The sequence below is a fragment of the Salmo trutta genome, chromosome 36 (genome assembly GCF_901001165.1).
Source record: "Salmo trutta chromosome 36, fSalTru1.1, whole genome shotgun sequence".
Taxonomy (NCBI): domain Eukaryota; kingdom Metazoa; phylum Chordata; class Actinopteri; order Salmoniformes; family Salmonidae; genus Salmo; species Salmo trutta.
The window spans coordinates 39,779,498-39,923,676 of NC_042992.1; the positions used below are offsets into that span (position 1 = coordinate 39,779,498).

Here is a 144,179-nt window from a genome sequence, read left to right on the forward strand (position 1 = left end):
TGTGGTCCACTTTTAACAGTGCATTCCTAACAACTTAACCATTACAAAACTTCTACTTGATCAAATAAGCCTCATGTAGCAAATTAGCAATTACATTTTTTGTTGACTAAATTCGACACTCAATAACCACGTTTCCATCCACAGTTCTTATGTGAGTAAAGACATAAGGAAAGAAAACAAATCACAACAGCTGTGATAGAAACAGGAAGTTTCAGTGCAATTTTGTAAATGCCGACAGATCATTTGTTTGTTCGACATGGTGGGATATTTCTTAGTGTCGGTAAAATGTATTATATGAGAAATGGCGGTGGAAACGCCCAATGTGCAATTATTGATATAAAAAAACATTGTATAGAAGTAAACTTGGAGTCATGATATGGTGTGTGGTCCTCCCACTACAACTCGGGAAACCATGCAGTTTATTAGGCTAAAGATTAAATTACTTATGATGAACTTCACAGGATGGTGAAAGTGCACAGTGATCTTGATGCTCCTTTCCAAGAAATATCAAGGGTCTGATTCTGGTGAAATAATGATGCTTGACTGCCATTTGACAAATAAAAATATTCTCCCTTCTATTCATAATCTCATTATGTAATCTCAGCTCACAGATCACTGCACCTGTACATAGCCCATCTATAATTTAGCCCAAACTACTACCTCTTCCCCTACTGTATTTATTTATTTTGCTCCTTTGCACCATATTATTTATATTTTAACTTTGAACTTTCTTCAAACTACAAATCTACCATTCCAGTGTTTTTTTTGCTATACTTTATTTACTTTGCCACCATGGCATTTTTTTGCCTTTACCTCCCTTATCTCACATCATTTGCTCACATTGTATATAGTCTTATTTTTTTCTACTGCATCATTGATTGTATGTTGTTTTACTCCATGTGTAACTCTGTGTTGTTGTATGTTGTCGAACTGCTTTGCTTTATCTTGGCCAGGTCGCAATTGTAAATGAGAACTTGTTCTCAACTTGCCTACCTGGTTAAATAAAGGTGAAATAAAAATAAAATAAATAAATAAAAAATAAATAAATGTAGACTAGCCTACGCAAAGCCTTCCTGCACTATATCTGCCAGCTGTTGGCTTGAGCACACGTGCCAAGACCAGAGTAGGCACATTTGCTATTTAACGCAACAGTTTGTGACAAAACTATTGGCAGAGTTAAAAATGTGATGGAAACACATTGAATTTTAGATTTTTATGAACTTAAGGAGGTCAAATGTGGTTTGGGATGAGATTTCATGGTTACAATAAATTACAATAGGCCTACAGGTGTCCAACATAGACAGACAAAACTGTACCGTTTATTTTACAATCTGACGAAAGTAGGGGGCAATAATGAAACAGATGGGCAATCTCATGCAACAGGGTTGAAGTGGGATAGCCAGGCTGGAAGTCCCGACAAATATAGCTCACTGCAAACACGTCCAATGTAAGGCTGGTTGAAGTTGCCTCCACTCCCGTATATAATGTGCACATGCAAGCATCTTATCATCGGTGAAGGAAGGGGTCTGTATCCATTACCTACCGCGTTCACCTGCGCACGTCAATCAAGCCGTTTTCCTGACACAACACTTCACCCTGGTTGGCTGTTCTGTTTGAGGGAGGTGACGCAAACGGCCATATTGACATCCCATTGGAAAAGACAGTGTGAAGCATTGGAGTGACGCAGCTTGGAATTCCCACATTTTCCGACGTTCACGACAGGAAAGCTGTCTGTGAAATAATACCAGGACTTATCGAGCTAAAACGGTGAAATTGCAGTGAAGTACGCGGGGTAAGAACATGTCTAATATTACTTTGGGAAAATTATTTGGTGTGGTCAACGCTATTGGAAGCGGAAGAGAGAGAGAGAGAGCGAGAGAGAGAGAGAGGTTAACTGTGGGAGTGATTGAATACTGCAGCCTTTGTTTACCATGGTAAGCTGATCAAAATATGCTGCATGTGTCTACAAACATTTATTTCCTTTGAGTTTGGTGTCACGACTTCTACTCTTATTTCACCTCTCGCTGGAGCAATCGGGGACAATTCACAACGGAAATGTAAGGCTCTGGCTAAAAAGAGAACATGTCGTCCTGGTTTTGTCGAAGACTAATCGAAAGCTCAGGTTTTGTTTAGCTAACAACTAGCCTCCAGCCTAAGTTCCAACTGGATCTGACTTTTTGCTCATATCTGAACGGCACAGATACGATAGATGCAATTTAGGCTACAGCGTGAGGCCCTAATCAAGCAAGGTTTAGTTTAGTTTATTAGGAGCCTCATTAGCTACTCATTAGCTACTGCACATAAAAAGTACAAATATTTATGTTAACCTTTTTAAACTAGGCAAGTGAGTTAACACATTCTTATTTAGAATGACAGTCGAGGGACAGCCTTGTTCAGGGGCAGACAACAGATTTTTACCTTGTCAGCTCAGGGATTCGATTTAGCAACCTTTCGGTTACTGGTCCAACGTTCTAACCACTAGGCTACCTGCCGCCCTATGAAAGTACAGAACAGTAATAGACAAGATATGACATTAAATAAAATTAGTCATACATACATACATACAGTTGAAGTCGGAAGTTTACATACTGAGAATGTGACGAAAGAAATGAAAGCTGAAATCATTCTCCACTGTTATTCTGACATTTCACATTCTTAAAATAAAGTGGTGATCCTAACTGACCTAAGACAGGGCATTTTTACTAGGATTAAATGTCAGGAACTGTGAAACTGAGTTTAAATGTATTTGGCTAAGGTGAATGTAAACTTCTGACTTCAACTGTGTGTTTGTATCTCTCGCTCTCTCTCTCTCTATATATATATATATATATATATAGAGACCCCTGCAAAATTCAGTTTTACTATTTTTAGGTATGTGTTTGTGTAACATGAACATTTTGGTTTTATTCTATAAACTACTGACAACATTTCTCCCAAATTCCCCCCAAAAATGTCATTTAGAGCATTTATTTGCAGAAAATGACAACTGGTCAAAATAACAAAAAAGATGCAGTTTTGCCAGACCTCGAATAACGCAAAAAAAAGGTCTGGAGATTGGGCTGCCATGACAGGGTCTTGATCTGTTGGTCCCCAGATCATCACCGATCCTCCACCAAATTTCAGTGGGTGTGAGACACTGGCTTGTAGGCCTCTCCAGGTCTCACACCCACTGTGAAATTTGGTGGAGGATCAGTGATGATCTGGGGGTGCTTCAGCAAGTCAGGAATCTTTGAAGGAGGCATGAATCAAGCCACGCACAAGGTTGTCCTTCTGCTCTGACAATGTTCCCCAACTCTGAGGATTGTTTTTTCCAGCAGGACAATGCTCCATGCCACACAGCCAGGTCAATCAAAGTGTAGATGGCCAGCTCAATCTCCAGACCTGAACCCCATTGATCACATTCCAGAGGTTTTCAAGAGGAAGATGGATGGTCACAAGCCATCAAACAAAGCCGAGCTGCTTGAATTTTTGCGCCAGGAGTGGCATAAAGTCACCCAACATCAACGTGAAAGTCTGGTGGAGAGCATGCCAAGACGCATGAAAGCTGTGATAGAAAATCAGGGTTATTCCACCAAATATTGATTTCTGAACTCTTCCTAAGTTAAAACATTTGTATTGTGTTTAGAAATGAATATGAACTTATTTTCTTTGCATTATTCGAGGTCTGACAACACTGCATCTTTTGTTATTTTGACCAATTGTCATTTTCTGCAAATAAATGTCTATTTTTATTTGGGAAAAATGTTGCCAGTAGTTAGAATAAAACAAAATGTAAATTTTACCCAAGCGCATACCTATAGATAGTAAAACCAGAGAAACTTGTGTGTGTGTGTGTATGACAGCAAAAATACTGTTTACACACTTCATATGTACATTTTTAAATACAGTACAGTTTAAATTGGATCATTAGAAATAAGAGAGGCGCTGTGATACAATGTTTTTAAAGTTAAACTTGCTTTTTGCCTGAGTAACCTCTTGTGCCAGACCATTCTATGATGACATGGGTCTATACATAACTAAGCGACGCATTAAATCTATTTTTGGCGTGGGTACCGTAAAGAAACCCATAGTGGCGTGTCTGAAGTATATGCAAATAGATTATACAAGTGAGAATACAAAAAAAGGATCAGTCTGTTTTTAAAATGGCCACTCCCTCTATCACAATTCACTAACTATGTTTGCCAATGTTATCAATGTCTCTACATTTTTGCAATTTCTTACTTTTTGTAGGGCGTATAGGCTTTTGTGTAGGTTACAGATTACAATTATTGCAACTGGAGTTTAAGGTTGGCTATGCAGTCTATTTCTCAGATGGTTTTCTTAGTGTCAAATTCTTCACTGTAGCCCAATTGTGACATTTTGGTGTAATTCAATTTCTGATATGTTGGTTTGAAAAATGACTTTTCCAAAGCCGTGGTAATATACTGTCGTGATATTTCTTCTGTACTGAGATACTTTTAGGCCTATATGAATAGTTTGTTCAATTGCATAATGAGAACACGGTGCAAGTATACATGTAGAAACTGCAGACATTTTAAAACCACATAATGAGTTATTATTGGGTGATTCATAATGCCATTTGTTACATGAGTCAGTGAATCTCTGTCCTCTACAGAATAAGTTGTAGTTGCTGTGCTGAGCACCAAGGGGGCAATGTCTGACAGCAGCAGCACAGGCAGCAGCCGCAGTGGATCCTCGACCAACAGTTGGACCATGCTGTCCCCAGAGGTAAGATATACACCAGGGTTTCCCAACTGGTGGCCCCAACTGGGGCCACCAGTTGGGGGGGGGGGGCACCCAACTGGTGGCCCCCCCCCCCAAGTTTTCTGAGCAAAAATAAATACAAATAAAATACTTTTTGTTTCATAGTAGGACATAAGACTGTAATAACACCAGGAAATTGGCTCCAAGTGATTTTAATTTAAGAAGAATTCCCACAAATAATATTGACACGTGATTGTATACAAATGTAAGCAAGGTTTGAAATGAATGTTTTATGCAAACATTCTACTGTATCTGTTTGGCCTTCTTGCAGTCAATTTGCAGTCTACAAATTATTTGTAATTGTGTTCCGGCCCCCCGACCATCCACCCAAGAACAAATCGGCCCGCGGCTGAATCTAGTTGATGATCCCTGATATACACCCTGTACCAACCTATGGTGTGCCAGCCAGACCTGGGTTTCAAATACTTAAATCTATTAAATACTTTGCCTGTTTGAGCTTGCCTTGTTTAATAAATCGATACTAAAGTCCCAAAACTGCAAACCCCGCTTATGACACTCCATGCCAGGTCTAGCTAAAATCTCTAGCCCAATGACCACTCAAACCTGCCCAAAAGGCCTGAAAACTAGGCCATTTTTTTTATACTGCAAGAGAGGAGTTGCAGCATTTATCCAATAAACCCTTTTTCCATAGCATTATCAAGTCAATTAGGAAAGAATATCAACAGAACTTGTAACGACTTCAGACCCAATCTTTGGTTTATCATTTGAAATAAATCCCTTTTCTGCATGTGCATAACTACAGTGCATTTGGAAAGTATTCAGACCCCTTCACTTTTTCACATTTTGTTACGTTACAGCCTTATTCTAAAATTGACTTAACCCCCCAGATTTTTCTTCTCAATCTACATACATTATGACAAAGCAAAAAAGGGTTTAGAAAATTTTAAATGTATTAAAAAATACACTGAAATATCAGTCACATAAGTATTCAGACACTTTACTCAGTATTTTGTTGAAGCACCTTTGGCAGCGATTACAGCCCCAAGTCATCTTGGGTATGACGCTACAAGCTTGGCACACCTGTATTTTTGGGAGTTTCTCCCATTCTTCTCTGCAGATCCAATCAAGCTCTGTCAGGTTGGATGGGGAGCGTTGTTGCACAGCTATTTTCAGGTCTCTCCAGAGAACTTCGCTCAGGTTGGGCCACTCCAGGACATTCAGAGACGTGAGTGTCCCAAAGACAGCCAAGACAATGTAGGAGTGTGTGCTTAGGGTTGTTGTCCTGTTGGAAGGTGAACCTTTGCCCCCAGTCTGTCCTGAGCAGGTTTTCATCAAGGATCTCTCTGTACTTTTCTCCGTTCATCTTTCCCTCGATCCTGACTAGTCTCTCAGTCCCTGCCGCTGAAAAACATCCCCACAGCATGATACTGCCATCACGCTTCACCGTAGGGATGGTGCCAGGTTTCCTCCAGATGTGGTGCTTGGCATTCAGGCCAAAGAGTTAAATCTTGGTTTCATCAGACCAGAGAATCTCATGGTCTGAGTCTTTAGGTGCCTTTTGGCAAACTCCAAGTGGGCTGTCGTGCCTTTTTACTGAGGAGTGGCTTCTGTCTGGCCACTCTACCATAAAGGCCTGATTGGTAGAGTGCTACAGAGATGGTTGTCCTTCTGGAAGGTTCTCCCATCTCCACAGAGGAGCGCTTTGAGTGACCATCGGGTTCTTGGTCACCTCCCAGACCAAGGCCCTTCTCCCCTGATTTTACAGTTTGGCCGGGAGGCCAGCTCTAGGTAGAGTCTGGTGGTTCCAAACCTCTTCCATTTTAAGAATGATGGAGGCCACTGTTCTTAGGGACCTTCAATGCTTCAGAAATGTTTTGTTACCCTTCCCCAGATCTGTGCCTCAACAAAACCCTGTCTCGGAGCTCTACGGACAATTCCTTCGACCTCATGGCTTGGTTTTTGCTCTGACATGCACCGTCAACTGTGGGACCTTATCTAAACAGGTGTGGGCCTTTCCAAATCATGTCCAATCAATTGAATTTACCACAGGTGAACTCCAATCAAGTTGTAGAAACATCTAAAAAATGATCAATGTAAACAAGATGCGCCTGAGCTCAATTGAGTCTCATAGCAAAGGGTCTGAACACATATCTAAATAAGGTATGTTTTTTATTTTTAATACATTTCTAAACCTGTTTTTGCTTTGTCATTATTAGAGGTCGACAGATTATGATTTTTCAACGCCGATACCGATTATTAGATGACCCCCAAAAAAAAGCCGATGCCGATTTTATTTATTTATTTGTAATAATGACAATTACAACAATACTGAATGAACACTTATTTTAACTTACTATACATCAATAAAATCAATTTAGCCTCAAATAATGAAACATGTTCATTTTGGTTTAAATAATGCTAAACAAAGTGTTGGAGAAGAAAGTAAAAGTGCAATATATGCCATGTAAGAAAGCTAACTTTAAGTGCCTTGCTCAGAACATGGGAACATATGAAAGCTAGTGGTTCCTTTTAACATGAGTCTTCCATATTCCCAGGTAAGAAGTTTTAGGTTGTAGTTATTATAGGACTATTTCTCTCTACGATTTGTATTTCATATACCTTTGACTATTGGATGTTCTTATAAGCACTTTAGTATTGCCAGTGTAATAGCATAGCTTCCGTTCCTTTTCCTCGCTCCTACCTGGGCTCAAACCAGGAACACATCAACAGCCACCCTTGAAGCAGCGTTACCCATGCAGAGCAAGGGGAACAACTACTCCAAGTCTCAGAGCGAGTGACGTTTGAAACGCTATTAGCGTGCACCCGACTAACTAGCTAGCCATTTCACATCGGTTACACCAGCCTAATCTTGGGAGTTGATAGGCTTGAAGGGGTGGGTATAATTTGTGGAACGTTCCAACAGGAATCTGTTCCAAAAAACGTAAAGTAAATGGTTGCCAACCAACAACGCATACAAAGTAGCAACGCATACAAACCTAGCTAACTAGCTGCCGAATAGGCATCAACTCACCACGTAGCTTATTCTTAATGTTTGTCCATAGGCAAACAGACATGTGAGGACAGACATTTTTCGGAATAAACGTGATGAGTGAAAAACGCAATGAAATAGACCACTCCCTACCCGGTATCTTATTCTGCCGCTATACAACTTTGTATGCGTTGTTTTTTTGGAAACCTTGTTATTTACGAAGTTTTTGGAATAGATTCCTGTTGGAACGTTCCACAAATTATACCCACCCAGGTTTAAGTCATAAACAGCGCAATGCTTGAAGCACAGGGAAGGGCTGTTTGAATGAATGCTTACGAGCCTGCTGCTGCCTACCACCGCTCAGTCAGACTGCTCTATCAAATCATAGACTTAATTATAATATAATAAACACAGAAATACGAGCCTTAGGTCATTAATATGGTCGAATCCGGAAACTCATCTCGAAAACAAAAGTTTTTTCTTTCAGTGACATACGGAACCATTCCGTATTTTATCTAACAGGTGGCTAAGTCTAAATATTCCTGTTAGGCATTGATGTTTATGGTTAGGTACATTGGTGCAACGACAGTACTTTTTTTGCAAATGCGCTTGTTAAATCAACACCCGTTTGTCGAAGTAGGCTGTGATTCAATGAAAATTAACAGGCACCGCATCGATTATATGCAACGCAGGACACGTTAGATAAACTAGTGATTATGTTAAGCATTAGACTAGCATTAGACTAGCATTAGACTTGTTTTTACAAGTCTAATGCTAGCTAGCAACTTACCTTTGCTTCCTGCTGTCCTCGCGTAACAGGTAGTCAGCCTGTTAATCCTTGTGGAGTGCAATGTAAGGCAGGTGGTTAGAGCGTTGGACTGGTAACCGAAGGTTGCAAAAACGAATCCCCCCTGAACAAGGCAGTTAACCCCCGTTTCTAGGCCGTTATTGTAAATAAGAATGTGTTCTTAATCTGACTTGCCTAGTTAAATAAAGGTGTAAATTAAAAATAAAAATTGGCAAATCGGTGGCCAAAAATACCGATTGTTATGAAAACTTGAAATCGGCCCTAATTAATCGGTCATTCCGATTAATCGGTCGACCTCTAGTCATTATGTGGTATTGTGTGTAGATTGTTGAGAAAAAATATTGAATCCATTTTAGAATAAGGCTGTAACGTAACAAATTGTGGAAAAAGTGAAAAAGTCAAGGGGTCGGAATACCGAATGCACTGTATATATAAATCCGACAGGAGAGTTTGAGTGAAAGTTGGACAGAGGATCTCAATCTCTGCGCAATAAATATTTGGAAGAACTTAAACGGATGTTAGTGTATTTTCTGGCAATTGAGCCATATGTTAAGACTACACTGCAAAAAGTCAGCTCTCAAAAACAAGAAAAACAAGCAGTAAAATATTACTTAAAATAAGCTAAATTATTTGCCAACAGAACAGGAACATGCTTTTGCAATCGTCTTGAAATAAGGCTATATACCCTGGAATTTACAGAAACATTCCATATTGTGCTTAAAATAAGTAACCCTGACTAAGATAAATGTACTTCTACTAGAAATGAGATTGGCCTGCTTAAAGAAAGAATGAATGTCATTTCTTTTCACTTTATTGAGGACTCAGTATATCCAGAGGCTGATATGGGCAGAACAAAGGATGCAAAAACAACAAATGCCATTGGTGGTCAAGGTGAAAATGTAAGACCTATGACAAGATAACAAACGTAACCTTGCTTTAAACCTTCTTATAATAAACAACAAACGCCCTGCCTATTTATTAAAGGTTATCGGTTCTCGGATCGGCCGATACAAAGTTCTGTTATCGGGACCGGAAATTAAAAAATTGTATCGTGCAACCCTAGTCAGTAATGAACTTTTTCCACTAGGCCATAGCCTTTTTTTATATGAAGAAGTCATGTCCTGGTTGTGGATGGCGTCCGAGAGGACTTCTTGTCTGCAGCACAGAGAGGAGTGTCGCAATGCACTTGGGATATGTGAGGTAAAGGTGTAATAACGCCATGAGATACATCACGCTGGCATAGATGTCCTCTTTTTGGAAGGTCACCACAGGCATGGTTCCAATGGCCAGTATGCAGTTGGTTTCGCAGACAATCACGACAGGGCTGAAGAGTGATCTCACCTGAAGAAAGGTGTTGGGGTCTTCTGCAGACTGACACATACACACAAAGAGAAACAAAAATGACCTCAAACAATTCACACTCTTTGTATGTTATGGTCAAGTATGAATTCTAATACATGCACACATTTCTTACCTCAAGAATGTGAGCATAGCCTCACTTGCATGTTCTTACTTCTTTGGAGCCACAGGTGATGGGAACATGTCTGGTAAAGCCTTCATCATGGCGATTTGAGTTCTTCACTGTTAAACTAAACTAGTCTCATTTGATTTACTGCAGCCAGTTATTTAAACAAACATTAATACTTTCATGGGAACATTAATACTTTCGAGTTCCCTCGATCGAGGATCCACCGGAGTTCATCCATAACCTGACACACACAGACAGACCGAGACAGAGAGTCTTACACTATCTAGCTGGAGGCATAGGAAGCATTAGCCTGGTCACTACCAGTCCGAATTCTCGCGAGCTCACTGTTTTACATTTGCCTGAAGTAGTTTACCTCCGTCCCTGCTATGGCTTCTCACGCTGCTCAGTTGCCACACCGTATCTCATTTGAGATTTGGTCTGGTGTTTACCAGGCTAAGGAAGCATAGGCCTACTTAAAATTAATAAATTTGCTTACATGACCCAGTTCTCTGAAGCAGGGATACGCGTGAAGTATCTTGGTAGGTCTGTCCTGCTCCTTGGTAGCATCAGTCGATAAAGGCCCGTCTTGCTTGGAATTCAAGGTCCAGGAGCTGGGAAACATCCTTTTGGTTGGGTCTGGCTTTGGTTTTGTACATCTCCTGTAGAGTTTTATGTCTCACCTGGTTCTGTAGGCTCTCAGTAGTTTCTGATGCCAGAACACATTATAAACCCGACCAATTAATTAATTTAGACTGAAATTAAGACCAATGTTTCCGCTGGTACTACTACTCCTCCCCCTCCCCCAAAACCTCTCATTCCACAGGAAACACTGAAGACTAGTCACTTTGTTTCTAGTCCCTCGTTTAGAGTAGTAGTAGAAGTTGCATTTATACGGAAACACCATCGACTATTTCAATTTGTGTACTTACCATCCAACTGTTCAACCTCTGGGGTGCTGCATCTAGATTGTGGGGATCTCTCCAAGATCAAAGTTGAGGAGGTAGACTCGTCAGTCTCATCAGTTGACATCTCCTGGCTGCTCTGAAAGCTAAAGCTTCGTGGCCTCTTTCTCGAAGGGGTCGCTCCCTGCTTCTTTTTGGGGGTTGTCACATTCTGAATCCTTTTCAAAAGCTGCTTCTTCAGTTTCCTAACAAATTGTTTGTTATAAATCACTAAACAAAATCGAATTCAGAAATGAAACGATACAAGCAGACACATGTTGCCCTGATTTGATATGGATGAAGCACATCCCTTCTATTTTAAATGTCAGATGTTTTGCAATTTGGCTGCCAGGTATCCAATAGGTCCCAGAGGAGGTGCCTGGTCTACACAGGTCTGATTCTTGACCCTGTATAAGACATACATTTATTTAATGGTAATTATAAAGGCAAAGAACACCACCCTAACACCAAAACAACTACATCTTTAGATACATGTATTGTAATGGCCAGGAAATGCTTCTTTGTTTAACAGGAAACACTGCCTGCATGGTTAGATTAAATGTCTCCCAAATGTCAAAATCTAACATTTACTCATGGTGAAAATGAGACAGTCTCCAAATGGTTCTCCTTCTGAAGAAGTGCTCTGGCCCGGGAGAGAGATCATGTAAATCCTCCTTAGAGAGGCTGGGCAGCATGTCTGTGCTTATATTAGCAGCTGGAAAACACATTTAACCGCATGGTAAAGAGTTAAGTAATTAGCAACTAATACATAGTTTATAGATGCAAAGTGTCAGGTTGATATAGGTTGAGATATTAGCATACTGTCTTCCCTTTTCAGTTAATTCAGGAATGATTTACCAAGCTAGCTACTGTTAGCTAACAAAATTAGACTACCAGTATATCATTAACGTTGACGTTAATTACTTTAAACCAAAAGATAGTGCAAGCTAATGAAAATAACTAAACGCAAAATTGTCGCCCATATTGAACATCTTAGTTACGTTAATCTTTGTTTGCCAAGCAAGCCGTCTTTGGCGCCCTTTCTATTTATTTTCGATTGTCAACAGAAAGGGCGCCAAAGACGGCGACGCTAAATAATCGACGGTGTCAGTCATTAGGGCACATTTACACCTTACGCTATTTCTGGCAATAAAACACTATCAATCTAACCAAAGTCCAAGTGTTTTCAACAAATGGCCATTCGTGCAGTTAACTTCTAACAGTCAACGTTACCTAGTTAAAATTAGCATGCTAACTTGGTTTGCTAACTTTCCAATTCAAATGAACGTTAGCTTGCTAAGGAGAAAGGTAGATGGTATAAACAAATTGACATTACCTTTTAACACTGCGGTTGATATATGATCCATGCCCGGATATGTGTAATCCATTCCATCTTCATTCATGGTGTTCGATGACTCAAAGATTTGGACCGTCTTTGACTTTTTATTTATAGGCCTCCCTTATGTAGCTAGATAATGTGACGGAGTGCTGAATATCAGCACGGCTGTGATTCGGTCGTAGGTACGAGGCCATAGGCCGAGTGCTGAAGATAATCAGTGTAACAGCATGACCTCGAGTGTAATGTTGCTTTTATACAACAGTTCTACAAGCGCCATTTATTAGTTAACAGTAATAAGCACCAAAAGATTGATTTGCTTATTTTGCTCCGCCAACACACACACAGTTCCACAACTGGGCTGGACTGTTGCCAAGCACCACAAACATTTTCCTTCACACTAGCTTGCTACTTTGTGTAGGTCTACACGTTACCGTCCTCTCCTGATGACCATTCATAATTTAACTTAAATGTTAGTGGAAATATGTTCATCTTTGCGGTGCGAAGTTTGTTACAATCTAAGATAACGATCGTTAATATAATTAAAGTTTATTAGAACACCTGTAAAGCGGAGTGATACATGTATCGTTAAAAGTCCGTGCTGTTATACTCTACTCCAATCAAATTACTTGGTCGTATTATAAATACTTGTGAACATCATTTTCAGTTATTTACGCTCTTTTCATCGAAAGCAGCGGGACCGTTTTACTTGAGTTTGCTTTTAGTAACGTTCAAGATGCTTTGGCGGTGCGTTATCTGCTGCGTTTTTATTACTTTTTCATTGAAACTGTTATTGAGCCGTATCAATAGATTGTACAGTCGCAGCCCTGATTTCTAGTTGCTCTGTGGTATTGACGGATGCACTGAGGAATATAGAGTGTACAATTCTTTCTATCATGTAAAGAGAAGACACCTACTTGAAGGCACCGGACCAGCTGAACAGCCATCGGAGGAAAGCCAAGTACCACCGGAACAAGTAAGTAGCTTGCTAGGATTCTTTTTCTTTCTGGATTAAACTTTTTTTTTTCTGAACTATTCGATCATTTTAGCTATAATGGCTAAAGCTGGGTTAATGTGAAAATGATAAATGGGAACACAATACTTAAAGCTCTATTGGTGAAACTAAATACAATTTCAAATAATAATCTGTTTCTTTGATATGTGGTACACAGGACAACATTCATCCCGATCAGTTTCTAGCTAACTCTAGCATCACTGATCAGCAACTCCATACACCTGACTTGGATGAAGGGCAAAGGGGCATTGACCAACATGGAGCTGTCACAGTGCAACAAGTAAGTTGCTCGGTTGTTAGCAATCTACTGAAATTGACAATTTTTTTTGAAGTACTTGGCTATACTAATAGCATTCATAGTCTTCACAATCACTTTTCCTGTCACAAACATTATACTTGTTATGTACTAGTAATGTCCAGCCTGCACATGTCAGGATAGAACATTCAATGTCAACCTTTTTTTTTGGGGGGGGGGGGGGGGGGGGGGGATCTGACAACACATGCCACTGCTTTTGTGATAAATGCCAGAGCCAAGCATCGTCACACAGGTAAGATGTTTTTTTCTGAACAGAGCACAGCATTTGGTTAGTTACATTATGCAGAGCATTTTGTAGTGGTTCAGTGATGGTTGAGTTCATTCTTAGTGCTAGGTTGTCCGCCTTAGTATTGTTGATGCCTTATGTTAATGTCATAAGCAAAATCTGTATATCATAAGTATACATGATGGTGTGTTCCAACCTCCATGATTGATCTGTCTCTCTCACTCAGAAAGGCGTGAATGACATTGTTGCTGGGGTACAGCAGTATCAATCATCACTATTGGACAACCTCAGGAAGCAGATGGAGGCAGTGCTAAAGAAGCATTCAGGAAGCACATCAGGTCAACTTGAAAAAGATGCAATGGATATATTTGACAATTTCATTGACCCCTTTTGCTGACGTTGCAGCAACATTTAGACAGGACAGTGTTATTAAGAAGCAGTTTAGCTGTTTGGACGCAGAGGAAATTCCAATTGCTCGAACCATATGCAGGATGAAATGTGGAGGATCAAAATACTTTTTCATCAAAGACAAATTATTTCATTCTGTACCATTAGTCAAAAGTCTAGAACAGTTCTTATCACACCCAAGGATTGTGTCTATGGTTGAAAAGAGACCCCAGATGTGCAGGGAAAGTGTTTTTTTTCATGACATTGTTGGTGGTCTTCTAAAATCACATCCCTTATTTTCAGAGGCAAAAGCATTGCAGATTGTTCTGTACACAGGTGAAATAGAGATCTGTAATCCACTAGGATCCTTTGCATCAAAAAAACAAGTTAATGGTGTACTACACCCTAGGAAATATAAATCCAAAATACAGGTCTAAACTGGCTGCTATCAGGCTACTTGCCATGGCTAGATCAGCAGACCACCATCAATCTGGTGTAGATGTAATATTGAATAGAATCAAGGAAGACATGGATGCATTGTACAGTGGGGTTAAAATGCAAACTTAACGGAGAGAAAACAATTTATGGTGCCATGGCCTCTCTGGAGACACCCTGGCACAACATGAACTATCAGGGTTCAAAGAGGCATTGCCTACAGTAAGTGCAGACACTGAGTGTTCTTTTGAGGACATGCAGTCACACTTCAATGAGGATGCATGTCAGACAGTGTGATGAAATAGAAAAGGCAAAGACGGACTTGCTTCGCAACAGCCTGAGAACAACCTATGGGATCAATAGAAGGAGCGAGTTAGTTGAATTCTCATCCTTTGATATACAATAAACTCCGTAAGACATTATGCATGGAATTCTGGAGGGCGTAGGTAGCCCCATTGGAAATCAAATGTGTTTTGAATCATCTTGTTTTGTCAGGACCGATTGATCTGGACTCAGTGAATTCTGCTATTCTTGGTTTCCCTTATTCCCCTCTAGATGTTAGAGATCGGCCATCCCCAATTTCTTTTAGTACATTAACGTCAAGTGATGGTAAACTAAAACAGTAATCTGGGCAAATGCTTGTCCTGCTAAGGATATTGCCATTTGTTTTGGAGAGTTTGGAAGCCAGCGTTCAAGGGCCCCTTGACTCTCCGGATGATACGGATTGGAGACCTGATGGGAAATACAGTGTCTTTAACACATCTGAGAACAGTTTTGGCAAAGTTGGTTCCCTGATCAGTTTCGATTACTTTAGGGAGTCCAAACGTAGAGAAGAACTTCACTACAGTCTTAGCCGTTATAGTACGGAGAGGGATAGCCTCTGGGTATCGAGTAGCACTGCACATTGTTAGTATGTACTGGTTACCTGACCTGGCTTTCGGCAACGGACCTACAAAATCCATTTATCACTCGTTCAAACGGTTCCCCCACCACAGGAATGGGGCAGAGTGGTGCACAAGGAACTGTTTGATTCGCTTTCCCAGTGAGTTGGTGTGCATGACATGTTTTACAAAATTAAACCACGTCAGACTTCAAACCTGGCCAGAAGAAATGTCGAAGGACTGTTATAAGTCTTCGTGATCCCCAAATGTCCAGACCACGCCTGGTCATGGGCGAGTGACAGCACTTGGTGTAGGAACAACCACTTGACACACTTCACTCACTAACTGTTATGAGCTACCCATTTACGCATCAAAACTCCTGCTTCCATGAAGTAGGCGGTCTCCCTAGTTTTAGCTTCCTCTGTGGAAATTACCGAAGCAAAACACTTGCTAGTGTCTCCCTTTTGACATTCAATCACCTTCTTGGGGGTGACAGACAGAATGCCATGTAATTGGTGTGCGATTGCACTTGAACCAATTTATCATCTGTAGTTTTGATTTCTGGCTTGTCTGTTACCTCTAACACAGGAGTGACGTTACCACCATTGATATCGTTCCCTGGTAGCAATGTGACTCCTTTTACTGTGCCACACCGGTGTCTTGTAAGATTTGTATGGGCTTTTGATCAGCTTGTTCTCCAGTTAAGAGGTCCCGGGTTCAAATCCCAGATGAGACCCCATTATGTTACGCACGCCTCTTGGAGGAGGGAATGCAACACCCTGCTACACTCAACTCCCCGTGGAGTGAAAGAGGTATGGGAATGCAGGTGCGGGTAAGGATGACACAGGCAGAGAATTTCTGTTAACAGGGAATGTATTTCCTTCACACGGTAATTTGGGGAAAAGGGGCTGGACGGAACCAAAGCAAAGAAAGTAAATGTTAGTCCTCTCACCTGCCTACCCACTACTTACCTAACCTTAATGCCACCTGGCGCGCTAACCAAATACAGGAGGTGGTCCACCCAGGTCTTACCTAGTGTGCATAGACAGAGTACACACTACGGGTATATGCATGCCCGCAGGCCTCTTGCTTAAGCACGCCCAAGCTGTCTTCCCCTCCCCCCTGGGAACAAATGAAATAATTACTAACTTTAAAGTGAACAATTTCAATAATCACAAACACAGTCCTTTTGGCATACACATACCACAGCAGGACCGGCTACAAAATCCTTTACGGACCTACAACGAAACGCAGGACATACAAAGAAGCTCTCCTTCCTATCAATGGAACACTGGTTTTTATCCAGCTGCAGAAGGAGTTTGTAATTTCCAACAGCTGTATCCCCTAACGAGAGGGCGGGATCAGACCTCCACTCTGCAATGGGGCTGACCAATCAGCTGCTTGGGGGAATCCAGGAAGCCATTTCCTGAAATACATACATATACACAGAAACTGGGGAGCATAACATATACACAACTGATAATTGAGCTAATAGAGATTGTACAGATAGTATTTGCACCTATTCTTTCCATTGCGACTGTGTCTAGGTTGAAGTTACTCATTGAAAATCATTTGAAGCATTGGAAGGAGCTTTTCCAGACCGCAATGTTACACCTTAACAGCATTATATGATACATTTTCCATCACATATAAAGTCATTGGGTCCAATGGTTAGACATGTGTATGCAGTTTGAGTCTAAACATTGTTTCTTTAAAAAATGCGCTTCCAAGCTCAATTTAAAAAAACAATTTCAAGTCTTTGATCAATCAGAACCAAATATATGAAGCTGCCAAAAGTTTGACAGTTCCATGCACCTGATTTTTCAAATGAAAGGACGATGGGACAGAGGTTAAAGGTCTACAATATTTACATGGAACATTGAGGGACTTCCTAGGTTTCAATGAAGTAAACCATGCTGTATCAGTCAAATGGCTTGTAATAAATGCATAACTCAGAAGTCCATGATCTTTGCTAAAGTTATGAATGCCAGAATTTGGACTGGTCAAAAACATATTTCTTGTTGATTCTAGGCTTTTATTGTTTGGAATATCAACCATTTCAAATGATATGCTTTGATAGAAACATCATGGCTTGTCAAGTTGAGGTCCCACACCTTGCACAGGCCACTGAGTTAGCGGATGCTGAAAAGCTGGTTGATTTTTACCTCTTGTTACACAATTAGCAACAAGAGCCAAACTTATGTACAAGTCAAATACTGTCTTGGGGATGTAATAGAATTGTACAACAGTTCAAATGACTCATAGTGTGTTCCCCAGATATGAAACGTGTACTATCTTTTGTTTTGTACTGTATTTTGTCTACATGATTGCTGTGTTGTGTGTAAGATTGACAATAAAACAGTGAATTCCATTTGGTCATTATCTGTTCTTAATATGTGAAGAGATGGAAAAAGGATAAAATGCTTGAAATAAGAAATTCACTTTGACAAAGCAGTTTTGTAGTGTTGATCAAACAGCTTTATAATTCTGGTAATTCTAGTTTCAAGCATTAAGTTACTCAGAACCAGTAATACAATCTCAGTAACAAGTTATATCTTATTAAAATAATTAAGGACAAAAAGCTTGAAACAAGTGAAATGCTCTAACATAACTGCCTGGTAAGAAGACGTATCTTGTCAGACAAAAAACAAGCATATATTACCTTGATTTAAGATATTTTATCTTACTTAGATTTCAATTTTTGCGGTGTATACAAACTGTTATAAATGGCTTGTTTGCAGACCCTACAGACCCAGATAGGCCAATATGTAAGCTGATGATTTAGCAGCTTGCTTAGTTCAAATTGACAGATTAATTTATTCAACATGAATAGCAAGGCGGTTTCGAGGTAAGTGCTTGTCGCCCAGTAACCTGCTGGTATAGGCTACTGAAGATGGTGTTGTAATTTTAATCAAATATAAATAATATGGCTAGGAACTGAATTTGCTTGTCAACAACAGCCAGTGTTTTATAATTTTTTTGAACTGTAACCTAATCTGACTGTTACTTCAATCTAATTGTTTTCTAACAACTGATCGGCAAATGCGATAGAGCTTTGATAACTTCCAATTTAATGATCTAAACAGGGCCATTAATAATTGCATAATAACAAAGGGCTACAACAACAATAAACTGAAGTTATAGACTATTTAAATCTGTTTGCCATGTCCAAGTAGGCTACACAAGTGGCACACATTGGCAATGGCATATAAATTAATAGGCTACAGATGCAAATGTATCATTCTCCGCATTTTTAATGTCAGTTTCATTGAGGACTTTTTCCTCCCATAACAGAAGCACGCAAGGGAGTTTCATAACTTCCATTTCAAATTTCCAGCCCTCGAGACCCTAGATCTGAGCATGGGTAAAACACTTCGCTTGATACGGTTTATAAGCAAAGTCGACATTGGAATGGAATTTTAACCACCCCCGAGCAAATGTATCTAATGCGCCCGTAGTCGTTTTCCAGTGCTTTGTCGCTGTTATTTCTTGATGCGCATCAGTTCTAGCTTGTTAATGTTTTATGGAAAAAGGATTGGTAAAAAAAGAGGTCTCCATAAGGACAATCTAAATGTCCTACAACTGGTATAAAGTTGTCACGATTGCACGCGTTCTGCTCTGTCTTCACTCACGCGACTAGTGGACTCGGCTGCCTGCTGCAGCGCTCTCAACACACTCTCAGACACCCCTCCAGCCCTCCCCATCACGCCCACACAGACACAGCAACAGCCTGCCTCACTGCCTGATAGTCAGCAGCACCAGGTCACAGTGAAAGAGATGATTTTTTTTAAAGAGAAATGTCATAGCGGCTGCATTTTCACCTACGACATTGTTTTTCAAAGTAGCCCAATTTGTGGAAAACCGTGACCATGCTCCAGGCATAATCAAGCAAATGCTCAAAGTATTTGAAATTGAGGTCTGGTGCTGACACCTTGCCAAATGTTATGACAAAAGAATAGGCTGATCACCTCAACACAGCATTTGATTATAGATTAGTATTCAATGCTGTGAGTTTTATATTACATTTCCACTTTACCCACATATTCTGTATCAGTGGCAGTGTGAATGAATGAATGAATGGTGAGGTGAATAGACAAAGGTTGAGTTGACCATGAGAACCCTATGCCCTCAGGAAGCTGCTGAGAGCGTGGGTCCAGTGGATGATGGGACTGAGAGTCTTTGTGATGTCCCAAGTCTGTCAGAGGAAGTCACAGGTACCTGATCTCAATCTTACACTGATACTGTTTCCCTATGCTTTCTGTGTGGGGTTTTCTGTTATTGTCCAAATGTATGGATGTTGTATAATGAAATTGTGTGGATGTTATTCATGTTATGTTATTAATGTTTTGTTGGATGCTGTTCTAGGGGCCACTGTGGAGTCTAAGCCAAGTGACCCGGAGACTCCAGTACAAACAGTTCTGTCAGAGGAGGGCCAACAGGTCTGTACTGTGAGTCCCTGATGAACACTGCTTTCTGATGGTATCGTTCTCACAGCATAATCTTTCATAATACAGTGTTAAAAATGTTGTCTTACGTTATATGGCAAATGATGTCTATGGTTATACCTCTTTATTACCAATTAATATAAAGGTTTGTGCTTTTATTCTCCTCTGATTCCTAGGTTTGCCAGGAAACGACTCCTGATATCTGCGAGGGCCCTGTCCCCTCCATCCCTACCCTGTTAAGCCCATCCCTGTCTAGCCATGCATCCCTTGACCCTGACCTGGCGAGTCAACCTGAACCCCCCATCATCCATGATATGGTAACCAGCTCCCCCACTGACAATGAGCAACTCGCTGCCATGCCCTTTGTCACTCATGTCGACCTGGTTGTGCCACTGAATGTTCCCTTCACAGAACCACCCCCCTCAGAGGTTGAGCCTGAGTTAAGCCCCGTCCCTGAGAGCTCCACCCTTGATACCCACACTGTTCCAGGCCCTGTACCTGAGAGTCTTGCCCTAGAAACTAGTGCCGAATCTGACATAAGCATTCACACAGACTCTCTCACCCCAACGGGCCCCCAAGCTGACACTGTCACTGATATTGGCCCCCTCCCAGAGAGCTCTGAGGAGCCTCTAAGCCCTGACCCAGAACCCCATGCTGCTCCAGAAAGCCCAGCCCCTGATGCTCCTCCAGAGACCATTGGTTCAGAGGACGCAGCAGAAGAGCCAGCAGTGGAAAAGGAGGAGACTGAATTGCCTGAAAAAGTGACTGATATACCAAAGGAAGACGGTATGGATTTGTACACTAGGTTGGAAATCAGTAAACATTTTCTGAGATATGGCATACAATTAACCCTAGAACATTATGGTTTTTCATCCTACAAGTACCTGATAAAGAATGTTGTCTGGTGTCCGTCCGTTTAGTCTACACATCAGATTTGCCTACTGGGTTGTAATCAAACTGAATAAATACCATTGTACAAAATAATAATTTGATTGAATATAGTTGTCTTAAGAATATTTAGTTTATATTGAATATTTGTATATTTTGTACATAACATGCACGCACGAATATGTTCTGTATTATTCTGCAAAGGTCTACTGCAACACGTTTTATTTGTACATTTGATGAGTAATAGAATCCAATCCAGTTAAAGAATTTGCCATAAACACCAATGATTGATAAATAATGCAAAACAGACATGTGAAAGAAAATCAACATCAGAATCCGATGAAGACCCCACATTGTCATCGTCATAGTCGATTTCAGGCTCAGTATCCGATCCTCCATCCGACTCCAGCTCATCCAAATTCAAAAAACATGGGTGTTAACACACCCCGACTCAACGAACAGTTACAAAAACTACATTTGAGTTCGAATTACACACAAGATATATCTACATTCAGCGCATTCTACCATCTAACACTTTTGTATAACATTTTCAATAGCTTTAGTGCATGATTTTATTTAATTTAGCTTATCATCGATCTTTCTGTTCTTCTTGTCTGTTCCTCTGCTAGAATCTCCCAGTAGCTTTGACTTTGGAAGAGCTGACACGAGTTCTGAGGAAGGAGTTGCTCTGAGGAGGAGATATGTGGCACCAGAAATGACATCGGAAGATGAAGAGGTGGAGTTCAAAATGGCTGAGAAGAAAGAGAAGAGCTTCTCTATGAACACATGCATTGTGTGTGCCCTTGTCCTGCTCTGTCTAGGGTCCCTCTTCCTCTCCGGTGAGTTCAACCTAAACCAGATTTTGCTAGTGTAATCTTTTTCCATTTATTTTCTTATGGAATGGACATTTTTTAATATACACACACACAGACTGTACAATGCGGCAATTTCATTCTTATGATAAAATCTATGACTTAATGCATTCGGAAGTATTCAGACCCCTTGACTTTTTCCACATTTTGTTACAGCCTTTGTCTGAAACTGATTTAAAAAAAAAAAAAATCTTATCAGTCTACACATCAATACCCCATAATGACAAAGTGAAAACAGGTTTTTAGAAATGTTTGCAAATGTATTAAAAATAAAAAACAGATACTTTATTTACTTAAGTATTCAGACCCTTTGCTATGAGACTTGATATCGAGCTCAGGTGCATCCTGTTTCCATTGATCATCCTTGAGATGTTTCTACAACTTGATTGGTGTCCATCTGTGGTCAATTAAATTGATTGGAAATGATTTGGAAAGGCACACACCTGTCTATGTAAGGTCCCACAGTTGACAGTGCAAGTTAGAGCAAAAACCAAGCCATGAGGTCGAAGGAATTGTCTGTAGAGCTCCGAGACAGGATTGTGTCGAGTCATAGATCTGTGGAAGGTTACCAAAAACTTTCTGCAGCATTGAAGGTCCCCAAGAACACAGTGGCCCACATCATTCTTAAATGGAAGAAGTTTGGAGCCACCAAGACACTTCCTAGAGCTGGCCGCCCGGCCAAACTGAGCAATGAGGGGAGAACGGCCTTGGTCAGGGATGTGACCAAGAACCCGAAGGTCACTCTGAAAGCGCTCCAGAGTTCCTCTATGGAGATGGGAGAACCTTCCAGAAAGATAACCATCTCTGTAGCACTTCACCAATCAGGCCTTTATGGTAGTGGCCAGACGGAAGCCACTCCTCAGTAAAAGGCACATGGCAGCCCTCTTGGAGTTTGCCTAAGGACTGACCATGAGAAACAAGATTCTCTGGTCTGATGAAACCAAGATTGAACCCTTTGGCCTGAATGCCAAGCGTCACATCTGGAGGAAACCTGGCACCGTCTCTTCGGTGAAGCATGATGGTGGCAGCATCATGCTGTGGGTATGTTTTACAGCTGCAGGGACTGGGAGACTAGTCAGGATTGAGGGAAAGATGAACAGAGCAAAGTACAGAGAGATCCTTGATGAAAACCTGCTCCAGAGCGTTCAGGACCTCAGACTGGGGTGAATGTTCACTTTCCAACAGGACAACGACCCTAACCACACAGCCAAGACAATGCAGGAGTGGCTTCGGGACAAGTCTGAATGTCCTTGAGTGGCCCAGCCAGAGCCCGGACTTGAACCTGATTGAACATCTCTGGAGAGACCTGAAAATAGCTGTGCAGCGATGCTCCCCATCCAACCTGACAGAGCTTGAGAGGATCTGCAGAGAAGAATGGGAGATACTCCCCAAATACAGGTGTGCCAAGCTTGTAGCGTCATACAGTCGTGGCCAAAAGTTTTGAGAATGACACAAATATTAATTTCCACAAAGTTTGCTGCGTCAGTGTCTTAGATATTTTTGTCAGATGTTACTATGTAATACTGAAGTATAATAACAAGCATTTCATAAGTGTCAAAGGCTTTTATTGACAATTACATGAAGTTGATGCAAAGAGTCAATATTTGCAGTGTTGACCCTTCTTTTTCAAGATCTCTGCAATCTGCCCTGGCATGCTATCAATTAACTTCTGGGCCACATCCTGACTGATGGCAGCCCATTCTTGCATAATCAATGCTTGAAGTTTGTCAGAATTTGTGGGTTTTTGTTTGTCCACCCGCCTCTTGAGGATTGACCACAAGTTCTCAATAGGATTAAGGTCTGGGGAGTTTCCTGGCCATGGACCCAAAATATCGATGTTTTGTTCCCCGAGCCACTTAGTTATCACTTTTGCCTTATGGCAAGGTGCTCCATCATGCTGGAAAAGGCATTGTTCGTCACCAAACTGTACCTGGATGGTTGGGAGAAGTTGCTCTCGGAGGATGTGTTGGTACCATTCTTTATTCATGGCTGTGTTCTTAGGCAAAATTGTGAGTGAGCCCACTCCCTTGGCTGAGAAGTAACCCCACACATGAATGGTCTCAGGATGCTTTACTGTTGGCATGACACAGGACTGATGGTAGCGCTCACCTTGTCTTCTCAGGACAAGCTTTTTTCCGGATGCCCCAAACAATCGGAAAGGAGATTCATCAGAGAAAATTACTTTACCCCAGTCCTCAGCAGTCCAATCCCTGTACCTTTTGCAGAATATCAGTCTGTCCCTGATGTTTTTCCTGGAGAAAAGTGGCTTTTTTGCTGCACTTCTTGACACCAGGCCATCCTCCAAAAGTCTTCGCCTCACTGTGCGTGCAGATGCACTCACACCTGCCTGCTGCCATTCCTGAGCAAGCTCTGTACTGGTGGTGCCCTGATCCCGCAGCTGAATCAACTTTAGGAGACGATCCTGGCGCTTGCTAGACTTTCTTGGGCTCCCTGAAGCCTTCTTCACAACAATTGAACCGCTCTCCTTGAAGTTCTTGATGATCCGATAAATGGTTGATTTAGGTGCAATCTTACTGGTAGCAATATACTTGCCTGGTAAGCCCTTTTTGTGCAAAGCAATGATAACGGCACGTGTTTCCTTGCAGGTAACCATGGTTGACAGAGGAAGAACAATGATTCCAGGCACCACCCTCCTTTTGATGCTTCTAGTCTGTTATTTGAACTCAATCAGCATGACAGAGTGATCTCTAGCCTTGTCCTCATCAACACTCACACCTGTGTTAACGAGAGAATCACTGACATGTCAGCTGGTCCTTTTGTGGCAGGGCTGAAATGCAGTGGAAATGTTTTTGGGGATTCAGTTCATTTGCATGGCAAAGAGGGACTTTGCAATTCATCTGATCACTCTTCATAACATTCTGGAGTATATGCAAATTGCCATCATACAAACTGAGGCAGCAGACTTTGTGAAAATGAATATTTGTGTCATTCTCTAAACTTTTGGCCAAGACTGTACACAATAAGACTCGAGGCTGTAATCGCTGCCAACGGTGTGATAAACAAAGTACTGAGTAAAGGGTCTGAATAGTTATATAAATGTAATTTAATTGAAACAAAATTGTTTTTATAAATTTGTCCCAAGAAATTACACCTGTTTTTGCTTTGTCATTACGGGGTATTGTGTGTAGATTGAGTGAGAGAAAAAAACGATTGAATCCATTTTAGAATAAGACTGTTACGTAACAAAATGTGGGAAAGTCAAGGGGTCTGACTACTTTCCTAATGCACTGTAATGCCTAAAGTCTACAGCCCCCTTGGATTTCTTCACATTTCGTGTTACTAAGTTGGATACATTTTTTTGTCAATGATCTACACAAAATACTCTGTCAAAGTGTACACATGAAATAAACCTAATATAAATCAAATTCTATTGGTCACATACACATATTTAGCAGATGTTATTGTGGGTGTAGCGAAATGCTTGTATTCCTAGTTCCAACAGTGCAGTAGTAACTAACAGTTCACAACAATACACACAGTAAAAGAATGGAATTAAGAAATATATAAATATTAGGATGAGCAATGTTGGAGTGGCATTGACCAAAATTCTGTATATACATATGAAATGAGTAAAACCGTATGTAAACATTATTAAAGTGACTAGTGATTCCATGTCTATGTACATAGGGCAGCAGTCTCTAAGGAGCAGGGTTGAGTAACCGGTGGTAGCCAGCTAGTGATGGCCTTGAGATAGAAGCTTTGTCTCAGTCTCTCGGTTCCAGCTTTGATGCACCTGTACTGACCTTGCCTTCTGGATGATAGCAGGGGGAACAGGCCGTGGCTTGGGTGGTTGATGTCCTTGATGATCTTTTTGGCCTTCCTGTGAAATTGGGGGCTGTAGGTGTCCTGGAGGGCAGGCAGTGTGCCCCCGGTGATGCGTTGGGCAGACCGCACCACCCTCTGTAGAGCCCTACATTTGCAGGCGGTCCATTTGCCGTACTAGGTGGTGATACAGCCTAACAGGATGCTCTCAATTGTGCATTTGTAAAAGTTTGTGAGGGTCTTAGGAGCCAAGCCGAATTTCTTCAGCCTCCAGATTGTCAGTGATGTGTAAGCCAAGGAACGTGAAGCTTTTCACCTTCTCCACTGTGGTCCCGTTGATGTGGATAGGGGCATGCTCCTCTCATGCTCCCCTCAAGTCCACGATCAGCTCCATTTGTTGATGTTGAGGGAGAGATTATTTTCCTGGCACCACTCCGCCAGGGCCCTCACCACCTCCCTGTAGGCTGTCTAGTCATTGTTGGTAATCAGGCCTACTACTGTTGTGTTGTCTGTAAACTTGATGATTGAGTTGGAGGTGTGTGTGCGGTAACGCAGTCATGGGTGAACAGGGGGGACACTGTAAAGTCCATGGAGAATAAGAGCACCTCCTCCCAGCTGCCCACTGCACTGAGGCTAGGTAACACTGTCACCACCGATAAATCCACGATAATCGAGAATTTCGATATGCATTTCTCTACGGCTGGCCATGCTTTCCTCCTGGCTACCCCAACCCCGGCCAACAGCTCTGCACCCCCCGCAGCTACTTGCCCAAGCCTCCCCAGCTTCTCCTTCACCCAAATCCAGATAGCTGATGTTCTGAAAGAGCTGCAAAACCTGGGCCTGTACAAATCAGCTGGGCTAGACAATCTGGACCCTCTCTTTCTAAAATTATCCGCTGCCATTGTTGCAACCCCTATTATCAGTCTGTTCAACCTCTCTTTCGTGTCGTCCGAGATCCCTAAAGATTGGAAAGCTGCCGCGGTCATCCCCTTCTTCAAAGGGGGTGACACTAGACCCAAACTGTTACAGACCTATATCCACCCTGTCCTGCCTTTCTAAAGTCTTTGGAAGCCAAGTTAATAAACAGATCACTGACCATTTCGAATCCCACCGTACCTTCTCCGCTGTGTAATCCGGTTTTCAAGCTGGTCACGGGTTTGAGCTTGGAAGCGCATTGTTTAAAGAAACAATGTTTAGACTCGAACTGCATACACGTCTAACTATTGGACCCAATGACTTTATCTGTGATGGCAAATGTATCATATAATGCTGTTAACCACTCTGGTATCATTGGGATGCTAGCGTCCCACCTTGACAACAGCCAGTGAAATTGCAGGGTGTCAAAACAACAGAAATCTCATAATTAAAATTCCTCAAACATTCAAGTATTATACACCATTTTAAAGATAACTTCTTGTTAATCCAGCCACAGTGTCTTATTTCAAAAAGGCTTTACGGCAAAAGCATACCATATGATTATGTTAGGTCAGCGCCTAGTCACAAAAAAACATACAGCCATTTTCCAGCCAAAGAGAGGAGTCACAAAAGCAGAAATAGAGATAAAATTAATCACTAACCTTTGATGATCTTCATCAGATGGCACTCATAGGACTTCATGTTACACAATACATGTATGTTTTGTTCGATAAAGTTCATATTTATTTCCAAAAATCTCAGTTTACATTGGCGCGTTATGTTCAGTAATGTTTTGCCCCCAAAACATCCGGTGATTTTGCAGAGAGCCACATCAATTTACAGAAATACTCATCATAAACTTTGATGAAAGATACAAGTGTTATGCATAGGATTATAGATAAACTTCTCCTTAATGCAACTGCTGTGTCAGATTTCAAAACGCTTTACGGTGAAAGCACACCATGCGATAATCTGAGTACAGCGCTCAGCCGCCAAAACAAGCCATACAGATACCCGCCATGTTGTGGAGTCAACAAAAGTCAGAAATAGTGTTATAAATATTCACTTACCTTTGATGATCTTCATCGGAATGCACTCCCAGGATTGCCAGTTCCACAATTAATGTTCGTTTTGTTCGATAAAGTTCATCTTTATGTCCAGATACCTCTTTTTTGTTTGCTCATTTAGTTCACTATTACAAATGCACAAGGCGCGGGCACTAAGTCCAGACGAAAAGTCAAAAAAGTTCCATTACAGTTTGTAGAAACATGTCAAACGATGTATAGAATCAATCTTTAGGATGTTTTTATCATAAATCTTCAATAATATTCCAACCGGACAATTCCTTTGTCTTTAGAAATGAAAGGGAACGGAGCTCGTGACTAAACCAAAGGCTTTCACCTGGCCATCTGCTTAGAGTGTTCTTATTCGCTCCCCTTTCACAATAGAAGCCTGAAACAACTTCTAAAAACGGTTGACGTCTAGTGGAAGCCTTAGGAAGTGCAATCTGACCACATTTACACTGTATATTGGCTAGGCAATCACTTGAAAAACTACAAACCTCAGATTTCCCACTTGGTTGGATTTTTCATTGTCATTTTTCTCAGGTTTTTGCCTGCCATATGAGTTCTGTTATACTCACAGACATCATTCAAACAGTTTTAGAAACTTCAGAGTGTTTTCTATCCAAATCTACTAATAATATGCATATCTTAGCCTCTGGGCCTGAGTAGCAGGCAGTTTACTCTGGGCACGCTTTTCATCCGAATGTGAAAATACTGCCCCCCAGCCCAAAGAGGTTAAACGCTAGTAAAACCAAATGCATGCTTTTCAACCGTTCGCTGCCCACACCCGCCCACCCGACTAGCATCACTACTCTGGACGGTTCTGACTTAGGTATTTGTAGTTGACCACATATTCTAGGTGTCTGGCTAGACTGTAAACTCTCCAGACTCATTTTGAACATCTCTTATCCAAAATTAAATCTAGAATCGGCTTCCTATTTCGCAACAAAGCCTCCTTCACTCACGCTGCCAAACATACCCTCTTAAAACTAACTATCTTACCGGTCCTCGACTTCGGCGATGTCATTTACAAAATAGCCTCCAACACTCTGTAAACTGTATGCAGTCTATCATAGTGCCATCTGTTTTGCCACTAAGGCCCCATATACCACCCACCACTGCGACCTGTATGCTCTCGTCGGCTGACCCTCGCTACATATTCGTCGCCAGACCCACTGGCTCCAGGTCATCTATAAGTCTTTGATAGGTAAAGCTACGCCTTATCTCAGCTCACTGGTCACCATAGCAACACCCACCCGTAGCACATGCTCCAGCAGGTATATCTCACTGGTCATCCCCAAAGCCAACACCTGCTTTGGCCACCATTCCTTCCAGTTCTCTGCTGCCAATGACTGGAACGAATTGCAAAAATCGCTGAAGTTGGAGACTTATATCTCCCTCACTATCTTTAAGCATTAGCTATCTGAGCAGCTTATCGATCGCTGCAGCTGTACACAGCCCATCTGTAAATAGCCCATCCAACTACCTACCTCATCCCCATATTGTTTTTATTTACTTTTTTGCTCTTTTGCACACCAGTATTTCTACTTGCACATCATCAGCAGCACATCTATCACTCCAGTGTTTAATTGCTAAATTGTAATTACTTTTCCACTACGGCCTATTTATTGCCTTACCTCCCTAATCTTACCTCATTTTCACACACTGTATATAGACTTTTCTATTGTGTTATTGACTATACGTTTGTTTATTCCATGTATAACTCTGTGTTGTTGTTTTGTGTCACACTGCTTTGCTTTATCTTGGCCAGGTCACAGTTGTAAATGAGAACTTGTTCTCAACTAGCCTACCTGGTTAAATAAAAATAAAATAAAAAAATATATATATATATATATATTGCCTCGCTATTTTGTTCTTTTTTTACTTTATTTAATACATATTTTCTAAACTACATTGTTGGTTAAGGGCTTGTAAGTAAGCATTTCACATTAAGGTCTACACCTGTTTCATTCGGTGCATGTGACAAATAACATTTGATTTGATGTTTTGGTCAGGCATGCAAATGGTCAGAGATTGTGCCAATGACCAAATAACTTCCCAACAATGTTATGCTCTGGTAGAGTAGTTAAAAATGGGCTTTGCCTTTTGTATGATCAAATATATGCAGGTGTGTTGATATACGTGACATAAGTTTGGAAAATGTGGTTTGATGTATTTTCTTTTTTGACAGATGACTCGGATGAGCTGAGTGGGAAAGAACAAAACCAGGTCTGTTGCTCTATCCTACCTTCTCGGTCATCGTCACTTTCAACAATGTTGTATTGGGATGGAAGTTAAAGGAACTGGACAAACTTAGAGATAAGAATGTGTAATCGAATGATATGAAAGGGGCATGCCCCGGGATGCTGCCTAGAAGGTTTTGCGGTTACTATTTAATGAAGCTGCCAGTTGAGGACTTGTGAGGCGTCTGTTTCTCAAACCAGACACTCGAATGTACTTGTCTTCTTGCTCAGTTGTGCCCCGGGACCTCCCACTCTTTCTATTCTGGTTAGAGACAGTTTGCGCTGTTCTGTGAAGGGAGTAGTTCACAGCGTTGTATGAGATCTTCAGTTTCTTGCCAATTTCTCACATGGAGTAACCTTCATTTCTCAGAACAAGAATAGACTGATGAGTTTCAGAAGAAAGTACTTTGTTTCTGGCCATTTTGAGCCTGTAATCGAACCCACAAATGCTGATGCTCCAGATACTCAACTAGCCTAAAGAAGGCCAGTTTTATTGCTTCTTTAATTAGAACAACAGTTTTCAGCTGTGCTAACATAATTGCAAAAGGGTTTTCTAATGATCAATTAGCCTTTTTCAAATTATTAACTTGGATTAGCTAACGCAACATGCCACTGGAACACAGGAGTGACGGCTGCTGATAATGGGCCTCTGTACGCCTATGTAGATATTCCATTTAAAATCAGCCGTTTCCAACTACAATAGTCATTTACAACATTAACAATGTCTACACTGTATTTCTGATCAATTTGTTATTTTAATGGACAGAGAATTGTCTTTTCATTTCAAAACAAGGACATTTGTAAGTGACCCTAAACTTTTGAACGGTAGTGTATATAATGCTGTGTTGATTTTCTGTGATTTGTATTCTGCTGGACAGGACTGGCTAAACGATCCTCAGGAGATGAAGGAGCTTTTGGATAAACTGGCACAAGAAAATCTGCAAATCTCCCAGTTAGAAACACAGCTCCAGGTCAGCCCATGAACCATATAATTATTTCGGAATGGCTGTGGATCTGACTTTTTCAGGATCTCCAGTCCGCTGGACTAGAAGATCCGGAGCTTCCGACGCTTCTGCGCATATGTGGATCACGTTCTGCACATGTGTATATTCTCTACTTGACGGGCAGAGAACAGGCTACTCAGGCGAATGGTGCTCGTTTGAATAAAGTTGGATCAAAGCTGAATCAATGTCTGCAAGATCACATAATGATGACAGTCTTCCACATAACAGAATAAATCATTACTATTATATTTGGTTCTGTTTTGTAGAATACTGTATTCTTGCAGACATTGATTCAGTATTTAACATGCACCATTCACCTAAGCAGCCTGTTCTCTGCGCGTAGAGAATATACACATGCACAAAACATGACCCACACATCAAATCTTATTGGTCATACACATGGTTAGCAGATGTTAATGCAAATGAGGCGAAATGCTTGTCATGTGAAGAAGCTTAGGGAAGCTCCGGATCTTTGGGGACTAAAAGATCCTACCTTACTAAGAATAAAGCAACGTTTTCCCCTCTCTGTTACAGGCCCATAAAGAGGAACTTGACAAATTACAATTCAATCTATTTCAATCCCACTTTGTAATGCAACATTTTTCAAAAGTATAGGCTCTGTATCTAGTAATCATCTGCAGACGTCATTGCAACAGGGAGTTCTGCTTCGTCCTGCAGCGCAGAGGACCTGAGGTGTAACACAACTGTAAATGTGTTAATGATTTGAAAACTGAGATGAGACCAGTTGAGAGCTGACAAATGACCATTCAAGATCATGAATGCAATACAGACTGCAATGCCTTCAGTCTTTTTATATTGGGAATCAACTCTTTAGTCAAGTGCCTTGGGCGCCTGTAGGACCTATACAAAGACTTTGAGGCTCTATGACTAAGATGTCCTGTACCAACAGGTTGTTTCCCTGATCTGGATGACTAGGTTAGTAGAAAAATAAGAAATGGCAGTGTTAGCTTTTATGATTGCTTATTCTCACTCGCCAAAGGGCAAATCCTGTCTCACCCTTGAATACTGTGACCATTATGTGATCTTGCAGACATTGATTCAGTTTTGATCTAACTTTATGAAATGAGCACCATTCGCCTCAGCCTGTTCTCTGCGCATAAAGTAGAGAATATACACATGCGCCGGAGCTTCGTAAAGCTCAGGATCTTTGGACTAAAACATCCTGAAAAAGTCCGATCCACAGCCAAATTATTTAACATTTAAATATTTTTAGAATCTTTATTATTATGTCCTACCTTCCTAGAAATAAAGCAACATTTTCCCCTGTCTGTTACAGGCCCATAAAGAGGAACTTGACTCCGTCCTAAATGCTGGATCCGCAAAGGGTAAAGAAAACGGAAAAGGAGATCTGGAGCAAGAAAATAATATGAAAGAAGAGCTGTCATCCCTGCCTGGCCTGAAGGAGGAGCTGGAAACGCTGAGGGCTAGAGTGACCGAACTGTCCCAAATCACAGAAGGTACAGTATTTTCATTTTCAGTCTTTCTTCCATTGATAATATCCATAATTTGTTTGATAATCTATAAATATGTCAGTATTTCGGTTCATTCGAATAAGGCAGTTCGTTCAGGAAGTAAACTGACATTCCAATGACTTCTAAATAAATTGAAAACTAGAAGCAATTTATTTCAAAAGATGTAGAAATGTTTTATTCAAATCAATTCCTAAATTGACTGCCTTCAATTTGAATTTACCCCAACCCTGATCAAAGTGGTATGGTTCAGTGGAGGTTTAATTACTGTTGTGAATCTCTTCTTTAACATGCATGTAAAATAATTCTCTGGTATGGTAGCTGAATGCTGTAACGGTAACTAATGCACTTTTGTACATTGCACTGTTCTGTACATTTGACCTTTTTATTTATTTTAGCACCCCAAAAACGTAATACTTCCAGATCAACTGTAAAGCACAATTTATCCCCTTTCCGGGTGGGGAAGCGAAAGCTACTGCGTCATAGTGAAAGGGGGGATATGTCGTGTGCGGAACCGGCTTTTTTCACAAGATTTGTCCAACTTATCACCTCTAAAATGTAAATAAAACACTATATAAAGAGTTTCTATAATGTCTCATTACATGCCTATTTCAAGGTTTGTGTCATTTGAATAGGGTTTTTAGGGTGGCGCTAAATTTATATTCACAATTAAACTGGGTGTCATGATTTTTGAGTCATTATGGTTCGCAGTGTTTACACGTCACACTTTAACGTACAGCGTCAGAGGGGTCCGTTTTTTTCAACTTTTCGCCAATAGTATTGTTCCATTACTATGTCAATCAATGCTGAATCCAAACTTAGTTCACACCCCGGATTTTGATGCCAACATTCGCTACAGTCCCATTAGTTTTCATTGCAGCCTTGTTTGATTGCCGCGATTGCCCACATATGTACGGAACGGAGTTAGCTACCGGTAACTCACTGATTTTTGTTCTGATATGTCTACCTCAGCCAACAAGGAAACACCCCCACCTCCCTCAAGCCCAACTCCACCCCCTACTGGCCAACCTGGGATTAGCAACCAGAGTAGCACCACAGCAGGGCCCGAAAGGAGGAGGGATCCGAGAGAGGGGGCCAGGGTGAAGGAAGAGCTTCAGAGGCAGAAGGTGCTTTTGGAGGAAAGCAGGAAGAGACTGGAGGGGATGAAGAAGGATGGTGGGTATAAGAAGGATGGTGGGTACCAGAAGACGGTGAGGGAGAGCCTGGCTGAGATCCAGAAGAGGCTCAGTGAGCAGGTGGAGAAGATGGGGAACAGGATTGAGGGCAAGAAGAAGCCAAGGGAGAGCGGGAACAAGAGGGACGGGAAGAAAGCCAAGGACAACAGCAAAGACCACTGGAAAAAGGAGAAGAAGGAGTGGAAGGGAGAGAAAGACTGGAAACACTCCAAAGACAACAAAGACAAGAATGAGGGCGGATGGAAAGAGAAAGACAAGAGGAAGGACAGGGACTGGAAGGCAAACAAACAAAACTCTCATAAAGAGGCCTGGAGGAAATCCCAGGATGAGTGGGAGAGAAAGAAGAATGAGCGCAGATTGGACAGGGATAAAAGAAAGCAGGAGAGGCCCTGGCAGTCCAGGAAAGACTACAAGAAAGAGTCCAGTCATCACCATCAGCAAGACTCCAACCATCAGCAGCAACATCACCACCACCACCAGACCCACCAGTATGACCACACCAGCTTCTGGAAGCACCAGGAGGAGAAACTTGGACGCAACGTTCGCCCCCTGGCGGGCTGTAGCGGTGTTGAGGACTGCGCTAGCCAGGAAGGGCTCTTTCCTGTGGAACTGTCTGAATTCGAGGAGTTGTTAGATGGCTACCTGAGCAAGCTGGAGAGGGCTACGCCGGACAGCAAAGCCGAGATTCAGAAGTTGGTCGGCATGTTTTTTCAAGACGGTGTGTTCGTCCATGACAAAGTTCTCTTCAGTGACTTCGCTGAAGATGTGGCGGACATTTTAGAGGACATGGCAGACATTTTGGAGGTTGATGGGCAGGATGATGAAGCCCTGGAGGAGGCGATGGAGGAGTTTGAGCGAGAAGCTTTGTGGAAGTTTGCAGCCACTGCATAGATAGAAATAAACCAGACAAATGGAACACCAAGATACAGCAATGGTATTACATGGTGGTTAACAGCAGGTGTTGTTGCCTTTGAAGGGCTTCCTGCATGAGAAGGAGTGATCTTGCATCTTATAAACATGTCCCTAGCTCTGCATCTAATTAGCTGAAGTCATTCTTGTCTGTTGGGAATCCGTTGTTACCTATGTCATGTCTTCAATGTCAAGTCCTACTTATTGACAGTTGTGTGGAGTTGATTTACCTATAGTGTTTGGCACTTATAAAATGTAATGTCACAATTCAAGATCAAAACATGATCAGATACACAGCAATGTGAACTCTTTGCTCCCACAACTGATTCCTGATAAGTCTCTTCTCCGTTGTTATGGTTAGGATCAGATCTAGTTGAACCGGTTCTGTATCAGCTCTGTTAGCATCTGTTGTATCAGCTCTGCAAACATACAGTGCTGTGTAGGCGCTTGTCCCTTAGTGCTTGGTTTCATGGATTTCACTAATGGTCTTACCCTTTTGAGTATAACTGTCGGTGAAAGCAGAACATGTTGGAACAATTTCAAGTTTTAATGTCACATGCACAGTGAAATGCCTTTCTTGCAAACTCAATACCCCACAATGCAATAATCAATAACAATGTAACTAGAAAAACACAATAATAGGAAATATGAAGTACACAATTAAGTAAGCATACTATATACAGGAAATATTTTAACGTTAGATCCAATACCATATTATACATGTGCAGGGATACTGGAGGGATGGAGGTAGACATGTATAGTGGTAAGGGGACTAGACATCAGGATATAAGAAACAAATTAGCAGCAGCTTGTATGTGAGTGGGTGTGTGGGTGTGTAGAGTCAGAAATGTATGTGTGAGTGAGCAAATTATGGAGTGAGTTTTTGTGTGTGTAGGGCCCTGTGAATGTGCATAGAGAAATAAAAGGTCAATATAGATACAAGGTAAACTCAGATAGTCCGTGTTGCTATTTATCAGTCATATTGCTTGGGGATAGAAGCTGTTCAATGAGTCTGCTGATGTCAGACTTAATGCACCAGTACTATTTATCAGTCGTATTGCTTGGGGATAGAAGCTGTTCAATGAGCCTGCTGATGTCAGACTTAATGCACCGGTACTATCTGAACAGACAGGACGGCGGCCCAGCGCTACTGCCTCAGTCTTTTTGACACAAGCAGAAGTTCTTACTTCTTATTCACGCTGAGACCATGATTGTGCTGTCCTAATGTAGCAGGAATCGGTTCTAATATATTTCAGTGTACTATGTTGTGCTGAGTTAGCCATAGACTTATACAGTAGATGGAGTGCAAAACCGTATTGGCAGTTTGACAGATCTGAACTATTGTTTTTGACATGTTTTGATCATTTGGATTTTCAATGAGCACTGTTATCAGTTGCATTTTCCTTTTGAAAGTTATTTTGGTTACTGTGACGTAACCTGGAAAATACCCAATAACACGATTGTTGGATGTGTCTATATAAGAAAGGTTTAACTGGTGTTTTATCAAGCAATGCCATTTGCATAGAGTTTATGCCAGATTTGAAAGTCAAACTAAGTACAAGGTTAGGATATTAGTACATATTAAAAGTCATGGTTGGTACTTTACAAGAGAGTTGAATCTGTACACATTTCAGGATGACCGTTTCCCACGTTTTTAGGTTTATCTGTTGTCACAATCACTATCAATTACGTTAGGTGTGAAGTGTTTTGTTATCCTGATATTGAATTCAGGTTATTCATAGCTTATTTGTGTGTTTTAAAGAATCATAAGACTAGTCCCTAATTTTGCTTGTCCTGGCCTCAACACATTTATGGTTTTAACTTAAAACTAACTCTAGCTGTTCAAATGTCATGTGTCTGTCCCAGACAGTATATATTGTGAAAGAAATTGCTTGAAAGTCTCTAACATTTTATTTAGTGAAGATTTTGTTTCTGCCAGCAATGTGCCTTTTATTAATCCATTTTCACACTTGGTTTCAGTGTTTGACAGGCAACTAAATTGGTTTGATTATGTAAGCTTAAGAATTCATGCTATTTGTAAACTTGATTGGCTATGGTCCAGTTATTTTATGGTATTTTATGAAGAGAGAAAATGTAGGTTACTCCATTTGGGAATTTAATTAAATATAGTAAGTCATCTTTGTTTTTGGTTGAATTTAAAACCTGTAAATGTAAATTAATTGTTAATGCTTTTTGACCAAAGAAGTCTACCTGATGTGGATAAAGACTTAAAAAAGCAACTTGAGAGATTATAAACAAACTGCATAAGCTGAGGAAATTAAGTTTAACTCCCCAAATGCACACAATAAAATGTTCAGAGTATATTAAAAAAAAAAAAAAAATGTTTTTGTTGGTATTCATTCAAGTGGAAGATGTAAAATAACATTTTGATAAAACAATATATAATGGCCATATAATTTAGGAGTCAGGACATATCCCAGTTTAGCATGTAATTGATACATGTAAAGAAAGTCCTGAATCCTGTGACTTGTACAATTTTGAGTTAAGCTGAATGAGTAGTCTCCGCAGACATTTCTCCTTTATAGTGGGTTTGAGTTGGACTTTCAATAAAAGAAATCTGAATCTTGAATGATAATATATGTTGTCATTTTTGTACGAATGATATATTTTCCTCTGTCTAAAGCCTTGTTCACACTGGTAGTTTGAAGTGACTCAAATTGATTTTGGGGGAATATTAAAATCTGTTCATTTTCTTGCAGTCTGAACAGCCAAAAAGCACATGGAATCTGATATTTCAAGCCACATTTCAAAACCACCTTTGTAGGTGATTTGAATTCAGAAATAAATCTCATTCCTGGCCAAGCGACTTGTCTGAACGGCCAAATCTGATTTATTTGCCGTCAAGTGGTTTCTGGACTCATTTGGCATTTTTTGTTGCTTGCTAGCTACTCTGTTGAGTTTGACAAGAACATGTAGGTTGTAGCTAACTAGCTTGTTAATTGTTTATAAACAAAATGAGTGAATGTGCTAGAAAACTAAACAGCTACCTAGCTATAGCTGACTGCTGTGACTAGACAAAAATGACTATTTTTGAAAGTTAGTGTTCTTACACTATGATTTTGAACATTCAAAGCAACTGGGAAACGTATAAGGCAGGCACCTTAGCTTGCTACATAACTTCTGAGGAATAGGAAGCACGAGCACCACCAATCAACCTGCACCACTGCACATACACCTGTTGTTATGGCTACGCTATGACAACAGGCGTAGCCATGTCAGCAAATGACTGCTGTCTGAACCCATCTGATTTGGTCACTTGTAACTTGCTGTTTGGACAATCAGCCTTAAGGCCTGTAGTGTGAACAAGGCTTAAGTGTGTGTCACTTAGGCTACTGGCAAAGGGAGAAGTGCAGAAATGTGGGGAATTAATATTTTGTTGCGTCCATATTACTAGACAAAAGTATTTATGACACAGACTAATTCCTTGTAAGTAATAATGAAACCTTGTAAGCACCTCTAAGAAGCATGCACACAAAGACATGTCCACACGCGGCACACACCATTAGCACTGTGACTGCTTCTGAAATGGCACCCTACAATTTATTTTATAGTCCACTACTGTTGACCAGGGCCATATGGGTAGTCAGCTGTGTAAAGCACAGGGGGGTTTACTATTTTATATTTTTGCTAACTTTTACTTCACTACATTCATTTTCTCTTACCCAAAAGTACTCATTACATTTTGAATTCTTAGCCGGTTAGGAATACATCCCTGGTCATGCCTCTGATCTGGGGATTCACTAAACACACATGCTTAGTTTGTAAATTAAAGCTGAGCGTTGGATTGACATCTGGTTTGCTTAATGTAAGGAATCTTAAATTATTTATACTTTTACTTTTGATACTTATGTATATTTTAGTAATTACATTTACTTTTGATGTATAAGTATATTTAAAACAAAATACGTTTAGACTTTTACTCAGGTAGTATTTTACTGGGTGACTTTTACTTGAGTCATTTTCTATTAAGGTATCTTTTTACTTTTACTCAAGTATGACAATTGGGTCCTTTTTCCACCTTTGTGGGTAGTAGTGGCCTATACAGGGAATAGGGTGTCGTTGGGGAGGTAACCCTATACGTGACTGAAGCAGTGAATCTGTACCAGTCCTGATTAGATGAACTGTCAGTAATAATGGATGGTTCCTGTCCAACACTTTGAAGCTGTCATACCTAACGTTCTACATCTCCCAAACACCTGGTCAAGCAGAAGCTTTACTATTGGGCCTCCCCACTAGGCCTAGATACATAGTGAACAGGACTCCCATTTTAAAACCTGAGGAAACACCACCACACACCATTTCTCAGAGATGCATATACACACACACACACACACACTCTCGCGTTCTTGCTCTCTCTCTCTGATATGCATACACTCCTGGATCACTATCATTTGATGATGCAGCATTTTCTTCAAACCATTTTGTCATTGTAGGGTTTGAGAGATGTTATGTACGAATGCATCTATGCTGATTCAGTTTTGATTCCGGTTCCTGATTAAAATGAGCTGACAGTGATGTTATCCTAAGTCTACAACACCGCAAGGAAACCAACTGAAATCAATTGTCCTGTCAGCAATATTGCAGAAGTTATTTGACTTTTGATCAAATGTTTATAACATCACAACTACAGAATAATATTGAATTGGACTGTAGTAAATTCCCATCATATCAATATATTTGTTTATGTCCAGTGGTATGTAAAAGTTGTATGTGCATTTGGGTCTGGGGTGATTGTGTGCCTTCCAGAAGGTGTGATGGAAAATGAAAAAGCTAGATAAGAATATTCTGATGGAAACTTGTTGGTTTTCCGCTGACGTCTGCATCATCAAGGGGGAATGGAGACAATAAAAGAGGAGAAGAAAGATTGGAAAGACAAGACAAGGTTCTCCATACCTGCTGCAACCAGACCATACCTCATCAGGTGAGACAACATATGACTGGTTTTCCTTTAATACTGTTCTGTCTTTCTTCTCTCTGAATATGATTTCCCATGATTTTCTGGTTTTTCATCATTTAGTTGCTGGCTTTATTTTAAAGTCTGCTTCAACAATGTATAAAAACATTGTAATAACATTCATTGACAATTCATAAGCAGACCGGTTTCTTTCTCTTGTCATGTATTCGCAGTCAACTCCTTCATACAGACTCAATACAATGGAATCTGCCATCAATGTACTTGTCTCCCAGTTCAAGACCTTTGCTGGAAAGGATGGATCCTCAAACACCTTGAGCAAAGAGGAGTTCAGCAGCCTGGTGGCCTTTCAACTACCTACTTTTGTCAAGGTAAATCTAACTGAGTCCCAAATGGCACCCTATTTTCTATGTAGTACACTTCTTTAGACCGGAGCCTTATGGGCCCTGGCCAAAAGTAGTGCACTACATAGGGAATAGGGTACCATTGGAGACACTACCTTAGTCCTCTTCAGCACCCACTTCATACTTGGCATCCATTTCGCAATAAATTATCTAGAGCAGTGAGTGAGTGGCTGAATGACGTGATATCAAGCATCATATACGTTAGTGATAGCAGGCCAAGTCCTTTTCTGTACCATTGCTCTCGGAATAGGATGCCATTTGGGATGCAAGTCACCGGTATTTGCTCTGGCATGCTCACCAGGTGTTATGGCATAAACCTCCTTCCATTTTATTCTGCAAAACAACACTTTGCAACCAAAGTTTGTGGAACTCAGACTCGATGCCATTTGTTCTATAGTACTGTACTATTATTTACCATTAGATGGCAGAGTAGCCTTAACCATGCAGCTCATTGTTAACCCAGTCTGGGCCTGAATGGGTCACTGTCCCCTTTCTCCTCTCTGATTGCCTGCAGAACGCCAGCGATCCAGTCGTGATCGAGCAGCTCATGGGCTCGTTGGACGAAAACAACGATGGGGAGCTGACATTTCTGGAGTTTTGGCAGCTGATTGGAAAACTTGCCAACAAGCAAGGGGGCTTTTAGCCAATAAAAATACTTCATGGGAATCTGTTGGACTAAAGAGTGTGTAGCATTGTGCATTAGGCTACAGTCCAATGAAATGATCCTGTACGTAGCTGTGTGGTAAACTTTTGATCTGAATTGACATGCACAATTCTTTAGTTGATCATTTTCTAAAGCAGGTGACTTTGAATAAAAGGATCCATTGTCTTAACTCTCCTTCTGCCTTCTGTCTCCTTTGGTTCACTGGCCTCAGTATATGACATCTATTACTCAGGTGGATGCCTAGAGGGGGGGAAATGGGCTTGTGTTAGAAATGCCGGGCTCGATCTCTGGTCCCAGTCTGGCTCTGTCCACCACCCTCTTGTGAATTCTCTCATTTAGTGTGGGTCTATTACGACCTTGATTTAATAGCATAATTGGATCGTAACCCTAGACTGCTCCCACAACTACACCAGGTACAGCAAAACTATTCCATACGGGTTTATAATGCCTATACAAAGCTACCTTTCCAAGTGTTACACAGTAATGTAAATGCAGTCTACATCCCTGCTGCTATTTACCATCTCTGTGTCTCCATTACCAGTATACGTTTTTCCTAGGTCAACAACAATACATTGGATACAGGAGAGCGAGTTGCTTGGTGTCTGTACAAATACTCCCTGTCCCTGTACTCTGTTGTTTAATGAAGTTGTTTGTTTAGTGAAAGGTCAAAAATAGTGCACTATATGGGGAATAGGGTGCCATTTGGGACACATTCACTGCTATTTTCTCTGGCATGCTCACCAGCTGTGTTATAGCATACACTTCCCTCCATTTTATTCTGCTAAGCGATGCTTCACAAGTTAGACATTTCCATTGCAATTTTGATACTGGGCAACTGTAGACTTTGTATCGTAATTAACCACAGCAAGGTGCCAGTGTGGGTGTGACTGATGACAAATGACTGTGTCAACGCTGACAAACAATGACACACACTGATACAGCATGAAACACTCCCTCAGGGTGTGTGTGTGTCTACATGCATTTTACTGGTGTGGTCCTGGAGTGGTCTGGGTATGCTCCTGAGGCAGTTGCCACTCCCATGAGCCTGGGTGTATGAGGGGGGTAAAGATTACTACTGTCCAAACATACAGCAGCCTAAGGCTAAACTTGTGTTAATTTAATAAAATGCAGCTGGAAGTTAATTTTGGATATAAAGGGTTAAAAGCAACTCAAACCTCAATGTCTCCTCTACACAGCCTTCTATGAATTCGAATTATTGGCGTGGAACAATTCAAATCACACATGACATAAACTAGCACCACATACCAAAGATAATTGAACAAAGAGGAATTAGGTTCCAAGGTTGTGATACACATTTCTACCCCTCATAAAAAAAGTGTCTTATCTTTTCCACATTCCCCCTTTATTTGTCGCACTCTCCCAGGTACACGCCCTTTGCCTTGTCAGGGAAAAAAGTTGAAGAAAAAACTAAATCACGGAAGAGATTATGCAGCGCTAGTTTGGCAAGTTTCTTTTGTGGTCTCAAAGCAGCGGAAACAAACACAAAGTTGGGCACATTTGATCTGTTCGCTTGTCCTGTAGGAAGTATATGGTGAGTTATATATTTTGTCCATACTTTATTGAAAAGGTTTTGCACTGTAAACGTGCTTAATTCATAACGCGTATGCCACGTTTTAGATTCACCCTTGCAGGAACTTTCTATACGCGTTCATCAAGGGACAGTGTCAACGACGACGCTTTTGGAGACTCCAAGAAAGACTCTTTTTTTTTTACGTAGCAAGTAGCGGATAACGTTTGAATTCAAAGGGGGAGAAAAAACGATTTAACTACATGTTAGTGCATTATTTATCATAAACGCATAGCTGTTCTTGATCAAAATACCTGAGATAAGTGTGCCTCTTTTGTAAACGGATCGATCAGCTGTTATCTAGCCTACCATGAGCCATATGAGCCTGTCTGGTTTGTACAACTGGCATAAAATGTATGGACTATCCGAAAGAACATATAACCAATGGGTAAACCTACACTGTAAAGGGGTTACCGTGATTTTGACAGTAGCTTACAGGCAGCTCGGTGGCAAGTACAATGCTGTTTTTCATATTACAGTACACCCACTAAAGTAAATATAATATCAAAGAAACCACTGGGTAATGACACAATGTCAAAGGAGAAAAAAAAGAGTAAACGCTCCCATAGTCGGAATTAATTTATTAATTAATTAATGGATGAATGAAATTCATTGAGGGGAAGGGTTTGTATTTCACAGTATTTTACTGTAATTACAAGAGATTGGTGAAAGCAGGTTGGCTGCTAGGTAAGGTGTTTACAAACATTACAGCATATTCATGAATATTTTGTGTTTTTATCACTTGCACTTTCTAGAGGCCTTAGTTTAGGCTTGCAAACTGGCAGCGAACGACTAAAGTGCAAAACAGATCTAAAGGACATGGCAAAATGCTTAACCATTTAAGGTTTAAGACTTGCTGCCACTTGAATCTGTCCTCTATACATTTTAAATTGATGTGGCATTATAACCACTTATGAGTTAAATTGGTACAGCATTCTCACTCACTGGTGTAACAAATATAGCGTTTTACAAGGCACGCCTCAAAATACGTTAATGAGATAGAAACAACAATATCATGCACCCACTAATGGTCAAAAGTTTTTTTTGCACTCCACAAATATGGTACGGTACTGTATTCTGTGGGGCGGAATTACAGTACCACAAGAAATACAGCAATTATCTCCCCACCCACAACATTTTCCCACAATGCACCATAATTTACAGTATGCTGCATTAAAATGTTTCAGAGTATTATACCTTTGATAATACAAAAAATGACTGTATCATTTACAGTTTTCCGTTACACTGTATGTGTTAGGGTGATAATACGCATTGCGCCTTGCTCCCGAGTGGCGCAGTGGTCTAAGGCATTGCATCTCAGAGGACTCCCATAGGGCGGCGCACAATTGGCCCAGCGTCGTTAGGGTTTGTCCAGGGTAGGCCGTCATTGTAAATAACAATTTGTTCTTAACTGACTTGCCTAGTTAAATAAAGGTTAAATAAATAAAATACATTATTGTCATAGTCTACATACTACAACCTATTTCCTAAAAGATCTACAATGATGATAAATGTCCAAAAGTAAAACCTGTGTAAACAACCAGAGCTCAAGGCACTCTTCAACTGGCTCAGCATTCTCATTCTTAGATTGGTACACCATTTGATGTTCAGTAGTATTTTAGTAGACCTATGTGATAAGCTAGAGAGGCACTGCAAGCCTGTTCGGTGCAGTATATAGCCACAACCTAACTTGTTCCTCTCTTAATATTTCATGCCACACGAGCGGTAGTATTGCCATTACTCAGAACACATACTGTATCACATTCACCCATTTGGAAACACAACACTCAATCTCCTTTGGGCTCTGGAGTGAAACGGGAAACCTCTGTCTATATTTAATTATTTGCTGAGTAGTTTATTTGCCTTTTGCTCCAAATAATAGGGATTAGTCGGTGTGTGTCGGAACTGAGGCGAGGTCAGAGCTGTCCTTGTGACATTGGCTAAATAATAGAAGCCCTGTGTTCATTAATCAGATTTAGGGAGTGATGCGTCTCGACACATGCTGTCTGGCGACCGTTTGGAGATGAGGTCGGCTGTCACTGACCCTGACCGTGAGAAGGCATAGCCAGGTAGCAGCCAGGCCAGGCCACCAAGTAAATAATACATGTAAGAATAGAACAGAAATGGAAATACAAGAATTGTGACTGTACCAACGCGGTACCAATTTAACTCCTATGTGGATATATCAGCCTGAATTTAAAATTGATTAAATGTAGATTTTTTTTATCACTGGCGTACACACAATACCCCATAATGTGGAATTATTTTATAACAATAATTTTTTTATTAATTAAAAATTAAAAGCTGAAATGACTTGATTCAAGAGAGGCAGGACTAGAAGGCCAGCATCCCGGACTCGCCTCTTCACTGTTGACATTGAGACTGGTGTTCGGCGGGTACTATTTAATGAAGCTGCCAGTTGAGGACTTGTGAGGCATCTGTTTCTCAAACTATAGACACTAATGTACTTGTCCTCTTGCTCAGTTGTGCACCGGGGCCTCCCACTCCTTTCTATTCTGGTTAGAGACAGTGCGCTGTTCTGTGAAGGGAGTAGTACACAGCGTTGTACGAGATCTAAAGTTTCATGGCAATGTCTCGCATGGAGTAGCCTTCATTTCTCAGAACAAGAATAGGCTGACGAGTTTCAGAATAAAGTTCTTTGTTTCTGGCCATTTTGAGCCTGTAATCGAACCCACAAATGTTGATGCTCCAGATACTCAACTAGCCTAAAGAAGGCCAGTTTTATTGCTTCTTTAATTAGAACAACAGTTTTTTCAGCTGCGCTAACATAATTGCAAAAGGGTTTTCTAATGATCAATTACCCTTTTAAAATGATAAACTTGGATTAGCTAACACAACGTGCCATTGGCACACAGGAGTGATGGTTGCTGATAATGGGCCTCTGTATGCCTATGTAGATATTCCATTACATTTTTTATTTCACCTTTATTTAACGAGGTAGGCTGGTTGAGAACAAGTTCTCATTTGCAACTGCGACCTGGCCAAGATAAAGCAAAGCAGTTCGACACATACAACAACAACAGAGTTACACATGGAATAAACAAACATACAATCAATATTACAGTCGAAAAATCTATATACAGCATGTGCAAATGAGGTAGGATAAGAGAGGTAAGGCAATACATAGGCTATGGTGGCAAATTAATTATAATATAGCAATTAAACACTGGAATGGTAGGATGTGCAGAAGATGAATGTGCAAGTTGAGATACTGGGGTGCAAAGGAGCAAGATAAATAAATACAGTATGGGGATGAGGTAGATTGGATGGGCTATTTACAGATGAGCTATGTACAGGTGCAGTGATCTGTGAGCTGCTCTGACAGCTGGTGCTTAAAGCTAGTGAGGGAGGTAAGAGTCTCCAGCTTCAGAGATTTTTGCATTTCGTTCCAGTCATTGGCAGCAGAGAACTGGAAGGAGAGGCGGCCAAAGGAAGAATTGGCTTTGGGGGTAACCAGTGAGATATACCTGCTGGAGCGCGTGCTACGGGTGGGTGCTGCTATGGTGACCAGTGAGCTGAGATAAGGCGGGGCTTTACCTAGCAGAGACTTGTAGATGACCTGGAGCCAGTGGGTTTGGCGACGAGTATGAAGCGAGGGCCAGCCAACAAGAGCATACACAGGTCGCAGTGGTGGGTAGTGTATGGGGCTTTGGTGACAAAACGGATGGCACTGTGATAGACTGCATCCAATTTGTTGAGTAGAGTGTTGGAGGTTATTTTGTAAATGACATCGCCGAAGTCGAGGATCGGTAGGATGGTCAGTTTTACAAGGGTATGTTTGGCAGCATGAGTGAAAGATGCTTTGTTGCGAAATTGGAAGCCGATTCTAGATTTAATTTTGGATTGGAGATGTTTAATGTGAGTCTGGAAGGAGAGTTTACAGTCTAACCAGACACCTAGGTATTTGTAGTTGTCCACATATTCTAAGTCAGAACCGTCCAGAGTAGTGATGCTGGACGTGCGGGCAGGTGCGGGTAGCGATCGGTTGAAGAGCATGCATTTAGTTTTACTTGCCTTTAAGAGCAGTTGGAGGCCACGGAAGGAGAGTTGTGTGGCATTGAAGCTCGTCTGGAGGTTAGTTAACACAGTGTCCAAAGAAGGGCCAGATGTATACAGAATGGTGTCGTCTGCATAGAGGTGGATCAAAGAATCACCAGCAGCGAGAGTGACATCATTGATGTATACAGAGAAGAGAGTCGGCCCGAGAATTGAACCCTTTGGCACCCTATAGAGACTGCCAGAGGTCCAGACAACAGGTCCTCCGATTTGACATACTGAACTCTATCGGAGAAGTAGTTGGTGAACCAAGCAACCATTTGAGAAACCAAGGCTGTTGAGTCTGCCAATAAGAATGTGGTGATTGACAGAGTCGAAAGCCTTGGCCAAGTCGATGAATATGGCTCCACAGTAATGTCTCTTATCGATGGCGGTTATGATATTGTTTAGGACCTTGAGCGTGCCTGAGGTGCACCCATGACCAGCTCTGAAACCAGATTGCATAGCGGAGAAGGTACGGTGAGATTCGAAATGGTCGGTGATCTGTTTGTTAACTTGGCTTTCGAAGACTTTAGAAAGGCAGGGTAGGATATATATAGGTTTGTCGCAGTTTGGGTCTAGAGTGTGACCGCAGCAGCTTTCAAATCTTTAGGGATCTCAGACGATACGAAAGAGAGGTTGAACAGACTAGTAATAAGGATTGCAACAATTCGGCGGATAATTTTAGAAAGATAGGTTCTAGATTGTCTTGCCTGGCTGACTTGTAGTGATCCAGATTTTGCAGCTCTTTCAGAACATCAGCTATCTGGATTTGGGTGAAGGAGAAGTGGGGGAGGTTTGGGCAAGTTGCTGTGGTGAGCGCAGGGCTGTTGACTGGGGTGGGGGTAGCCAGGTGGAAAGAATGGCCAGCCGTAGAAAAATGCTTATTGAAATTCTAAATTATTGTGGATTTATCAGTAGTGACATCGTTTCCTAGCCTCAGTGCAGTGGGCAGCTGGGAGAAGGTGTTCTTATTCTCCATGGACTTTACAGTGTCCCAGAACTTTTTTGAGTTTGTACTACAGGATGCAAATTTCTGTTTCAAAAAAGCTAGCCTTAGCTTTCCTAACTGCCTGTGTATATTGGTTCCTAACTTCCCTGAAAAATGTCATATCACTGGGGCTATTCGATGCTAATGCAGAACGCCACAGGATGTTTTTGTGCTGGTCAAGTCAGACAGGTCTGGAGTGAACCAAGGGCTATATCTGTTCCTAGTTCTACATTTTGGAGCATGCTTATTTAAGATGGTGAGGAAGGCACTTTTAAAGAATAACCAGGCATCCTCTACTGACGGGATGAGGTCAATGTCATTCCAGGACACCCCAGCCAGGTCGATTAGAAAAGCCTGTTTGCCGAAGTGTTTTAGGGAGCGTTTGCCAGTGATGAGGGGTGGTCGTTTGACTTGTTTCTGGAAAGGTGCATTTTTAGAAGTAGAAGCTCGAATTGTTTTGGTACAGACCTGGATAGTAAGACAGAACTCTGCAGGCTATCTCTGCAGTAGATTGCAACACTGCCCCCTTTGGCAGTTCTATCTTGGTGGAAAATGTTATAGTTGGGGATGGACATTTTCAGGGGTTTTGGTTGTTTTCCTAAGCCAGGATTCAGACACGGCTAAGACATCCGGGTTGGCAGAATGTGCTAAAGCAGTGAATAAAGCGAACTTAGGGAGTAGGCTTCTAATGTTAACATGCATGAAACCAAGGCTATTACGGTTATAGAAGTCATCAAAAGAGAGCACCTGGGGAGTAGGAGTGGAGCTAGGCACTGCAGGGCCTGGATTAACCTCTACATCACCAGAGGAACAGAGGAGAAGATGGTTAAGGGTACGGCTAAAGGCTATAAGAACTGGCCATCTAGCACGTTCGGAACAGAGAGTAAAGGGAGCAGGTTTCTGGGCACGATAGCATAGATTCAAGGCATAATGTACAGACAAAGGTATGGTAGGAAGAGAGTACATTGGAGGTAAATATAGGAATTGAGTAATGATGAGAGAGATATAGTCTCTAGAGACGTTTAAACCAGGTGATGTCATCGTGGGAGGTGGAACAACATCGTTGGTTAAGGCATATTGAGCAGGGCTAGAGGCTCTACAGTGAAATAAGACAGTAATCACTAACCAGGACAGTAATGGACAAGGCATATTGATATTAGGGAGAGGCATGCGTAGCCAAGTGATCGTATGGGTCCAGTGAGTGGTTGGGCTGGCTGGGGACACGTTGATTCAGACAGTTAGCAGGCCAGGGCTAGCAAGCTAGCATAAGGGTCTTAGAGGGACGTCGCGATGGGGGAAAGTCTGTTTTTGCCTCCTCGTGCGGTGACGTCGATAGACCAGTCGTGTAATTAGTAGGGTTCCAATTAGCAGAGGGGTCCAAGTCCAATTGGCAAAATGGGTATAGTGGTCCAAGAAACTGGTCGATGGATCATCTAACAGTCCAATATGCTATAGATAGCTAGCAGGCCGCAGTTAGCAGAATGGGCCTTCAGGAGACGTCGCGCCTGAGGGGCCTGTTGGGATCCTCGGGCAGATTATGTCGGTATTCCAGTCGTGAAGGATCGGCGGGGTTCCGTGCCCCGTACTGGCAGTAGAAGGGGTCCGGATATTGTAGCTGAGGAGTGGGCTTCAGGAGTAGCCCAGGAGCCCTAGCCGGGAGATGGGTCTAGCATGGGCTAGCTCCAGGCTAGTTGGTACTTGCTCCGGGACGGAAACATTAGCCAGGAGTAGTCAACCCAGGTTGCGGTTAGCTAGCTGCCATTATCCAGATGAAAAGGTTCAGAGTTTGCGGTACGAATCCGGGGATATGGAGAGAAAAATAGGTCCGGTATGCTCTGGTTTGAAACGCGTTGTACGAACTGGCAAGAGCTTTCCAAGCTAAAGGTTAGCTGACTGATAGCTGGTAGCTAGTTGGCTAGCTAGCTTCAGTTGAGGTGTTCCAGTTCGGAGGTAAATTGAAATACTTTAGAGAAAAAAAACAGATCCACACCACATTGGGTGAGGCGGGTTGCAGGAGAGTATTTTGAAGTTGAGGTTTAGGAAAAAATATTAAAACGAATGCGAAGAAAAAGATTTTAATAGATATATACATGGGACAAGACAAAAACGTCTGACTGCTACGCCATCTTGGAAATGCAAGAAAATCAGCCGTTTCCAGCTACAATAGTCATTTACAACATTAACAATGTCTACACTGTATTTCTGATCACTTTGATGTTATTTTAATGGACAAAAAAACAAAGACATTTCTAAGTGACCCCAAACTCAAACTTTTGAACAGTTGTGTATGTGTGGTCAGCATGTTGGTAACACAACAAAATGGTTGAGCATTTTGCAATGTCCTTTTGGTCTGCTTTGCCCTGTAGTTTGGAACCCTTTGTTAAAGCCTCTAGAAGTACAATTGATATAAAACACCAAATATACAATAATATACTGTATTTGTTAACACTTTACCCAGGAGCTAACCTGCTTGCACCAATCCCTTGTATTTACAGGTAAATACTGTGAAATACAAACCCCTCCCCTCAATGAATTGTATTCATTAATTCATATTTTTATTGATTCCGATTATGATAGCAAATACTTTTTTACAGTATAATGCAGTGAATTTTACGTATTGTACTGTGTGTCATTACACTGGACTTGCTCTGATACTGTATTTATAGTTCAGTAAGTGTACTGCAATATGAAATACAGAATTTTACTTGCCACCAAGCTGCCTGTAAGCTACTGTCAAATTCACAGTAATCCCTTTACAGTGTATGTTTTTTCTTGGCGGACGTGTGTGTGTAGTTTGTGTGCTACATTTAAATACTAAAGTTGACAAACGAGTGAGGTTGGTTCATTAAACGAGCAAACATCTCTCTCCACTGCTTTGGGGCAAGCTAGCGTGGCCTGTAAATTCTTATCCTGTTTAAGTGATCTCCTCTGACAGAAAGGAATGGAATTCCTGCATGGATATGTCACCCACTGGCATGCATTGTATTTTGTGCTCAGTGTGAGGGCCATCTTACACATACAGCTGTCTATTGTGATTAATAGGACACATCACGCATATCTCATTAAATCAGTCCAACACTCACGGCTATTTACATACATACCGGATTACTCACATATAAAGGCGCATACAGCACACACTAACACGCATGCACGCACACATACAAACATATTCACTATGTAAAATGTATGTCACATGAGAGTGCGTAAGGGCTGAGGAGGCAACAGAGATAAAGCAAGACAGATAAAGAAAGAGAGACAAAGAAAGAGAGAGACGTATAAAGAATGAGAGAGAGATCGAAAGGTAGAGTGGCAGGTAATCCCTGAGGTAATCTGAAACCTTGGCCCAATAGTGCTTCAGTAGATCAGATGACCTATCAAAGATCAGAACTTCCATTGCGCATCGCCACTTGTCTTTCAGTCAGACTCTCTCGCCCTCTTAGTTTATCACAGATCGCCTGCCCATTGCGTACCTACCCTATTCTACCAAGGAGTTCCAGACACAACGCCTGAAACGACAAGCCTTTGTGTATATCAAGGACATCCACCGTTTCTTTTTCCACTGTGGTGTCCTATCTTTATCTCCTTAAATTAGATTGTAGATTGTCATGGAAAGAATTTTGTCAAATGTGCATTGCCTGTGTCACTCAATCAATATCTCGCACCATCTCTGTTTTCTCTCTCTCTCTCTCATTCCTTCTTACTTGCTTCCACTCCCCCCTTTCCCCCAATCACCCTGTTCATCCCTCTCTACCAAACCCTATCCCCCTATCTCCTGGGGCAGCGAGAGACAGCAGTCATGGAGTCAGCCATTCAGACGGTAGTGGGTGTCTTCCTGAAATCAGCCAAAGGGAAGGAGAGTTTGGGAGGGAATGACTTCCAGAAGCTGGTGAAGAGCCAGCTCCACAACATCATGATGGTCAGTCAGACAGCAGCCTCCACACTCACCATGGTTAAAAACCAGCTACAAACACTACACCTTTTTGAACTCTTTGATTCAGCTACAGTGCATTTGGAAAGTATTCAGACCCTTTCCCTTTTTCCAAATGTTGTTACGTTACAGCATTATTCTAAAATATATTAAATAGTTTTTTTTCCCTCATCAATCTACACACAATACCCCATAATGACAAACTGATAACATTTTTTTTTTTTTTTTTTTTTGCAAATGTATTAAAAATAAAAAACAGAAATACCTTATTTACATACGTATTCAACCCTTTGCTATGAGACTCGAAATTGAGCTCAGGTGCATCCTGTTTCCATTGATCATCCTTGAGATGTTTCTACAACTTGATTGAAGTCCACCTGTGGTAAATTCAATTGATTGGACATGATTTGGAGAGGCACACACCTGTCTATATAAGGTCCCACAGTTGACGGTGTATGTCAGAGCAAAAACCAAGCCATGAGGTCGAAGGAGTTGTCCGTTGAACCTTGAGACAGGATTGTGTCGAGGCACAGATCTGGGGAAGGGTACACAAAAATGTCTGCAGCATTGAAGGTCCTCAAGAACACAGTTAGCTTTCATCATTCTTAAATAAAAGAAGTTTGGAACCACCAAGACTCTACCTAGAGCTGGCCAAATGGCCAAACTGAGCAATCAGGGGAGAAGGGCCTTGGTCAGGGAGGTGACCAAGAACCTAATGGTCACTTTGATAGAGCTCCAGAGTTCCTCTGTGGAGATGGGAGAACCTTCCAGAAGGACAACCATCTCTGCAGCACTTCACCAAATCAGGCCTTCATGGTAGAGTGGCAACACAGAAGCCACTCCTCAGTAAAAGGCACATGGCAGCCTGCTTGGAGTTTGCCAAAAGTCACCTAAAGGACCCTCAGACCATGAGAAACAAGGTTCACTGGCCTGATGAAACAAAGATTGAACTCTTAAGCCTGAATGTCAAGCGTCACATCTGGAGTAAACCTGGCACCATCCCTATGGTGAAGCATGGTGGTGGCAGCATCATGCCGTGGGGATGTTTTTCAGCGGCAGGAACTGGAGGACTGGTCAGGATTGAGGGAAAGATGAACGGAGCAAAGTACAGAGAGCTCCTTGTTGAAAACCTGCTCCAGAGTGCTCAGGACCTCAGACTGGGGCGAAGGTTCAGCTTCCAACAGGACAATGACCCTAAGCACACAGACAAGACAACGCAGGAGTGGCTTCGGGACAAGTCTCTGAATATCCTTGAGTGGCCCGGCCAAAGCCTGGGCCTGAACCCAATCGAACATCTCTGGAAATACCTAAAAATAGCTGTGCAGCAACGCTCCCCATCCAACCTGACAGAGCTTGAGAGGATCTGTAGAGAAGAATGGGAGAAACTCCCCAAATACAGGGGTGCCAAGCTTGTACCGTCAAACCTAAGAAGATTCAAGGCTGTAATCGCTGCCAAAGGTGCTTCAACAAAGTACTGAGTAAAGGGTCTGAATACTTATGTAAATGTAATATTTCAGTTTCTTGTTGATACATTTTACAAATAAATCTAAAACCTCTTTTTGCTTTGTCATTATGGGGTATTGTGTGTAGATTGATGAGTAAAAACAAAACAATTGAATCCATTTTAGAATAAGGCTGTAATGTAACAAAATGTGGAAAAAGTCAAGGGGTCTGAAAACTTTCCAAATGCACTGTATAGTTGTTAAGATTAAAATCACTTTTTTCGTCAATTTTACTCAAGGTCCAACCGAAATGTCATTTCCGCTTTATCCCAACCCCTCCAAAAGACACACATACAGTGGGGTTCAAAATTATTGACCCTTGATAAAGATGAGCAATAATGCCTGTATAAAATAAATCATAAAAATACTGAGCTATATTGTATGCTAAAAAAAGGGGAATTATATTATTTTATACTAATTCAATTACTCAGAGAAAGATATTTTGTTTAATATTTTTGTATAAGTAATACAAACAAATTTCAAAAAGTTAGGGGTCCAAATAATTGACACCCCTGTCACGTCCTGGCCAGTATAAGGATTAATTGTTATTGTAGTTTGGTCAGGATGTGGCAGAGGGTATTTGGTTTATGTGGTTCGGGGTGGGGGTTTTTCTAAAAAGGGCATTTGATTTATGTATTCCGGGGTTTTTGGGCACTGTTCCTTGTTTATGTAATTCTATGTTTAGTCTAGGTAATCTGTTTCTATGTTGAGTTAATTGGGGTGGACTTCCAATTGAAGGCAGCTGTTTGGTGTTGCCTTTGATTGGAAGTCCTATATTAGTTGGGTGTGTTTGTCTGTGTATTTGTGGGAGATTGTTTCTTGTTTAGCGTGTGTGAGCCTAACAGGACTGTCAGTATATCGTGAGTTCGTTTTGTTATTTTTGTATGTTCATCTTTGAGTTTATTAAACGTTCAAAATGAACTATCTCAACTCTGCTGCATATTGGTCCTCATTTTCCGACGATGATTTCGCCATATCGTCTGACGACGAAGAAATCCCTGACAACCCCTAAAGATTCTTAGAAATTAAGTAGTCAAAAGTTTAGTATTTGGTCCCATATTCCTAGCATGCAATGACTACATCAAGTTTGCGACTTGTTGGATGCATTTGCAGTTAGTTTTGGTTTTGTTTCAGATTATTTATGTCCAATAGAAATGAATTATAAATAATGTATTGTGTCATTTTGGAGTCACGTTTATTATAAATAAGAACAGAATACGTTTCTAAACACTTCTACATTAATGTGGATGCTACCATGATTACGGATAATCCTGAATGAATGGTGAGTAATGATACGTGAGAAAGTTACAGAGGGTCAAAGATCATACCCCAAAGAAATGCTAACCTCTCACCATTAAAAAAATAAGAGGGAAGGTTAGCATGGTTAGGGGTGACAATAATTTTGACCCCTACCTTTTTGAGAGAAAAAAGTATTTATTGTTAACAAAATCTCTTTTCTGAGTAATTTAATTAGTATAAAATAATTTCCCAATTTTTTTAAGCGTTCAATATAGCTCAGTATTTGAATTAGTTATTTTATATATTATTGCTCATATTTATCAAGGGTGTCAATACATTTGGACGCCACTGTACATATACAGGTTGGAGCAGGGAGCTGTCATACTGGGTGCCCTGTAGCAGTTGTGGGAGGTTAAGTACCCTGCTCAAGGGCACAATAGCAGGCAACGGTGTCTAGGATTTAATACCAGCAACCCTCCGGTTGCCAGCTCACTTCCCACCAGATTTTTCCCGTGAGACCTGGGATACAAACTGGCAACCCTTGCTGGCTTATTTCTCTAACCGCTAGGCTGCCTGCTGCACTAGTAAGATAATGAAAGCTTCTTGGTAATGGCTAGTGTATGGCATAGGAGACACTACAGACCAACATATAAAATAGGGTGTGTTGCACCAACATGGATTAACTCTTAAACTTGGTTAAATCAAGGTCTATCTATTAATCAGGTTGCACAAAAGAGTACTGTAATTTGAGATGTAAGGGGTCAGTTACTACAGAGGTCACCTCTGCTGGCGTCACCTTTGAGTCACGTCTGCCCGTCTCTGTATCTACTCTGTACCCAGGACACAGACAGCTCCGAGGCGGTGAAGAAAATGCAACAGGGCCTGGACGCTAACCAGGACGGTAAAGTCAACTTCGAGGAGTACATGAAGCTGGTGGGCTACCTAGCAACCTCCCTGAGTGTGCAATGCACCGCTGCCGTGGAGACGCCAGCTGAGAGTGCGGCCGCCACAACAGAGACCAAGAATGCACCAGCACCAGCAGCAACAGAGGTAAAGGAAGAGAAGGCAGAAGCCGAGGCACAGCCAGAGGAGGCACAGGCAGAGCCAGAGACAGCCACAGCTGTAGAGGCACCAGCAGAGGCAGCTGTAGAGGCAGAAAAGGTGGAAGAGGCGAAAAAGGTGGAGGAGCCAGCACCAGCAGCAACCGAGGAGGAGAAGACAAAGGAGGCCTCATAGGAGTTTACAACCGGTCCAGTCCGGACATTACAATACACACCAACACCAAACTGATAGACACCTCACTACCCTAATACAAACTACAGTACACTATACAATCCACCTTTCAAACAGGAGTGCTAATACCATAATAATAATAATAATAATACCGTGTAGTACAGTATATGTTGCAACACTACAATAGCACATTCATTTTCCTACACACATACATAAACCCAGTATTTGGTACTAAAATAAACTACACTACAATTACTTACATTGCAGCAGTACATGCTGTTATATATTGATATACTTCCCACTATATAGCACACTATACTTTATTAAATGTATATATAACTCATTCTGCCATTCATTGATGTGAAATTTTGACACCCTTTGAAATTGACACATTTCCATACCTGTAGATCTGATTGATTTTGATATACACTGACACACATGCAATACTAAATGTTTTTATATTTGCATTCCTTCTTTCTCCCTTTGCCCATCTACAATGACGCAATGCAACACTATACTACAGTACATTCCACAATGTACAGTCAAGTCAGGCCATCTCAAGTTGTTCTTCTGAGAAGCTTGTTTGGCTTAATGGCTTTGCATGATGCAAGCAAGCACTGATGCATGGTTGCATGACATTTGCTACACATCAAATTCTCTCGTGTTAAATTAACACTGACAGTGTTAAATCAACACAGATAGCGTTCAATTTAACACAGGTCCAGTGTCTATACAGATCCACACTTTTCAGTGTTAAATTAACACACTGCTCAGTGTAAAGCCTTATTTACATATTTCCCAGAGGGCCTTGCCTTTCGAGTGAAGTTTAGAGTTACCACCCATGCCTGTATTTGTTAGTGACAGAGACATCGTTGTTGTAGTCATTCATTTCCAGTCCTGTGGCCTCCACCAAGTGAGATCCTAAGCGAATACATCATCATACAGTTTTTATTATGTAACACAATATATAATGTATTTCGTAAGGCCTTTTACCATTAAACAGTGACCTGAAACTCATGGTTTACAGCCACATCAGGCCTGCAAGTCACATTGTGCTGGCTTGCAAAGCAATGTGTAATTTCTATTGGAATCCAGCCAGAGTGGGGATATTAAACGTTAAGAATTTTTATTGACCCTCATCCTGCATTCAGAACAACTGCTGGGTTGAAAAGAGTAAGATATAAGACCACCTTAACCATCTTAACTGGAACAGCCATTTCAGTAATGGTGCGGAAGTCCATGTACCAGATTGGATTAGTTTATAAAAATGTATGTTAGTTATATTTGAGAAGAGTAAGATTAATGAATGAATCAATGTACATGCAAAAACATAGATATTGAAACAATTCTAAAAATCTGCCTGCAGTAGAGCATTCTGGGAAATATGATAATGATGGGCGTGGTTTTGGTTTAATACTGGTTATTAACACCAACACTGGGATTCTTTTACACCAATGAGTGTTAATTTAACAATTACAGAGCGAATTTAACACATGCCTTAACATTAGAAATGTTACATTGACCAATTTGCTTTGCAAGATTGTCTAAGTGCTCTATCTCTCTTTTCTTCCCCTGCAACTCTGTCATTGAAATGAAGCTCTGACATGGCATGACATGACAATAAACAAATTGTGTTGCTAGGGTTCTTAGTTCAGACTAGTCTCTCTGTCTCTCTTTCTTTGCTTCGTCTATCTCATTTCCTGGAAAATCCAGGCAGGGCAGCATCTGGAGTTTATGGACTCTCTACTACTAGCTAGCCAATAGCCATGGATTTGGAGCTGGAAGATCAGGTGTGGTGTGTCCTAATAGTGGCCTAGTAAATAATTGAGGGCCCAGGATGGAATCAACACCAGAACCCTTGCCAGGATCCTTGCAGCCCCAAGGGAGCCCAAAATAGCCTTTAAGCAGCAGGCCGCTGACCGGGGAGGCCACTAGGGGCCCTTGATATGGGTCGCGAGCCGTTTCTCCATGCAACCCAATCCACCAGGACCAGAACCAAGAGGAAAGGAAAACGAAACAGACACCCAAACTTGAAGAAAATGGTCTCTTATAGCCTGTTGGAAACGTTACACCTGATGTGAAAAGTCACAACAGAAACTTGACCCTTGTATAGGTATTGTGTAGGTATTGTTTTTACAGTCTTAGAAAGAAAGTTGCTATCTAGAACCAAAAGCATTCTTCCGCTGTCCCCACAGGAGAACCCTTCGAATAACTATTTTTGGGTTCCATGTAGAACCCTTTCCACAGAGGGCCAAAAGGGTTCTATCTGGAACCAAAAAGGATTATCCTATGGGGACAGCTGAAGAACCCTTTTGGAACCCTTTTTTCAAGTGTATTTTTTGTTGTTTTCCTCCTAGTTCCACAACCATCAGGTTTGCTGGGTTACCTGGTCACACCCCTGTTCTCTGTGTTGAGAGACCCTGTTTGACCTGAATTTACATCCCGGTGCTTAAAACCATTGACTTAGCCATGGCTTAAAACCATTGACTTAACCATAGTGGGCACACCCTTGGACAAAACCAACACAAGAGTTACTTGATTACTGATAGCTACCTGTGACTCATCTGAATTTCCTGAGTTCCAATGAATTTGCCAGACTTCAAATACTATTTTAAATCTTTTAAATGCTGTGAGTGTTTGCTTTAGCCTGGCCAGAGTGCACGATGGCCGGGGTTTGACGTTTTTGGACTATTCTATTGGTCCATTACACCAGGCAACCTTGGCAAATTCTTTCAAATAGTATTTTAACCAAGGTCCGTAAACTGATTTAACCCTTAAACCAGTAGTGTTACAGAGAGTACTGTTTAAAGTTTTGGCTTAAAAACATGAAATATACTGAGCCATTAGACATCTGAAAACTATGTAGTGTGATTGTTATCAGCATGTGACTATTTTTTACTATCTAATATTATGTTCATATTACTACCTTTTATTGATAAAACAGCTACTATTATATGATATTATAACTATTATTACTCCAGCCATTCTAATGGCTTGCATTGTATATTATACTCTTTTAGCAAGTATAGTACCAGTCAAGTTTGGACACACCTACTCATTCAAGGGTTTTTCTTAATTTTACTATTTTCTACATTGTAGAATAATAGTAAAGACATCAAAACTATGAAATAACACATATGGATTCATGTAGTAAACAAACAAGTGTTAAACAAATCAAAATATATTTCATATTTGACATTCTTCAAAGTAGACACCCTTTGCCTTGACAGCTTTGCACACTCTTGGCATTCTCTCAACCAGCTTCATGAGGTAGTCACCTGGAATGCATTTCAATTAACAGGTTTGCCTTGTTAAAAGTTAATTTGTGGAATGTATTTCCTTAATGCGTTTCAGCCAATCAGTTTTGTTGTGACAAGGTAGGCCCTATTTTTTAAGTTTCTTCAAGTGCAGTCGCAAAAACCATCAAGTGCTATGATGAAACTGGCTCTCATGGGGACTGCCACAGGAAAGGATGACCCAGAGTTACCTCTGCTGCAGAGGATAAGTTCATTAGAGTTACCAGCCTCAGAATTTGCAGCCCAAATAAATGCTTCACAGAGTTCAAGTAACAGACACATCTCAACATCAACTGTTCAGATGTCGAATTGCTGCAAAGAAACTACTACTAAAGGACACCAATACGAAGAAGAGACTTGCTTGGGCCAGGAAACACGAGCAATGGACAATAGACCGGTGGAAATCTGTCCTTTGGTCTGATGAGTCCAAATTTGAGATTTTTGGTTCCAACCGCCGTCTCTTTGTGAGACACAGAGTAGGTGAACAGATGTGTGGTTCCCACCATAAAGCATGGAGGAGGAGGTGTGATGGTGTGGGGGTGCTTTGTTGGTGACACTGTCAGTGATTTATTTAGAATTCAAGTCACACTTAACCAGCATGGCTACCACAGCATTCTGCAGTGATATGCTATCCCATCTGGTTTGCGCTTAGTGGGACTATCATTTGTTTTTTAACAGGATAATGACCCAACACACCTAAGGGCTATTTGACCAAGAAGGAGAGTGATGGAGTGCTGCATCAGATGACCTGGCCTCCACAAATCATCTGACCTCAACCCAATTGAGAGTTTGGAATGAGTTGGACAGAGTGAAGAAAAAGCAGCCAACAAGTGCTCAGCATATGTGGGAACTCTTTCAAGACTGTTGGAAAAGCATTCCAGGTAAAGGTTGGCTACTTTGAAGAATCTAAAATCAAATACATTTTGATTTGTTTAACACTTTTTTGGTTACTGCATGATTCCATATGTGTTATTTCAGATTTTTGATGTCTTCACTATTATTCTACAATGTAGAAAATAGTAAAAAAAAAAAGAAAACAATTGAATGAGTAGATATGTCCTGAATTGGACCACTAACAATTTTTGGAAGCCTTAAAATTAATCTCCAGTGAAATCTCACTTTTAAAAGCTCATATTCCGTTTAACCCATACCCAAATAATGTTGTTGACTCGTCCTATACTCGTTTTGTGGCCAACGCATAAATTAGTATTAGAGGCCAAAGCATACATTTCCTAATTTAACGTGATGTCAAGTTGGCTTAATTTTTGAGCTGGCCAATCAGCTTCAGCTGTCTGACTAAACTAACCAGAAGGGAGTGCTAGAAAGCTGGCCTTTTTTACAATACATTTTATGAATATTTTTAATGACCGGTTAATACGCCTACACCATTCAAACACAGAAAAGCTGCTTTTGAACTTTTTTACCATTTCTTGGAAGGAAAACTGTTTCATTCATATTGTAATTAATTATAGGTCATATTTAACAGAAATCTGGAAACCCTGTACAGTTACTTTAATGGAACGCAGGGGTTGTACTGTACAGCCCAAAACTCAGGTTATTTACACACTAGTAAATATTTGTCAGATAGATACAGACAATTTGTTAATTGTAGTTTAATGTTTTTTAAATTGTTCCTTCATTAATAATGCAATCATGGGAAAAATCTCATGTTGCATCACGCATGAAACCACATTGCACCAACGACCGAGACATGCAGATATATAGTATAAATACTTTTTTATTATGACAGGTTGAGCTTCAAACCCTTCGGTGAAATACAGAGGATGTCGAATCTACTAATAAGAATGACATGTAATGAGGTCAAAATGTCGCACCTTGACACTTGTAAAAAGTCTTCCCTTTACTTATCCAAGCATTTTACTACACTCTTGCTCTTCTCTTACTACGCTGCATTGCTTGCACGATTCATTTAAACTAAGGAAAGCAAAGGCTCATCTGGCATTCTTTACTCATCCGAGCATGCTTTTTTTTTCAACTAAACCGAGTTAAAGAGCATATTTTGTACTGTAATATTATTTGCTGAGGAAACCAATGTATTTTACAGTAATGCACAACGACATTACTTTACAGTTGTCCTATCTCGACTATGTGAAAAACCATGCCACTAACTAGCAGTTAGCATCATGCTAACATCTCCTGCTAATGCTACAGAATGTACATAGGCCTCATCCACTAGCACAGTGTACTGCATGCATGAGCTAGCTGTGTACCCTCCTGCAGTTCCCCACAGTCTAAACATCAACACTATGCACACCTGTGTTAGAATTGTGTCCACTCAAGGATGATGAAACTATGACACTCTGTACCTAAATGCAGGTAGGCTGACACTATAGCTTGATAGACATTGTGACCTATCACACTGTGCCCTACCCCAGTGTATTCTAAGAACTCTGCTATGTACCAGGGTTGGGTTCCATTCCAACTCAGCCAATTCAGTAGATTAATTAAAAAATCCTCACCAAAAATAAACAGCAATTCTGTGAATTGGCTTATTAACATCAAATTGACCCCAAATCTGATTTGTACAGGATACACAGATGCACGTTTTCTTTTCCGTTTCCAGGTCTCTTTTCCAGTGGTATACTATACTAAATAGACATAAGTAGTGTTTACAGGTAGACCACCCACCACATGACATGCTGTTGCACACAAGCTCTCTCACAGAGCCACGGCCATGCTCACCAAAAGCCATAATAAATGAACCACTATGCCAATGTTACACCTTCACAACCAATGCTGTATCATTTTCGCTAAGCTACGCAAATAGTATTTACAGTATGTAACCACTGTGTAACGGCCCATAATAAAATAAAATACTTTGTCTGATCTGTCCTGAAGCTACTGTTGTGTGCTGAGGTCAAGCACTCTGTCTGTATGTGTGAGCACCTGAGAAGAAAGGGAGGGGAGGGGGGAGAGGAAAGAGTGAGAGAGAAATAGAAGCAGGTATGGTGGTACGTAGGTGGGTAGGTGGGAGAAAGGAAGAAGAAGGACGAGGGGACAGGTGATATTTAAGCCGCTGTCCACTCTCTCCTCATCTTTCTCATCCATCTTTCCTTGGCTCTCTCTCATCTCTCTCATCTCTCTCTCCCTCCCTCTTCACCAAAGACAAAGGAGGCCCTCCATCAGCACTAAGGTAAGATTGACAGTTTAGAGGAAAGTTGTGCCCTTCTCCTTATTTCTTCTCTGTAACTGATAACTGTTTTCTGGGATCAGCTTTACCCATGTTTTTATATATGTGCCTTATTGCGAATAGTGAAACACTTTTTCACAGTGAGATACCCAGGCGAGCACCTTGGTATCCAGAGCAATAAAACTTATGGGCTGATAATTTGAGCCCATCACCTCAAACTACAATTGGTTTGCCTGTTGTAAAGGAGGTTTAAAATGTTGAAGTTGGACAGACCAAAACCTGTGAAGAAAATTGTTTTTTCAATATATTGCTCGAAGAGTCAGTTAACTTGTTCCAGCAATGCTAATATATGAAATATCTTAATTTTAAGACAATCTATGTAATATAATACAAAAATCCCCCATCGAAATCCATCAGTTTTTTTGCATGGGCTGCGTCTCAATCTTCCACATCCGTCTTTGTCAGCCTTCTTCACCTGTGGTGTTTAGACCATCAGACTTCCCGAAAATCGGTCTTCTCACGAAAACGTCTGTAGAGTCCGAAACGGTTTGGCCTACAAACTAATACCACTCTATGGAAAGTTAAGACTCTCACAAACACAATGGTGTTCTCCGTTTTGCTCTACGAGTGTCATGGGACTGGTCTAAAGGTAACTCCCATACTGGTTAAAAAATGGATGGAAGTATGAAGGTAGTTTTGTGCCAACAACAAAAAAGAAGTTAAATATGTTTCCAAAAAACAAAAGCTTTCTTACATCTCCTAGTTAATAGGACAGACACCTCAAAACCTTATTCCTTATAATGTTTTTTTTGACTGTTTTGCCATTTATGAACGTGTTATTCAATGTGTTTCTATGGGCTATAGTAGTAAAGGCCAAATTCTATATTTTTCAAATCATTTGTAAAAAATGTTTTTATACCGCCCAGAATTCAAAATCAAATAGCTAAATGATCCATGGTGTAACCATCTTAAAACAATTCCATATGTTATCTTAGGACAGAGGTCTCCAACAGGTCGATTGCAAGCTACCAGTATCTCGCAGGCCACCTCTGAGTTGCTCGCCAAACAATTCTGAAAGTACATGCAATTTTCACATTCCACCCAAACTGTCATAAACAACTCTCACAAGTATCAGACACTGCAAGCTCCAGGCTACTATCTAATCAAAGCAACATTGACATTATCCCACCCCTGGTTAGCCACTATTGGCTTAAAAAGCTACACCAAACACAATATCTGCCAATTAATTTCCAGCAATGTTGCCCTGTCTGTCTGTGTGGTGCTCACATTTGTCTATCACTCTGTTTGTAGCCAGTTGATGTGATAACCATCTTGTGGGTTGACGTAAATACTTTCCTCCAAACCTTCTCAATTAAATGTTAACTGCAAAGTAGGCTTACCTTGCAGAAGTATATCAGGAGGAAGTATATCATTTGTATCTATTATTTGCAAACTTTGCCATGAAGTGAGCAGCAGCAGTACAGAACCATCACCGGACCGACACATTAGAAGGCACATTCCTCACTTGCTAGAAACTCAATCACTTGCTTGACACTCAATTAAAGGGCCAGATTGTTTTGTTTTTCTCGAGATCAAAACAAAAAATTGACTTCTGATGTGATTTAAACATTGACATGGACTCAATTTCATTGTTTCATTATGAACAATTGTAATTTTAAGAGTGATCTTCTTAAGTGATAATGACCGAGAAGCCAATGTTTGGAGGATATATTGGCACGGGTCATCTCGGGCCGGCAAACCATGCCAATATATCCTCCGAACACCGGCTTCAAGGGCATTTTCACTTTTATACAACGAGTTACTAACATATTCAAATAATGATTGACATATTTTCATTAAAAACGTTATTTGGATGAATTTATTTATACTATTTCATCCTTCCACAAGATATAGTCCCGACCCAAATCTAGGGTTGCTACCCAAGCCGGCTGGTCGTTTGTTCTATTGGTTCTGTTGCCAGAGACGTGACCCAGTCGTTCGTTCTAAATGTTCGATTGCCATACTGGTTGGCAACGTTCTTATCCCTTGCTTGCTAGCTAGCCAACTATGGCTAACTTACAGTCACGTCAAACATCAAAAAGAATAACAGTAGCTGCATTGGCATTTGTTTAAGCTGTTTTCTAGTGACTTTTATTTGGATGCATCCGTACACAATGAGCTAATGAGGCGCGATTTCGCCTGGCATAGAAAATGTGCTCACTCGTCAGAAGTGACACTGTTGTTCAGAAGAGCTAACCAACAACACAGCTAACACAATCACTTCAAACTGAATCTGGAAAGACGGCAAACTAGCTGCACTTCATTTCATTTGACCTTTTTTCAATTGACATTTCTTTGTATATATGTCCATAAAAATGATGCCAGCTGATTCATGATTTAGACTGGCTGAAAAAAGCTGCCTGCCTGTCTGTCTGTCTCAACCCGACCCCCGACCCCTACACGTTCATTACTACGGGACAGCTGGAGATCGAATTTGAATATTGCAACAATGTTGCAAATGTCGGAGAGACAGAAGGCAAGGTTTATACAAATCTCCGCTGTTAAAAACTAAATGTTATTCTAAAAGAAATGTGAGATAATGTCTAGAAACCTTTTATAGTGGAGATCAAGGTTATAAATTGCGTGGCTGGGCTGATGAGACAGTGGATTGCACAGTCAGATGGAACAGAGTAAATAGGCATTTTAACGTAATAGATTTAGACGGTGGTAACTTGTAGAATAGACACCAGCTGGAATGCCCTTTATACCAATCAGCATTCGGGATTAGACCCACCCATTGTGTAACGTCTGTCAATGAGACAGATGACCCCTATCACAGGAACATTTTATAACCAGACTTATTTATCTATGCTGTAGTTATTTGATTAAATTGAATTCCTTTGTAGATTATTTAGTCCATCTCCCATTAAAATGATATTGAGCAGTTCTGTATTATTGATCACACAGTCAACATCTGCAAAGGAATATTTTTCTGAGTTTGGAATGACTAGAGACAGATTGTTGTGTGTGTGTGTGTGTGTGTGTGTGTGTGTGTGTGTGTGTGTGTGTGTGTGTGTGTGTGTGTGTGTGTGTGTGTGTGTGTGTGTGTGTGTGTGTGTGTGTGTGTGTGTGTGTGTGTGTGTGTGTGTGTGTGCGCGTGCGCGCCTCGGGTTACCAGATCACCTGGTCTCAGTTCCTGATTGCCAGGTGGTTTATCTGCATTTTGACAGTTTTGTGTTTCACTTGTGGTTTCCTTCTGTCACATGATTGATATGATTGTGAAACCCTGAAACCTCCATCTGAAGTTACCTCAGTGACGTTATCTTTACTTAACAAGCTGCTTACAAGTCTGTCAACTGAGAGAGATTAAATTACCTATCTGTGTCTGTGTGTGCACAGTCTCTCCAACGAAACCAACTCAAGAAGATTCCAAGATGCCGGACACAATGTGTGTAAGACTGTTGCTTTTAAAAAGCTGTCTCTTCATCTTTCATCCATCACATCTTTCACGTCAAACCAAGTAAGGTTACAAAACACTGTCCAGTGGCCACAGTATGTCGAGAAGGAATAGCTCATTTGTAGCCTGTAATTTAACCTCCCAATATAGTAGCTTAGGTTTAGAATTAGGACACCTCTTTCTCTAGTTTGCTGATCTTCTTCCGTCCAGCGTGTATATTTCACTCTGTCTTGGTGGAGGCTTCACACCCATGTCCGTCATGTGACCCCACATGCGGTTTGGATGGAGCGTGCATCCTGTCGTAGAATCTGACCTCTGCCCTTCTCTCCAGTATGTCCAAAGAACCCTCTTCCAACCTGGAGAATGCAATGCAGATGCTGATCAAAACCTTCCACAAGTACTCGGGGAAGGAGGGGGACAAGTACACTCTGAGCCGTGGAGAGCTGAGAGAGCTGTTAACAGAGGAGTTGGGGAGTTACCTAGGGGTAAGAGGGGTGTACTGGCCGAGAGAGAGAGACACACACAGACACGCAAACATACACAAACACTTACTCACAGGCAAAGAAAATACATGTACTGACAAGAATACACACAATTCTTTAACCCCTCTCCCTCTCTTCCTCTCCCTCTTCTCATCCAGAACGCCCGGGATGGAGAAGGGGTTGAGAAGGTGATGAATGACCTGGACGCCAACAGTGACGGTGAGGTGGACTTCACAGAGTTCATCATCCTCATGGGATCCCTGACGGTGGCCTGCAACGACTTCTTCATGGAATATAAGCCCGAGAAACTCGTCCACACACCCTTCAAAACAAAGGAGGCAACGATAGAGGAGATTAAAGAGTGAAGGAAAGATGGGAGGAGGGACTGGGAGGAGGGAAGGGGGAGGTGGAGGTGAAGGGTGCAATGAACTGTAGAGCAATAGTGAAAGGGTATAATTTATGGTTGTATGGTCATCTTATGCAATTTCTAAACAGTGAAACTGCAAAGTGTGAAAAGAGGCTGAGGGAACGTCACTGTGTTAAAGTAAGTAAAGTTTCGCTGATGGACACATAGACAGGAAAAGCAGTGTTTTCCCTCTGCAACTATCCAAATACTTTTCATACCACAGTTAAGTCACAGGTACGGAGTCAGTTACTCTGTGTCCTCAATTCCATATACCGCAGGGGTCAGCAACAGGCGCCACGGCAGGCCAAAATCAGCACGCGAGTGATTTTATTGGGCCCCCCCAAAGTTTTTTGTGGATTTATTTTTATTTTATTTATTTTTTGGAATGAAAGAAGACTGTAAAATCACCAGGAATTTAGAAAAAAAGTGTTTAACTTAGGAAATCTGTTCCCAAGTATTCCCACGAATAAAAACATGTGATATGTGATCAATGTAATCAGTGACTGTTATTTTCAAAAATATATATTTTTGGGGGCCTAGTTGTGGTCAATTTGCAGTGTACAAATTATCCGAATTATGTTACGGCCCGCAGATCACCCTCTCAGACAAAAATCAGCAGCGGCTGAATCTGATTGCCTTCCCCTTGTATACACAGTAGCATGTGTGTGTTCAGTTGTGTTCCCTATACAGCCTCAAATTTCAATTCAACTGTGCTTTGGTTATATACTCAGGATAGATTTCATTGAAAATGTTCATATTTTCAGTGGATGTTATTGTAACACACTACCACCCATGGAGTGAGATCGGGCCTGAAGCACAACAGGGTGATACTCTGAGTCTCATGAACATAACTGAACATAATCAACATAATACTTATTATCAGTAATATTGTGTGTTAAACTGTGTTAAACAGTGTTAAACATTTTAATATCGTGAACCTTTTTCTTTGCACATATTTTGTAATTACCAATGTGTTATTCTAAGTATTAAACATAACATTTAACCAGCTATCAATCAACATTGCTTGGTCTTTTCTGTGTCAAAAACTGTGAACCTTCTTAGCCCGATAGTGATACACACCAACTAAGTGTGAAATGGTTGATGGATTTGGGTTAACTACAAATCAGATGTAAAGCCTTCAATAACCCAGGGCTGTAGAGTGTAAATAGACATCATAGAATACAAGAAAGCAAGAAGTAAAGTGTGTAAGATGATCCACAGAATGGAGAGAGTGGGTCAGCACTGCAGTATATACACAGTAAGGGAAATTGGTTGTCACACTTCTACCTGCAAATAGCGGTTGTGCTGCTCCTGGCTCATCCTCAGGTGTGGTCCCCTCTTCATTAACTGTTTCCGCGCTGCTCACTACACTTTCTGAACACTATCGTGTTGATCATGCACGACCTGAGCCAGGTTGGCTTAAGGCAGTTACAAACTCCACTCCGCTGATCTATGTGCGTGCATGCCCTTGGGTGGAGACATTTTTTTGGGGGGGGGCAGCGGACACTTTTTTCGTTACATTCCTCAGAGAGGAAGTCTGCCTTGTGTAGTGTATATCCACTAGAGGGCTTGGGGAGCCAGAGTAGCTTACTTAGCAAAAGGGGCCAAGACACTTTTTTTGACTCTAGCTAGTGATGACATTTGAACTTCTGATCCGGTGTTCTGCCTGTTTACAAATACTAACTAGCTACATATCAGCCTAGTCTGGTGTCATACGCTTTACAACACTACTTTTTATCCACAGAAGTAGAAGTGAACACATCACTTTTTGAATTGCAGTTGCTGCAAAATGAGCAGAAATCGGCAGAGATTTTCTGGATCGTTGGAATTCTCAGTTTTGTGCAGGAGCTGTCGATGGAAAACATTTTTGGATCCGAGCTCTGGCAAACTCGGGATGCAAGTACTAAAACTACAAGGGCTTTTTCGCAGTGGTCCTGATGGCAGTCTGCGATGCAAGGTACAGCTTCACCATATTGACATCTCCCTCCCTCCCGATATGGTCTTGAGGGAGATGAGGGAATCTTCTTGCGAAGCAAGTTTGGCTCCGAACTCATTTCAGGCCAGCTGCCGCTACCACGGCCAGAGGGCTTGCCGGAGACCCAATCACCATGCCCATATGTCTTTGTCGGATACGAGGCATTCCCTCTGAGGGGAAACCGGATGTGACCATATCCAGGTAAGATACTCTAAATACAGTTGAAGTTGGAAGTTTACATACACCTTAGCCAAATACATTTAAACTCAGTTTTTCACAATTCCTGACATTTAATGTAAGTAAAAATTCCCTGTTTTAGGTCAGTTAGGATCACCACTATATTTTAAGAATGTGAAATATCAGAATAATACTAGACAGAATGATTTATTTCAGCTTTTATTTATTTAATCACATGCCCAGTGGGTCAGAAGTTTACATACACTCAATAAGTATTTGGTGGCATTGCCTTTAAATTGTTTAACTTGGGTCAAACGTTTGGGGTAGCCTTCCACAAGCTTCCCACAATAAGTTGGGTGAATTTTGGCTCATTCCTCCTGACAGAGCTGGTGTAACTGAGTCAGGTTTATAGGTCTCCTTGCTCACACATGCTTTTTCATTTCTGCCCACAAATGTTCTATTGGGTTGAGGTCAGGGCTATGTGATGGCTACTCCAATACCTTGACTTTGTTGTCCTTAAGCCATTTTGCCACAACTTTGGAAGTATGTTTGGGGTCATTGTCCATTTGGAAGACCCATTTGCGACCAAGCTTTAACTTCCTGGCTGATGTCTTGAGATGTTGCTTCAATATATCCACATAATTTTCCTCCCTCATGATGCCATCTATTTTGTGAAATGCACCAGTCCCTCCTGGAGCAAAGCACACCCACAACATGATGCTGCCACCCCTGTGTTTCACGGTTAGGAAGGTGTTCTTCGGCTTGCAAGCCTCCCCCTTTTCCCTCCAAACATAAAGATGGTCATTATGGCCAAACAGTTCTATTTTTGTTTCATCAGACCAGAGGACATGTCTCTTAAAAGTACAATCTTTGTCCCCATGTGCAGTTGCAAACAGTAGTCTGGCTTTTTTATGGCGGTTTTGGAGCAGTGTCTTCTTCCTTGCTGAGCGGCCTTTCAGGTTATGTCGATATAGGACTCGTTTTACTGTGGATATAGATACTTTGTACCCGTTTCCACAAGCATCTTCACAGGGTCCTTTGCTGTTGTTCTGGGACTTTTCGCACAAAAGTACGTTAATCTCTAGGAGACAGAACACGTCTCCTTCCTGAGCGGTATGACGGCTGCGTGGTCCCATGGTGTTTATACTTGCGTACTATTGTTTGTACAGATGAACGTGGTATCTTCAGGCGTTTGGAAATTGCTCCCGAGGATGAACCAGACATGTGGAGGTCTACAATTTTTTTCTGAGGTCTTGACTGATTTCTTCTGATTTTCCCATGATGTCAAGCAATGAGGCACTGAGTTTGAAGGTAGGCCTTGAAATACATCCACAGGTACACCTCCAATTAACTCAAATGATGTCAATTAGCCTATCAGAAGCTTCAAAAGCCATGACATCATTTTCTGGAATTTTCCAAGCTGTTTAAAGGCACAGTCAACTTAGTGTATGTAAACTTCTGACCCACTGGAATTGTGATACAGTGAATTATAAGTGAAGTAATCTGTCTGTAAACAATTGTTGGAAAAATGACTTGTGTCATGCACAAAGTAGATGTCCTAACCGACTTGCCAAAACTATAGTTTGTTAACAAGAAATTTGTGGAGTGGTTGAAAAATGAGTTTTAATGACTCCAACCTAACCGTATGTAAACTTCCGACTTCAACTGTATGTTCTCTTCTTCTGGTCGATGTCTGTTCACATATCGTGTTGTGAGCTGCACACTTGGTTTTCCTGTTTGGATTTTGCTGTTTTTCTTATTCACACTTTAAAAATTCCAGTAAAGACTACCATAATAACAATCACTTCATCCTAGTTTTTCATATTTATTTCAGGCTAGACCCTCAAGACATTTACCTAACCTTGTGCCATGTCCAGTAGCCTTTCAATGAGGACTTTCCTGCTATAGTACATGGGTGAGAATGGCTGTCCAGCTGGAGACGATAACGCTAGACCCTCGAGACATCAATCTCATCGACATAAGACAAGGTTGTACATTGGTGAGTGTCCAGCTGTAGACAGTTAATTGGAGTGACTGATTCAAAACAAAAGTATTTTCTGCCACAAGTGGAAATACATTTGCAGACCATTTAGATATTTACTTACTATAACAAGAGGAAAATAGTAAAATAATAAAACAATTTAATGCACAGGTGAAAAGTGTGATGAAAGGGGAAATCAGTGAAAATAAACACCAGTAACATGTGAATGAGGAAACAAATGAATATTTTTAAAAAAATGCAAAAAAACCTGTAAATTACCCACCCTAAAAAAAAAAGATTTGTCTTACTTTGTCTCACTCGAGAGCAGTCCGAGCGGACACAGTACTGATCGATGGTCCTGGGAAAGTACATCATCATGTCCCTGAGAAATGGGAGACATTGATCAGCAGGAATTGACACCATCCATTGTACCATGACTTCGTAGACTGCCTTTGCTGGACACTGCTGCCGTTTCTGTAACTCCTGCTGTCGTTACTCTAAGTCATCCATTTGCTGCATAATGTCAGTGTCCAAAAGATTCTTAGCTGTCTTCCTCTTCCGGCCATTGGAGCTGGGTTCGGGAGATGGGGTGAATGTTGATTGAGTTGCAGGGCAGAGAGCAAGGGTGCGCTCCGTCGGCCCCGTTTGTGTATTGTCTGTAGACCTCTTTAACCATTGCTATGCCCTCTTCAGCCACAGCCATTGTGATGCCCTCTCTGCCTCCTGCCCAGCGGTGTGACAGATCATCGTCCTCTGTGCTCTTTTTACTCTAAGGATACTTAGTGCCCTCCACAGAGACCGGCCTGGAAATCCTCTTGCCCCAACCTCCACTGGTACACACTTTCATCCCTTGTCAGCACTTTCGCCCACAAGTGCCTGGTACTTTAATAGCTTCCTCTTGTAGCGTTCCTCAATCATCTTCTCCCATGGAACCATCAGCTTGAGCATTATGTTCTTCTTTGTGTTCCTTGACCAGATCAGCAGACATGATCTGAGTGATATGTTGACGATATTCTGGGGGAAGATGAGGCGTCTTCCGAGGTTAGCTCGTACCTCCCAGTCCGCTCCTGTTCCCAGTAAGCCACTTTTGTGGGTGCCAGCAGATTTTTCCCAGCTCCTGACAAAACGGATGAAGACAGGCCTTTTCTTTTTCAGACTTCCTGAGTTCCTCTCCCAGCTTTGATGATATTGTTATCAGGACCTTGTCTTGTCTCCACCTGTACCTTCCATCTGTTCCCCAGAATATGTATTCACTGTCCCAAAAATGTCCTGCAAATTCATTATTTTGTCCTACATTTGGACATTTTAAATATGGTCACCCTATTTGTCAGGCTTGGTAGTAAGTCGTACACACTGCGGAGAAGGAACTTTATTCTGCTGGCCTCCAATCATCCAGATTTTGGCCCATGTTATCTTCCTCTCTCTAGCTCCTTCCCAGCATGTCCAACTGCCCTGCTGCCTCATCCCAACTGCTCTTGTTTGTCTTCCCTCCTCCGCCATGTGCCTTATCTCTTCTGCATGAGATCCATTCTCTCCCGGTTGCTTGCTCCCTTCCAGCACACTTGATTCAGACAGCCAAGTCCTGAGGTGACTGTTTTTGTGTTATAGTCTTGCCTCTGCCTCCTTCAATGCTGATGTTGCCGACCACTTCCTCTCATTGCGAACCTCAACCCTTGCCGTCCTTAGGTCCTCATCTCTGCAGTCTCTGATAATAAGGACCTGCCTTTCTTTAGTCACTTGGTACTCCTAATTCAGGCCTCGGAATGGCAGTTGTAACTTTGTCCACCCTGCTGTAGAGGTTAATGCTGCTGAAGCTTTGGGGCACTCCAAGCCATCTTCTGAGGTAGCCACTGATCTTCCTTTCCATAGCCTCTATCGTTGTCATTGGATTTTGTATTCCATTAGGGGCCAGAGTAGCTAGGGCAGAACTCCATGTTGGTAGCACAAGGCTTTGTATTCGGGAGACCAATTGGAGTATTCAAGGTGACAGACAGTGACACTTCAATTCTGCCTTGCACACTCTTGCCTGCATCTAGCTGATCTAGGGTGTAATCATTAGTCCAAACAGTTGCAAACAAGAGTTTCTATTGGACAAATTCAGTGAAGTTTATCACAGTTTTGTTCTGTTTGCTTCCGTTGATTAAGATTCTTTTTTCTACAGAATCGGCAGAATGAATACACCCCTGTTCACCCGCACACACAGTTCACTTTCATAGCAGCTCCACACAAACAGCATCATAATTTGCTTGTTGTATAATTCCTTCTCGCATCTATGCGCTCTCCTCCTCTCACCTTTTCCCTTTGCTTGTGGACTTCAGTGCATAACACAACAGCTCCGACAGCCCAAAAATTACTTTCCAAGCCAAACTTTCATACCATAACCACTAAACGCTACACACAGCCTACACCATCGTCACCATTTAAGCTAAAGTCATTGTCAACATAGCTACTAGGACCAACGTGATACTTAACTCGCTACAGTCACGCAGTACAGTGTACAGTCAGCAAGCAGTTTAGCAGTTACACTCTGTTTGAGCTGGGTGTTTGAGTGGGTTAAAATTAGCTAGCTGCATTAGCTAGCTAAGTAAGTGAAAAAAATACAACGAAATATAGCTAGCTCTCTCTGCTACTTCTCCTTAATTTTTGAATAAATGTATTTGTTCAAAACTGTTCAACTATTGTCTTTCTCTCTCTTTGAGTCAATTACCACATTTTATACACTGCAGCACTTGCTTGCTGTAGTTTATGCTTTCATTAGTAGATTCATTCTCTGATCCTTTGATTGGGTGGACAACATGTCAGTTTATGCTGTAAGAGCTCTGATAGGTTAGGGGACGTCCTCCAGAAGTCGTCATAATTACTGTGTAAGTCTATGGAAGGGGGTGAGAGTCATCAGCCACCTAGGTTTTGTATTGAAGTACCAGAGGAGGAGGGAAAATACCTATCCTCAAGCTACACCATGGTGCTACTCCAGAGAGCATTGAGAGTACTGGAGACCTTCATTGCAAAACAATGTTTTAGTCAGTTATTTGGTGACGTGAATATATTTAGTATAGTTTTATCTAAAAATGATAACTTTTTTAACCCATAACAATCTAAGCCCTCTCTAAGCCGGGGGGGGGGTTCTACTAAGCTGTATGGAATTGTTTAAAGAAGGTCATTCCAAGGACTATTTAGCTGTTTGATTTTTAATTGTACCCCTTTGTACCCCTAAAAATGTAATAAAATGGTATGAAATATTTTTGGCCTTACTGCTATTAGCCCATACAAACACATTGAATAACAGATGACATACATGGAACAACAGATAGTCCCCCCCAAAAATCTAATGGGTGTTTGTTCTGAAGTGTCTGTCCTACATCTGAGGGATATATCAAAGATCAGGACACATTTATTTATATTTTTTACAAAAAAAACATATTTTTTTGGCACTAAACAGTCTCCATAATTTCATTCATGTTATCGGGGGACCGTCAGATGAGTCTTGTGAGGCCTGTGGGCATCCTAGAGCAAAACAGCCAACATGTACATGTTCGAGAGTCTCACCTTTCCTCAAAGGGGTCATATTAGTGTGTAGCCCAAACTGTTTGGACGTTACAGACAGAAGTTGGCTGATCGACTGTACCGACTTCAGACAAGTCCCAAGACACATGTGGGGGTCAAAGAGCAAAATGGAGAACACCATCGTGTTTGTGAGAGTCTCATATTTAGTTTGTAGGCCAAACCGTTCGGTTTATGGTCTGAGAAACACCGCTTAAGCTCTGTCACCTTTCACCGCAGATACGGAAGTGCGACATCGGCGGATGCGGTGGATTGAGACAGATCTCTATCTTAAATTGGACTCAGGGGGATTTTAATGTTTCACTATTTTTATGAGATTCGCTGAGTAGGATGGTCTTCCTCTTCTGAGGAGCTTCCACTGGTCCACCTACCCTCTCTGTGCTTCCCTCGACTGGCTCTTGGAGGCTCCTAGCACTGTGGTTTGAGTCCTGGTTTGGTTCCTCCTCTGTCTCACCAAGGTCTTGCCTTGTGTGTGTTGCCTGTTGTTGACTCACTGAACAGCCCATGTTGGTGCTGTGGATTTTCAGCCCTCTCTGGTTCTCAAGCACTTTTCCACAACTGCATGTTTTATATCCGAGTCCTCTCTCCTTGTCCATTGTTCAGGCAAGGTTGTCATCTGTGTCTGTGTCACACAAGCCTTCACTTTGGCTCCCCCTACTGTCCAGCTCAGGCGTTCGACGTCGCCGGCCTTCTAGCTGCTGCCGAACCTTCTGCTGGCAAACGCCCTTCACTCATCAACCCCAGACTTGTCTTGTCATCGTTACACACATCTGATTCCAATACCCACTCCGTATATATACTCCCTCCGTCATTTGTCTTTGTCGGTCATTGTAAATGTTGCTTGTTTTCCTGAGAGGAATCTCTCCTACTATTTTCCTGAGTACTTTATTATTTTGCACTTTGGATTTCGTCCAGGTTTTATAACCTGCGACTGCCTCCTGCCTACTCCTCTCTACACTTGTAACAGTCTGGCCAGTGAGCCGTTCTTCCTTCACCCCTCTCGGGTGCCCCATGATGTATCTCTCCATAAATCATTCCATAGCAATGCTTTTGGGGTCATAGCCACAGGAAGTAGGGGTGCTGAGGGTGTTGAAAATACAATAATAATATATATATCTTTTTTTTTAAATGCAGCACTGCAAACTACTTCTCATGATGGAGCTCCCTCATTATTGCATGCTTTGGCTAGCCAGGCCTCTGCTCCCAATGCTGTCTTTCCAGCTGTCACCAATCTTTCTTGGTTGCCAACCAGTCTGTTCCTGGTTGTCACTGAACTTTCAGTTGTGGAATTTACCTGCAAACAGCAGTAGTGCTGCTCCTGGCTCATCCTCAGGTGAGGTCCCCTCTTCATTAGGTGTTCCGGCACTGTTCATCACACCTTCCGAAAAGTGCGCCGATCAGTTTTATCCAGCCCGATCTGAGCAAGGTTGGCTGGACCACTGCTCCTTCCTCTTGACCACTGCTCCTTCCTCCAAGCCATTGTGTTGACCTCTCTGCTTCCTGCCCAACTGTGTGACAGATCTTCTTCCTCTGTACTCTATTTACTTCAAGGATCATTAGTGCCCTCCACTGAGACTGGCCTGGGAAGCCTCTTGCCCCAACCTCCACTGGTAGACACTTGGCCCTCAATCCCTTGTTAGTACATTCATCCAGAAGTGCCTGGTACTTTAACAGCTTCCTCTCGTAGGCTTCCTCAATTAGCTCCTCCCATGGAACCATCAGCTTGAGTATGACATTACAGTAGAGCACGCAAGAGTACAGTATTATTTACTGTACTGTACTGAACTCTATGCTGCTGTACTGTAATGTCCAAACCTCTGAAACATAGACGTCTATGATTGGTACAGATATGGTCCAATACAACCAAATTTGGTCATGAATTGGGGAAGAGCTCATTAGAATAATAGCCAGTGTAGAATGATACCCAAATATGCAACGGAGAATTCTAAATTGTCCTACTTTGTGTACTAGGATACATCACCATTAAGAGAATGACATTCATAATTATGCATTTCTGTATAGTACAGATCTGGGACCCATGATGCCAATCTGTTACCGTGGAATTTCCCACAAGATGGAGGGAATGTTGGAACATAACTAACGAAATTACAATTAACGAAAATTACACTTAATCCAGTATAAACGCATGTGTAAAATGTATTACACAAGAGACAAAATTATCTAATTCTACAGCACAACGGCAGAGTCATGTCTTAAGTGTAAAACTAACAATGACTCAATAATCCATGCCTTCTAGGAATGCTATGAAGTCCAAAAGTTATGGGCAGTTAGTAAGTTGGCTGTCAGAAATATTGGAATGTAAATGTATTTTTCATCTGTCTCTCTGCATATTTCAAAACATGACATATGAGGGTGCAATGAGATACCCAATGAGTTTTGATGATACTTTTCTCATCAATAATCTTGAAAAAATGCATAATTAACAAATCTGATGGATCAACACCCTCCCTATCTTTCCATTGTCTCTCCAACACTTTGTAAGGGAACATGTTATAGTCTGAAGAGAGCCTTAAATTGTACACAGTATGTATACATGTTCTCTCACTCTATCTTGGTTCGTGCAGATGACTGTAACCTCCTTCTCAGACCAATTGGCAGAATGCCCAGAATGTGCCCAGAAAAAGTTTATTGGGAAACTGAGCCCATGTGATAACAGCCAGTCACCTGCAGGAACCAACCCTATGAACCATGCCTATGTAGCTTTTTTGTGAAGCAGTATATAAGAGGACTGAAGGGACTGCCCTGGGGGAGCTTGTGGCACACTTGTACTTTGTACCTGTGTTTGTTGTAAACTCTCCAGTTAACTGACTATAAAGAGTGATTCATTTAATATTGACTTCAAGTGTCCCTGGTGTTGAATTTCTACAGGATCAGTGATTCCACCCTTGGAGCATCCCAGTGAAGGTCTGCAAGAGAACACCAGGGGTGCATTCCGTGTGAAGGAAATTCCCATCTGACCAAAGATGACGTGGACCCACCCAGACCAGACTTTTACTGTGAGCTGCCCGGGGGAAGATACCTGATCCACGAACCTCTGAGGCACAGTCAATTTAAATGAATTTGTATAAAAAATAATAACAATAATAATAAAACCAATAAAACTAAGCATAAAAATTAAGAAATGTACCATAGTCTTAGAAGAATGGAGCTCATCTTAGAAGAAGGCTAGAGTGAGTGCAGGAAAAGCACCACTGACAATTGTCTGTAGGCATTTATGAGAAGTGTCTACGTGATCTGAGAACCACTGGTAATAGCACCTGGTGTTATTTTATATGTATAGGAAGTAGCGGCAAGAGAACCGTTAGAGATACATATGTATGCATAGGAGGTAACAACAAGAGAATCGTTGAAGATGCATAAGCGTTTAAGTATGGGAAAGGGAAATAGTAAGAGTAGGATGGAGGATCTGTGCTGGGAACCAAAAGGACTGTTCAGTGTAATGGCAAAAAAAATGGGTAGGGGGGTACTGGACCAAACAGAAGACTGAACAAGATGAACAGTGAAGTGGGACGATTTCAGAAAGTGGGCGGGAGAAGCAGAAAATGCAAAAGGAAAAGTGTAAGACGATTGATGGTAAATCAAGTGGAACCGGAGAAGAAAGAGGAAGAAGGACAAAATAAAAAGAAGAAGCCTGGCTGGCCTTTCTCTGAGTGGAACCCTCTCATGCCCCCCCCCCCCCCCCCCCCCCCCACTTGGGGGTGGGCCTGTGCCAGGTGGAGGAGCCGTGGGATTAGGAGCTGTTGGAGGAGCTGCAGAAGGTGCTGGAGCTGAAAACAGAAAGCAACTAGCCAAGACAAGAAGCAGAGCAAATGAGCAGAGAGAAAAAGAGGAAAGAGAACGTGAAGAAGAAGAGCTAGAGGAACATAGAAAAGAGAGGAACTGAAGACAAAAGCAGAAAACAGAGGACGGAGCAAGATGTGACGCTGAAGCCGAACACAGAGTAAAAGTAGAAAGAATGATGAGAGTGAACAGAAAAATAATAAAAGACAAGACAAAAATAATTGAAGACAAGAAGAAGGATAAAAAGAAAACCCCCCAAAAGAAGCCTGGGGGCATGTTACCAATAATACGCTACCCCAAACCCAAGGGAGGTAGGATGTTGGAAATGGAGGGACCATGGGATTTTGACGAAGTAAAAGTGATAGTGGGCGATGTCACTGAACCAACAAAAGATGCTGTGAGTTTTGAGGAAGAGGTAAAAGCAATCATCTCCACGCACAACCCCACCGTCAGAGAAATTGAAGAAATATTCCGCCGCTGCTTGAAATTTAAATGGAAGGACTATAAACACATGTGGGACCGCGATGTACTAGTGGTTAATCGTAGTGACCAGCCGGATGCAGGTTTTACCGCTATAAAGGCTGCTTTCCCCAAACACACAGACTGGCATAAAATCCATTCCACCAATCATTGAAACATGTTGTGACTACTTTGAAAGGGTGGAGACAGTCATCCTCCAACACTCAGGCCTGACGCGTGAACAAGACTCATGCAGCAGCCTATTGTGCCATGCTGTGGTGACAAGCCTGAGACAAGATCTGAAGACAGCTGTAACTACAACTTGCATTGCATGGGAAACAAAGCCACTGCCTGACATAAATCCATATATCACCCATGCGGAAAGACAGTTGAAGGAAAATGAAACTAAGGACGTAAAGACACTGAAGAATGCACAGCTGATGTACTACTCTGGAGGAGGAAGAGGACAGCGAGGAAATGGCGGCAACCATGGAAACCAAAGAGGCAGAGGAAGAGGAAGAGGCTGAGGGGCCCCTGCTGGAGCTGACGGAGGGAGAGACTGGAGCTGCTACAACTGTGGGAAGTTACAGCATTTCTCAAGACATTGTCATGGAGCAGGAGAAGGCCAAGGAGAGTGGCCGTCCCTACCTGTTGGCGTGCAGGTGGAAAACCCATTTGGAAGAGGAGGTGGATAAGGGGACTACCAAACATAGGATGAGGCAGAAACAGAAGAAGAAACAGATGAAGAAAAAAATGATGAAGAACCAGAAGAAACCTGTCAAATGCTAAAATTGACCACGAGTGGCTAATCTGCTTTTGTCATCCATACTGTTAGCCAAAGTACAATCGCTGGAAAATAAATGGGATGAAATAAAAGCACGTATATCCTACCAACGGGGACATTAGAAACTGTAATATCTTATGTTTCACAGAGTCGTGCTGAATAACGACATTAATAACATACAGCTGGCGGGTTATACACTCTCGGCAGAATATAACAGCAGCCTCTGGTAAGACAAGTGGTGGCGGTCTCTGTATATTTGTAAACAACAGCTGGTGCATGATATCGAAGGAAGTCTCAAGGTTTTGCCCGCCTGAGGTAGAGTATCTCATGATAAACTGTAGACCACATTATCTACCTAGAGAGTTTTCATCTGTATTTTTCATAGCTGTCTACATACCACCGCAGACCAATGCTGGCACTAAGACCGCACTCAACGAGCTGTATACAGCCATAAGCAAACAGCAAACGCTCATCCAGAGGTGGCGCTCATGGTGACCGGGGACTTTAATGCAGAAACTTAAATCAGTTTTACCTAATTTCTTTCAGCATGTTAAATGTGCAACCAAAGGGAAAAAAAACTCTACACCACCTATACTCCACACACAGACACCTACAAAGCTCTCCCTTGCCCTCCATTTGGCAAATTTGACCATAATTCTATCCTCCTGATTCCTTAAATTAAAGTGACTCGGTCAATAAAAAAGTGGTCAGATGAAGCGGATGCTAAACTACAGGACTGTTTTGCTAGCACAGACTGGAATATCTTCCAGGATTCTTCCGATGGCTTGAGGAGTACACCACATCAGTCACTGGCTGTGACTGTACATACATACCCCAACAAGAAGCCATGGATTACAGGCAACATCCGCACTGAGCAAAAGGGTAGAGCTGACGCTTTCAAGGAGCGGGAATCTAACTCGGAAGCTTTTAAGAAATCCCGCTATGCCCTCCAACGAACCATCAAACAGGCAAAGCATCAATACAGGACTAAGATCGAATTGTACTACACCGGCTCCGACACATTCGTCGGATGTGGCAGGGCGAGCAAACTATTACAAACTACAAAGGTAAGCAAAGCCGAGAGCTAACCAGTGACACAAGCCTACCAGGCGAGCTAAATAACTTCTATGCTCGCTTCGAAGGCAAGTAACACTGAAACATGCATGAGAGCATCAGCTGTTCCGGACAACTGTGGGATCACACTCTCCGCAGCCGATGTGAGCAAGACCTTTAAACAGGCCAACATTCACAAGGCCGCAGGGCCAGACGGATTACCAGGATGCACTGACCAACTGGCAAGTGTCTTCACTGACATTTTCAACCTCTCCCTGTCTATAATACAAACATGTTTCAAGCTGACCACCATAGTCCCTGTGCCCAAGAACACTAAGGTAATCTGCCTAAATGACTACTGACCCATAGCACTCACGTCTGTAGTCATGAAGTGCTTTGAAAGGCTGGTCATGGCTCACATCAACACCATTATCCCAGAAACACTAGACACACTCCCATTTGCATACCGCCCCAACAGATCCACAGATGATGCAATCTCTATTGCACTCCACACTGCCCTTTCACACCTGGACAAAAGAAACACCTATGTGAGAATGCTATTCATTGACTACAGCTCAGCGTTCATCACCATAGTGCCCTCAAAGCTCTTCACTAAGCTAAGGACCCTGGGACAAAACACCTCCCTCTGCAACTAGATCCTGGACTTCCTGACGGGTCGCCCCAGGTAGTAAGGGTAGGTAACAACACATCCGCCATGCTGATCCTCAACACGGGGGCCCCTCAGGGGTGCGTGCTCAGTCCCCTCCTGTACTCCTTGTTCACTCATGACTGCACGACCAGGTCCGACTCCAACACCATCATTAAGTTTGCCGATGACACAACAGTGGTAGGCCTGATCACCGACAACAACAAGACAGCCCATAGGGAGGTCAGAGACCTGACTGTGTGGTGCAAGAACAACAACCTCTCCCTCAATGTGAGCAAGACAAAGGAGATGATTGTGGACTACAGGAAAAGAAGGACCGAGCACGCCCCCATTCTCATCGACGGGGCTGCAGTGGAGCAGGTTGAGAGCTTCAAGTTCCTTGGCGTCTACATCACCAACAAAGTAACATGGTCCAAGCACACAAAGACAGTCGTGATGAGGGCACAACAAAACCTATTCTCCCTCAGGAGACTGAAAATATCTGCCATTAGTCTTCAGATCCTCAAAAGGTTCTACAGCTGCACCATCGAGGGCATCCTGATGGGTTGCATCACTTCCCGGTATGGCAACTGCTCTGCCTCCAACCGCAAGGCACTAGAGAGGGTAGAAACCTGTCAAATGCTAAAATTGACCACCTTGTCAATCCAAAACCCCCTTATTGACATTTTAGTTAATAAACATAAAATTACATTTTTGGTGAACACTGAGGCTGTGGCCTCAGTCGTGAAAATGTCTGCCATGTCTGTCCCCCTTAACCTGTTGGGGTATAGGGGGCAGTATTTTCACGGCCGGATAAAAAAATTACCCGATTTAATCTGGTTACTACTCCTGCCCAAAAACTAGAATATGCATATAATTAGTAGATTTGGATAGAAAACACTCTAAAGTTTCTAAAACTGTTTGAATGGTGTCTGTGAGTATAACAGACTCTCCTTTATCTAACCACATTGTCCTATTTCAAAAAGGCTTTACAATGAAAGCAAAACATTAGATTATGTCAGCAGAGTACCCAGCCAGAAATAATCAGACACCCATTTTTCAAGCTAGCATATAATGTCACAAAAACCAAAACCACAGCTAAATGCAGCACTAACCTTTGATGATCTTCATCAGAAGACACTCCTAGGACATTATGTTATACAATACATGCATGTTTTGTTCAATCAAGTTCATATTTATATCAAAAACCAGCTTTTTACATTAGCATGTGACGTTCAGAACTAGCATACCCACCGCAAACCTCCGGTGAATTTACTAAATTACTCACGATAAACGTTCACAAAAAACTATTTTAAGAATTATAGATACAGAACTCCTTTATGCAATCACGGTGTCCGATTTTAAAATAGCTTTTCGGTGAAAGCACATTTTGCAATATTCTGAGTAGATAGCCCGGCCATCACAGGCTAGCTATTTTGACACCCACCAAGTTAGGCACTCACCAAACTCCGGTTTACTATAAGAAAAATTGGATTACCTTTGCTGTTCTTCGTCAGAATGCACTCCCAGGACTTCTACTTCCACACCAATGTTGTTTTTGTTCCAAATAATCCATAGTTATATCCAAATAGCGGCATTTTGCTCTTGCGTTCAAGACACTATCCGAAGGGTGACGCGCCGGCGCGTATTGTGACAAAAAAATTCAAAATATTCCATTACCGTACTTTGAAGCATGTCAAACGCTGTTTAAAATCAATTTTTATGTGATTTTTCTCGTAAAATAGCGCTAATATTCCGACCGGGAGACGTCGTTTTCGTTCAAAGACTGAAAATGTAAAATGGACTCTTCACGTGCATGCGCACACCCGTTTCATTGTTCTCAGATCGACCACTGTCCAAATGCGCTACTGTTTTTCAGCCAGGGACTGCAGAGTCATCATTCAACGTTCTGGCGCCTTCTGAGAGCCTATGGGAGCCTTAGAAAATGTCACGTTACAGCAGAGAACCTCTATTTTCCATAAAGAGGCTATAGAAGGCTAAGAAATGGTCAGAGAGGGCACTTCCTGTATGCAATCTTCTCAGGTTTTGGCCTGCCATATGTGTTCTGTTATACTCACAGACACCATTCAAACAGTTTTAGAAACTTTAGGGTGTTTTCTATCCAAATCAAACAATTATATGCATATTCTAGTTTCTGGGCAGGAGTAATAACCAGATTAAATCGGGTACGTTTTTTATCCGGCTGTGAAAATACTGCCCCCTATCCTAAACAGGTTAATGTAACCACATTGTCCGATTTCAAAAAGGCTTTACAGCGAAAGCAAAACATTAGATTATGTTAGGAGAGTACATAGACAAAAATAACCACAAAGCCATTTTCCTAGCATGGAGAGGCGTCACAACTTTATCGAGCAAAACATACATGTATTGTGTAACATGATGTCCTAGGAGTGTCATCTGATGAAGATCGTCAAAGGTTAGTGCTTCATTTAGCTGTGTTTTGGGTTTTTGTGACACATATACTTGCTTGGAAAATGGCTGTGTGGCTATTTTTGTCTATGTACTCTCCTAACATAATCTAATGTTTTGCTTTCGCTGTAAAGCCTTTTTGCAATCGGACAATGTGGTTACATTAAGGAGAAGTGTATCTTTAAAATGGTGTAAAATAGTCATATGTTTGAGAAATTGACATTATTAGATTTTTGATGTTTTGTATTTCCACCCTGCTGTTCCATTGGATGTTGGCTAGGCATTCCGCTAGCAGAAGGGCTATAGCCAAGAGGTTAACCGTTTCACACGTACCATCACACGGGTGTGATCATTCTACAGTGGTCCCTGAAGCATACGATCACACCTGTGTGATTAGAACGCTTATTTAGAATGCTTATTTAGAACGGCCAGTTTCGAATGACGCAACAATCAGCATTTGAGCTGGCCACACTTTTTTCAGAAACTATTTACACAAACACAGTCCTTACAAAGTTATGTCCATTCTGTGAGCAGTTTATTTTTGGATGCAATGTTCAGATATTCACAGAAGTATCTATAGTGTAACACAATCATCCAAACCGGAAAAATGTAGGCTACATTTGTCCTAGAGCTAACTGAGGAAAGATTGACGTAACACAATCGGTCATATTTTTATAACTCTCGGCTGACAAACTACAATTTGAATTAGCAAATAGCAATTACTATTTATAATTAATCACATCACGGGTGATTTCACCATTGATCGAAATAATTCAGTAAAACACTTTCTAGAAATCGAAGTAATCCGACGATAATTAGTTTCAGTGCGCAGCCATGCTTTTTTTGCCTCACAGAAACCAAAGATAATAAGAGAAGACAAGATGAGTTTGGTCTGTTTATAGTATGCATGTTGAAGGGATGTGTCGTCTACCATCGTTCACATCCCACCATTCACTTCCTGAAGTTCTCAAAAAATTTGTGAACCCTTACTCACCTCATTTTCTTATAGCATCTTTGGTCCGACAGACAATTATGTGAAACCCAGAATGCATTGTATGTCAACAAACATGGCTCACACATAGCTGGAATTAGCTTAGCTCATCATAATCAGTACAACCTTCAAAAAAGTATTTTACACACATAATATGTGCCCATTACAATCTATGCAAGAATTGGAATGCATGATTTATCACCGTTACTTTAAAACGTGAATAAAACAGTAAATATATCAATAATTACCACACAAAACATTTTCTGATAGTAATTTATTGATACAAATGGCGCGTGCCGGCAGTCAATCACATAACCTCTCACTCCCACTCTGAGCCATTTAGTATTGTTGTTTATGTATGTAGCTAGTGAGCTAAGCTGTAGCATTAGCAATGTCTTTCAAAAGGAGACAACTCACACATGCGGAAATTCTGTAGATTTTAAAAAATTCTGACAATGAGTCTGAAAGTCAGGAATCAGATTCTGACAGTGACAGTGAGGAGCTGCCCCCCAGCCATTGAGAACCCTGAATCTGAGGACCCCTTGTCCACTGACAAAGTCCCAGAAGATGCTGGTGGTGATGGAGGCAGACCTATAGTGGATGAAGTACAGGAGTTCTGTGGTAGCTGGAAGGCTGCCAGCCATTTCACCCCTCCTGGTCCTGCTGTTTGCTTTGATGTGTCCCAGTCTGGAGTGCAACGTCTCTTGCCATTTCTATCTGAGGCAGAGTGCTTCATGTTGTTTCTGACAGAGGAACTGGTGGGAGACATAGTAGAGACCAATCTCTATGCCTTGGAGCTACAGGAGAAGAGAGACAGGAGTGGGGGGGACAACCACAATTAGTGAAATGTATACCTTCCTGGTGACAGTCCTTCTCATGGGGAGAGTAAAGAAGATCTCCCTAAGAGAATACTGGAGCACAGATCCTATGTTTGCAACTCCCTTCTTTGCCACCCTCTTTTCCCAAGACCGCTTCCTAGTTCTGCTGCGATGACTGCATTTCGTCAACAATGCTACTGCCATCCTAAATGACCTGTTATACAAAATAAGAAACGTTCTTACCAGCCTGACAATAGCATTTGGTTGAGTCTTTGTGCAATACAAGAACCTATGCACTGATGAGTATGAGGGGCTTGGGGTGTCCGGGTCTGTGGTGATGACCATGCTGGCTCCTCATCTCAGCAAGGGACACACTTTGTATGTGGACAATTGTTACAGCAGTCCCACACTCTTCCAGCATCTGCTCTCCAACAGCACAGGGGCCTGTGGCACAGTCAGGTCAAACAGGAAGGGGATGCCGGCATTCGGATGCAGGAAGATGCAGAGAGGGGAGGCAGAGTTCAAGGAGAAGGGTCAACAGCTGGCAGTAAAGTGGCATGACAAACGAGACATCCATGTCCTCTCTACTGTCCATACAGCAACCATGTCAGCTACAGGGAAGGTGGACAACCTGACGTGAGATAGAAAAATCAAACCAGACTGCGTGCTTGACTATAATCTCAAAATGGGGGCAGTGAATAAGGCGGACATAATAAACAGCTTTGTGGAATACACTCAGAAAATGACCAAGTGGTATAAGAAGATATTTTTCCATCTGCTCGACGCAGCCCTCAATGGCCACATAGTTCACCACCAACTAACTGGTGAGATGATTACTGAACAAGGGATTTTTTGTAATTGGGCGTACAGTTCACATGCAAATCACATACAGAAACTATTAACCAAATAAGGAACTTACTTTGATAGAAACACAGCCTGGATTTGAAACAGGGTGTCTGTAGTGACGCATCTAGCACGGAGATGCTGTGCCTTGCGCCACTTGGGAGCCACTTGGGAGTCATAAGGCCAGGGTAGCTTCAAAATACAGCACAAGCCAATACTTCTCTGACCCAATTAGCATTGTTTTACAGAGCTAATAGAATAATGTAGCTAGCACATAAGCACGCTTGAATATAACACCATAAAGTTTATGAAATTAGTAACGTTACCTCGTGTGTCCGCGGTTATAAGGAATATACACAAATATATTATGCTCCATACGTACAGTGAGCTGCAGTACAAACGGTATAACACGACATACAGAAACTATTATAATGTAATAAGGCACTTACTTGGATAGAAATGCAGTCTGGATTTGAACCTGGATGTCTGTAGTGACGCCTCTAGCACTGAGACGCTGTGCCTTTGACAGCTGCGCCACTTGGGAGTCATAAGGACAGGGTAGCTTCAAAATACAACACATGCTAATACGTCTCTGATGCAATTAGCATTGTTTTCCAGAGCTAATAGAAGAATGTAGCTAGCTACCTAAGCATTGAGTATAACACTGTAAAGGTTATGAAATGAGTAACGTTACCTCATGTGTCCGCGATTATAAGGAATATACACAAAAATATTATGCTACAGTAGAAACGACATAACACGACATGCAGAAACTATTATAACATAATAAGGCACTTACTTTGATAGAAATGCACACATTTCCAAAGTTATTATTGGTAACGAAAACAACTAGGACTGCGATGCAGGCAACAGACAGACAATGTGAACACGTGTGTGCAGGATGTCTGCAGACTTGAACTGCACAAACAATTGAGAAGTGCTTGGAGAATTTTGTCCTGGTCAGAAATGTAAAAAAAATGAATTGGTCCGCAAAAGTAAAAATGACTAATTTTATGTGAATGTTCTTAGAAAATAAAAAACTTGTTAGAAACTAATTTGAAATGGACAAGTTGAAAACAGTCTATAAATAAAAACAGGCTGCGTGCCTTGGTTTGAGGGCAGCTCGGAAATGTACTACTGGAGGCGGGAGTAGCCATGGTGGGTTCACAGGAATAGCTACCGATGGACTAAACTCCCTTCCATACAGTCCCATCTCCCTTTGTCAGGGTATTACCTACCCACCCAAAGCTTGTGCTCTGTCCTCACTCATGTTCCCAGCATGCCTGTAAAATCCCTTTCACAGGATGAGACACCCATGTACAGGCTCAAAAAGCCGACCAATCAGCCTGTTACCAACTCTCAGTAAACTTCTGTAAAAAATGGTGTTTGACCAGATACAATTATATTTTACAGTAAACAAATTAATGACAGACTTCCAGCACGCTTATAGGGAAGGACATTCAACAAGCACAGCACTTACACAACTGACTGATGATTGGCTGAGAGAAATGGATGATCAAAATATTGTGGGGGCTGTTTAGTTAGACTTCAGTGCGGCTTTTGACATTATCGATCATAGTCTGCTGCTGGAAAAACGTATGTGTTATGGCTTTACACCCCCTGCTTTATTGTGGATAAAGAGTTACCTGTGTAACAGAACACAGAGGGTGTTCTTTAATGGAAGCTTCTCCAACATAATCCAGGTACAATCAATACTTCCCCAGGGCAGCTGTTCAGGCCTCTTACTTTTTTCAATCTTTACTAACAACATGCCACTGACTTTGAGTAAAGACAGTGTGTTTATGTATGCGGATGACTCAACGCTATACACATAAGCAGCTTGTCACGTCCTGGCCAGTATAAGGGTTAATTAGTATTGTAGTTTGGTCAGGACGTGGCAGAGGGTATTTGTTTTATGTGGTTCAGGGTGGTGTGTTTGTTTAAAGGGTGTTTGATTTAGTATTTCCGGGGTTTTGGTTTATGGTCTAGGTTTATGTATGTCTATGTGGAATCTAGTGAGTGTATGTCTATGGGTGATTAATTGGGGTTGGGACTCTCAATTGAAGGCAGGTGTTTTCTCTTTGCCTTTGATTGAGAGTCCCATATATTGGGGTGTGTTTGTGAGTCGTGGGTGATTGTTCTGTGTTAGCCTTGTGCCTTACCAGACTGTTTTGTTGTTCGATCGTTCGTGTTTTTTGGTTATTTTTGTATGTTCATTTTGAATATAAATAAACAGCAAGATGGGCATTCACATACCTGCTGCGCCTTGGTCCTCCTTAACCGACGACAACCGTGACAGAATCACCCACCAACATTGGACCAAGCAGCAGAGGAAGGAGCAGAGGGACTTTGAGTTGGACTGGCGGGAGAAGTGGACCTGGGAGGAAGTTCTGGACGGGGCCGGACCTTGGCACCAGGCTGGGGATTATCGCCGCCCGCAGTGGGAAATTGAGGCAGCCAAGGCAGAGAGGCGGAGGTACGAGGCCATGGACGCGCTGAGGGAGAAGCACGAGAGGCACCCCCAATAATTTTTTTGGGGGGGGCACACGGGTAGTTTGGCTAAGCGTAAGAAGAGCCGGAAGCCAGCTACCCGTGGTTATATGGAGGAGCGTATGGGGTGGAGAGCGCTATGTTTCGCTGAGGAGCGCACTATCTCACCCATACGCACGCACAGTCCGGTGCGAGTTATTCCAGCCCCTCGCAGGTGCCGTGCTAGAGCGGGCATCCAGCCTGGTAGGAGGATGCCTGCGCAGCGCATCTGGTCGCCGGTACGCCTCCGAGGACCAGGCTACCCAACTCCCGCTCTACGCACGGCTACCATCAGGCCCCTGCACAGCCCAGTCTGCCCTGTACGAGCACCCCGCTCGTACAGGGCTACTAGTTCCATCCAGCCAAGGCGGGTTGTGCAGGAGGTAAGATCAAGACCGACTGTGCGCCTCCATAGCCCTGGGTTTCCAGCTCCTGTCTCTCGTGCGAACCCGGAAGTGCGTCAACCCAGTCCGACTCGTCCTGTTCCCGCTCCCCGCACTAGCCTTCAAGTGCGTAAACCCAGCCTCGCCAGTCAACAGTCGTCGGAGCTGCCCGCCAGTCAACAGTCGTCGGAGCTGCCCGCCAGTCAACAGTCGTCGGAGCTGCCCGCCAGTCAACAGTCGTCGGAGCTGCCCGCCAGTCAACAGTCGTCGGAGCTGCCCGCCAGTCAACAGTCGTCGGAGCTGCCCGCCAGTCAACAGTCGTCGGAGCTGCCCGCCAGTCAACAGTCGTCGGAGCTGCCCGCCAGTCAACAGTCGTCGGAGCTGCCCGCCAGTCAACAGTCGTCGGAGCTGCCCGCCAGTCAACAGTCGTCGGAGCTGCCCGCCAGTCAACAGTCGTCGGAGCTGCCCGCCAGTCAACAGTCGTCGGAGCTGCCCGCCAGTCAACAGTCGTCGGAGCTGCCCGCCAGTCAACAGTCGTCGGAGCTGCCCGCCAGTCAACAGTCGTCGGAGTGGCCAGACTGCCCTGAACTGGCCGGAGTGGCCAGACTGCCCTGAACTGGCCGGAGTGGCCAGACTGCCCTGAACTGCCCGGAGTGGCCAGACTGCCCTGAACTGCCCCGAGTTGCCAGACTGCCCTGAACTGCCCCGAGTTGCCAGACTGCCCTGAACTGCCCCGAGTTGCCAGACTGCCCTGAACTGCCCCGAGTTGCCAGACTGCCCTGAACTGCCCCGAGTTGCCAGACTGCCCTGAACTGCCCCGAGTTGCCAGACTGCCCTGAACTGCCCCGAGTTGCCAGACTGCCCTGAACTGCCCCGAGTTGCCAGACTGCCCTGAACTGCCCCGAGTTGCCAGACTGCCCTGAACTGCCCCGAGTTGCCAGACTGCCCTGAACTGCCCCGAGTTGCCAGACTGCCCTGAACTGCCCCGAGTTGCCAGACTGCCCTGAACTGCCCCGAGTTGCCAGACTGCCCTGAACTGCCCCGAGTTGCCAGACTGCCCTGAACTGCCCCGAGTTGCCAGACTGCCCTGAACTGCCCCGAGTTGCCAGACTGCCCTGAACTGCCCCGAGTTGCCAGACTGCCCTGAACTGCCCCGAGTTGCCAGACTGCCCTGAACTGCCCCGAGTTGCCAGACTGCCCTGAACTGCCCCGAGTTGCCAGACTGCCCTGAACTGCCCCGAGTTGCCAGACTGCCCTGAACTGCCCCGAGTTGCCAGACTGCCCTGAACTGCCCCGAGTTGCCAGACTGCCCTGAACTGCCCCGAGTTGCCAGACTGCCCTGAACTGCCCCGAGTTGCCAGACTGCCCTGAACTGCCCCGAGTTGCCAGACTGCCCTGAACTGCCCCGAGTTGCCAGACTGCCCAGACTGTCCCGAGTTGCCAGACTGCCCAGACTGTCCCGAGTTGCCAGACTGCCCAGACTGTCCCGAGTTGCCAGACTGTCCCGACCTGCCAGACTGCACCGAGCTGCCAGACTGCCCCGAACTGCCAGAGTGGCCCGACTGCCTGGAAGGGCCAGAACCGGAGCCACCTCCTGATATAGGTGGGTTGGGGAGGGGGGGTGTAGCACAGTGCCGTCGTTGACGGCAGCCACCCTCCCTTCCCTCCCTTTAGTAAGGGGGAATTTTTTTTGTTGTTGTTTGGGTTTTTTGTTTTTTGTTTTAAAGGTGCTTCCGGGGTTAGCACCTTTAAGGGGGGGGTACTGTCACGTCCTGGCCAGTATAAGGGTTAATTAGTATTGTAGTTTGGTCAGGACGTGGAAGAGGGTATTTGTTTTATGTGGTTCAGGGTGGTGTGTTTGTTTAAAGGGTGTTTGATTTAGTATTTCCGGGGTTTTGGTTTATGGTCTAGGTTTATGTATGTCTATGTGGAATCTAGTGAGTGTATGTCTATGGGTGATTAATTGGGGTTGGGACTCTCAATTGAAGGCAGGTGTTTTCTCTTTGCCTTTGATTGAGAGTCCCATATATTGGGGTGTGTTTGTGAGTCGTGGGTGATTGTTCTGTGTTAGCCTTGTGCCTTACCAGACTGTTTTGTTGTTCGATTGTTCGTGTTTTTTGGTTATTTTTGTATGTTCATTTTGAATATAAATAAACAGCAAGATGAGCATTCACATACCTGCTGCGCCTTGGTCCTCCTTAACCGACGACATCTGTGACACAGCTACAGTGACTGAAATGACTGCAACACTTAACAAAGAGCTGCAGTTTCAGAATGTGTGGCAAGGAATAAGTAAGTCCTAAATATTTCCAAAACTAAAAGCATTGTATTTAGGATAAATCATAAAGTGTTACTCTGTCATATTAACAACACAATCAACAAGCCAGGTCCTACAGGCCCTAGTTTTGTCACACCTGGAATGCTGTTCAGTAGTGTGGTCAGGTGCCACAAAGAGGGACTTAGGAAAATTACAATTGGCTCAGAACAGGGCAGCATGGCTGGCCCTTAAATGTACATGGAGAGCTAACATTAATTATATGCATGTCAATCTCTAATGGCTCAAAGTGGAAGAGAGATTGATTACTTGTTTTTTGTAAGAAGTGTTGACAAGCTGAATGTACTGAAATGTCTGTTTAAACTACTAGCATACAGCTCGGACACCCATGCATACCCCACAAGCCATGCCACCAGAGGTCTCTTCACAATCCCCAAGTCCAGAACAGACTATGGGAGGCGCACAGAACTACATAAAGCCATGACTACATGGAACTATATTCCACATCAGGTAACTGACGCAAACAGTAGAATCAGACTTAAAAAACAGGTAAAAATACACCTTATGGAACAGCAGGTACTGTGAAGAGACACACAAAAAGGTACAGACACACGCATACGCACACAAGTGCTGGCACACTCACTCTACACACAGGTATATTGTAATATTGTATGGTTGTATTATACATTTTGTATTGTAGATATGTAGTGGTGTAATAATGTTATATACGGTTTTATCTTTTGTTTTATATCTAATGTAAGTGCCTTAATGTGTTTGGACCACAGGAAGAGTAGCTGCTGCCTTGGCTGCGCCACTCGGGAGACCAACAATATACACTGCTCAAAAAAATAAAGAGAACACTTAAACAACACATCCTAGATCTGAATGAAAGAAATAATCTTATTAAATACTTTTTTCTTTACATAGTTGAATGTGCTGACAACAAAATCACACAAAAATAATCAATGGAAATCCAATTTATCAACCCATGGAGGTCTGGATTTGAAGTCACACTCAAAATTAAAGTGGAAAACCACACTACAGGCTGATCCAACTTTGATGTAATGTCCTTAAAACAAGTCAAAATGAGGCTCAGTAGTGTGTGTGGCCTCCACGTGCCTGTATGACCTCCCTACAATGCCTGGGCATGCTCCTGATGAGGTGGCGGATGGTCTCCTGAGGGATCTCCTCCCAGACCTGGACTAAAGCATCCGCCAACTCCTGGACAGTCTGTGGTGCAACGTGGTGTTGGTGGATGGAGCGAGACATGATGTCCCAGATGTGCTCAATTGGATTCAGGTCTGGGGAACGGGCGGGCCAGTCCATAGCATCAATGCCTTCCTCTTGCAGGAACTGCTGACACACTCCAGCCACATGAGGTCTAGCATTGTCTTGCATTAGGAGGAACCCAGGGCCAACCGCACCAGCATATGGTCTCACAAGGGGTCTGAGGATCTCATCTCGGTACCTAATGGCAGCCAGGCTACCTCTGGCGAGCACATGGAGGGCTGTGCGGCCCCCCAAAGAAATGCCACCCCACACCATGACTGACCCACCGCCAAACCGGTCATGCTGGAGGATGTTGCAGGCAGCAGAACGTTCTCCACGGCGTCTCCAGACTCTGTCACGTCTGTCACGTGCTCAGTGTGAACTTGCTTTCATCTGGGAAGAGCACAGGGCGCCAGTGGCGAATTTGCCAATCTTGGTGTTCTCTGGCAAATGCCAAACGTCCTGCACGGTGTTGGGCTGTAAGCACAACCCCCACCTGTGGACGTTGGGCCCTCATACCACCCTCATGGAGTCTGTTTCTGACCGTTTGAGCAGACACATGCACATTTGTGGCCTGCTGTAGGTCATTTTGCAGGGCTCTGGCAGTGCTTCTCCTGCTCCTCCTTGCACAAAGGCAGAGGTAGCGGTCCTGCTGCTGGGTTGTTGCCCTCCTACGGTCTCCTCCACGTCTCCTGATGTCCTGGCCTGTCTCCTGGTAGCGCCTCCATGCTCTGGACACTACACTGACAGACACAGCCAACCTTCTTGCCACAGCTCGCATGGATGTGCCATCCTGGATGAGCTGCACTACCTGAGCCACTTGTGTGGGTTGTAGACTCCGTCTCATGCTACCACTAGAGTGAAAGCACCGCCAGCATTCAAAAGTGACCAAAACATCAGCCAGGAAGCATAGGAACTGAGAAGTGGTCTGTGGTCCCCACCTGCAGAACCACTCCTTTATTGGGGGTGTCTTGCTAATTGCCTATAATTTCCACCTGTTGTCTATTCCATTTGCACAACAGCATGTGAAATTTGTTGTCAATCAGTGTTGCTTCCTAAGTGGACAGTTTGATTTCACAGAAGTGTGATTGACTTGGAGTTACATTGTTTTGTTTAAGTGTTCCCTTTATTTTTTTGAGCAGTATATTTACCATATCATATGGAGACAAACCTTTTACCTTATCATAAGTAGACATAATTGCACATTATTAAATCCTTCCAATAGAAATAAAAAAAAGAAATTTAGTTACGAATTGAACTTTAATTAAATGAGTTGACTCTTCACATGGGTTGATTACACTGAACAACAACAACTGAAAGGGAATATTGAATGTTCCCCAATGATCCATCGCATCTCTAAAAGGATAGTCTACAAACCTAAAGCTTTGGTTGTCTTCCTCTCAGGCTTCCATGTCTTCTCCCTGGACCTCATCAATGTCCACCTCTTGAACATCAGACTGAGTCCTCATCTTCACTGTCACTTACCAACTGTGTTGAGGATGGCTCGTTGTCAGGCTCAAAAAGCATCAAATTTGCCCCGATGGCCACCAATTTTTCAACCCTTGTATTGGTCAGCCTGTTGTATGCTTTGGTGTGTGTGTTCCCAAACAAGGACAAGTTGTGCTCTGAGGCTGCTGATGTTGGTGGGATTTGGAGGCAACAGGGGAAAGAGCCTCAGATCCACAAAGTCCCTTCCAACATGGCTGATGAGATGTTGGCATGACTGCCATATTGCATCTCCACCCCAAAGCCCTTGCTTGGAAGTGTACTTCGCCAGACTGCCAAGAACCTTGCCCTCATCCAGGCCAAGGTGGCGAGACACGATAGTGATGACACCATAGGCCTTATTGATCTCTGCACCAGACAGGATGCTCTTTCCAGCATTCTTGGGGTCCAACATGTACGCTGCGGCGTGTATGGGCTTCAGGCAGAAGTCGTCACGCCTTTTGATTTATTTCAGAACTGCAGTTTCTTCTGTTTGGAGCAACAGTGAAGTGGGCAGGGCAGTATAGATTTCTTATCTTACATCTGCAAGCAGAGTCTGAACATCAGACAGGATGCCATTGTCTCCCTCAATCTGTGCAATGGCTACTGCAATAGGTTTCAAGAGTTTCAGGCTGCTTACCACTCTCTCCCAAAATACATCATCCAGGAGGATCTTCTTGATAGGGCTGTCCATATCAGCAGACTGTGATATGGCCATTTTCTTGTAGAGACTCCTTCCCCTCCAGGAGACTGTCAAACATGATGACAATGTGGTTCTCTTATTCTTCTCACTTTACTTGGTGAGGTAGATTGCTGCTATAACTTGATGACCCTTCACATACCTAACCATTTCCCTGGCTCTCTTGTAGAATGTATCCATTGTTTTCATTCCCATGATGTCCTTGAGGAGCAGATTCAATGCATGACTCCTCCACTTTGGACCATGCATCCTTCATGTTTGCAGCATTGTCTGTCACCAATGCAAATACCTTCTGTGGTCCAAGGTCATTGATGACTGCCTTCAGCTCATCTGCAATGTATAGACCGCTGTGTCTGTTGTCCCTTGTGTCTGTGCTCTTGTAGAGTACAGGTTGAGGGGTGGAGATGTATTTATTTATTCCTTGCCCAAGAACATTCAACCACCCATCAGAGATGATTGCAATACAGTCTGCTGTCTCTATGATTTGTTTGACCTTAACTTGAACTCTGAACTCTGCATCCAGCAAATTAGTAGATAAAGCATGTCTGGTTGGAGGGGTGTATGCTGGGCGAAGAACATTCAGAAATCTCTTCCAATACACATTGCCTGTGAGCATCAGAGGTTGAATAAGTTGCATACAGTTTGAGCAAGACATTCATCAGCATTTTTCTGGCTACATTCCTCCATTGAGTCAATGTTGTTATGTTGTTTAAGTGTTCCCTTTATTTTTTTGAGCAGTATATGTACAGTCGTGGCCAAAAGTTTTGAGAATGACACAAATATTAATTTCCACAAAGTTTGCTGCTTTAGATATTTTTGTCAGATGTTATTATGGAATACTAAAGTATAATTACAAGCATTTCATAAGTGTTAAAGGCATTTATTGACAATTACATGAAGTTGACACAAAGAGTCAATATTTGCAGTGTTGACCCTTCTTTTTCAAGACCTCTGCAATCCGCCCTGACATGCTGTCAATTAACTTCTGGGCCACATCCTGACTGATGGCAGCCCATTCTTGCAGAATCAATGCTTAGAGTTTGTCAGAATTTGTGGGGTTTTTTCCGGATGCCCCAAACAATCGGAAAGGATATTCATCAGAGAAAATGACTTTACCCCAGTCCACAGCAGTCCAATCCCTGTACCTTTTGCAGAATATCAGTCTGTTCCTGGTGTTTTTCCTGGAGAGAAGTGTCTTCTTTGCTGCCCTTCTTTGACACCAGGCCATCCTCCAAAAGTCTTCGCCTCACTGTGCGTGCAGATGCACTCACACCTGCCTGCTGCCATTCCTGAGCAAGCTCTGTACTGGTGGTGCCCCACTTTCTTGGGTTCCCTGAAGCCTTCTTCACAACAATTGAACCGCTCTCCTTGAAGTTCTTGATGATACGATAAATGGTTGATTTAGGTGCAATCTTACTGGTAGCAATATCCTTGCCTGTGAAGCCCTTTTTGTGCAACGCAATGATGACGGCACGTGTTTCCTTGCAGGTAACCATGGTTGACAGAGGAAGAACAACGATTCCAAGTACCACCCTCCCTTTGAAGCTTCCAGTCTGTTATTCGAACTCAAACAGCATGACAGAGTGATCTCCCGCCTTGCCCTCATCAACACTCACACCTGTGTTAACGAGAGAATCACTGACATGATGTTAGCTGGTCCTTTTGTGGCAGGGCTGAAATGCAGTGGAAAAGTTTTTGTGGGATTCAGTTCATTTGCATGGCAAAGAGGGACTTTGCAATTAATTGCAATTCATCTGATCACTCTTCATAACATTCTGGAGAATATGCAAGTTGCCATCATACAAACTGAGGCAGCAGACTTTGTGAAAATTAATATTTGTGTTATTCTCAAAACTTTTGGCCACGACTGTACATGTATGTATTATTTGTAACGTTGTCCAGATAAACCAGAGTCAATATCTTAAACCTAGCTCAAATGTAAATATCTGGCTTTGTCAGTATGACTTTGGAGAATTGTTTATGACACAGTGAACTTATTTCATTTTAACAATTCCAGTTCCAGTTGGCAAAGCTAAAAGGGGATAAGATGGGGGAAAAAGATGGATTGGATCTGCAATAACTGGTGAGTAGGTTTTTGTTCATCGATTGTAAATAAGGATTTGACTGTGTGCTGGTATTGTCTTGATATTTTAGAAAGAATTACTTCTTACTCATGGCATGCTGCCACGACTTCTGCCGAAGTCGGTTCCTCTCCTTGTTAGGGTGGTGTTCGGCGGTCGACGTCACCGGTCTTCTAGCCATCGCCGATCCATTTTTCATGTTCCATTTGTTTTGTCTTGTTTTCACACACACCTGGTTTCAATTCCCTAATTACATGTTGTATATTTTCCCTCTGTTTCCTCCATGTCCTTGTCGGGAATTGTTTATGTTGTAAGTACTCGTGCCATGTGTTACTATTGCGCTACAGGTTTTGTACCCATGTGTTTGTTGTTTTGTATGCCGTTAGTTTTATATATTAAACTGCTCCGGCTATTCACCAAGTTCTGCTCTCCTGCGTTTGACTTCCCTGCCACCAGTTACGCACCCCTTACACATGCTAACTTCAATAATCTCTAAACTGCACACAGATACACTACCGTTCAAAAGTTTGGGGTCACTTAGAAATGTCCTTGTTTTTGAAAGAAAGCAAAAAGAATTGTCCATTAAAATAACATTAAATTGATCAGAAATACAGTGTAGACATTGTTAATGTTGTAAATGACTATTGTAGCTGGAAACTGCAGATTTTTTATGGATTATCTACATAGGCGTACAGAGGCCCATTATCAGCAACCATCGCTACTGTGTTCCATTGGCACGTTGTGTTAGCTAATCCAAGTTTTGATCATTAGAAAACCCTTTTGCAATTATGTTAGCACAGCTGAAAACTGTTGTGCTGATTAAAGAAACAATAAAACTGGCCTTATTTAGACTAGTGGAGTATCTGGAGCATCAGCATTTGTGGGTTCGATTACAGGCTCAAAATGGCCAGAAACAAGACTTTCTTCTGAAACTCGTCAGTCTGTTCTTGTTCTGAGAAATGAAGGCTATTCCATTTGAGAAATTGCCAAGAAACTGAAGATCTGGTACAACGCTGTGTGCTACTCACTTCACAGAACAGCGCAAACTGTCTCTAACCAGAATAGAAAGAGGAGTGGGAGGCCCTGCTGCACAACTGAGCAAGAGGACAAGTACATTAGAGTGTCTAGTTTGAGAAACAGACGCCTCACAAGTCCTCAAGTGGCAGCTTCATTAAATATTATCAGCAAAAAACACCAGTCTCAACGTCAACAATGAAGAGGCAACTCCAGGAAGCTGGCCTTCTAGGCAGAGTTGCAAAGAAAAAGCCCTATCTCAGACTGGACAATAAAAATAAAAGATTAAGATGGGCAAAAGAACACAGACACTGGACAAAGGAACTCTGCCTAGAAGGCCAGCATCCCGGAGTCACCTCTTCACTGTTGACGTTGAGACTGGTGTTTCTAATTTCTAAGTGACCCCAAACTTTTGAACGGTAGTGTACATTAAAATGGTATTCATGAGTTCAGTAAGCTCCAAAAATCTCTTAGTACCACTTTAAAAATGCATACCCCATAACAGGGTTGTGGTCAATTTCAATTTAATAAATTGAAGATGTTAAAGGGATTGTTCACTTTTTTACACTTTATAGTCAGATGGCAAAAAAAAATTGGGACAAAGTTCAATGTTTGTGGCCAAGTCTCTTCAAGTTAATAGTGGACCATGGATTACAATTTATCTTGGCCCATAGTCTACTTTCAGGAAAAGGAACCATCTGACTGGCTATAAACTGTAAAAAAAGCTGTAAAAAAATGGTAACTATCCCTGAATTGAATTTACTAAATCAATCATTGCACATAGGGCATTAATGGTCAAGGATTTCTTATTAAACTGAATCTGATAAGCTTTTCACATAATTAAAAAAAAAGTATTTATGACCACAAACCCAACCCTAACGGTTCTCTATATGCTCTTTATCTTACATTTTTTGCTGTCAGATGCTGTCGTGAAGGGCTTCCCATGTGCAACAAAGCGGCAAGTGGGAATGGCTTAAAACATTTTTTTTTAAAGAACAGGATTATATTACGTTTTTTGAGTTTTGTTCTGAAATAATGCTCCCGTGACATATATGTTAACACATATTGTTAACATGTATTGTGACATAGAAGGGACACATATGTAATAAACATTTTAATACCATGTGTCACACATATAAGGTAACATATATTATGACATACAGTACCAGTCAAAAGTTTGGACTCTTACTCTTTATTTTTCTTCAACATTGTGGAATAATAGTGAAGACATCAACTATGAAATGAAACATATGGAATCATGTAGTAACCAAAAAAGTGTTAAACTAATCAAAATATATTTTAGATTCTTCAAAGTAGCTACCATTTGCCTTGATGACAACTTTGCACACTCTTGGCATTCTCTCAACCAGCTTCACCTGGAATGCTTTTCAAACAGTCTTGAAGGAGTTTCCACATATGCTGAGCTTTCCTTCACTCTGCGGTCCGACTCATCCCAAACCATCTCAATTTGGTTGAGGTCGGGGGATTGTGGAGGCCAGGTCATCTGATGCGGTCTATGACACTGCATCTCAGTGCAAGAGGCGTCAATACAGTCCCTGGTTTGTATCAAGGCTGTATCACATCCGGCCGTGATTGGGAGTCCCATAGGGCGGCGCACAATTGGCCCAGGGTCGTCTGGGTTTGGCCGGGGTAGGCCATCATTGTAAATAATAATTTGTTCTTAACAGACTTGCCTAGTAAAATAAAGGTAAAAAAAGAAATGCAGCACTCCATCACTCTCCTTGGTAAAATAGCCCTTCCACAGCCTGGAGGTGTGCTGGGTCATTGTCCTGTTGAAAAACAAATGATAGTCCCACTAAGCCCAAACCAGATGGGATGGCGTATTGCTGCAGAATGCTGTGGTAGCCATGCTGGTTAAGTGTGCCTTAAATTCTAAATAAATCACTAACAGTGTCGCCAGCAAAGCACCCCCACACCATCACACCAACTCCTCCATGCTTCACGGTGGGAACCACACATATGGAGATCATCCATTCACCTAGTCTGCGTCTTACAAAGACACGGCAGTTGGCACCAAAAATCTCAAATTTGGACTCATCAGACCAAATGGCAGATTTCCACCGGGCTAATGTCCATTGCTCATGTTTCTTGGCCCAAGCAAATCTCTTCTTCCTATTGGTGTCCTTTAGCAGTGGTTTCTTTGCAGCAATTCGACCATGAAGGCCTGATCCATGCAGTCTCCTTTGAACAGTTAATGTTGAGATGTGTCCGTTACTTGAACTCTGTGAAGCATTTATTTGGGCTGCAATCTGAGGTGCAGTTAACTCTAATGAACTTATCCTCTGCAGCAGAGGTAACTCTCGGTCTTCCTTTCCTGTGGCGGTCCTCATGAAAGCCAGTTTCATCATAATGCTTGATGGTTTTTGCGACTGAACTTGAAGAAACTTTCAAAGTTTTTGAAATTTTCCGAATTGACTGACCTTCATGTCTTAAAGTAATGATGGACTGTCGTTTCTCTTTGCTTATTTGAGCTGTTCTTGCCATAATATGGACTTGGTCTTTTACCAAATAGGGCTTTCTTCTGTATACCACCCCAACCATGTCACAACACAACTGATTGTCTCAAATGCATCAACCTTTCCACGCGAGTTCCAAATATCTCTAACCTTCGCCCCTGCATGAGATTTTTTCATGCTCGTAATGTCAGAAAGCTCTCCCTTTTCCAAAATGCTAGTTTTACGCAACAGGACAATTACCCGCGCTGCCCTCAATCTTTGAACACACTCCCTGCTAATCATCTATAGGCTATGTTTCAACTTGTCAATTTCAAATTATTTCCTAACAAGTTTTATTTTCTAACAACAGTTTGAATTGAGGTGTGTTCCGCCTCCTAGTTAATTCACATAAGAAGTAGCCCATTTCACTGTTGCGGACAATTTATGTTTGAGACTTTACTGAGCAGGACAAACTTCTCGCTTCAACGAGAGCCCAAGCACTTCCCTAGTGTTTCCCCAGATCAAGTATGAAGACATTACGCATCTCTAGTCAGAACAGGCCTTGCACAAACGTTTTCCCCCAGCACATTTTCTGGCTAGCGTCTGCATTGCCTTCATAGTTGTTTTCCTTACAAATTGGACTGCGTTCCTATCAAAGTAAGTGGCTTATTTTCTGTATATCATGTTGTTGTTTCTGCTGTAGCGCAACGTATGTATGTATGGATCATAATGTATTTACTGTTTTAGTCATATGTTTTCAAGTACTGATGACAAATTATGCATGCCGATTCTTGCAGAGATTGTAATGGACACATATGATGCGTGGAAAATACTTTTTTGAATGTTGTACTGATTATGATGAGCTAATGCTAATCTATTTTCTGGTTATGTGTGGAACCATGTTTGTTGACATCATACAATGCATTCTGGTTGTCATGTAAGCGTCTGTCAGACCAAAGATGTTATAACAAGGGATAGTTCATTCGACTGACTTATGGTGCTTTCAAGACAACTGTGAACTCAGAAAAATACTAGGTGAAATCATGACGTCAACTATCTTCAGGTCAGAAAGTCAGAGCTCTAGAAAGAGGCCAGAGTTCCCAAGTTGGAATTCCGGGTTGGATGACCGTTTTGAACGCGGCATCAGATTGTAACTTTGGTACCTCAGGGTTGCCGGCTCAGACCCCCATTTCCAGGGGTATTATTTTTATTTAGTGTATCAACTTCTCTTGGGTTTTCCCCCCATTTATTGATAAATCCCCCATCATAGTAATATTTCCTGCATCATATCCCCCCACGATACCTTCCCCCATTTCTACCCCCCATGGACTTGAAAACCCCCCACAAATGAAATGAACCCCCCTACAAACCCCTCTAAAATGGTTTCATCCCTGTTTAGCTTTTGCACTATGGTTAGGCTAGGCAGTAGGCTTGTATTTGGTGTGATGATCTGTGAGGAAAAACATTTTATTTGTCTTGGGATTTGTCAAAAATGGCAAACGACTTGTCAAGTCATGTGCTCTTGTATACAATGTAACAAGTACATTAACGATTTGTAATTTGCTGAAAAGTGGCTAAACTAAGTTAATATTTTTCAGGCAATGAGCGCAGCGATCTTTTACTTTGTTTATTTCCGTCTTATATTGAATGGCATTCTGGGATTAGGGAGTTTTAGCCAAGACAAACATAAATAAACATGGCTGCCATCATAAAGAATTTAGCTGCTGTTAGCTTAGCTTACACGCATTTATTTTATAAACTACATTAGTCCCTTGTGCTCACCAGAGATGTGGTACATTGTAAACAAGTCTAGCTGTTAGGTCGCTAACTTATGTTTCGTTTTTTTGTCAGTGCAACCTGTTATTTAGACTTGTTTATGGAATGAGTTTGGCTGTGAATGTGTTCCGTGTGAAGCTTGGATGATGAAGTTCGCATGTATCTTTTACAATAAATGGTAAAATTGAGAAATAAAGTTTAAGACTTTTATTTTCAATCAGTACAAAAAAAATATTTAGATGCTGTTCAGACAACATTGCTGTTTAAATGTGTTTGTTACGTCATATGTTCTGTTGCTACTCTTCCTATCACATATTTCAGATTGTATGCTGCAGGGACCACTCAACAATGATCACAAATATGTGATCATACGCGTCAAAGGGTTAAGAAGGAAAGAAATTCCACAAATTAACTTTTAACAAGGCACACCTGTTAATTAAAATGCATTCCAGGTGACTACCTCATGAAGCTGGTTGAGAGAATGCCAAGAGTGTGCAAAGCTGTCATTAAGGCAAAAGGTGGCACCTTTGAAGAATCTCTAATATAAAATATATTTTGATTTGTTTAACACTTTTTTGGTTACTACATAATTCCATATGCGTTATTTCATAGTTTTGATGTCTTCAATATTATTCTACAACGTAGAAAATAGTAAAAATAAAGACAAACCCTGGAATGAGTAGGTGTGTCCAAACTTTTCACTGGTACTGTACATATATTGCCATATATTACTTTTCCGTATGGGTTGGCAGTACCATGTCCTTAAAGTGTAACAGAAAAGACAAGCTATCTACCCTAACTCCATCCCTTCTTGCTACAATATTTGAACATTCACTAGAACGCCTCCTCTCAAGTTGTAACTTACCTCTTTAGTGCTAACACTCACAGGTGCTCCTGTTATCACTCCTTCAATCCACTGCTTCCCTGCTTGATCAGTCCAGCTGCTTACACTTCCCTATTTGCTTCACTCATCAGAGCTTTTTCCCTCTGCAGCACGTCCTTACAGAACACCAACAAGCTCCCATCTCTTAACATTTGTAAACGATTCAGGAAACGAGGCATACATCGCAAGTCACGACTTCACAGGAGAGCCATTTGAACGTAAACATTTTTTTTTTATAAATGCCTTTTTGGCAGAAATGCCTTCTCGAACATGTGAACTTTGATGTGCCTTAATAACAAACTTGTATGGCATCTGTAAATACAAATAAAATTATTAAATTACGAGCCTTGTTGGTTAAGCCACAGAAAAATTCAGCAACCTTTCCACTAACCATGATTGGCTGAGATAATGAGTGGGCTGGACTGCCTTAAATTAAGTTTGTGTGCGTGTCTGTGACAATAAAAAGGTATAAACATAGGCGTGCAAACTTCAGTGTATCAGTGAACTACTGAACAAAAATATAAACGCAACATGCAAAGTGTTGGTCCCATGTTTCATGAGCTGAAATAAAAGATCCCAGAAATGTTCCATATGCCTAAAAAGCTTATTTCTCTCAAATTTTGTGCATCAATTTGTTTACATCCCTGTTAGTGAGCATTTCTAATTGGCCAAGATAATCCATGCATCTGACAGATGTGGCATATCAAGAAGCATGATCTGTTTCACAGGTGGACCTTGTGCTGGGGACAATGAAAGGCCACTCTAAAATGTGCAGATCGTCTGAGACCAGCCACCTGGACAGCTGATGAAACTGAGTAGTATTTCTGTCTGTAATAAAGACCTTTTGTGGGGAAAAACAAATTCTGATTGGCTAGCCTGGCTCCCCAGTGGGTGGGCCTGGCTGCCAAGTTGGTGGGCCTATGCCCTCCGAGGCCCACCCATGGCTGCGCCCCTGCCTAGTCATGTGAAATCCATAGATTAGGGCCTAATGAATTTATTTAAATTTACTGATTTCCTTATGTGAACTATAACTCAGTAAAATCGTTGAAATTGTTGCATGTGTCACATCCTGGCCAGTATAAGGGTTAATTAGTATTGTAGTTTGGTCAGGACGTGGCAGAGGGTATTTGTTTTATGTGGTTCAGGGTGGTGTGTTTGTTTAAAGGGTGTTTGATTTAGTATTTCCGGGTTTTTGGTTGATGGTCTATGTTTATGTATTCTATGGTTAGTCTAGTGTGTGTGTTTCTATGTTTGGTTAATTGGGGTTGGGACTCTCAGTTGAAGGCAGGTGTTGTCTATCTGCCTTTGATTGAGAGTCCCATATATTAGGGTGTGTTTGTTATTTGTGGGTGATTGTTCTGTGTTCAGCCAAATTCTTTACCAGACTGTTTGTTGTTCGTTCATTTTCGTGTTTTGTTATTTTGGTATTCATTTTTTGAAAATAAATAATCATCAAGATGAGAAAACACATACCTGCTGCGTTTTGGTCCTCCTTCACCGACGGCAACCGTGACAGCATGTTGCGTATATATTTTGTTCTGGATATATTGTCTGGAAAGCTGTAGTATACACTGAGTATACCAAACATTAGGAACACCTAAGTCGAGTAGGTGAGTCTTAAATAGCTGCCTGTCATTTTTAATAGCCGGGCATCGGCACACATTTCAGCAATTAAATGCCTGTTTCAAATAAAAGCTGTGTTAATTGTTTACTAGTGATCTGTGATGGATTTGTTATGTTTATACTGGCCATACTGGTCACAATAAACAGTGGGGGAGTCTTTTCAAGATTTTATTGATCAAAAGCTGTGTGCGTTAAGGAAATAGACTCCTGGCTCAAATAGAAGCCTGTCTCTAATAAGAGCTGGTTGTGTTCAGTGATTGAAGCAAATATTAAAAGTTTCACAGTAAATCTCTTGGACACAGAGCGATTACCTAACTATTTACAAACCAAAACAATTGAACCAGCATCTCATACAAAATACAAAATACACATTTGACCTTGACCAGGACTTTTCACTCAGCTGCCTGTCTTTATGAGACAAATATGTCTGGGCCAGCCTGGGTAAAGTAAGAAGAAGTGGGAAACAGAGGCTGGTCGTGTCACTGGGGAAGCAGACAGCACAGGTAGATAAGGATGGGGACACTTCGGTTACCAGAGGGCCAGGTCAAGCAACTACAAGGTCTCAAACTGCCTCGTCCATCGGAGTCACAGTCAGACGGTCCTGTCTGTCACGCAAGCCTGAGGAGCTGGAAGGCCTGAGAGCATAAGGGAAAGATCATATCAAACACAGACAAACTAGATATTGTGTATCTCGTATATACATCAAACTGCAGTCCAACTGCCGCTCTAGACTAGGACCACATCCTACTGTATATCTAACACTTATCTTACTGTATCCCTCAGGTAGAACTTAAAAAGGCCCACCTTGAACACTTAAGTAGTCCATCTTGATAGAACACCTTGATGCCTCTTAAGGCCTTTTGACCAGGACAATTTAGGACCCTAACTGCTGTATTGAATTAAAAAAGGTGCTTTGGTTGCTTTACCTTCAATTTTACGTTAAACTGAACGAAGTAGATGTAGGATTTTCTAAGAATTGGACCTCTGTAGCTCAGTTGGTAGAGCATGGCTCTTGCAACGGCAGGATAGTGGGTTTGATTTCTGGGACCGCCCATACGTATAAAAAAAAATATATGCACACATAACTAAGTTGCTTTGGATTAAAATATCTGCTAAATGGCATTTATTATGAGATGGCAGACAATTGAGGTACAAATACTGTACTGTATACCAGTGGTGTAAAGAACTGAAGTAAAAATACTAGGTTTTTTATTTTTGTATCTGTACTTTACTTAACTATTTACATCTTTGACTACTTTTACTTTACTACATTCCTAAAAAAATGTACAGTACCAGAATCTTAAATATAAAATATATTTTGATTTGATAAACACTTTTTTGGTTACTACTTCATTCCTTGTGTGCTATTTCATAGTTTTGATGTCTTCTCTACTATTCTAAAATGTAGAAAATAGTAAAATAAAGAAAAACCCTGGAATGAGTAGGTGTGTCCAAACTTTTGACTGGTACTGTACTTTTTACTCCATACATTTTCATTGACACCCAAAAGTACTCGATACATTTTGAATGCTTAGCAGGACAGGAAAATAGTCCAATTCACGTACTTATTAACAGAACATCCCTGGTCTCCCCTACTGCCTCTGATCAGGCGGACTCACTAAACACACATGCTTTGTTTGCAAATGATGTCTGAACGTTGGAGTGTGCCCCTGGATATCCGTAAATTTAAAAAACAAAAAAATTGTGCCATCTGGTTTAAAATAAGGAATTTGAAATGATTTATACTTTTACTTTTGATAGTGAAGTATATTTTAGCAATTACATTTACTTTTTATACTTAAGTATGTTTTAAACCAAATACTTTTAGACTTTTACTCAAGTTGAATTTTACTGGGTGACCTTGAGTCTGGGTGACCTTGACCTAGTTGAGTCATTTTCTATTAAGGTATCTTTACTTTTACTCAAGTATGACAGTTGGGTACTTTTTCCTGTGGATCCTGTTGATAGACAGATTATCAGACTCAGATATCACAGTGATGGAGTGATAAGGGAGAGGGGGAGAAACAGACAGTCTAGGATTGAGGGCAGGAGAGACGGATGGTGTCAGTTTTTTTTCTTCACGTTAAGTGTCTCTGATACCACTGGGTGTAATAATGCCACTCTTACACTTTGGCATTTTTTGTGATGCATTTACCTCAAGTGTACACAGCGTGCCTTTGCTGTTACCGTGTAGCTTAACTGTTTGTCCCAGGCCCAACCCTACACCCGATCCTCACTCTGCTGAGTCAACTCTACACCCAATCTCTCCCCAGACCCTTTCCCTTTATACTCGGAACACCACATTTAAATATGGCAATAGAAACTGCTTGAAAACTGACAGATTTAAAGCACTGAATTTCCAGCCCACCTGATACTGACAAAGTAATACCATTTTCAACAACATAGACAACAGCATTAATGAGGCAAGGGTAAACAAAGGCCTATAGAGAGTTGGTGTGGGCAATACAGTAAGTGGGCATCATCTAAATAACTATTTATTACATTAAGTGGGTTATACTACACATTTGTCTAAATTTGTTTTAAAACAAAAGTTGAGTCACTAATAAAATCTGTGTAAACTTGGATTGACAGATGTGTCTAGAGTTGCCTGTACCGACCTTGATCATCCCATGTGGCCGCATACATTACTACCACAACATCTTGATCCCATATTACTTTCCTCACATATTAACTACTTCTAAGGCAGTAAAATCCAAACACACATGACTAAATCCAAAAACGTTCCTTACCCCAGGACACTTCAACGGGTGACTATCCAGGGAAATAAAGAAAAAGGAGCACTCTGTTTCTGCTTAAATCTGATTGATTTATTAACAGGACAAACTAACAAGCATACGTTGCGGGGTAGTTCGCCTTCATTTTAGCCTTGAGTAGGAAAACACGGGAGGCACCTATATAACCTCACAGGAGAATGTCACACTCGCCATGTCAATTAAACATGTCAATCAGAGCTGTAAATCATAGCAACTATACATGGGCTATTTAACCAAGTGTATAATAAGCATTTGAGATTCCTACAGGTACATTCCACTTGAATAAAACTGGCTGGTGGGCGGGATTACATAGTATCAAATCAAACCATAAATACATTGGCACTTTTTATTTGGTTGGTCCATTTGTTAGCACCAGGGGGTGCAATGTGACAGGTAAGATAAAAATCAGGCACAGATCAAACATCAGATTATTTTTCACCAAATATCTCACCAATTTGTGTGGGAAATTAAAATGGGATCTGTTGACACATTTTCAGCCATATTCCTTAGTGATGTCATCTAAATTTGTTTGTCAGTAGTTTACACATAGAAAACTCCATCAGCTTTCAACAACGTCTTAACTTGTTGATGCTCAGTCCTACAGTCACTGACTGTAGGCAAATTGGCCATGGTCAGGGTTTTACAGTGACAGACCACAAAAATCTAACCAGTCAAATCAGTGCTCAAACAACAATTCTATTAATGATGTAGAGATCATTTGAGGTAAAAACCAGCATACATGTGGGTACTTGAAGACCAGGATTTGGAGCCTGTGGTTTAATGTAATAATCAAGGGATATTCAACCCCATAGGGAGACATTAGCCTAACCCATGGCACATTGCATTATGAATCACTCAATAGTTCACAGTGCAGGTAAAACACATAGTCACACAATTGTCACATTTCACATTACAGTAGATTAGACGAGGAAAATTGGGTGAAGGGAGGATATTTGTCCTCTATATAAAAAAATAAGGCTAAGAGCAATGACTTAAATGTTTACTGTGAGTGTAGACATGAAGTAGTCTTTGTAAAGTGTTGTATAGTAAGTAACGTTAGTCTTTGTCCTATACAGCAGGTGTGGTTCTCCACAGGGTTGTGTCCAGTTGGTGCAGTGAGCCAGCACATCCACCAGAGGGTAAGGGAGTCAGTCCCTTTACTGTTTTTCTTATCAAACAGCACAAGCTTGATCCCTTTGCAGCTTGATCCATTTCATGACAAATTATGATGAATGATCTTGTGTTCTCTACACAGCTTTGAATTGAGAGTAGAATGTAGTCTGAATTTCTAACTGGCCGGGCTCTGACTAATTTGATCATTAATTTCTGCCCCGTTTGTACAGTCAAGGCATGGGTTGAGTTTCTCCCAAGTTCACATGCAAAACAGTTGCCTGGGCATTTTGAATTAACTGCATATGACAGGTGAGGGAATGATAGTACAGCATGAGCAATTGCTCCTGGACCCAGGTCTCTGAACTTGTTTTTCTGTTTATCCAGGAGAAAATAAGACTGAAAAAAAACTGGTAACGATATGGAGTAAAATAATATGAAAGAGGGAGGGGCAAAAGAGTGAATGGATAATAGATGAAGAGAGACGTTTTGAGTTTGTTGGAGGCCGGCATTTGGTTGGACATGTTCGTGAAGGATGATTTCAGGCAGATACAGAGGCATGGGGTTGTCGGGGTACACCGGAGTATGGTAGGGGGTGGAGTCAGTGAGGGCGTGGCAAGTGGTGTAGCAGCGTCATGTGCTCGGCCTCGTTGAAAGGCAGCCGCTGAGTGAGGTAGCGGTGCACCACCTATGGAATGCTAGGAAACACACAGCTGCTCTGGTCCAGCGTGTAGCCATTCTCCTTAGTCTGGGCTACAATGATATGAACACAGCCCTGGCTCGTCCTGAGACAGAAGGATTTGAAAAAGGTAGAGCGGTGAAATATTATGAATCAAATCAAACTTTATTTGTCATATATGCCGAATACAACGTGTTTAGACCTTACCGTGAAATGCTTACTTACACGCCCTTAACCAACAGTGCAGTTCAAGAAAGACAATGACGAGGCTATATACAGGGGGTACCGGTACTGAGTCAATGTGCAGGGGTACAGGTTAGTAGAGGTAATTTATTAATGTAGGTAGGGGTGAAGTGACTATGCATAGATAATAAACAGCGAGTAGCAGCAGTGTACAATATAAATAGTCTTGTTGCTCTTTGATTAATGGTTCAGCAGTCTTATGACTTGGGGGTAGAAGCTGTTAAGGAGCCTTTTGGTCCTAGACTTGGCGCTCCGGTACCGCTTGCCTTAAATTTAAATCTAAAAAGGGAATCAACTGGAGTCTCTTACCATTTTTGGGGTTTCCTCTGACATCGCCTAGTATATATCAAATCAAATTGTATTTGTCACATACACATGGTTAGCAGATGTTAATGCGAGTGTAGCGAAATGCTTGTGCTTCTAGTTCCGACCATGCAGTAATATCTAACAAGTAATCTAACCTAACAATTTCACAGCAACTACCTTATACACACAAGTGTAAAGGAATGAATAAGAATATGTACATAAAAATATATGAATGAGCGATGGCCGAACGGCATAGGCAAGATGCAGTAGATGGTATAGAGTACAGTATATACATGTGAGATGAGTAGCGTAGGGTATGTAAACATTATATTAAGTGGGATTGTTTTAAGTGGCTAGTGATATATTTATTGCATCAATTTATCATTATTAAAAAGTGGCTAGAGATGAGTCAGTATGTTGGCAGCAGCCACTCAATGTTAGTGATGGCTGTTTAACAGTTTGATGGCCTTGAGATAAATTGCTTCTTTCAGTCTCTCGATCCAAGCTTTGATGCACCTGTACTGACCTCGCCTTCTGGATGGTAGCGGGTGAACAAGCAGTGGCTCGGGTGGTTGTTGTCCTTGATGATCTTTATGGCCTTCCTGTGACATCGGGTGCTGTAGGTATCCTGGAGGGCAGGTAGTCTGCCCCCGGTGATGCGTTGTGCAGACCGTACCACCCTCTGGAGAGCCCTGCGGTTGTAGGCGGTGCAGTTTCCGTACCAGGCGGTGGCACAGCCCAACAGGATGCTCTCAATTGTGCATCTGTAAAAGTTTGTGAGGGTTTTAGGTGACAAGCCAAATTTCTTCAGCCTCCTGAAGTTGAAGAGGCGCTCTTGCGCCTTCTTCACCACACTGTCTGTGTGGGTGGACCATTTCAGTTTGTCCGTGATGTGTACACCGAGGAAATTAAAGCTTTCCACTTTCTCCACTGCTGTCCCTTCGATGTGGATAGGGGGGTGCTCCCTCTGCTGTTTTCTGAAGTCCACGATCATCTCCTTTGTTTTGTTGACGTTGAATGAGAGGTTATTTTCCTGACACCACACTCCGAGTGCCCTCACCTCCTCCCTATAGGCTGTGTCGTCATTGTTGGTGATCAAGCCTACTACTGTCGTGTCGTCTGCTAACTTGATGATTGAGTTGGAGGCGTACATGGCCACGCAGTCATGGGTGAACAGGGAGTACATGAGGGGGAGGGGGGGGGCAGTGATAAGGATCAAGTGGAAATGTTTCCTACCTTCACCACCTGGGGGAGGCCCATCAGGAAGTCCAGGACCCAATTGCACAGGGTGGGGTTGAGACCCAGGGCCTCAAGCTTAATGATGAGCTTGGAGGGTACTATGGTGTTGAATGCTGAGCTGTAGTCAATGAACAGCATTCTTACATAGGTATTCCTCTTGTTCAGATAGGATAGGACCGTGTGCAGTGCAATGGCATCGTCTGTGGACCTATTGGGGCGGTGTGCAAATTAAAGTGGGTCTAGGGTGTCAGGGAAGGTGGAGGTGATATGATCCTTGACTAGTCTCTCAAAGCACTTCATGATGACAGAAGTGAGTGCTATGGGGCAATAGTCATTTAGTTCAGTTACCTTTGCCTTCTTGGGTACAGGAACAATGGTGGCCATCTTGAAGCATGTGGGGACAGCAGACTGGGATAGGGAGAGATTGAATATGTCCGTAAACATACCAGCCAGCTGGTCTGCCATGCTCTGAGGATGTGGCTAGGGATGCCGTCTGGGCCAGCAGCCTTGCGAAGGTTAACACGGTTAAATGTCTTACTCACGTCGGCCAGCCCACAGTCCTTGGTAGATGAGAGAACACTGGGAGAGAAACGCCCGGCAGGATCCGGGATCTTCAGCATAGCGCTCAAGAGGTAAGCAGGGTTCTTGGGAAGCCAGGTAGATTGGGGAGAAACGCTGCTGGTAGAGTTTGTAGTAGCGGGATAATTGACAGTCTGGGGGATTACTGTAGTGGCGGGCTTGCTCCAGCAACATTGCTCCAGCAATGTGTTGAAGGCACGGTCCTGGCGTTCCACCAAGATCTGGAATCCTTCCATAAGAGCTTGAAGTAACTCCTCGTGTCTTCCAATGGTGACTCCCTGGGAGGAGACAGCATTGCGGAGCTGGTCAAAGTCAGCTGGGTCCATCATGGCCAGATCGTACTATCACGACATGACCCAGATGCAGACACGGGAGGCGGCTAGTACAGTTCTCAGATGATTTAATAGAAACACGGCAAAGGGCAGGTCAGGGGCAGGCAGAGGTTCGTTATCAGGTCAGAGTCAGGCAGGTACAGGACGGCAGGCATCCTCCGGGTCAGGGCAGGCAGAATGTTCAGAACTGGGAAAAACTAGGAAATAGAACTAGAGAAACAGGAAGGCGGGAAAGAATCTGGTAAGACCTGACAAGAGAAGACGAACTAGCAACAGACAAACAGAAAACACAGGTATAATGGGAAGATGGGCAACCCCTGGATGGGGGTGGAGACAAGCACAGACAGGTGAAACAGATCAGGGTGTGACAGTAACAAACAGTTACATGACCTACAGCGAGATCAAGCAGGTCGAGGGCAGGCTTCCCTACCTGTGTTCTTTGTTTGTCTTTTGCTAGTTTGTTTTGACCTAGATAGTTTGTGTGTATGCATTGATATGTAGGCTACGTGTGCCTTTTTCAAAAATGTATGTAGTTCTGTCCTTGAGCTGTTCTTGTCTGTTGATGTTCTGTATTATGTTTCATGTTTTGTGTGGACCCCAGGAAGAGTAGCTGCTGCTTTGCAACACCGCGGCAAGTACCCGCAAGTCGCAAAGAAAACAGGAGCTGCCTCCACTATTCTAGCACCATTTCAACTTCAACATCATCAAATCACCTATGCTTACAGTGATAACTAAAATATACCAAGAACTATTTAGTCCAATCAACATAAGCTAAATATGATGTGGCTGTTCATGGTTCTGATTTCTGTGTGTGTGTGTGTGTGTGTGTGTGTGTGTGTGTGTGTGTGTGTGTGTGTGTGTGTGTGTGTGTACAGAAAAAAACATGTTGACACCCTACTTGTAGAGAAATGCCATCCTCCTCTCTTTCATGTTGACGAAACGATCTCTCACTCTGTCATACAATACACAGTTATTTTTTTATTCCAAATCCCAATCTACATACATTGCTAGTTTAAGAAAGGGACAATTTTAGCTAGCTAGCTAGCCACCGGAGGACAACAGCACAACTAGATGCAACAATTCAAGTTGTTTCTGTCATTGATGTATGCTCTTAATGTGATTTGATAGGAGTGACGCCAAATCCAAACTGGCTTCCCGAGACACTTTTTTATGGTGTGCCAGAACCATTCACGTTTGAGCTCACTCAGTTTAGTGCAACGCTGATTGGCTATTATTTTACATCAATCAATCAATTTTTTTTTACGTCAGCCAATGTCACAAAGTGCTATACAGAAACCTAGCCTAAAACCCCAAACAGCAAGCAATGCAGATGTACAGTTGAAGTCGGAAGTTTACATACACTTTGGAGTCATTAAAACTCGTTTTTCAACCACTCCACAAATTTCTTCTTAACAAACTATAGTTTTGGCAAGTCAGTTAGGACATCTACTTTGTGCATGACACAAGTAATTGTTCCAACAATTGTTTACAGACAGATTATTCCACTTATAAGAAGTTTACATACACTAAGTTGACTGTGCCTTTAAAATTCCAGAAAATGATGTCATGGCTTTAGAAACTTTTCATAGGCATAATTGACATCATCTGGGTCAATTGGAGGAGTACCTGTGGATGTATTTCAAGGCCTACCTTCACTCTCAGTGCCTCTTTGCTTGACATCATGGGAAAATCAAAAGAAATCAGCCAAGACCTCAGAAACAAAATTGTAGACCTCCACAAGTCTGGTTCATCATTGGGAGCAATTTCCAAAAGCCTGAAGGTACCACGTTCATCTGTACAAACAACAGTACGCAAGTATAAACACCCTGGGACCACACAGCCGTCATACCGCTCAGGAAGGAGACGCATTCTGTCTCCTAGAGATGAACGTACTTTGGTGCAAAAAGTGCAAATCAATCCCAGAACAACAGCAAAGGACCTTGTGGAGATGCTGGAGGAAACGGGTACAAGAGTATCTATACCCACAGTAAAACAAGTCCTATTTCGACATAACCTGAAAGGCCGCTCAGCAAGGAAGATGTCACTGCTTCAAAACCGACATAAAAAAGCCAGACTACATTTTGCAACTGCACATGGGGACAAAGATCGTACTTTTTGGAGAAATGTCCTCTGGTCTGATTAAACAAAAATTGAACTGTTTGGCCATAATGACCATTGTTATGTTTGGAGGAAAAAGGGGGAGGCTTGTAAGCCGAAGAACACCATCCCAACCGTGAAGCACGGGGGTGGCAGCATCATGTTGTGGGGGTGCTTTGCTGCAGGAGAGACTGGTGCACTTCGCAAAATAGATGGCATCATGAGGAAAGAAAATTATGTGGCTATAATGAAGCAACATCTCAAGACATCAGTCAAGAAGTTAAAGCTTGTTCACAAATGGGTCTTCCATATGGACAATGACCCCAAGCATACTTCCAAAGTTGTGGCAAAATGGCTTAATGACAACAAAGTCAAGGTATTGAAGTGGCCATCACAAAGCCCTGACCTCAATCCTATAGAACATTTGTGGGCAGAACTGAAAAAGTGTGTGCGAGCAAAGAGGCCTACAAACCTGACTAAGTTACACCAGCTCTGTCAGGAGGAATGGGCCAAAATTCACCCAATTTATTGTGGGAAGCTTGTGGAAGGCTACCCGAAATGTTTGACCCAAGTTAAACAATGTAAAGGCAATGCTACCAAATGCTAATTGAATGTATGTACATTTCTGACCCACTGGGAATGTGATGAAAGAAATAAAAGCTGAAATAAATCATTCCCTCTACTATTATTCTGACATTTCACATTCTTAAAATAAAGTGGTGATCCTAACTGACCTAAAACAGGGAATTTTTACTAGGATTATTTGTCAGGAATTGTGAAAAACTGAGTTTAAATGTATTTGGCTAAGGTGTATGTAAACTTCCTACTTCAACTGTATATTCACACAGGACCCCGGATAAGACAGGAGAAATACTTCAGATATAACAGACTGATCCTAGCCCCGCGACACAAACTATTGCAGTATAAATACTGGAGGCTGAGACAGGAGGGGTTGGGAGACACTGTGGCTACTTCCGACAATACCCCCGGACAGGGACAACCAGGCCGGATATAACCCCACCCACTTTGCCAAAGCACAGCCCCCACACCACTAGAGGGATATCTTCAAGCCACCAAGTTACTAGCCTGAGACAAGGCCGAGTATAGCCCACAAAGATACATTTTTCTGCATCATTTTTGGACAGAAAGTTTCAGATTTTAGTGAGTGTGGTACACATCCGGTGGATAGGGAGGCGTTTATTATGTTCAACATAGGAGGGCCAAGCACAGGAAGCAGCTCTTTCAGTAGTTTAGCTGGAATAGAGTCCAGTATGCAGCTTGAAGGTTTAGAGGCCATGACTATTTCGTCAATGTGTCGAGATATAGCATTAAAGAACCTGAGTGTCTCTCTTGATCCTAGGTCCTGGCAGTGTTGTACAGAATCAGGACAACTGAGCTTTGGAGAAATACGCAGATTTAAAGAGGAGTCCGTAATTTGCTTTCAAATGATCATGAACTTTTCGTCAAAGAAGTTCATGAATTTATCACTACTGAAGTGAAAGCCATCCTCTCTTGGGGAATGCTGCTTTTTAGTTAGCTTTGCAAAAGTATCAAATTTGTTTAGAGGATTGTTCTTATTCTCTTCAATTAAGTTGGAAAAATAGGATGATCGACCAGCAGTGAGGGCTATTCGATACTGCACTGTACTGTCTTTCCAAGCTAGTCGGAAGACTTCCAGTTTGGTGTAGCGCCATTTCCGTTCCAATTTTCTGGAAGCTTGCTTCAGGGCTCGGGTATTTTCTGTATACCATGGAGCTAGTTTCTTATGACAAATGTTTTTTGTTTTTAGGGGTGCGACTGCATCTAGGGTATTACGCAAGGTTAAATTTAGTTCCTCAGTTAGGTGTTTAACCGATTTTTGTACTCTGTCGTCCTTAGGTAGGTGGAGGGAGTCTGGAAGGGCATCTAGGAATCTTTGGGTTGTCCGAGAATTTATAGCACGGCTTTTGATGATCCTTGGTTGGGGTCTGAGCAGATTATTTGTTGCGATTGCAAACATAATAAAATGGTGGTCCGATTCTCCAGCATAATGAGGAAAAACATTAAGATCCACCATATTTATTCCACGGGACAAAACTAGGTCTAGAGTATGACGGTGGCAGTGAGTAGGTTTGGAGACATGTTGGACAAAACCCACTGAATCGATGATGGCTCCGAAAGTCTTTTGGAGTGAGTCTGTGGACTTTCCCATGTGAATATAATATTATCTGCCATGATTACAATGTCCGATAGGAGTTTGTGGAACTCAGTGAGGATCGCTGTATACGGCCCAGGAGGCCTCTAAAGAGTAGCTATAAAAAGTGATTGAGTAGGCTACATAGATTTCATGACTAGAAGCTCAAAAGATGACAATGCAGTCCTTTTTTTGGTTGTAAATTGAAATTTGCTATCGTAAATGTTAGCAACACCTCCACCTTGCGGGATGCGCGGGGGTCACTAGTGTAACCAGGAGGAGAGACCTCATTTAACACAGTAAATTCATCAGGCTTAAGCCATGTTTCAGTCAGGCCAATCACATCAAGATTATAATCAGTGATTAGTGAATTGACTATAACTGCCTTGGAAGTGAGGGATCTAACATTAAGTAGCCCTATTTTGAGATGTGAGATATCACAATCTCTTTCAATAATGACAGGAATGGAAGAGGTCTTTATTCCAGTGAGATTGCTAAGGCGAACACCGCCATGTTTAGTTTTTCCTAACCTAGATCGAGGCACAGACACGGTCTCAATGGGGAAAGCTGAGCTGACTATACTGACTGTGATAGTGGCAGACTCCACTAAGCTGGCAGGCTGACTAACAGCCTGCTGCCTCGCCTGCACTGTATCTCATTGTAGAGCTAGAGTAGTTATAGCCCTGTCTATGTTCATAGATAAGATGAGAGCACCTCTCCAGCTAGGATGGAGTCCATTACTCCTCAGCAGGCCAGGCTTGGTCCTGTTTGTGGGTGAGTCCCAGAAAGAGGGACAATTATCTACATATTCTATATTTTGGGAGGGGCAGAAAACAGTTTTCAACCAGCGATTGAGTTGTGTAGAGCTCATCACTCCCCCTTAATGGGAGTATGCCAGAGACAATTACTTGACGCCGACACATCTTTCTAGCTGATTTACACGCTGAAACTATGATGCGCTTGGAGACCTCTGACTGTTTCATCCTAACATCGTTGGTGCCGACGTGGATAACAATATCCCTATACTCTCGACACTCGGCAGTTTTAGCCTTAGCCAGCACCATCTTCAGATTAGCTTTAACATTGGTAGCCCTGCCCCCTGGTAGACAGTGTATGATTGCTGGATGATTCTTTTTAAGTCTAATACTGCGTGTAATGGAGTCGCCAATGACTAGGGTTTTCAATTTGTCAGAGCTGATGGTGGGAGGCTTCGGAGTCTCAGACCCCGTAACAGGTGGAGGAGAGACCAGAGAAGGCTTGACTTCTGACTCCAACTCGTTGCTTAATTAATGGGGAAAACCGGTTGATAGTTTCTGTCGGCTGGATGAGAGACACTGGTTGAGCATTCCTACAGCATTTCCTTCCAGGAGCCATTAGAAAAATGTCCAGCTGCGGGGACTGTGTGAGGGGATTTATACTACTATCTGTACTTATTGGTGGCACAGATGCTGTTTCATCCTTTCCTACACTTAAATTACCCTTGCCTAATGATTGCGTCTGAAGCTGGGCTTGCAGCACGGCTATCCTCACAATAAGGCGATTGTTCTCCTGTATATACAGCGACTGCAATTAGAAGGCATAATGTTAACGTTACTACTTAGCTTCGGCTGGTGGAGGTAGTGTAGAACCGTGTCCAGATAAACTTTTTTACTCCGGACGCTTTAATGAAAAAAGTTGAGCGAGAGAAAAAGCAAAAATTTAAAACAGTAATTAAAAAGTAAAACTCATAAAGTTGGCAGGTAGCAAAATAACGTTAGCAACAAACCTCACAGCAGCACGTAAACAAGTCCACAAGTATACTTTTTTTTAATCAATCTAGGCAGCTTCCTTACAGTCAATGCTACGGGCGGCAACAATGTCATACTCTTTTGGATCAGACAGCGTGAGATAGATGGCCTACACATACAGAGAAAAAGGGGCACTGTTTCGCTCACTGGGATGCCTTCTCCGGTGAGATACGTTCAGCCTCTTCGAATTGAAGGAAAATGATGAAACACAGAGAGACGAAGGATACATTATGTATTTTTTTTGTAAATTTTTTCCCCTTGGCATCCATGAACACACACCACTGTTTGTCTCCCAGTGTCTGTTGGAAAGCAGACTGAACCAGGTTTTCCTCTAGGATTTTGCCTGTGCATAGTTCTATTCCATTTATTTGTATCCTAAAAAACTTCCTAGTCCTTGCCAATGACAAACATACCCATAACATGTTGCAGCCACCACCATGGGTTGTGTTGGATTTGCCCCAAAAATAACACTGTATTCAGGACATAAAGCTAATTTCTTTGCCAAATGTTTTGCTGTTTTACTTTAGTGCCTTATTGCAAACAGGCTGTATGGTTTGGAATATTTTTATTCTGTACAGGCTTCCTTTTTTCAGTCTGTCACTTAGGTTAGTATTGAGGCGCAACTATAATGTTGTTGATCCATCCTCAGTTTTCTCCTGTCACAGCAATTAAACTCTGTAACTGGTTTAAAGTCACCATTGGCCTCATGGTGAAATCCCTGAGCGGTTTCCTTCCTCTCTGGTAACTGAGTTAGGATGACTGCCTGTATCTTTGTAGTGACTTTGTGTATTTATACATAATTCAAAGTGTAATGAATAACTTCACCATGTTCAAAGGGATATTCAATGTCTGCTTTTTTATTTTTACCAGTATTTACCAATCTTGCGAGACATTGGAAAACCTTGTTGGTCTTTGTGGTGTAATCTGTGTTTGAAATTCACTTCTCGACTGAGGGATCTTACAGATAATTGTATGTGTGGGGTACAGAGACGAGGTAGTCATTCAAAACTCATGTTAAACACTATTATTGAAAGAACATAAATAGGACACCACTCCAGTAAATAAACTTAAATTTACATATTTTTATTCCCATACGAATGTTTTGGGTATTAGCCCTTCAGTGTGCAAGGCAATGGCAATCAATTTCACAACAATACCACACAGGTGGGCATAATTATAACTTCAGTGTCAGTACTGGCCCAATCAAGAGATCCCAGGAGAGGGAGCTGTGGGGGAAACATGAAAATCCATAAAAAATAGACGCACAATAGAAATACGTTATGATGTCATTACCTAAATGTTTGGCCTATTCATAACCTACTAAAAAATATACTACATAAAACAAGAAAAATAAATGTGTTGGGTCATTGTCCTGTTGAAAAACAAATGATAGTCTCACTAATCGCAAACCAGATGAGATGGCGTATCGCTGCAGAATGCTGTGGTAGCCATGCTGGTTAAGTGTGCCTTAAATTCTAAATAAATCACAGACAGTGTCACCAGCAAAGCACCCCACCACCAACACCATCACACCTCCTCCTCCATGCTTCACGGTAGGAACCACACATGTGGAGATCATCTGTTCACCTACTCTGCATCTCACAAAAAACAGCAGTTAGAACCAAGAATCTCAAATTTGGACTCACCAGACCAAAGGACAGATTTCCATCGGTGTAATGTCCATTGCTCGTGTTTCTTGGCCCAAGCAAGTCCCTTTTTCTTATTGGTGTCCTTTAGTAGTGGTTTCTTTGCAGCAATTCGACCACAAAGGCCTGATTCACGCAGTCTTCTCTGAACAGTTGATGTTGAGATGTGTCGGTTACTTGAACTCTGTGAAGCATTTATTTGGCCTGCAATTTCTGAGGGTGGTAACTCTAATGAACGTATCCTCTGCAGCAGAGGTAACTCTGGGTCTTCCTTTACTGTGGCGGTCCTCATGAGAGCCAGTTTCATCATTGCGCTTGATGGTTTTTGTGATTGCACTTCATTTCTCTTTGCTTATTTGAGCTGTTCTTGCCATAATATGGACTTGGTCTTTTACCAAATAGGGCTGTCTTCTGTATACCACCCCTACCTTGTCACAACACAACTGACTGGCTCAAACACATTAAGAAGGAAAGAAATTCCACAAATTAACTTTTAACAAGGCACACCTGTTAATTTAAACGCATTCTAGGTGACTACCTCATGAAGCTGGTTGAGAGAATGCCAAGAGTGTGCAAAGCTGTCGTCAAGGCAAAGATTGGCTACTTTGAAGAATCACAAATATAAAATCTATTTTGATAAGTTTAACACTTTTTTGGTTACTACATGATTCCATATGTGTTATTTTATAGTTTTGATGTCTACAATGTACAGTGCCTTGCGAAAGTATTCGGCCCCCTTGAACTTTTCGACCTTTTGCCACATTTCAGGCTTCAAACATAAAGATATAAAACTGTAAATTTTTGTGAAGAATCAACAACAAGTGGGACACAATTATGAAGTGGAACGAAATTTATTGGATATTTCAAACGTTTTTAACAAATAAAAAACTGAAAAATTGGCCGTGCAAAATTATTCAGCCCCTTTACTTTCAGTGCAGCAAACTCTCTCCAGAAGTTCAGTGAGGATCTCTGAATGATCCAATGTTGACCTAAATGACTAATGATGATAAATAGAATCCACCTGTGTGTAATCAAGTCTCCGTATAAATGCACCTGCTCTGTGATAGTCTCAGGGGTCCGTTTAAAGCGCAGAGAGCATCATGAAGAACAAGGAACACACCAGGCATGTCCGAGATACTGTTGTGGAGAAGTTTAAAGCCGGATTTGGATACAAAAAGATTTCCCAAGCTTTAAACATCCCAAGGAGCACTGTGCAAGCGATAATATTGAAATGGAAGGAGTATCAGACCACTGCAAATCTACGAAGACCCGGCCGTCCCTCTAAACTTTCAGCTCATACAAGGAGAAGACTGATCAGAGATGCAGCCAAGAGGCCCATGATCACTCTGGATGAACTGCAGAGATCTACAGCTGAGGTGGGAGACTCTGTCCATAGGACAACAATCAGTCGTATACTGCACAAATCTGGCCTTTATGGAATAGTGGCAAGAAGAAAGCCATTTCTTAAAGATATCCATAAAAAGTGTCGTTTAAAGTTTACCACTAGCCACCTGGGAGACACACCAAACATGTGGAAGAAGGTGCTCTGGTCAGATGAAACCAAAATCGAACTTTTTGGCAACAATGCAAAATGTTATGTTTGGCGTAAAAGCAACACAGCTCATCACCCTGAACACACCATCCCCACTGTCAAACATGGTGGTGGCAGCATCATGGTTTGGGCCTGCTTTTCTTCAGCAGGGGCAGGGAAGATGGTTAAAATTGATGGGAAGACGGATGGAGCCAAATACAGGACCATTCTGGAAGAAAACCTGATGGAGTCTGCAAAAGACCTGAGACTGGGACGGAGATTTGTCTTCCAACAAGACAATGATCCAAAACATAAAGCAAAATCTACAATGGAATGGTTCACAAATAAACATATCCAGGTGTTAGAATGGCCAAGTCAAAGTCCAGACCTGAATCCAATCGAGAATCTGTGGAAAGAACTGAAAACTGCTGTTCACAAACGCTCTCCATCCATCTCACTGAGCTCGAGCTGTTTTGCAAGGAGGAATGGGCAAAAATTTCAGTCTTTCGATATGCAAAACTGATAGAGACATACCCCAAGCGACTTACAGCTGAAATCGCAGCAAAAGGTGGCGCTACAAAGTATTAACTTAAGGGGGCTGAATAATTTTGCACGCCCAATTTTTACGTTTTTTATTTGTTAAAGTTTGAAATATCCAATAAATTTCGTTCCACTTCATGATTGTGTCCCACTTGTTGTTGATTCTTCACAAAAAATTACAGTTTTATATCTTTATGTTTGAAGCCTGAAATGTGGCAAAAGGTCGAAAAGTTCAAGGGGGCCGAATACTTTCGCAAGGCACTGTAGAAATAGTAAAAATAAAGAAAAACCCTTGAATGAGTAGGTGTGTCCAAACTTTTGACTGGTAGTGTACATGAAATGATAAATCAGTGTCACAAATGCTCCTTATGCGAAGGAGTTGGCTATATGGTAAACTATTTTTTAATGAAGGTGTATGATAGCTGTTGAAATGAAGAAAGGCATTTCCCTCCATTTCTTTTCTATACAACTCAGTGTGCAAGCCATTGCCATCTTTCTTAACCAAAACATCCAAAAAGGAAACATGTTCTTTATAGGACAGCCTACTAACATACATTTAATGGACGGCATCCTGGAATTCATGTAGCCTATGTAAAGAATTACTGCGATTCAAGATCATCACCTGACCAAATGAAAAAAATGTCATCAATATATGTCATAAACAATTTTATAAACTTAGAATAGGGATTATTTACGTGCACAATGTCTAACTCAAATTTCCCTATAATATATTTGCATAATTGGGCGATCCCATAGCATTTAGGTAATGACATCATAATGTATTTGTAAAGCTTGTGTTTATCTTTATTGGATTTTCATGTTTCCCCCACAGCTCCCTCTGCTGGGATCTCTTGAATGGGCCAATACTGACTGTGAATGTATAATTAACTATGCCCAAATGTGAGGTATTGTTATTAATGTGACATTAATTGACATTGCCCTTAAATGCTTAAAAAGGACTAATACCCGAAACGTTCGTGCGGAAATGTCAATTTAAATGTATTTACCGGAGTGCTGTCCTATTTCTGTTCTTTGGATTATATATGAGGATACAGCACCCGATTTAAGTTTATATAAAGTGGAGTCGAGCATGTTGTTTATCTTTTCAAACACTATTATTACACACAGAGGGAGTCCATGCAACTAATTGTCACTTGTTAAGCACATTTTTACTCCTGAATTTATTTAGGCTTGCCATAACAAAGGGGTTGAATGCTTGACTCAAGAAAGACATTTAAACTTTACACTTTTTGTTAATTTGTAAACATTTCTAAAAACCTAATTTCACTTTGACATTATGGGGTAATGTGTGTAGGCCAGTGACACAAAATCTCAATTTAATCCATTTTAAATTCAAACTGTAACACAAAATTAGGAAAAAGTCATGGGATGTGATTACTTTTGTGCCCATCCTTACCTCAGCGTTGAAAGTGGTCCGTTCTAGACTACTCCATAACCTGCTTTTAAGGTGAGGTAATTAACAAATTAAGTAAACTATGTGTGCCATTTCTTGCACAAAATGAAGCAGTACAACTACAGCTAGAAGTATTATTAAGTGTAATAACGTTTATTATTAACCTGGATGCAGAGAGTGACTCATTTAGAAATCTCGTTTTAGGACACCCCTACTTTCCCTCTGAGTTGTACTGTTCCCGGGTGCGCGTCTCCTGCCTGGCCCTCTTTGTCCGGCGGCGAGAGTAGGCCGTGATTAATATGGCAAAATTTGCGTTTTTGTATGAATTATTATTTTAAGCTGTATCACAACATAAAGCATATACCATGTGAGGACTGGTATATCGACAATGACACACCGGAGATGTTCATATTAACGGACTGCAGAGCAAGCAACGCCGGAGAAAGGGTATAGTTTGCTTCCCAATAATGCTAGCAAGCTAGCTATCTTTTCGTAGCTAACTAACTCAAGTAGCTAACATTTTACTAGAGACCGGTTATTTTGTACCGCTTGCTATGAAGGCGAAACTGGTCAATTAACCAAATTGAATGTAGATGATTAATTATTATAAATCATAATCTACATGTTTTTTATCACAAACATAGTAACTAGCTAGCGACTAACGTTACCCAAATGTGATAGCTAACTTTGCTATCCAGCTAGCTAGCCAGCTATCTTAATTGCTAACTTTACTCATCTGTAACTAAGTTATTATTTTTAGAGGGAGGAGGGTAGTGTTATGCAACTTGCATTCTGGCAAACATTAGCCACAGTTTCATTCAGCCCGGCTCTTCATCTTCTGCAAGCTGGCTGCTGAAAATAACCCTGGCTAGCCACAGTTGTTGGCCACCGAACCCCGTGACAGTCAAAGCGTTGGGCGCAAGATATCTAGCTGTAAAACGAGTTGTGAATTGCAAGGGGATACACATTACCTATCTATCTATAGAAACCGTCCTGAAATCTAAAGACCGTGTATGACTCTACTTGCGAGTATTGCTCAGGTCCAAATTATCAAGACTATTCGTCATTTTAAAAAATTCTTATATGATATGAACGGTGAAATGTCACCGCACCGACAGTCATATTAATGGCTGCCGAATCGGGGAGACTACTGGCGGGACAAGGCCAAGGAAAGCGAGGCAAAGGTAGGTATATGATAATTCATTCATCCATCCCCGTCTGTCTCAGATCAGAACTAACCATTAGTTACCACAGCTGCAAATGCACGTGTCTACAGGACTGTAGACAGTTGTTCTGTCATGTAGTTTGTCTGACCTGCTATTCATGTTGGTATTAGGCTGCCTTGTATTAATTTCATTTCTACGTTCTCGTGATGTGTCCATTCTTTCCCTCTGTGTCTCATAATCAACCAAACCTGTCCCTCTGCTTGGTGATTTGTTGTGGCTGTTCAACACTCAAATTAAATCTAAGTTCCTTCCCTGTAGCTCAGTTGGTAGAGCATGGTGTTTGCAACACCAGGGTTGTGGGTTCGATTCCCACAGGGGGCCAGCACAGAAAAAAAAAAGTATGATATGCATGAAATTGTATGAAATGTATGCATTCACTACTGTAAGTCGCTCTGGATAAGAGCGTCTGCTAAAAAATGTAAAATGTAAATGTAAGTTTATCGGTACGTACACAGTTCAGATATAGCAGTTGTAGCTCTCTAAAATCCTTCATATGTAGGGTTTTCAACCATTAAATTCACCTCCATGTAAACTACAATTTAGTCATTTAGCAGATGCTCTTATCCAGAGTGACTTAGAGTTGTGAGTGCATACATATTCATTCGTACTGGTTCCCCATGGGAATCAAACCCACATCCCTGGCATTGCATGTGCCATGCTCTACCAATTGAGCCACACGGGACCAATTGTGATGCTGTGTTTTTTAAAGGCCCCAAACAGTCATTCAGATTCCCATGTATAATAGCCTTTTTGAGTGACTAAAGTATCACCAATAATATTTTTGAGGGGTAGAAATTATCAACATTTTAGAAATGACTTTCTCTCATGGCTTACTAGCAGGAAGTTTGAAAATACAGGCTGAGTAGGCAGGGAGCTTATGTTCATGAGGTCGCCTTTACTGACGTGTCTTTGAAACGCCTATGTCAAGAAACTTGGATGCAGTGTTGCCGAAAAATCATTTCAGACAAATTTGGTGATACACAAAGCAACTCAAACAATATTGAAGTTGCATCAATGGTGTAATTTGTATTTATTTATTCATCTCCCGATTGGCATGTCTCTTGCGATGCAGTTCACAGCAGCACTGATGGATGTGTTGACATGACAACTGAGTTTTGACACCCCCCCAGACCTTCTTGTTCCACGCTGGCTCAAGAACTAACTAGCCAGTAACTAGCTAACACCAGATGCAGATGAAAGGGAAGACATGTATCTTTGCCATAGATGAAGTGTAAACTTTTAATTGTATTTGCTGACAGCCTACAGTCCCAATTTTGGCACCAGTAGAGGTAGCCATCTAGCTATATAAATCACCCCCCTCCGCAAACCTGCCTTCTCCAATGTTGGTTAAAGGGGTGGTACCTATTACAATTGGGTAAGAGAATATGTTACCATTGGTGTATTAAAATGAGAGTTAGGGTGACATCCCCCTATCCCCTCAATAATCCCGCCCCGTGAATCCATGTGGGAGGGGACCAACAATTTATGATCAAACTTTATCAATGTAGAAGCAAAAGTCATGCTTCATACTTTGGTCATATACTTTGATCTGGTTTCATCTGAATATCATCACATTTCATGAAAAACATAATTTTGACTGTTCATGACCTTTAACCTTTAGACGTCAATCATCGTTTTCTAAACATATTTATCTTTCATGTCAGCGAGAAATAATAAAGACACTTACTGTAGCAGTTTTGCACAGATCTGCACTTCCTCCCCATTTAGCTTACACACGGGTGTTTGGAGCATGCTAGATGGCTAATTAGCACAAGTGACGGCCTATGTCTTCCGTAAACAAGCGCTGTAACATGGAGATATGTGACTCGTTTCAGGAAACTAGGTGTATGTCGCGCAAATGGCTCTACTTCACAGAAGAGCCATTTGAACTTACTTTTTTTTTTAATCTAAATGTTTTTGGGCAGAAATGCCTTCTTGGAACTTTCATGTGCCTTAGCACTTGTATGCCGCCTGTAAATATGAATGAAATTGTTAAATGACGAGCCTAGTTGGTTTAGCCACAGAAAAAGCTAGCAACCTTCCTGCTAGACATGATTGGCAGAGATAATCAGTGGGCTGGACATGCGGAGAGATGAGTTTGGATTTGTCTGCCATGTAGCATGCTTCTGTCTATAACGTGAGCTGGTCAGTATGTGTAGGTAATCCTTTCTAACGCAGCTTTTTGAAAGATATCATGTAGTAGAACTGTGTTGCTCTCCAGTTTCTGGAGGACCGAGTTTTGAAATCAGTGGAATTAGAGTATGATAGCTAAGGAGATGGAGAAAATTCAGGCGTTTGATTGCAAATATGCAGACAGTCGAAAGAGAACATACTGTCTGTTGTATAAAACACCTGTCTCCAGATAACATCTTCAAACTAAGGGAAATCATGGCATCCATGACAGAGGGTGAAGCGTCCATCCATGTATACAGGTAAGATAGTCTAGCTAGCTACATTTTCAGCTAGCTAACGTTACGTGTATGATCTGTGTAGTTATTATTTGTATCTCAGAGCCATTTGCGTAACATTATCCGTTGGGATTATGATTAATTGTTTAGCTAGCTAGCTAGCTACATGTCTAAACAAGACTCCACTATGCAAGTAACCGTTTCAATAGAATGTTCATGATGTCACTGCGACAACTGTCGATACACGTAGCTGGTAAATTCGGTCTGGTGATCTACTCCGAATTCAGAGCACTCTCGTCAGTGTGCCAGAGCGCAGAATAACGGACGAATTTACGAATGCTCAACATCCGTTGAATATGGCCGGTGTCAGTTAAAGTTGGCAAAAAAGTGTAATTAAATTGTTGCCAGCAGCACAGTTGCAGTCACCAATGCTCTGAATAACATAAAAACAGCCTAACCAGCTCTGCTAGGGCGAGTAAAATGGTCAGTGAGCTGTTCTCTCATTTGTATCTGGAAGTAGCTAGCAAGCTAGCCAATGTTAGCCAGTTAGCTTGGGTGCTTGACTGCTGCTGTTAGGTTGGAACGCTTGGATCAGTTGTGGCTCAGTTGGTAGAGCATGGTGCTTGCAACGCCAGGGTTGTGGGTTCAATTCCCACGGGGGGCCAGTAAGGGGGGGGGAAAAATGTATGAAATGAATTGAAATGTATGCATTCACTACTGTAAGTTGCTCTGGATAAGAGCGTCTGCTAAATGACTAAAATGTAAAAAATGTAAAATGTGGATCAACCCTACTCCTCGGCCAGAGTGTCCAGTGTGCACTCAACACTCCTAGAGCAAAACACTAAGTTTACGAACGGACAATCTGACAACGCTCTGAGTTTATGAACGCCCAGAGCGCACTCTGACACTCCAGATTAAATTTACAAACACACCTGTAGTATAAATCAGCCTTTAGTCTTAAAATCTTTGGTTGTTTAGTACAAGGCCTCACATGTTAATCCTTAAAGAGATGGGTGGGGCTAAGGCTTTAGATGGTGTGAACGATGCTGAATGGGTGTAGATAAAGAAGGGCTGTTGAGTAGGGTTGCACATTTTGGGGAATATTCCCATGGGGAATATATGGGAATTAACGGTAATATATGGGAATTAGTGGAAATGTATGCAAATTAATATTAATACCATTTAAATGTAAATGTTTTTTTGCATTGGATATACACTGCTCAAAAAAATAAAGGGAACACTAAAATAACACATCCTAGATCTGAATGAATGAAATAATCTTATTAAATACTTTTTTCTTTACATAGTTGAATGTGCTGACAACAAAAATCACACAAAAATAATCAATGGAAATCCAATTTATCAACCCATGGAGGTCTGGATTTTGAGTCACACTCAAAATTAAAGTGGAAAACCACACTACAGGCTGATCCAACTTTGATGTAATGTCCTTAAAACAAGTCAAAATGAGGCTCAGTAGTGTATGTGGCCTCCACGTGCCTGTATGACCTCCCTACAACGCCTGGGCATGCTCCTGATGAGGTGGCGGATGGTCTCCTGAGGGATCTCCTCCCAGACCTGGACTAAAGCATCCGCCAACTCCTGGACAGTCTGTGGTGCAACGTGGCGTTGGTGGATGGAGCGAGACATGATGTCCCAGATGTGCTCAATTGGATTCAGGTCTGGGGAATGGGCGGGCCAGTCCATAGCATCAATGCCTTCCTCTTGCAGGAACTGCTGACACACTCCAGCCACATGAGGTCTAGCATTGTCTTGCATTAGGAGGAACCCAGGGCCAACCGCACCAGCATATGGTCTCACAAGGGGTCTGAGGATCTCATCTCGGTACCTATTGGCAGTCAGGCTACCTCTGGCGAGCACAAAGAAATGCCACCCCACACCATGACTGACCCACCGCCAAACCGGTCATGCTGGAGGATGTTGCAGGCAGCAGAACGTTCTCCACGGCGTCTCCAGACTGTCATGTCTGTCACGTGCTCAGTGTGAACCTGCTTTCATCTGTGAAGAGCACAGAGCGCCAGTGGCGAATTTGCCAATCTTGGTGTTCTCTGGCAAATGTCAAACGTCCTGCACGGTGTTGGGCTGTAAGCACAACCCCCACCTGTGGACGTCGGGCCCTCATACACCCTCATGGAGTGTTTCTGACCGTTTGAGCAGACACATGCACATTTGTGGCCTGCTGGAGGTCATTTTGCAGGGCTCTGGCAGTGCTTCTCCTGCTCCTCCTTGCACAAAGGCGGATGTAGCGGTCCTGCTGCTGGGTTGTTGCCCTCTTACGGCCTCCTCCACGTCTCCTGATGTACTGGCCTGTCTCCTGGTAGCACCTCCATGCTCTGGACACTACGCTGACAGACACAGCAAACCTTCTTGCCACAGCTCGCATTGATGTGCCATCCTGGATGAGCTGCACTACCTGAGCCACTTGTGTGTGTTGTAGACTCCGTCTCATGAGTGAAAGCACCGCCAGCATTCAAAAGTGACCAAAACATCAGCCAGGAAGCATAGGAACTGAGAAGTGGTCTGTGGTCCCCACCTGCAGAACCACTCCTTTATTGGGGGTGTCTTGCTAATTGCCTATAATTTCCACCTGTTGTCTATTCCATTTGCACAACAGCATGTGAAATGTATTGTCAATCAGTGTTGCTTCCTAAGTGGACAGTTTGATTTCACAGAAGTGTGATTGACTTGGAGTTACATTGTTTTGTTTAAGTGTTCCCTTTATTTTTTTGAGCAGTATATTTACCATATCATATGGAGACAAACCTTTTACCTTATCATAAGTAGACATAATTGCACATTATTAAATCCTTCCAATAGAAATAAAAAAAAGAAATTTAGTTACGAATTGAACTTTAATTAAATGAGTTGACTCTTCACATGGGATGATTTCACTGAACAACAACAACAGAAAGGGAATATTGAATGTTCCCCAATGATCCATCGCATCTCTAAAAGGATAGTCTACAAACCTAAAGCTTTGGTTGTCTTCCTCTCAGGCTTCCATGTCTTCTCCCTGGACCTCATCAATGTCCACCTCTTGAACATCAGACTGAGTCCTCATCTTCACTGTCACTTACCAACTGTGTTGAGGATGGCTCGTTGTCAGGCTCAAAAAGCGTCAAATTTGCCCCGATGGCCACCAATTTTTCAACCCTTGTATTGGTCAGCCTGTTGTATGCTTTGGTGTGTGTTCCCAAACAAGGACAAGTTGTGCTCTGAGGCTGCTGATGTTGGTGGGATTTGGAGGCAACAGGGGAAAGAGCCTCAGATCCACAAAGTCCCTTCCAACATGGCTGATGAGATGTTGGCATGACTGCCATATTGCATCTCCACCCCAAAGCCCTTGCTTGGAAGTGTACTTCGCCAGACTGCCAAGAACCTTGCCCTCATCCAGGCCAAGGTGGCGAGACACGATAGTGATGACACCATAGGCCTTATTGATCTCTGCACCAGACAGGATGCTCTTTCCAGCATTCTTGGGGTCCAACATGTACGCTGCGGAGTGTATGGGCTTCAGGCAGAAGTCGTCACGCCTTTTGATTTATTTCAGAACTGCAGTTTCTTCTGTTTGGAGCAACAGTGAAGTGGGCAGGGCAGTATAGATTTCTTATCTTACATCTGCAAGCAGAGTCTGAACATCAGACAGGATGCCATTGTCTCCCTCAATCTGTGCAATGGCTACTGCAATAGGTTTCAAGAGTTTCAGGCTGCTTACCACTCTCTCCCAAAATACATCATCCAGGAGGATCTTCTTGATAGGGCTGTCCATATCAGCAGACTGTGATATGGCCATTTTCTTGTAGAGACTCCTTCCCCTCCAGGAGACTGTCAAACATGATGACAATGTGGTTCTCTTATTCTTCTCACTTTACTTGGTGAGGTAGATTGCTGCTATAACTTGATGACCCTTCACATACCTAACCATTTCCCTGGCTCTCTTGTAGAGTGTATCCATTGTTTTCATTCCCATGATGTCCTTGAGGAGCAGATTCAATGCATGACTCCTCCACTTTGGACCATGCATCCTTCATGTTTGCAGCATTGTCTGTCACCAATGCAAATACCTTCTGTGGTCCAAGGTCATTGATGACTGCCTTCAGCTCATCTGCAATGTATAGACCGCTGTGTCTGTTGTCCCTTGTGTCTGTGCTCTTGTAGAGTACAGGTTGAGGGGTGGAGATGTATTTATTTATTCCTTGCCCAAGAACATTCAACCACCCATCAGAGATGATTGCAATACAGTCTGCTGTCTCTATGATTTGTTTGACCTTAACTTGAACTCTGAACTCTGCATCCAGCAAATTAGTAGATAAAGCATGTCTGGTTGGAGGGGTGTATGCTGGGCGAAGAACATTCAGAAATCTCTTCCAATACACATTGCCTGTGAGCATCAGAGGTTGAATAAGTTGCATACAGTTTGAGCAAGACATTCATCAGCATTTTTCTGGCTACATTCCTCCATTGAGTCAAACTTCTGATTCCGGGAGGACCATGAACTGTTGCTATAAGGTGTCTGTTTCATCATTTTCCCCTCGAATAGAAGTAGAGGGACTTTTGCCAGAGGTTGCTTGTTGTGATGACAGGGAACTCTATGCACTTGGCCAGATGATTCTGCATCTTTGTTGCATTCTTCAAATGATTTGGCACGGTATTTGCAAATGTACCCAGCTTTTCCTTCTACATTAGCTGCAATGAAATGTCTCCACACATCAGATAGTGCCCGTGGCATTTTCCTTTAAAGATTAGAAAAAATAGTTAATTTTTTTATCCATCTACAGATAAATAGTTAAGCAGTTAGATTAAACAACTCCTTTGTAAGATAAATGTTTTAAAATGAAACATGTAGGGAAACAGGTGAATTATTAACACTCTGTTAGCAGGCTCAACCAAGATAAAACCCACATCGTAGCAAAAACTAACTAGCAGAAATTGTTAACAAGTTAGAAGTGATTTTAACCTCTCTAGGGTATGTGGGACGAAATCGTCCCACCTACTCAACAGCCAGTGGAATCCCGTGGCGCGATATTAAAATACCTTAGAAATGCTATTACTTCAATTTCTCAAACATATGACTATTTTACACCATTTTAAAAACAAGACTCTTGTTAATCTAACCACACTGTCCGATTTCAAAAGGGCTTTACAACGAAAGCAAAACATTAGATTATGTCAGCAGAGTACCCAGCCAGAAATAATCAGAGACCCATTTTTCAAGCTAGCATATAATGTCACATAAACCCAAACCACAGCTAAATGCAGCACTAACCTTTGATCTTCATCAGATGACACTCCTAGGACATTATGTTATACAATACATGCATGTTTTGTTCAATCAAGTTCATATTTATATAAAAAACCAGCTTTTTACATTAGCATGTGACGTTCAGAACTAGCATACCCACCGCAAACTTCCGGTGAATTTACTAAATTACTCACGATAAACGTTCACAAAAAACATAACAATTATTTTAAGAATTATAGATACAGAACTCCTTTATGCAATCGCTATGTCCGATTTTAAAATAGCTTTTCGGTGAAAGCACATTTTGCTCGTCATCATGGGCTAGCTATTTTGACACCCACCAAGTTTGGCACTCACCAAACTCAGATTTACTATAAGAAAAATTGGATTACCTTTGCTGTTCTTCGTCAGAATGCACTCCCAGGACTTCTACTTCAATAACAAATGTTGGTTTGGTTCAAAATAATCCATAGTTATGTTCAAATATCCTCTTTTGTTCGTGCGTTCAAGACACTATCCGAAGGGTAACGAAGGGTGACGCGCCCAGGGCGTATCGTGACAAAAAAATTCTAAATATTCCATTACCGTACTTCGAAGCATGTCAACCGCTGTTTAAAATCAATTTTTAGGCAATTTTTCTCGTAAAAAAGCGATAATATTCCGACCGGGAAACCCTGTTTTCGTTCAAAGACGAGAAAATAAAAACATGGAGTCGCCTCGTGCCTGCGCCTCAGTCTCATTGTTCTCAGATCAACCACTATCCAAATGCGCTACTGTTTTTCAGCCAGGGGCTCCAAAGGCATCATTCAGCGTTTTGCCGCCTTCTGAGAGCCTATGGGAGCCGTAGGAAGTGTCACGTTACAGCAGAGATTTTCAGTTTTCAATAAAGAGAGTGTAGAAGCCCAAGAAATGGTCAGAGAGGGCACTTCCTGTAAGGAATCTTCTCAGGTTTTTGCCTGCCATATGAGTTCTGTTATATTCACAGACACCATTCAAACAGTTTTAGAAACTTTAGGGTGTTTTCTATCCAAAGCCAATAATTATATGCATATTCTAGTTTCTGGGCAGTAGTAATATCCAGATTAAATCGGGGACGTTTTTTTTATCCGGCTGTGCAAATACTGCCCCCTAGCCATAAGAGGTTAACCTCTCTAGTGTGTGTGGGACGGTAGCGTCCCACCTCGCCAACAGCCAGTGAAATAGCAGAGCGCCAAATTCAAAACAACAAAAATCTCATAATTCAAATTTCTCACACATACAAGTATTATACACCATTTTAAAGATAATCTTCTCGTTAATCCAACCACAGTGTCCGATTTCAAAAAGGCTTTACGGCAAAAGCATAGCATTAGATTATGTTAGGACAGCACCTTGACAAGAAAAACCACACAGCCATTTTCCAAGCAAGGAGAGGCGTCACAAAAACCAGAAATACAGCTACAATTAATCACTAACCTTTGATCTTCATCAGATGGCACTCATAGGACTTCATGTTACACAATACATGTATGGTTTGCTCGATAAAGTTCATATTTATATCCAAAAAACCCATTTTTCCATTGGCGTGTAATGTTCAGAAATGTTTTGCCTCAAACTTCCGGTGAATGAGCACATCAATTTACAGAAATACTCATAAACTTTGATAAAAGATTAAAGTGTTATGCACAGAATTATAGACAAACTTCTTAATGCAACCGCTGTGTCAGATTTCAAAAAAGCTTTACTGCGAAAGCAAACTTTGCAATAATCTGAGTACAGCGCTCAGACATCAAAACAAGCCATACAGATACCCGCCATTTTGGAGTCAACAGAAGTCACAAATGGCATTATAAATATTCACTTACCTTTGATCTTCATCAGAATGCACTCCCAGGAATCCCAGTTCCACAATAAATGTTTGTTTTGTTTAGATAAAGTCCATATTTATGTCCAAATACCTCCTTTTTGTTCAGTCGAGTAATCCAAATGCACTGTGCTCGCGCAGTAAGTTCAGACAAAGTCAGTTATATTACAGTTTGTAGAAACATGTCAAACAATGTATAGAATCAATCTTTAGGATGTTTTTATCAAATCTTCCATAATATTCCAACCGGACGATTCCTTTGTCTTCAGAAATGAAAAGGAACACACCTAACTCTCATGGGAGGGCGCGCCTGATTGCGCTCATGTCATTTTCTCAGTCATCTGATTCCAAGCGCTCTTATTCTCTCCCCATTCACAGTAAAAGCATGAAACAACGTTCTAAAGACTGTTGACATCTAGTGGAAGCCTTAGGAAGTGCAAAATGACCCCACAGACACTATGTTAGATGGGCAATCACTTGAAAAACTACAACCTCAGATTTCCACACTTCCTGGTTGGATTTTTTTCTCAGGTTTTTGCCTGCCATATGAGTTCTGTTTATACTCACAGACATCATTCAAACAGTTTTAGAAACTTCAGAGTGTTTTCTATCCAAATCTACTAATAATATGCATATCTTAGCTTCTGGGCCGGAGTAGCAGGCAGTTTACTACGGGCACGCTTTTCATCCGGACGTCAAAATACTGCCCCCTACCCAAGAGAGGTTAAGTCCAAACTGTAACTCTGCCACTCAGGAACAAGGTCTTCTTGGTAAGCAACTCCAGTATAGATTTGGTTTTGAGGTTATTGTCCTGCTGAATAGTAAATTCATCTCCCAATGTCTGGTGGAAAGAAGACTGAACCATGTTTTCCTCTAGGATTTTTGTCTGTGCTTAGCTCCGTTTTGTTTATTTTTTTTATCCTGAAAAACACCCCAGTCCTTACCGATTTACAAGCGTACCCATAACATGATGCAGCCACCACTATGCTTCAGAATATGCAGATTGGTATTCAGTAATGTGTTATATTGGATTTGCCCCAAACGTAACACTTTGTATTCAGGAAAAAAGTTAATTGCTTTAGTGCCATGTTGCAAACAGGATGTATGTTTTGGAATATTTATATTATGTACAGGCTTCCTTTTCACTCTGTCAATTAAATTAGTATTGTGGAGTAACTACAGTGTTGATCCATCCTCAGTTTTCTCCCATCACAGCCATTAAACTCTAACTGTTTTAAAGTCACCATTGACTTCATTGTGTTTTCCTTCCTCTCCGGCAAGTGAGTTAGGAAGGACGCCTGTCTCATTGTAGTGACTGGGTATATTGATACATCATCCAAAGTTGAATTAATAACTTCACCATGCTCAAAGGAATATTCAATGTCTGCTTTTGTTATTTTTTTACCCATCTACCAATAGGTGCCCTTTGCGAGGCATTGGAAAACCTCTCTGGTCTTTGTGGTTGAATCTGTGTTTGAAATTTACTGTTGGACTGAGGGACCTTTACAATTATCTGTATGTGTGTGGTACAGAGATTGCGTAGTCATTCAAAAATCATGTTAAACACTTTTAGGCCATGTGACTTGTTAAGCACATTTTTACTCCTGAACTTATTTAGGTTTGCCATAACAAAGGGGCGGAATACTTATTCACGAAAGACATTTCAGCTTTACATTTTTTATTAATTCATAAAACATTCTAAAAGCATAGTTCCACTTTGACCAATATGGGGTATTGTCACTGGCCTACACACAATCTAAATTTAATCAATTTTAAATTCAGTCTTTAACAACAACAGTGGAAAAAGTCAAGGGGTGTGAATACTTTCTGAAGGCACTTTTATATTAGATTTGGCTACGTCAAGAATCCAGCATATACAGTACATTTGGAAAGTATTCAGACCCCTTTTTTCCCATTTTGTGACGTTACAGCCTTATTCTAAAAATGATTAAATAAAAATCTTCAAATCTACACACAATACCCCATAATGACAAAGCGAAAACAGGTTTTTAGACATTTTTGCAAATGTATAATAAAATAAATACCTTATTTATATGAGTATTCATACCTTTTGCTATGAGACTCGAAATTGAGCTCAGGTGCATCCTGTTTCCATTGATCATCCTTGAGATGTTTCTACAACATGATTGAAGTCCACCTCTGGTAAATTCAATAATTTGGACATAATTTAGAAAGGTACACACCTGTCTATATAAGGTCCCACAGTTGACCGTGCATGTCAGAGCAAAATCCAAGCCATGAGGTCGAAGGAATTGTCCGTAGAGCTCAGAGACAGCATTGTGTCGAGGCACAGATCTGGGGAAGGGTACCAAAAAATGTCTGCAGCATTGAAGGTCCCCAAGAACACCGTGGCCTCCAGAAGTTTAGAACCACCAAGACTCTTCCTAGAGCTGGCTGCCTGGCCAAACTGAGCAATCGGGGGAGAAGGGCCTTTGCAGGGAGGTGACCAAGAACCCAATGGTCACTCTGACAGAGCTGTGGAGAAGGAAGAACCTTCCCGAAGGACAACCATCTCTGCAGCACTCCACCAAACAGGAATTTTATGGTAGACGGAAGCCACTCCTCAGAAAAAGGCACGACAACCCACTTGGAGTTTGTCAAAAGGCACCTAAAGGACTCAGACCATGAGAAACAAGATTATCTGGTCTGATGAAACCAATATTGAACGATTTGGCCTGAATGTCAAGCGTCACATTTGGAGGACACCTGGCACCATCCCTACAGTGAAGTATGGTGGTGGCAGCGGCTTGCTGTGGGGATGTTTTTCAGCAGCAGGGACTGGGGGACTAGTCAGGATTGAGGGAAAGATGAATGGAGCAAAGTACAGAGATCCTTGACGAAAACCTGCTCCAGAGTGCTCAGGATCTCAGACTGGGGTAAAGGTTTCCCTTCCAAAAGAACAACGACCCTAAGCACACAAGACAATGCAGGAATGGCTTTGGGACAAGTCTCCGAATGTCCTTGAGTGGCCCAGCTAAAGCCCGGTCTTGAACCCGATCGAACATCTCTGGAGATGCCTGAAAATAGCTGTGCAGCAACACTCCCCAACCAACCTGACAGAGCTTGATTGGATCTGCAGAGAAGAATGGGAGAAACTCCCCAAATACAGGTGTGCCAAGCTTGTAGCATCATACCCAAGAAGACTCAAGGCTGTAATCGCTGCCAAAGGTGCTTCAACAAAGTACTGAGTAAAGGGTCTGAATACTTATGTGATATTTTAGTTTATTTTTAATAAATGTGCAAACATTTCTAAAAAACTATTTTTGCTTTGTCATATTGGGGGATTGTGTGTAGAATGATTATCATTTTTCATTTTAGGATAGGGCTGAAACAATGTGGAAACGGTCAAGGGGTCTGAATACTTTGAATGCACTGTAAATATGCGGCATGTATAAACAGCAACTAAAATGCAATGTACAGTAAAAGTATTAGCATGAGCTATGCGGGTTAAAGGTGTTGGTATAAAAATAGATAATGTATGTTCATCTGTAAACTGGAAAGAAAAGTCTAGAATGTCTCATGTCTCTCCTTCCCCTCTTTAGGTGGACAGATGAAGAGTCCAGAGAAGCGGAAGAGAAAATCCAACGCTCAGGTAACTACTGCCTTCAACACATTGCTCCATAATGTAAACGTTTGACTGGTGGCCTCTTCTGCGAGAAGGTTTTACTTGTGTGTTCACTTGTCCTTTTACTGGTCTTGTTATGATGGTTGCACATTTAAGCATGGTCTAAACACCAAGTTAACATTTTACGTTGTAACATAGTTGACGACTTGTTACATCGATCAGTGGTTTCACTAGTTGACTATTCAATCATTCTATACTACCTGTAGCTTCTCTGCTCTTACCAAACTCATGTTGTTCAATCGCAAAAATCCATTATCTCCTCTCTCTCCTGATCGTGTGTTTCAGGGGGCCGGTGGCGCGTTCTCCCACCTCTCTGAGTTTGCGCCCCCTCCTACCCCCATGGTGGACCACCTGGTTGCCTCCAACCCTTTTGATGATGACTTTGGTCCCCCGTCGCTGCCGTCCCGACCTGGTGGGGCTGGAGTTCCAGGAGGGGGTCCCTTCCTCCCGAGCCCAGGGGCAGGTGGAGGAGGGGGGCCTTATGGGGCTGGAGGCAGGATAGGCCCCGGGAGCATGGGCTTCATGGGCGGCCCTGGAGGACCAGGACGAAGACCGCCCTTTGGCCCAGGACCACCCAACGCAGGACCGCACCACCAGCTGGGCTTTGGGGGGATGCCTGGCTTTGGGGGTGGCGGAGGAGGTTTCGCGGGACCCGGGGGTCCTTCGCAATTTAACATGCCCCCCAATTTCAGTCCGCCCATGCACCCGGGACCGGGGTTCAACCCTATGCTGTCCCCTGGTGGTATGGGGGGTCCTGGAGGGGGGCCACCGCACCCTCGGTTTGGGATGCCCCCGCAGCAACAGCACGGACAGGGTGGGCACCCCTTCAACAGCCCCCCTTTGCCTGGTGGCGGAGGCCCCAGGGGACCCCCCCATGGCCCCATGAACCCCATGGGGGGCATGCCTGGTGGGATGAACATGATGGGGGGCATGGGCGTTGGCCCAGGAGGAAACATGGGAGGGATTCCAGGTTTACCCCCTCAAGGACAGTTCCCTCCCTCACAGGATGGCCCATATCCAGGCCTCAGCCCCCCGGGCCCAGGGAACGATGAGGGTAAGAACTTTGGTGGAGGTGGGCCCCAGTCTGGGCCTCCACAGCAGCAGCCTAACTTAAACCCCTCTGGTCCACCGGGTCCCAACAACACTCCCCCCGGGCCTCCCAACTCTGGCCCTCCCCAGCCTGGAGGAGGCTTCCCTGACCAGCAGCCCAACACGCCCGGCCAGCCCCCCTCAGCACCGCCCCAGTCCAACCCCAACTCCTCCCCCACCGGCCCCCTCAACGGCTCCCAGCCCCTGCAGCCGCCACCCAATCAGCTGCAGGGGCCCAACTCTGCCAACGCCCCCTCCTCCAATAACCCGTCCCAACAGCAGTCAACTCCGCCGAATTCTTCCCTTGGCTCCACCCTTTACAACCAGCAGAACAACACTCCTGGTGGAGGCTCCATGCCAAACGCTCCCCCCAACTCTGCCCAGAACAACATGACCAACAACAGCAGTGGGGGTAACACCCCTGGCAGCAACCCCAACCCACCTTCCAACTCTACCCCCAACACCCAGTCTCCACTGCCCCCTGGCCCCACTAACCCCTCCACCGGCCCAGGCTCCGGTCCAGGGAAGCTGGGCGGCCCGGGCATGGTGTTCCCCTGCGGCTTCTGCCTGTCGGAGGTGCACGACGACCAGGATGCCATCTTGTGTGAGGCGTCGTGCCAGCGCTGGTTCCACCGTGACTGCACGGGCCTGACGGAGCCAGCCTACGGACTGCTGACCCGAGAGAGCTCTGCTGTCTGGGCCTGCGACTTCTGCCTCAAGACCAAGGAGATCCAAGCTGTGTATGTCCGCCAGGGCTTGGGTCAGCTGGTGGCTGCCAACGAGGGCTGAGGAATGGAAGGCGGAGGAGAATAGACTAGGAGGGAGGAAGGGGTACAGGAGAAGAGGCACAGGAGAAGAGGCATTGACTGCTCTGATCTCTTTTGGAATGGCTTTGGGCTGGGTTTCCCAAAATAATCGTAGTGCTAAGATCATCTTAATTCCATTGAAACTCAATGGATGATGTAAGTAAGATGATGTAAGTGCTACAATGCTTTTGGGAAACCCAGCCCTTGTCTACCCACCAGCTACTCACCCAACCTTATCTGACAAGCTTTTTACAATGCTTGATTTAAATCTCTTCATTACATACATAAACACACAGTTACATGAAGCACTTTTAGTGACTCTTTTGGACTGAACAACTGATTTCCCCCAACATGACAAATGTCCACTCCACATGAACCTCCCCCAGACATCCGGCCTGCCGACCAGCAAAGCACTGACACCAACACACTACCTCATACTTTGTGACTGACCGGCAAGGGCCCCTCGCACTGACACACTGACTGACCCCTGGTGAGAGCGTGGTCACCACACACACCCCTGGTTCTGACCCAGAGCAGATTAATCCAAAGGTGATCCAAACCGCCCCTCGATGTACTAGACTGTCCTCCCTCCGACACCTCCAGAGAGCGAATGAATGGCGCCACAGAAAAGTGTAGATATACAGCCTGAACATTTGCCCAAAACACGCCTCTGTCGATCTTGGAATTCAGGAGAATCAACCAATGAAAGAAAAAAAATAACTAGATTATGTCTAGGTTCTGTCAATGGACTTTTTGTTTTTATACATTGAACCAACCATTTTTTTATATAGATATTATTTTTTTTCACTGGACACGGAAGTTGTGATATCAGTGCTGTTTGGATGGTGTTGGCATAGCTACAAGTAGTGACGACATGGTCATATCCGATGTGTGTACTAGTCTTTGGGGTTGCATGTGAACCAATGCAGTAACTTTGTCCGATCTCTTTTTATTTGTAATTTGGTCTCTGCTAGAGGCCTCAAAGTAGACCAAATAACGGCGCAAAAAATATACGTTTTCATATTACTGTCATGGCAGGTGTTTCTAATTTTTATTAAAAATAAAAAATCAGTTCAATTTGCCTTTTTCTCAACTGTTCCCTTTGTACTGATATGTGCTGTGTAATAATGTGCTCTACTCTTGCGCCCTCTGGCAGGAACCTGAGGGACTGACCAGCAGCCCACACAGGGTGGGTGAAGGCACTAAACTCTGAAGTAGTAATTGTTTTTGTACTTGTCCTCTTAAAAAAAAAAAATTGGTGGCTTTTGTTGCATTAAACATGGGGATATGCTAAAGCCACTAAAATGGATATGGTGCTATCCTAGTCTAGTTTGTTAAAATTGTCTAACGACAGTACCAGAGTTGTTTCTTACATTGTTAGAAAATCTTAAACGTTATTACATACAGCCAGGAAGAACTATTGGATATCAGAGCGACGTCAACTTACCAGCACTATGACTTTCCCGAAGCAGATCCTTTGACCGAACCACCCAGGGCATTTGAACTGATTCCAGAGGCTGACCCAAATGTGTTCATTTTTTATTTAACTAGGCAAGTCAATTAAGAAGAAATTCTTATTTACAATGATGGCCTAAACAGTGGGTTAACTGCCTTGTTGTGGCAGAACGACAGAGTTTTACCTTGTCAGCTCGGGGATTCGTTTTAGCAACCCTTCGGTTACTAGTCCAATGCTCTAACCACTTGGCTACCTGCCACCGGAGAAGAGGAAGACGGAGCGGTCTTCTGGTCAGACTTCAGAGGAGCGCACACCACCCACCGCTTCCGAGTATATTACTTGCTAATGTCCAGTCTAGATAACAAGGTAGACGAGATTAGGGCAAGGGTTGCCTTCCAGAGACATCAGGGATTGTAACAAACTCACGGAAACATGGCTCACTCGGGATATGCTGTCGGAGTCGGTACAGCCACCTGGATTCTTTGTACGTCGCGCCGACAGGTATAAACATCTCTCCGAGAAGAAGAAGAAGGGGGTGTATGTTTCATGATTAACGACTCAATGTAATTGTAACAACATACAGGAACTTGAGTCCTTTTGTTCACCTGACCTAGAGTTCCTCACAATCAAAAGCCGACCATATAATCTCCCAAGGGAATTCTCCTCGGTTATTGTCACAGTCGTGTATATCCCCCTACCACGATGCCCCTCAATGGACTTTATGCAAACTGGAAACCATATATCCGGAGGCTGCATTTATTGTAGCTGGGGATATTAACAAAGCAAATTTGAGAACAGGGCTATGTAAATTTTATCAGCATAATGACTGTAGCACTCGCACTAGAAAAACACGATGACCGCTACTCTAAATTCCGCAATGCATGCAAGGCCCTCCCCCGCCCTCCTTTCGGCAAATCTGACCACGACTCCATTTTGCTCCTCCCTTCCTATAGGCAGAAACTCAAACAGGATGTACCCGTAACAAGGACTATTCAACGCTGGTCTGTCTAATCAGAATCCACGCTTCAAGATTGTTTTTATCACGCGGACTGGGACATGTTCCGGGTAGCTTCAGAATAATATAGACGTCTACGCTGATTTGGTGAGTGAGTTTATAAGGAAGTGTATAGGAGATGTACCTACTGTGACTATTAACCTACCCTAACAAGAAACCGTGGATAAATGGCGGCATTCACGCAGAACTGAAAGCGTGAACCACCGCATTTAACCATGGAGAGGTGACTGGGAAATGGCCTAATACAAACTGCAGTTATTCCCTCTGTATGGCAATCAAACAAGCGAAATGTCAGTATAGAGACAGTGGAGTCGCAATACAACGCCTCAGACACGAGAGGTATGTGGTAGGGTCTACAGACCATCACGGACTACAAAAGGAAAACCAGCCGCATCACGGACACCGGAGTCTTGCCTCCAGACAAACTAAACACCTCTGCCCGCTTTGAGGATAATCGTGCCACCAACGCGGCCCACGACCAAGGACTGTGGTCTCTCCTCCGTGGCTGACGTAAGACATTTAAACATGTTAACCCTCGCCAGGCTGCTGGCCCAGACGGCATCCCTAGCCGCATCCTCAGAGCATGCACAGACCAGCTGGCTGGTGTGTTTACGGACATATTCAATCTCTCCCTATCCCAGTCTGCTGTCCCCACATGCTTCAATATGGCCACCATTGTTCCTGTACCCAAGAAGGCAAAGGTAACTGAACTAAATGACTATTGCCCCGTAGCACTCACTTCCGTCATCAGGAAGTGCTTCGAGAGACTAGTCAAGGATCATATCACCTCCACCTTACCTGTCACCCTAGACCCACTTCAACTTCAAAATTCCAGAAAATTATGTCATGGCTTTAGAAGCTTCTGATAGGCTAATTGGCATCATTTGAGTCAATTAGAGGTGTACCTGTGGATGTATTTCAAAGCCTACCTTCAAACTCAGTGCCTCTTTGCTTGACATCATGGGAAAATAAAAAGAAATCAGCCAAGACCTCAGAAGAAAAAAAATGTTAGACCTCCACAAGTCTGGTTCATCCTTGGGAGCAATTTCCAAACGCCTGAAGGTACCACATTCATCTGTACAAACAATAGTACGCAAGTATAAACACCATGGGACCACGCAGCCATCATACCGCTCAGGAAGAAGACGCATTGTCTCCTAGAGATGAACGTACTTTGGTGCAAAAAGTGCAAATCAATCCCAGAACAACAGCAAAGAACCTTGTGAAGATGCTGGAGGAAACCGGTACAAACGTATCTATATCCACAGTAACATGAGTCCTATATCGACATAACCTGAAAGGCCACTCGACAAGGAAGAAGCCACTGCTCCAAAACCGACATAAAATAGCCAAACTACGGTTTGCAACTGCACATGGGGACAAAGATCGTACTTTTTGGAGAAATGTCCTCTGGTCTGATGAAACAAAAATAGAACTGTTTGGCCATAATGACCATCGTTATGTTTGGAGGACAAAGGGGGATGCTTGCAAGCTGAAGAACACCATCCCAACCGTGAAGCACAGAGGTGGCAGCATCATGTTGTGGGGGTGCTTTTCTGCACGAGGGACTGGTGCACTTCACAAAATAGATGGCATCATGAGGCAGGATAATTATGTGGATATTATGTGGATATATTGAAGCAACATCTCAAGACATCAGTCAGGAAGTTAAAGCTTGGTCGCAAATTGGTCTTCCAACTGGACAATGACCCCAAGCATACTTCCAAAGTTGTGGCAAAATGGCTTAAGGACAACAAAGTCAAGGTATTGGAGTGGCCATCACAAAGCCCTGACCTCAATCATATAGAAATTTTGTGGGCAGAAATGAAAAAGCATGTGCGAGCAAGGAAGCCTACAAACCTGACTCAGTTTACACCAGCTCTGTCAGGAGGAGTGGGCCAAAATTCACCCAACTTATTGTGGGAAGCTTGTGGAAGGCTACCTGAAATGTTTGACCCAAGTGAAACAATTTAAAGGCAATGCTACCAAATACTTATTGAGTGTATGTAAACTTCTGACCCACTGGGAATGTGATGAAAGAAATAAAAGCTGAAATAAATTATTCTCGCAACTATTATTCTTAAAGTAAAGTGGTGATTCTAACTGACCTAAAACAGGGAATTTTTACTAGGATTAAATGTCAGGAATTGTGAAACTGAGATTACATACCTTAGCCAAATATATTTAAACTTCTGACTTCAACTGTATATTTTTATTCCATTCCTTTACTTAGATTTGTGTGTATTAGGTAGTTGTGGAATTGTTAGATATTGCTGCACTGTTGGAACTAGAAGCACAAGCATTTCGCTACACTGACAATAACATCTGCTAACCATGTGTATGTGACCAATAAAATGTTATTTTATTTCCTTTTCCATTCATTCAATTCAGGAAGTAAACTGAAATTCACTTTTTCCCAAAAAAATTCTGAGGCAAAGTTTGCAGTGGTGTAAAGTACTTAAGTAAAAATACTTGAAAGTAGTACTTAAGTCGTTTTTTTTGGAGTATCTGTACTTTACTATTTATATTTTTGACTACATTTACTTCACTACATTCCTAAACAAAAGTATGTACTTTTTACTCCTTATATTTTCCCTGACACCCAAAAGTGCTCGTTACATTTTGAATGCTTAGCAGGACAGGAAATTGGTCTAATTCACACGCTTATCAAAACAACATGCCTGGTCATCCCTACTGCCTCTGATCTGGCGGACTCACTAAACACATGCTTTATTTGTAAATGTTGTCTAAGTGTTGGAGCGTGACCCTGGCTATCCGTAAAAATAATTTAAAAAAGGAAAAGTAATTTGAAATGAATACTTTTTATACTTAAGTATATTTTATCAATTACATTTACTTTTGATACATAAGTATATTGAAAACCAAATACAAATAAGTACGATTTTACTGGGTGACTTTAACTTTTACTTGAGTAATTTTCTATTAAGGTATTTTTACTTTTACTCAAGTATGACAATTGGTTTCTTTTTCCACCACTGGGAATTTGTTTATTTCCTGAATTGAGTAGTCTCCCTAGGCCAGGGGTCATCAACTTGATTCAGCCGTGGTCCGATTTATCCATTTTTTTGAGAGGATGGTCAGGGCCCTGGAACATAATTACAAATAATTTGTAGACTGCAAATTGACCGCAAGAAGCCGAAACGGATATATTTTACTAAAACATAACCATTTCAAACCTTGCTTACATTTGTATACAATCACATATCCCCATGTGTGGGAATACTTTGGAAATGTATTTGAAGCTGATTTGCTGGTGTTTTAACAGTCTTATGTCCAACAACTAAAAATAATTTTGAT

General features: G+C 42.2%; 5 protein-coding genes and 3 long non-coding RNA genes across 13 annotated transcripts; 6 read left to right on the plus strand and 2 right to left on the minus strand.

Moving 5' to 3' along the window:
• Positions 1 to 1,648: 1,648 nt before the first annotated feature.
• LOC115176077 (pre-B-cell leukemia transcription factor-interacting protein 1) lies at positions 1,649 to 36,926 on the plus strand. Of its 3 annotated transcripts, none has more exons than XM_029735861.1 (10): positions 1,649 to 1,792; positions 4,616 to 4,728; positions 19,660 to 19,741; positions 19,893 to 19,975; positions 20,149 to 20,758; positions 21,490 to 21,699; positions 29,686 to 29,723; positions 30,616 to 30,708; positions 32,039 to 32,219; positions 33,204 to 36,926. In XM_029735861.1, the coding sequence occupies exons 2-10, from the start codon at positions 4,654 to 4,656 to the stop codon at positions 34,316 to 34,318; spliced, it is 2,487 nt and encodes an 828-aa protein (XP_029591721.1). In that variant the 5' UTR covers positions 1,649 to 1,792; positions 4,616 to 4,653; the 3' UTR covers positions 34,319 to 36,926. The 3 variants fall into 3 exon arrangements, with proteins under 3 accessions (XP_029591721.1, XP_029591723.1, XP_029591722.1); XM_029735863.1 differs by having other exon boundaries at positions 19,893 to 19,966; XM_029735862.1 differs by lacking the exon at positions 1,649 to 1,792 and adding an exon at positions 1,849 to 1,934.
• LOC115176080 (uncharacterized) lies at positions 10,344 to 12,373 on the minus strand. Its single transcript, XR_003872157.1, has 3 exons — positions 12,268 to 12,373; positions 10,920 to 11,137; positions 10,344 to 10,696 (listed from the first exon to the last, which is right to left on the minus strand). It is a non-coding gene; the product is annotated as an uncharacterized LOC115176080 (long non-coding RNA).
• LOC115176079 (uncharacterized) lies at positions 11,131 to 17,898 on the plus strand. Of its 2 annotated transcripts, XR_003872156.1 has the most exons (3): positions 11,131 to 13,243; positions 13,440 to 13,562; positions 14,051 to 17,898. It is a non-coding gene; the product is annotated as an uncharacterized LOC115176079 (long non-coding RNA). The 2 variants fall into 2 exon arrangements; XR_003872155.1 differs by having other exon boundaries at positions 11,131 to 13,562.
• A 2,269-nt stretch (positions 36,927 to 39,195) lies between the features above and the next one.
• On the plus strand, positions 39,196 to 40,511 carry LOC115176078 (protein S100-A11). Its single transcript, XM_029735864.1, has 3 exons — positions 39,196 to 39,278; positions 39,485 to 39,640; positions 40,188 to 40,511. Exons 2-3 carry the CDS (start codon positions 39,512 to 39,514, stop codon positions 40,314 to 40,316), a joined length of 258 nt encoding a protein of 85 aa, XP_029591724.1. The 5' UTR covers positions 39,196 to 39,278; positions 39,485 to 39,511; the 3' UTR covers positions 40,317 to 40,511.
• A 1,215-nt stretch (positions 40,512 to 41,726) lies between these two features.
• Positions 41,727 to 56,528, plus strand: LOC115176081 (translation initiation factor IF-2). Its single transcript, XM_029735866.1, has 3 exons — positions 41,727 to 41,889; positions 50,754 to 50,888; positions 54,482 to 56,528. The coding sequence occupies exons 1-3, from the start codon at positions 41,887 to 41,889 to the stop codon at positions 54,875 to 54,877; spliced, it is 534 nt and encodes a 177-aa protein (XP_029591726.1). The 5' UTR covers positions 41,727 to 41,886; the 3' UTR covers positions 54,878 to 56,528.
• A 4,559-nt stretch (positions 56,529 to 61,087) lies between these two features.
• Positions 61,088 to 65,629, plus strand: LOC115176082 (protein S100-A1-like). Of its 2 annotated transcripts, XM_029735867.1 has the most exons (4): positions 61,088 to 61,324; positions 64,721 to 64,769; positions 65,110 to 65,263; positions 65,419 to 65,629. In XM_029735867.1, the coding sequence occupies exons 2-4, from the start codon at positions 64,756 to 64,758 to the stop codon at positions 65,623 to 65,625; spliced, it is 375 nt and encodes a 124-aa protein (XP_029591727.1). In that variant the 5' UTR covers positions 61,088 to 61,324; positions 64,721 to 64,755; the 3' UTR covers positions 65,626 to 65,629. The 2 variants fall into 2 exon arrangements, with proteins under 2 accessions (XP_029591727.1, XP_029591728.1); XM_029735868.1 differs by lacking the exon at positions 64,721 to 64,769.
• Positions 65,630 to 84,276: 18,647 nt separating this feature from the next.
• Positions 84,277 to 85,760, minus strand: LOC115176259 (uncharacterized). Its single transcript, XR_003872202.1, has 4 exons — positions 85,635 to 85,760; positions 85,262 to 85,377; positions 84,586 to 84,973; positions 84,277 to 84,321 (listed from the first exon to the last, which is right to left on the minus strand). It is a non-coding gene; the product is annotated as an uncharacterized LOC115176259 (long non-coding RNA).
• Positions 85,761 to 122,349: 36,589 nt separating this feature from the next.
• LOC115176083 (pygopus homolog 2-like) lies at positions 122,350 to 139,472 on the plus strand. 2 transcript variants are annotated; one of them, XM_029735869.1, is made up of 3 exons: positions 122,350 to 123,293; positions 136,413 to 136,462; positions 136,781 to 139,472. In XM_029735869.1, exons 1-3 carry the CDS (start codon positions 123,236 to 123,238, stop codon positions 138,371 to 138,373), a joined length of 1,701 nt encoding a protein of 566 aa, XP_029591729.1. In that variant the 5' UTR covers positions 122,350 to 123,235; the 3' UTR covers positions 138,374 to 139,472. The 2 variants fall into 2 exon arrangements, with proteins under 2 accessions (XP_029591729.1, XP_029591730.1); XM_029735870.1 differs by having other exon boundaries at positions 122,350 to 122,556.
• Positions 139,473 to 144,179: the final 4,707 nt, after the last annotated feature.

Excerpts from the sequence above, each read along its gene's own strand:
- LOC115176077 (XM_029735861.1), top strand. The coding sequence starts at position 4,654 with ATGTCTGACAGCAGCAGCACAGGCAGCAGCCGCAGTGGATCCTCGACC. Across the intron at positions 30,709-32,038 it reads AGTTAGAAACACAGCTCCAG|GCCCATAAAGAGGAACTTGA; the intron begins GTCAGCCCATGA and ends TGTCTGTTACAG. Across the intron at positions 32,220-33,203 it reads ACTGTCCCAAATCACAGAAG|CCAACAAGGAAACACCCCCA; the intron begins GTACAGTATTTT and ends TGTCTACCTCAG.
- LOC115176078 (XM_029735864.1), top strand. The coding sequence starts at position 39,512 with ATGGAATCTGCCATCAATGTACTTGTCTCCCAGTTCAAGACCTTTGCT. Across the intron at positions 39,641-40,187 it reads AACTACCTACTTTTGTCAAG|AACGCCAGCGATCCAGTCGT; the intron begins GTAAATCTAACT and ends GATTGCCTGCAG.
- LOC115176081 (XM_029735866.1), top strand. Across the intron at positions 50,889-54,481 it reads AGCTCCACAACATCATGATG|GACACAGACAGCTCCGAGGC; the intron begins GTCAGTCAGACA and ends CTCTGTACCCAG.
- LOC115176082 (XM_029735867.1), top strand. Across the intron at positions 65,264-65,418 it reads AGTTGGGGAGTTACCTAGGG|AACGCCCGGGATGGAGAAGG; the intron begins GTAAGAGGGGTG and ends CTTCTCATCCAG.
- LOC115176083 (XM_029735869.1), top strand. The coding sequence starts at position 123,236 with ATGGCTGCCGAATCGGGGAGACTACTGGCGGGACAAGGCCAAGGAAAG. Across the intron at positions 123,294-136,412 it reads CCAAGGAAAGCGAGGCAAAG|GTGGACAGATGAAGAGTCCA; the intron begins GTAGGTATATGA and ends TCCCCTCTTTAG. Across the intron at positions 136,463-136,780 it reads AGAGAAAATCCAACGCTCAG|GGGGCCGGTGGCGCGTTCTC; the intron begins GTAACTACTGCC and ends CGTGTGTTTCAG.